At 41.0% G+C, this 144,179-nt stretch overlaps 3 protein-coding genes across 7 annotated transcripts in view; all 3 read left to right on the plus strand.

Annotated features, from left to right (window-relative positions):
• ppp6r3 (protein phosphatase 6, regulatory subunit 3) overlaps window positions 1–48,004 on the plus strand; it is a 49,164-nt gene extending 1,160 nt beyond the window's left edge. Inside the window, exons 2-25 of one of the 5 annotated variants that reach the window (XM_084555227.1) lie at window positions 6,153–6,319; window positions 6,474–6,719; window positions 7,625–7,811; window positions 8,019–8,156; window positions 9,551–9,616; window positions 10,388–10,500; window positions 12,706–12,819; window positions 13,015–13,141; window positions 13,317–13,469; window positions 21,033–21,182; window positions 21,456–21,520; window positions 21,607–21,722; window positions 21,993–22,078; window positions 22,286–22,372; window positions 22,846–22,943; window positions 26,238–26,292; window positions 26,439–26,569; window positions 29,097–29,212; window positions 33,133–33,226; window positions 33,364–33,461; window positions 33,715–33,910; window positions 41,948–42,055; window positions 43,019–43,090; window positions 45,938–48,004. In XM_084555227.1, coding sequence (XP_084411353.1) covers window positions 6,493–6,719; window positions 7,625–7,811; window positions 8,019–8,156; window positions 9,551–9,616; window positions 10,388–10,500; window positions 12,706–12,819; window positions 13,015–13,141; window positions 13,317–13,469; window positions 21,033–21,182; window positions 21,456–21,520; window positions 21,607–21,722; window positions 21,993–22,078; window positions 22,286–22,372; window positions 22,846–22,943; window positions 26,238–26,292; window positions 26,439–26,569; window positions 29,097–29,212; window positions 33,133–33,226; window positions 33,364–33,461; window positions 33,715–33,910; window positions 41,948–42,055; window positions 43,019–43,090; window positions 45,938–45,980 — 2,640 coding nt within the window. In that variant the 5' untranslated portion in view covers window positions 6,153–6,319; window positions 6,474–6,492 and the 3' untranslated portion in view covers window positions 45,981–48,004. Of the gene's footprint in view, window positions 1–6,152; window positions 6,320–6,473; window positions 6,720–7,624; window positions 7,812–8,018; window positions 8,157–9,550; window positions 9,617–10,387; window positions 10,501–12,705; window positions 12,820–13,014; window positions 13,142–13,316; window positions 13,470–21,032; window positions 21,183–21,455; window positions 21,521–21,606; window positions 21,723–21,992; window positions 22,079–22,285; window positions 22,373–22,845; window positions 22,944–26,237; window positions 26,293–26,438; window positions 26,570–29,096; window positions 29,213–33,012; window positions 33,227–33,363; window positions 33,462–33,714; window positions 33,911–41,947; window positions 42,056–43,018; window positions 43,091–45,937 lie in introns of all 5 variants that reach the window. The other 4 variants (XM_084555225.1, XM_084555226.1, XM_084555224.1 and 1 more) reach the window with 4 other exon arrangements.
• A 3,033-nt stretch (window positions 48,005–51,037) lies between these two features.
• tmem170a (transmembrane protein 170A) lies at window positions 51,038–60,819 on the plus strand. Its single transcript, XM_084555229.1, has 3 exons — window positions 51,038–51,283; window positions 54,309–54,479; window positions 54,922–60,819. Exons 1-3 carry the CDS (start codon window positions 51,169–51,171, stop codon window positions 55,050–55,052), a joined length of 417 nt encoding a protein of 138 aa, XP_084411355.1. The 5' UTR covers window positions 51,038–51,168; the 3' UTR covers window positions 55,053–60,819.
• A 25,133-nt stretch (window positions 60,820–85,952) lies between these two features.
• On the plus strand, window positions 85,953–100,734 carry cUnh11orf24 (chromosome Un C11orf24 homolog). Its single transcript, XM_084555541.1, has 4 exons — window positions 85,953–86,042; window positions 94,723–94,794; window positions 94,891–95,068; window positions 97,407–100,734. Exons 3-4 carry the CDS (start codon window positions 94,897–94,899, stop codon window positions 98,429–98,431), a joined length of 1,197 nt encoding a protein of 398 aa, XP_084411667.1. The 5' UTR covers window positions 85,953–86,042; window positions 94,723–94,794; window positions 94,891–94,896; the 3' UTR covers window positions 98,432–100,734.
• The last annotated feature ends 43,445 nt before the right edge of the window (window positions 100,735–144,179 follow it).

Genomic DNA, 144,179 nt, shown 5'->3' on the forward strand with positions numbered 1-144,179 from the left:
TATGTAGTTGGCAAGAATATAATAAACTAATCAGAATATGTTTAATATTTTGGATTTTTCAGAGTAGACACCTTTTCCTTTGATGACACCTTTGCACATTCTCCTAATCAACTTCAAGAGGTTTTCTAACAATCTTGCCGGAGTTCAGTTAAGCTCGTTACATACTCCGCAATAAGCGGGAAATTTGTTCTCGCTCCTGGGGCTGCAAGAGCAGGAACAAAGTTCGTTCCGGCCAGGTCATTTTATACTTGACGCGAAACTCGAGTGCAGAACTCCAGAGACAGTCCTCATAGGGGCCTCCCACTGCAGCATACGCCACACGTGCCAAATATTTTGGGAGATGGACAATGACTGCGTTTACATGGTCTTTAGTATCCCGGTTTTGATCGGGTTTTTGAAGTATCCCATTTTTGTGTTTGTCCATGTAAACACCATATCCCGAATTCAGAAATCGGGTTATGCCCATTTCCCGATTTCAAGAAACCCGATTTTGCTACCTGGAGTACTCCGATAGAAGCCGGTATACTGGAGCATGTATACACATTATCCCGATCTCTGACGGCTGCCCACTGTCTGCGCAGGCGCGAGTGACGCCAGGCGACGCACTAGATATACAATCAACATGGCGGCAACGAGAACTTCTCACTTTTGGAGTGACGAAGAGACTGAATTTTGCCTTAAAATAATGAAAGAACTCAACATAACTACGTGTTTAGATGGCAGAAAACACAGAAATGCCGACATATTCAAGTCTGTTGCAGAAAAGCTACGTGACGCTGGTTTTCCACTTCGCACTGTTGAACAAGTTAGGTCGCGTTGGAAAACATTGAAAAAGACGTAAAACACGCATGCGCAGATAGGATGCAGCGATCAGAAAACGGGTTTCTGATATTTATCATGTATACAGGGATATGAATAACCGGGTTTCTCTGTGTTCCATGTAAACACCATATCCCGGATATGCTCAAAGCCGGGATAAGCCTCAAAACCGGGATACTAAAGACCATGTAAACGCAGTCAATGAGAGACACTTCTTTTTTATTTTCAGATATCGACATCCGGCCGGCACCCATGTACAGTATGCTGATCTCTAACCAGGAGAGATTAGCGGTCACACTGTGAATATTAGCATTTGGGAGCACACAGAGTGTCCGCAAGCATTTCTACTTTTCCCCATTAATCATGCCCACTTCCAGTTTCTGACCAATCACAGAGTAGTTGCCAGACACCACCCGAGAACTCCCAAACGAGGGCTGCGAGAACAAAGTGATTTCATTTTTTTCTTGCAGCCCTCCTTTGGAAGATCTCCCAGCTTGTTCTTAACACATCAGCCGGGCAGAACTTTTTTGGGGTATATTCTGTTACGCCCCAGGGGAGTTCTGGGTTTATTTGCATACGGAACGCGAAACTGAGATTGGATCTGGAGACGCATTTGGAGAGCATGTTAATGCCAGCTCTGAACACACGCACAAAAAACTGGCCACTTGCGATCGGATAGCCCACATATTATCTTAATGCAAGGTCTAAACAGGCCCCAATCACTCTCCTTCTTGGTTAAATAGCCCTGACAAAGCCTAGAGGTCAGTTTGGGGTCTTTGAACAAATGACACCTGTTAATTGAATACCTTTCCAGGTGACTACCTCCTGAAGCTGGTTTGAGAGAATGCAAGCAAAAGATGTCTACTTTTTGTTTTCTATATAATTCTGGCAAAATGTTACTGCCAGAAAAAGCTGTTTCTGCCTTTAGACTCACTAAATGAAAGTCAAAGTACAGGTTTGAATACACTAGGGCTGCAACAAATGATTCAGTGTATTAATCCAGTTATTTTTTCAATTAGTCAACTAATCTATCAGTTGCATTTTCTATTAATGTATTTACTATTTTCTGAGTAGTTGATTAGTCTTGTGGTTAACATCTTAAGTATAACAGAACTTTTCATATCAAATATTTTTCAAACAGTTGACATATTTTAACACAATTTGAATGGAAATAACCTAATTCCTAAGTTTTGATACTATTCAACAAAAGTCTAGATTTATTGAATGTAATTAGGAAAGATATTTTTACTGTATTCTGTCATTAATAAGCATACACTGAGTAATGCCTTAAATCCTGTGACTTATGCTGATTGTAGTTGGAAATGCATCTGTATAATCCTGTAGAGCAGGGGTGCCCAATGTGTCAATAGCGATCAACTGGTAAATCGCGGAGGTAGTGCGGGCAGATCGCCTGCCATTAAAACAGTGTTTTAGATGCTAGTCCATTATTATCTGTTGAACCTTCAGAACAAACAGCAAGACAAACTTTCCTGTGTTTTTAACTTGTTATTGCAACATGCCCTCAGTTCCGCAGCACACATCCACAGCCATATCAACAGCAATGTACAAGTGCTATTTTTCTAAAGGTGCAGTGCAACAAATTTTCCTCTTAGAAAAATAAAAACAAAGATGTGTAGATACTTCAAATTGCTACAGAAGTTAATTTAAAAGAGCAAATAGATGCGAGAGAGGGAGAACAGAAACAGTGGAAAAGGCAGTACTAAACTTAAAAAAATAAGTAAACACTTAAATGTTACAAAAATGAAAGCAAATTGTACAGTTTGGACACAAACATGTACAATAATGTGTTGTTGTGGTATTGAGTTATTTAACCTCATATTTCAAAAGTGACAAATGGAAAATCTCTTTCTGCCTCTGTCTTCCCGTCTCTGTCTTTGCAGTCACTTGCCTCCTCTAGAGGTGAATGTGGTTGTAGAGATGCTGATAGCTGACACCTGTGGAATATCTCTCTCTTAGGACATTTTGCTGATGAGTACCCTGTTTGACAATCAGCATTTGTTGTTATTGGTGGTAGGCAGAGGTATGTCAGGTCTTTGTAGAAAGTTTGGCAGAGTTGTCTTTGCCTCAGAGTACTCCTTTCCTGCTGTGTGTTACTTGATGTAGGGCTGTGAACACATGAACAATGTCCACACATTTGTATTTGCATAATGAAAACCGTGGTTTACAACTTTGTTTTTCTTTTTCTTTCAAGAGTGCATTTTTTCATGGTTTGATGGTCAAAACACGCTTAGTGATGATGATGATGATGATGATGATTAGGGATACACCAAAAATTTTCGAAATTCCGAGAAGACTTTTATCATCAAAACAACACGGCCGAAACAGGATGTTGTAATGACGCTTGCCATGATTGTATGCAAACATTATAATGACGGTTGCCAAGTTTCATAAGGATTGGGTGAATACTTCAAAAGTTATAGGCCTTAAAGTCATATGAAGTGTTTCCATGTCACTTGTAGCGGCCCCTGTTGATGTAATGTCACGCAACTTGATGGGCGTCTACTAGGTCTGGGCGATATAAAAATATATTGATATATTTGTTAATGCGATACGGAATAGGCCTGTATCGCGTATATCGATACAGTTCAAATTTGCGCTGTGATCCTTGCTCTAGTCAAGCTGCTCACCCAGAGCTCTCTGGACTGCTCCCCGCACCCCCGCCCCTCCTCTTTCATCCACAGAGGAGGAGCGCAACAATGTCTACGGAGTGTGCGGAGGAGAAATTGGTTAGTTAAAGAAAAAGCAGTGGCTCAGTAATTTGGAGATGGTTCAGATTCAAAGTATCAGATGAGCAACAACATTATGTTATGTGCAGAGGTTGCGCGAGACTTTTTCGTTGTCTGTCATTTTGACTGACGGTCATAAAAATCCCGTCATCTGTTCTTACCCATCACTTTAATTTTTTAAAATGATAATAATGCAATTCTGTTGCATTTCATTTTCATTAAAATTTAATTAATAATAATTAAATTAAAATTAATTAATTATAATTTTGTTTCTAGGGCACACGGTTCTTGAGATATGAGGCAAAACGTAAATTGGCTTATTATAGTGTATTAACACCCTGGCAAAGTGACATGGTAGGACTTCTACCAAGTTACCAGGTTTGATGCCTTTCGCCCTTGCAGTTTGTCCTGGGCAGACACTTAAGCTACGCAGAAAAAGATAAATCATTATAATAATAATAATAATAAGAAAAATTGCAACAAAATCAATATCGTTCCTGCAACTTCGTATTTAATTTGGGGACTCTGCTGTGGAGGTTCACCATTTAACCCAGTGGTTCCCAAACTCTCTGCTGGGCCCCCCTTTGGTATTAGAAAATCATCCCAAAAAAATTGTTTTCAGACTCCATTGTAGTTTATTTCACACATTGTAATTAATACAAACCTCAACCTTTTTTGAACAAATACAAGTAAACTTTACTGTGTAATTATGTTCAGTGTAACAGGTTTGCGTGGCAGTCCATCAAAAACTCGTCCATCTCATTGCTAGCAGTTTCCTTTATTGATTCATTCATTCCATCTAGAGGGTGACAGGGGAATCAGTTGTCGCTCCCATCCCATCTCGAGCCCACAAAAATATGCCCGTCATATCCCAATCACGTGACTGCCCCCCCCGATTCCCAAAGATTCCCAAAACCCGTCCCGCTCCCTAGGTTGTTGTCTGAAGTTGCCCCCCCCCCCCCCCCCGCAATGGCTCTGCGCCCCCCACTTTGGGAGCCACTGCTTTAACCCAACATGCATGTCTGTGTGAGAGGAGACAAAGCAGACATGAAAACGATGTGGAAACTCCACATATAGATCCAACCAGTCAGCCAGCAGGTTAGAACCCAGGATCTTGTCTATATGTGCAGAAGCAATTTTCTTACAACTTCCAAATGTGCTGGAAAGCAGTGCTGACATGCTAGCTATTAGCATGACGAATAGCATCTGCTTTTGAGTCTCTGTTGAATTATTCTCTCAAAAACAACAGATGACACACCTCCCACGCTCTGACCGCAACCAGCCATCAGACTGAATTCACTATTGTCATTAATTCACATACATAGTGTTGAGAATGATTTAACCGTGATTTTAGTATGATGGTTGGTTGGTGGTCAGAGCATAGGAGTCCTCATTTCCTTATCAGTTGTTTTTGAGAAGAGACTTGAGCAGGTGCTAATGGTTAGCATGGCAGCGCTGCTTTGCTGTGCTACTTTCCAGTGTGTTTATAGGTTGTAAGCAGATTGTTTCAGCATGTATAGATCTATCAAACTAAACAATGAAAATTCAATTAACATTACGCTTAAGGTGGAATATCTCTGCATTGTACTAAAAAATACCTGCCTCCAAGCTATTCCTTAAAAGCTTGGAGGCTGGTATTTTTTCAGTTCAATGCAGAAATATTCAGCTTGATTTTTATTTTAGTTCTCAACATAAAGCTTAATTTACAGGATGTGCGTTGATGGTGCGTCTACAGCATAGGGGGCTGTCGAAAACCTTTATTCCTATGCACACTTCACATGATGGCAAGTGGAGCAGAGTGGCTCATGTTGCAGTTGAAGTAATTAAATGTGGATTAACAGTTTCACTAAAGTTACTGCAAAACATAGAGAAGACATCTAAGTAGTGTGTAGGAGCCTGAACAAAGGACAGCCTTCTGTGCTTGTCTGGGCACTGAGTCACGTGAACAAGAAAAAGCATTTCACACCCATCACAGCCTCTACTGTCCGTTGTCGCCACAACACGTAGCTATATTTCTGGGGAGGTGCACGTCAGGTTACAGTGCAGTGTCTGGAGTTGCCACAGTACTATAAATTGCACATAACACAAGAGACTCCTCCTATTGCTTTATCTGCACATGGCATAAGGGCAGGTGGCTGTCTTTCTATGGGTACTTGGGCACTTCCATTTGCCAGGGTCCCATGAAACTTTGTGGGAAACACTGATTTGAATGAATGTCCACATAGGTCTGTTTTAAAATGATGCGGAGAGCTAGCAAGTCTCTAAGTCAATGGAGCTGCACACAGACTGAAAAAAGTTTAATCAAGAATGTTTTAGTATTCGCTGATCACAAATATATGCTGGACATGATCATAGTGTCATCACTGGTTATTTTGCACTTAAATATATGTTGGTGTGGTTTATTATTATTTTTAGGTACACCGGAGAAACGAGGAAATTACAATTATTACAACAACATTGATTGCATTGTTTGGTACTTGGATCAAAGCTTAATTTGGGCCTTTTGCAGTGGTGTCTACAAGTCTAAATTGCTAAAATCACACAAAAATCAGTGAAAACATGTCTGTTTCTGTGTCATCCACACAGGTGTATACTGGTAATCTGCTGTATGTGTGCTTTTTGTCAACCTGTCGATCACCGCTGTCTATCTTCCAGTCCATGTGGCTTGCCTGGAATGGGCCATAACTCCCAAAGACTAGAACATACATCTTTTTAACTTGAGATCCGCCATCTGGACTCCAATATACTCCCAGGTATGCAAAAGAGCAAGCTGTTTGACAATTACGCCCATTACTGGTGCACTTAATTAATCACTTTGAATGAAGAACCTATATTTATATTTGTATATTTTAAGGACACATGATGGTTGTGTTTGACCAAAGTATATTGACTGTGTAATTTATTTAGTCATTTTTGAAGAACCGACATGTTTTGGAAATTTGACCTCCACACCACATCCCACATTGACACACTGCTAGAGAAGGAGGATGTCACGCTTACAGAGGTAATGGATGAGGATGACGTCCTGCAGGAGTGCAAAGCTCAAAATCACAAACTGGTTGACTTCCTGCTCAGACCACAGTGCATGGAGGACCTGGTTGCCTTCATCACACAAGAACCCAGTACTGATGTTGAGGAGAAGGTTAAATACAAGTAAGAAAACATGGTGGTAAGGGTGAACCATCTCAAGAGTTTTTTAAAAAAAAAAAAAAAAAAATTTAGTTTTATAGTTTGTTAAAACCATTTGTAGACACCCCCATTGCTCATTTGACTGTGCTGTAATGCATGTATGGCAGCCATTATTTTTATCATGTCCTATTGGTGGTTGTAGAAGTTGACAGAAAAAGCATGATTATTTGCTTGAAGAATCTGCTGAATTTGGATATTATACAGTATAAAAGTTTTCATATAGGCACCTCATGAATCACTACAGTGCTCAGTTACTGAGTAGTTTCATATTTAAAAGCTTGATGCTGTAGTATGCACACGGAAAACTGAGCGTAATAGGGAGCCTGTCATGTTGTAAAACAGGTAGTGTTTGTAGCAGTTTATTTAAAAAAAAAAAAACTCTAAACCTGAAGTGAAAGAAACAAATTGATTTAGTAACGCATTCAGAGAAGTTTCTGGCCTTAGCATACATACCCTACAATTTGCAGTGCTGCATCTTATTGTATGTCATCTTGTATGTCATGAATCCCACTTTTAATTTTTGAACTCTTTGTTACCTTATTTTGTTGAAAGGACGTAAGAAAACATATCAGGTCCTTTAAGAAGGAACTTTTTGATAGTTTAATTATTGGGGCAAGTAACATTTGTTGTTACAGGAACTAAAAGTGATTTTAGTTCTTAGAACCCTGTTTGTAGTTCAGGGTAGGCTGGGGATGAAGCTATAAAAGTTTACTACTTTGGTTTTCAGTGTTGTTGTATAGGTTGCAATTTTACATTAATGGTGGAAAAGTCCTCAGCGTCCCCAAAGTAGGAAGAATGTAATATCAGCTTGTATATTGCGTCACATGTAACATTTGTTGAAAATTAAGTTGCAGTTTTTGTTTTTATAGGTATCCCAACATATCATGTGAACTGCTTACATCAGATGTGAGCCAGATCAATGACAGACTGGGAGAAGATGAAAAACTGCTGATGAAACTATATGGTTTCCTCCAGAATGAGCCACCGCTCAACCCGCTCCTAGCCAGCTTCTTCTCTAAGGTCCTATCAATTCTCATAGGACGCAAGCCTGAACATGTAAGTCTGTGATAGTAGAGTGCCGATTCAAAGAACAGGATACATGTCACCAGGTGTGATTTTTCCCAAAATGTAAAACTCTATACTGTGCATGCTTTTTAATCTTTTTTTTTTTTTTTTTTTACTTTAATGGCTGAAGTTAAACCTGTATGACAGTTTGTCCTCTTTACTAATTTCAAGATGTTTATTGAATGTCTATGTTTATAGATAGTGGATTTTCTGCGGAAGAGGGAGGACTTTGTAGATTTGATGATCAAACACATCGGGACATCTGCGATAATGGACCTGCTGCTCAGAATGCTCACCTGTGTTGAACCACAGCAGCTACGACAAGATGTTCTCAATGTGGGTGGCGAACCAACTTTATTAGCTTTTCTACAAATGTTTCCCACATCTGTTCACTTGCTATCAAGTTAAATTGGACCCTTGCAACCAACAAGAACACGTATGAATAAGTAGAATGAATTAACAGCATGGATTTGGACAGCAGAGGACACAAAATTGACATATTTATTGATTTAATTCATTTTGTAATCTTACTGAAAACTACATATGTTATCTTGATGTATGGTTCATACAGTTTTTTGTGTCCTTCAGAATTACATAAAAATGGTTCAAAACTTCCTGAAAGTAAACAAAGAACACAATCAAGCAAATTAAACATTATATTTGTCTATTTTATATTAAGGCAAATTAGCCTATATTGCATATCTGTTAGTTGCAAAAGTAAGTGCATCTTACAGTGGGAAGGACTAATGCATGATTTATTGCATTTCGTCATGTTGATGCCGTTGCTACGGACCTTGGATCTTACCCAGGACCCTATGTTGTAGCCTGACGTGCACCTCCGCAGACTTGTAACTATGCAACGCAGAATGTAGCGGCTGTGATTGATGACTCACCAGACAAAGTTCTCCTTTGTTCAGGCTTATACACACTGTCTACTCAGATGTTCTGCTCAGCAGTGATTTGAGTGAAACTGTTAATCCATATTTATTTATGCCAACTCCAACATGAGCTCCTCTGCCAACTCCTCTGTTCCACTCGCCATTGTGTGAAATACAGAGTGAAATTCAACACAGCGTGTTTCAGTGGCTTAATTACATAACAAACTGGAGATTCACAGGTATAAATGCTTTTCATACCCCCTATGATGTTGCTATGCACTCAATGTGCAGTGGTAGTATAATCAAGCTTAAGTCACTCTTCTCCAAAAAGAAGAGCCTGTCTGCAGTATTCTAAACATCAGGTGTGTAAAAGCACTATTGGCAAAATGTTTTGTGGACAGGAAATGCCGAAGTAGAATAGTTTGGTTTAAATGAGATGTGTCATATTTGGAGACAAGAAACACTACATTCCAGCTTCAAAACCTCATCCTGTCTGTAAAACATGGTAATGTCCTTGTTTGGGCTTGTGTTGCAGCATCTGGGCCACAATGCCTGGCTATCATTTGTGGACCAATGAATTTGGAATTATACCAGTAAATTCTAAAAGAAAATGATAACTGTCCAAGAGTCTACTGTGTCTACTTTCAGGATTTCCTGAAAAACGTCATTTTTATGCAGAAGGTACACAAACCTGTATGTTGCCTAAGCTAGAAACCTTGGTGTTTTCCAAAAATTAGTTCATATGCAAAATTGTCTTAACTTGCTTGAGTGAAGGTGATCATGAATTGGTATTATTTGGATTTTCCTTCCAATACTTTCGTGCTGCTTATTATTTATGTGCTCTTCCTTTAGTGGCTGAATGAGGAGAAAGTAATTCAGAGACTGGTGGACATGGTGCAGTCTTCTCAAGATGAAGATGTGAGTAACGAGCACACTGCTGTTTTGTCTATTGGCCTTCAGCATCTTTAAACTCCTGTGGGCCTTTGATCAGGCAGGGAATGTGTTCTTGTGTTTTTTAACCTTTGAAAAGGGGTGAATATATATTAATAGTTTAAGATTTTATGTAGTTTCCATCTTGTCTCGGTACAAAAAAAATCTGTGGAGGAGCCTTCATATAATTCTTAATATATTTACAATAAGTTCAGAATTGTTGGATATTAATTGGAGGATTATTTATCCCCAATTATGGAATTTTCCAGTGCCAGGAATGCTGAAAATAAACAAAAACAAATTGACCCTTAAAAGTGTGTCAATAAACAGAGACCCAACAAGTTATAGGGATGTACACATAAAAAAAATAAATAAAAATGCCCTTCATGTGATGCCGATCTGATTAAGGTGATTCCTGAAGGCTTTTCTTATTATATTTCATTCTCCCAGATTACGTGTGCGGTCTGCAACTATAACACATACAAAAAACCTCAAAATCAGTCTAACGTGGACTTATGTTTGACAGATCTGCTTTAGTGTTGTTTATTATGGTTAACTAAAGGATAACTTGATTGCTCAGAAAATAAATAGATTAAGCTAAAGAATAATTGTATGAAATATGAAATTAATATCAAAATTGGAAATATTTGTTTATTGTAGGCCTTCAGTATGCACAATTTCAAGAGTCATATAAAAGATCAAATACGGTTTATTGTATTCCTTCTTCTGTTTGTCTTGTTTTGTTTGTTTTTGTTTCAGAGGCACTCAAATGCTTCCCAGTCGCTGTGTGAGATCATTAGACTCAGCAGAGACCAGATGTTCCAGGTCCAGGGCTGCTCGGAGCCCGACCCACTTCTGGCCACACTTGAAAAGTATGCTCTTGTTACAAAAAGTCATCTAAACCCTACTGTACAGAAAAAATGTCTTTCTGGTGTTTCACTCTTATCTCATGAGGCAGCTGGATTTTTGTGAAATCACTTTCCAATCCATCTTGCCAGGCTAAACCAAAGTGGTTCAACCAATCAGTGTCCTCTCTGGAACTACTGGCAGTGGCAGGCGTGTTTTAGGTGTGACACTTGGTTTGAAAACAACAATGGTGTGTGCCTGTAATGTTCCTTACAAAGAGCGCAAGAATAGTCAGTCAACATGCTCACTATATAATTAGACCTACTGAGTGTATACTGACTGCTTGCTACCTCTTAAAGGGGAATTACCATTTTTTACAACCTGGATCTTATTTCTGGCATAAAATACGATTGTTTACTCACCCATATAACTTTGGTGTCATTTGGAGTCGTTCGGAGTGCCGCATATATCTATATAGTGGGTGTGGCACCAAAATGTAGCCTCTAAATAACGCATTATCTGCTGCGAAACTCGTTCATTTCGCCAATATTTTGTTATGATATGCTATTGCTGTGCCCCGTTGTGTCTGGAGTTACCTGTTAACATCATCTGGGGTCTGTAGATTACCCTACTAACTTCTGACCTGGATGATGTCCTCTCTGAGCGCCGCGCACCCACGACAGTCGGATTTTTTACCTGTAATTTGCTACTGCTAGTTTTTTGCAACATGGCTGACTATTTTTCCAATTCTGAGGTTGTGGACGACGACTTTGTTTATGATGGACGTCCTTACCGTTTTGAGCAAGAGTATACGGATGAGGAGCTTGTTGAAAGGAGGATGCGGAGGCAGAGAGAGGAACAGTCCTTTTCCAAACAATTTCCCAGGATGACTTTCCAGATGGTGTAACTTAACAAACCACTAGCACAGGGCCGATTTTTGTGAAGCATGCCGAGCAAAGGGCCACTCTGCATTATTTTTCTTCCCATTGTGCCAGTAACAGTTGTTTTATGTGAAGAGTCTCTTTTTGCTGCTACTGCTATCATTATTATTTATTCTAGTAGTATACAGTAATTGTTATTTGTAATAAGGATAATGGCCTTTGGGTTCACAAAGCGTGTTTTGAGCATCAAACCAGGGAAAAAAATACATTCTTAAAGGAAAATAGCACTGTTTGCATTATGTAAATACCCTGGTAATACCTGTAATTTGCTAATGCTATGGTTCGTCCGCAACCTCAGAATCAGGAAAAATATTCAGCCAAAAAACTAGCAGTAGCAAATTACAGTTAAAATTTACAGTTAAAGAAGCTGACCATCGCGGGTGCGCGCGCCGCACAGAGATGACATCGTCCAGGTCAGAAGACATCATCTGGGGTCTATAGGTCAATCTACAGACCCCGGATGATGATAACAGGTAACTCCGGACTCAACGGGAAATAGCATTAGCATATCATAACAAAATATTGGTGAAATGAACGAGTTTCGCGGCAGATAATGCATTATTTAGAGGCTGCGTCCCGGTGCCCTGTCACTCCCGCTATATGGGTATACGTTGATCCTTTCCTAAACGAGTGCAAATGAAACAATAGTTATTTGTGTGATTAAACGACCGTATTTTATGCTAGAAATAAGGTCCAGGTTGTAAAAACAATAGTTCCCCTTTAAATCCAGGTGGCGACTTTTTTTTTTTTTTTTGGCCAATCAGTGTACCCCAATAACACAACAACACATTATTAGACATTTTTGTGGCAAACTGTATAATTTGCTTTAAGGATGCATTATTTTAATGCCTTTGTTTATTTAAAGTTTAGTACTAGTTTCTGTTCTCTCTTTGCATCTATTTTTTAGAATATGCTTTGTAGCAATTTGGAGTATACAGTGTGTTATATACAAATGAAATAATAAGTTTTGTTGTTGTAAGACTTAGAAATGGTCCATAATAACAGACATTTAGGACATTTATCTTCTGTGGGCTTGATGTGGCCCATTGGCCGATAATTGACTTTCAGTGATGTAGTGTATCAGGTTAGTTCCACTGTATCTTGAACTTTCACCCAACTAAGGAATTGAGGCTTATTAAATCTCAGGTATGAAATCAGTAAATTTTTGCTTTTGATGTAGAATATCCAGTCGATAAGCCTTTGATCGGTTTTCTAGCTGTGTCCCTTGTCATTTTCACTAATTAAAACCTGCTTCATATTTATATTCATGTCTGTCTTCTTCCACCTCAGGCAGGAAACAGTGGAGCAGCTGCTGTCTAATATCTTCGACAGGGAGAAGAATGAATCTGCAATTGTCAGTGTTATCCAGATCCTGCTCACCTTGTTTGAGACAAGGAGACCAGCGTATGTCCTGTTCTGTTGTCTGCCGCCTTCTGTTTTTAATTGGATTTTGATATACACTATATGATAAGATTGTTGAAGACTGTGCGAGAACTTACAGTTCAAGTTAAAAAACATTCCTGATCTGTGACTGTAGACACGGCCCAAAAGACTGGTTTGGAAAGCTTGTTCGTTACATTTTGACTTCGTATTTTGTAGGTTTGAGGGTCATATGGAGTGCCCACCTGGGATGTCCCACCCTTCCTTCTCTGTCAACCACAGTATCCTGGAGGCTGTGAGACCCCGACTCAAGGATTTTCACCAGCTGTTATTGGAACCCCCAAAGGTGAAAACCACACTGACAGCTGTGAGAGTTAGTCTACATATAATTTTAGTCCAATGCATTAATAACCGTTTCCAGTTTAATTTGAAGTATTGAATAATTATTATGGATTTATTATATATTTATATATTATAGTCACTTGTGCATATGCTGAACAATGCTTATTCTCCGCCATCAGAGGAATGTGATGAAGACAACGTGGGGGGTACTGGACCCTCCAGTAGGCAACACAAGGCTCAGTGTGGTCAGACTGGTGGCCAGTCTGTTGCAGAGCAACACACACAGCATCAACACAGAATTGATTAATCTCAACACACTGGGAGTCATACTTGTGAGTACGATCAGTATTTTGATTTTTTTGGAAGATTTTGCAGCTTTTGTTCGCCCTTTTGTAAGCCAACTACTATATATACACTACTATATATGCTATAAGTATCTTGAATTAAATAAAAAATAAAATGTCTTATAGTCTAAGTAATAGTCTTGAGATAATACAGACTCATGGCAAATCACATTGACTGCGTTTACATGGTCTTTAGTATCCCGATTTTGAGGCTTATCCCGGCTTTGAGCATATCCGGGATATGGTGTTTACATGGAACACAGAGAAACCCGGTTATTCATATCCCTGTATACATGATAAATACCAGTAACCCGTTTTCCGATCGCTGCATCCTATCTGCGCATGCGTGTTTTACGTCTTTTTCAATGTTTTCCAACGCGACCTAACTTGTTCAACGGAGCGAGGTGGAAAACCAGCTTTTCCGCAACAGATTTGAATACATCAGCATTTCTGTGTTTTCTGCCATCTAAACACGTAGTTGTGTTTAGTTCTTTCATTACTTTAAGGGAAAATTCTGTCTCTTCGTCGCTCCAAAAGTGAGACGTTCTCGTTGCCGCCATGTTGTTTGTATATCTAGTGCGTCACTTGGCGTCACTCGCGCCTGCGCAGACAGTGGGCAGCCGTCCGAAATCGGGATAATGTGTATACATGCTCCAGTATCCCGGCTTCTATCGGAGTACTCCAGGTAGCAAATCCGGGTTTCTTGAAATCGGGAAATGGGCATAACCCGATTTCTGAATTCGGGATATGGTGTTTACATGGACAAACACAAAAACGGGATACTTCAAAAACCCGATCAAAACCGAGATACTAAAGACCATGTAAACATGGTCACTGACTCTAAATAATTCTTCAGACTCCAGTTTGGAGACAAAGTCTACATCTTTCTTATTTTACAGGGATATAGGTTGGTTATGCAGGACTTAGAAACTGCTAGAATTACTTAGAATACCTAACATTATTTGGTTAGGATGCATGTTTGCATAGGATGATAAGCAGTTGTGTGAAAACTAACAGTATTCACAAATTTGCATTCATGAAGGGGGACTTATGAGGGAAACATAAATCGCAGTACTGAGCACAATATTCTGTTTTATGATCCAGATAGTATACTGAGAGGCTAAAATGTTTGCACACTTTAAATGGATGTTCAAAATAAATGGTAACTTCCACATGCGTATGTGTATACCCTGGGTATACCCCGCCCGCAGCACCCAGCACAGAAATAATAATAATAAGTTTCAAAACACTCAATTTTTTCCCAAGGATTAAAAAACAGAAATCTGTGCATTTTTATTTTTTTTTTGCTTTTTTTTGTATTTCCTTTGAGAATTCTAGAATTTCCTCCCAGAGCTGCTGTTTTTGTCATTTTCACTAATTAAAACCTGCTTCCTTTTAAGGATGCTCCAAATGGTAGAGGTCAGGGGATGGTGGTGTCCACACCATGGTTTTCTTCCCTTTATGCCCAAAGCAGCCAAGGCCTTAATGGTATTTTTTTGCGGCATGGGATGGTGCGTTGTCTTGCATGAAAATTATTATACTCTGAAAGATATAGTTCTTGTTTTATACCTTGGCAGGAAATGGGTAGTTAGGAACTCCACATATTTTGCTGAGAAACAAAAACTGGGAAAAAGTATAAAGCTGCACTTTCAAGTAGGGTTGAACAATTTGGGAAAACAATCTTATTGCGATTTTTTCCCCCAATATTGCGATTGCGATTTAGTATGTGATTTTTTATTTATTTTTTATTTTATCCTCTTTTTTTTCCCAACAAAACATAATGAATGATTTAAATATGAACAATACAATATTAGATACATTTAGTGTAAAATGTTCTTTCCCATAGGCTGGACCTATTTGTTAGAATTAAATTAAAAGATGTATGACTTGACATAAATGACATTTTTATTTAACTGCTCATTACAGAAACGTCTGTGGCTTTGCCACTGTGCATTTAAAGGGAAACTACTGTTTTTTACAACCTGGACCTTATTTCTAGCATAAAATATCATTGTTTACTCACCAATATCACTTTTGTTTCATTTGCACTTGTTCAGGAGATATTTTGATCAGCGTATATCCATATACATGGATTAAAGTTTTCCGTCCTATGACGGATTTCCGTCAACTCGGGTCTCAAAAGGCTAAAAATGAGATCGGTGCAGATCCGAAGAGAAAAAAAAAAGGAAGGGGGGTCTACAACACCGATATGATACGCAACAACTTCACCTATCAGCTGTGGAGTTTTAACTGTCTGAGAGGAGCCTGCCTGCCTGCGCGCGCCTCGGGATGCGCCGAGCTCTCCTCCGGGGCGGAGGGAGACACGCCGCGGCCCTCGAAGAAGGGAGGCATCAGCAGCAGACCAACCTCGCGCCAGGCGGAGGTGGTTGCGCCAGACCGTTAATGATCCTTCCGCAGGTTCACCTACGGAAACCTTGTTACGACTTTTACTTCCTCTAGATAGTCAAGTTTGATCGTCTTCTCGGCGCTCCGCCAGGGCCGTGACCGACTCCGGCGGGGCCGATCCGAGGACCTCACTAAACCATCCAATCGGTAGTAGCGACGGGCGGTGTGTACAAAGGGCAGGGACTTAATCAACGCGAGCTTATGACCCGCGCTTACTGGGAATTCCTCGTTCATGGGAAATAATTGCAAACCCCAATCCCTATCACGAGTGGGGTTCAGTGGGTTAATTTTTTTTTAATGCTCAATGCATGTTTTTTTTTATGTCGTGGCAATTTATCATTCAATCAAACATGACCAAAGAGAAAGGCACAAGGCATGTCCACAAACAAAAGGTTAAAACGCCACAAAGTGATTGCCTAAAAATTTTTTCAGTCGGATGATTTTATTTTGCTTTAATCCCTGCATATAGCGGGAGTGGTCAGGGCATCGAAACGCAGCCTCTAAATAGCGCATTATCTGCAGCGAAACTCGTTCATTCCGGCAATACGTCTTCTGACCTGGATGATGTCATCTCTGAGCGGCCGGCGCACCCGCTACGGTCGGCTTGTTTACCTGTAATTTGCTACTGCTATGGTTCGTCCACAACCTCAGAGTCGGACAAATATTCAGCCATGTTGCAAAAAACTAGCAGTAGCAAATTACAGGTAAACAAGTCGACCATCGCGGGTGCGCGCGCCGCTCACAGACATCGTCCAGGTCAGAAGACATCATCCGCTCGCTCGTGTCACGTGACCACCTTGTAATCGCACAAGTTGCGGTTAGAAAATCGTGTTTTATCATATCGCGATATTATCGCAAATGCAATTAATCGTTCAGCCCTACTTTCAAGTTAAGTTAACAGCAGCACTCCAAGTGACCTAGTTTGTTTCGTTACGCTGCTTTGAAAATGTCACATGATCTGATCATGTGATGATCTGTGCGATCATAGACTCACAAAGGTCAGTACAATGAATTTGCCTTACAGAAACTTTCCTTAATATGACTTTATCTATATTAGCCTGTCTGCGCTATGAATCACACACAAATCTTTTCACAGTACAATGATCTCTCTTAATATCCAGTGTATTCATACCTTTTGTAAGATACTGCACTATTTCTAATTTTTCATCTGCAAAGATCTTTTTTTTTATCCCTTATTGCAGGATACCACTGACTTACTTAATAATGTGGAACTACCTCCTTAAGTAGTTTCCCTTTAATTAGGCTCACCTTCAACTAATTACCAAACCTGTCTGAGATTAATGTCAGTGATCGAACCTTCATTGAAAAACAAAAAATCGAACGGTTGTTTAATTAGGGGTCCATGCAATTGAAGTTGCAGGAACCCTAATGATTTTGTTTGCGAATTTTCTTATTATAATAATAATAATAATAATAATAATAATGATTTCTCTTTTTCTGCATAGCTTAAGTGTCTGCCCAGGATAAACTGCAAGGGCGAAAGGCATCAAACCTGGTTACTTGGTAGAAGTCCCAGCATGTCACTTTGCCAAGATGTCAATATACATGCCTGCAGCTAGGTGGCGCTATAATAAGCCAATTTACTTTTTGCCTCATATCTCAAGAACTGTGTGCCCTAGAAACAAAATTCTTTCTCCCTCTGATTCCTTAGAAAGCACTGGTTCTAATGGACTAGGCCACGCCCATTTTCTGTCTTCCATTTGTTTCCGCCATTTTGAAAAAATTGCACCTCAAAGCAAATTAAACTCCTCCTAGCCCATTCATCCAATTCTCACCAGACTTGGCATGTATCATTTATGGACAAAGATAATGAAAAGTTTTCAAAAGAACTTTAGCAGGGTTATTGATTACAAAGTTAATGGCTAATTAAATTTTACGGCGTGGCACAGTATAACTCCAAAGCTAATGTTTTGTGAAGTATACAACCAAACTTAATCAAACTTTACATCGTTGATAATAATATGATTCTGTACAAGCACACCACTTTTGTGACACTTGGTCTCTAGGGAGTGCTACAAAAGCAACCTTCAAGATTCAAGATTTCTTTATTGTCGGTTTCTCAATACGTTCACGACATACAGAAAAATAAAAAGAAAGTTTATTCTCTCTGTCTCTCTCACATAAGAATAAAAAACCTAAATAGATGGAATTTGGCAGTGAAACTGTTACAAAGTAAATATTCTGGATATATATAAATATAATGAATAAATAGAAATAAGTCTATGTACAACAGTGCAATGTATGCTTGCAGCTTGGATTTACGGTAAGGTGCAAAGGTGAAGTAAGGTACAGATAACTGCCTATTTAGAATCCTTGAGTGATGGGTGGGGTTATAGTCCGGGGGGCAGGGGGTATGGGGTGGGGACGGGGACTGTGCAGACTTCAGCACCCTGAACAATCTGGTGGAGCGGGCCTGGTACCTTTTCCCCGATGGCAGGAGGCTGAAGACTGAAGAGACATTTCAATATCTCAAAAACTGCAATAGCTAATTTCATGAAATTTGGCATATACAATCTGTAAAATATTGTGTAGATGCCCATCAATTTGCGTGACATTACGTCTACAGGCTACAGGTGACACGGAAACATTAAACTGCTTGAAATTTGACAATAATAATCTGTGGATGACTCTTTACAAGCCCGTCAAGTTTTGTGCAGTACAGTCTACAGGGGGTGCTACTGGTGACTTATGCCTCTGCATCCCGCTCGGGGATGACTTTGTCATGGCATGGGCCCCTTTATGATCTCTTGCGATCATCTAGTTGAATTTAATATTGTAAGGATTTTTCGTTCATTTATGATTTTGTTCATTAAAAAAAAATCTAATTGTACTTAATTCCTTGTTGTAGCCCTCCTTTAGTCTACGGATATTTGTTACTGTAGTGCTCTCTGGGTCTTCTGAAAGCAAAAAGCTTTCTCGTATTGCACACATTTTGCTTGTTGCGAGGTGAAAAATGTAATGGTGATGGGTTCATGCTGTTGCTCTTCTTCTACGCTGAGTCAACTGTACTGTCACGGTCCATTAATTGGCATCTTTTCTCTGTGTGAAAGCCAAAAATACAAGATTGTAAATTTAAACCTTCAGTCAAAACAGGAAGTGGTAAATGATGGCAGATATTTTGTTAAACACTCATCAGATCATCAGAAGATTTAACAACTCAATATTATATTTGTATAATTTTTGATTTTTGATTAAGATGACAATTTGGTTTTAAATTTAAATCCATATTTCCATTTGTGTATGTTTTTTCTCACTGGGTACTCTCAAGTTGAATGAATATGAATGAACTGTGGAACTCTTTCTTATTCTCTCTCTTAACCACTATAGATGACATTGTTCCTTTGGCCAAATATGTACCTTATACCTGTGTAAAAAATATTCATTTGAGATATGAAATGTAACCAGTTAGTGTGAAAGCAGCCAATCCAATGGCGGATTTCAGTTATTCCATTGGGTTCATAATTGTACAGTACCAGTCAAAAGTTTGGACACACCCTCTCATTTAATGGTTTTTCTTCATTTTCATGATCATTTACACTGTAGATTCTCACTGAAGGCATCAAAACTATGAATGAACACATATGGAATTATGTAGTAAACGAAAAAGTGTGAAATAACTCTAAATATGATTCATATTTTAGAATCCTCAAAGTAGCCACCGTTTGCTTTGTTGACAGCGCTGCAAACCCTTGGACTTCTCTCAAAGAGTTTCATGATATAGTCACCTGAAATGGTTTTCACTTCACAGGTGTGCCTTGTCAGGGTTCATTTGTGGAATTTCTTGCCTTCTTAATGGGGTTGGGACCATCAGTTGTGTTGTACACAAGTGTTGTTGGTACACAGCTGACAGCCCTATTTGACAACTGTTAGAATTCATATTATGGCAAGAACCAATCAGCTAAGTAAAGAGAAATGACAGTCCATCATTATTTTAAGAACTGAAGGTCGGTCAGTCCGGAAAAATTTTAACATGCAGTTGCAAAAACCATCAAGCGCTATGACGAAACTGGCTCACATGAGGACCACCCCAGGAAAGGAAGACCAAGAGTCACCTCTGCTGCTGAGGATAAATTCATCCGAGTCACCAGCCTCAGAAACCGCAAATTTATAGCACCTCAGATTAGAGCCCACATCAGTGCCACACAGAGTTCTAGTAGCAGACACATCTCCACATCAACTGTTCAGAGGAGACTGCGCCAATCAGGCCTTTATGGTCAAATAGCTGCTAGAAAACCACTACTAAGGAAAAGCAACAAGCAGAAGAGATTTGTTTGGGCCAAGAAACACAAGGAATGGACATTAGACCAGTGGAAATCTCTGCTTTGGTTGGAGTACAAATTTGAGATTTTTGGTTCCAACCGCATTCTCTTGTGCGACACAGAAAAGGTGAACGGATGGTCTCTACATGCATGGTTCCAACCATGAAGCATAGAGGAGTTGGTGTGATAATGTGGGGGTACTTTGCTGGTGAAACTTGGGGATTTATTCACAATTGAAGGCACAGCATGGCTACCACAGCATCCTGCAGCGACATGCTATCCCATCCGGTTTGCGTTTAGTTGGACCATCATTTATTTTTCAACAGGACAGTTACCTCAAACACACCTCCAGGCTGTGTAAGGGCTATTTGACCAATAAGGAGAGTGATGGAGTGCTGCGCCAGATGGCCTGGCCTCCACAGTCACCTAACCTAAACCCAATCGAGATGGTTTGGGATGAAATGGACTGCAGAGTGAAGGCAAACGGGCCAACAAGTGCTCAGTATCTCTGGAAACTCCTTCAAGACTGTTGGAAAAATATTTCAGGTGACTACCTCATGAAGCTCATCAAGGGAATGCCAAGAGTGTGCCAAGCAGTAATAAAAGCAAAGGTTGGCTATTTTGAAGAATCTAAAATATGAATCATATTTAAAGTTATTTCACATTTTTTTTTGTTTACTACGTAATTCCATATGTGTTGAACTGGGACTTGCTATTTGACCTGAAGGGAACAGCTAGTCCCATTTCATTCTTTTCTTTTTTTTTTTCTTTCTTTTTCCTCCAGGATACTGAACTGCCACATCCATTTTTCGGAATCCAAAGCATTTACTTATGCGTCATCTATAATCTTTGTTTTACTCAACAGGATATGTATTTCAAATACATCTGGAACAACTTCCTCCACATTCAGGTGGAAATCTGCACAGCCATGATTCTGGCTATGCCCCCTGCCACAACAGACATCCATCGTGTCACAGAGCAGGAACATGCAAGGGACAGCATCCTCATCAAACATGTAAGATTGACATACCAGAGAAAATAAATATTTATCTGTTCATAAATGTGTCATTATTTGATGTCATTGTTTTTTTCTGCATAAGCAGCTGTCATTACCTAGGTAACACTAACATGCTAAATTGAAGCAAATGCAATCATTTTGTAAATGTAATGGTATGATTTCCTTACCAACTTTCAACCTGATCATAAAGGCTGGTAGGGTTTTAAGCTAGGCTCCCATTTGATTCACTGAATTTGTTGTGTTTTGGTGTCCTTGTGTTTTTTCTAACAGCTTTTTCAAAAGTGCCAGTTTATTCAGAGAATCTTGGATGCCTGGAGCTCCAATGAGAAAGAACAGTAAGTCTTCTTGTTAACTGAAGAATGCTTGACTTTAGTGCTAAAGATAGTATTAATGTCCTAATCATTTTATTATTGTGTGTTAGGGCAGAAGGTGGTCGACGACGAGGCTACATGGGTCACCTCACCAGAATAGCCAATTCTATAGTTCATAACTGTGACAAAGGCGCTAATGGACCTCAAATACAACACCTCATCTCTGGTGAGGCCTCCCTTCTGAGTTCTCATGCTGTGTTATATTGGCTCATGCAATTTACCATCATCATGTTCAGTCAACAGACTCTATATTGTGTTATGTGTGAAATTCCTATATTGGTGGTGACAAGAGCTTAATCTTCCCCTGGCTTCAATTATACATATGTGCCTAGCTGATTTATTCAAACAATGTCAGTGTCATCTGGCGTTGGATTTGAAAACATCAGTTTTGATAAATACACCATATTTGAAAATCTCGTGCGTGTGTGTGACACAGAGCTCCCCGTAGAGGAGAGAGAAAAATGGGAAGCTTTCATTTCTGGGCAGCTGGCTGACACAAACAAAAGAAATACTGTCGACCTGGTGAGTAAGCACCTGGCAATATTAAGCATTAACTTTAATTCCACTACATGTTATTTAGACCTTAATATATGTATTTTGTGTTTGCTCTGTGGTACAACATATTGAATATGTAATGAAACAGTAACAAAATCAAACACTATACAGCAGGGCTAGCATGAAGTAATTTCAAATGTCTTAAACTTTTTTCTATAACAAATTTTTTCTTAGGTGAACACACACCATATCCATTCTTCCAGTGATGATGAGGTGGACTTTAAGGACAGTGGCTTTCACCAGGACTCCTCTCTTCAACAAGTAAGACCAAAACACACAAGAATATATGCACGCAAAGCAGTTCAGTAGCCACACAGACATAATTTACATACAAACATTCAGTAGACTTTCTGTGATAGCCTTAAATAGAAGCTCAGTTGTTCTGCTATATTCGTCTGTTGAAATACATGAAACCCAAACAAAAAACTATTTCGTTCTCTCCTGCTACCATGTTTAAATTTTTTACTTAATTACTGATGATGTTTAAGAAACATAAAATTAAAAAATCATAATTTCTTAATTGTAGATGAAGCATTTGGCATCTGTTTATGAATCTGTGTGTGTGTGTGTGTGTGTGTGTCCAGGTCTTTTAACCTGTCTAGTAATCTAGTAAACGTTTTATTAATTCTTTCGCATTATTCGCATGCATTTGCTATTATATGTAGTTCAAGTAATGACCAGCTTTGTGTAGTGCCAAGACCTACATCATTACCGTTGGTCCTGGGTTTTGCCAGGCCTTTTCTGATTATCAGATGCAACAAATGACGTCCAATTTTATTGAGCAGTTCGGCTTCAATGATGAAGAGTTTGCTGATCAGGACGATGTTGTGGAGTGAGTACTTATCCTGCATAACTAAACTTGGTGTCTCAATATTACTATGCAACACTGAAGGGACAGGACACTAAAGACATTACAAAGCTGGTGGGTATATTAATATATATATAATAATTTTGATCAATCTAAAGCTATAATAATTGGACCAAACTGATTATATAATGGTCATACTCTATACCATCTTGCGTTAGCATTAAAACTAATGCCATGTATTTGAAGATGTCCATTGTCTACTGCAAATGTGGCTGCTTTACATAATACATAATATGCCTTGAAGAGAGGAAACCATATCCACCTTTTGTATTGTCGTGTTCTGTCTCCTTCTACTATCCTTAGTATGAGCTGGTTTGGGGAGTAGGAAATTGTGGCGTAGTGGTCACAGGTTCACATCCCCTAATGTCCATGGCTGAGTTACCTTACACAAGCAGCAGCCCACTGCTCTGAGTACACACACTACTTTTCTTATTATTGAAATTTTGGACTAGTGCTGTACAAAATTATGTAGGGTAACAAAAAATTGTTCTGCATAATATAAGCAATAAAACCGTACAGATGTGTGATGTTATGTCATCCTTGTAAATGTTTGACAAAAGATTTTTTTTTTATTCAGATAGTCTCAGGACTACTTTGCATGGCTATCTAGCCAATTTCCGATACCCTTTTATCTCATTATGGAATTACACGTAGCCTACTCATATTCAATAATTTATTTTAATATAATCTTGTTTGGATTCACCTAACGGCTACGTGGTAGATCTTTATTAAAAGGCTCTTCCTACTAATGAATATGAAACACTCACTATGGAGGAAATACACTGATTTAACTCTGCTACACTACACTGTTGCCCATAAAGTTGGAATAATTTTGTTTTCAGACACATTCCTCTTTTTAATTTCTGTTTACATAAATCACGTTGTCACAATCACTTTACAAGAAGAGATAAAAAAAAAAAATGTATTCCAACATTGCAGGCAACAGTGTACTTTGCAGACATCCGTATGAATTTATTTAGATACATTTATTCCTGTAATTTAACAGCCACTTGGCCAAATTATATTAAAAGGGTGTCCCTACCGATCAATATAAAACACTTTTCTGGTGGTGCATCATTCATATTAATGACTGTGTACAGAAGCTATTTGAACGATATTCTACTGTGCCACAAATTATGCTTATTTGTAAGTTTAAGCGCAGAACTTAGATCCAATCACAAGTGGTCACTCAGTATTTTCCTAGGCCTGATTTTCTTAGGCTTGTCGTTAAATAATAAAGATGCACACATTATATTTCAGTAATTATTGTGTTATAGTGAACCTGTCATGGCCGGAATAAGTTGACTTTCCATGTAATAGTGAACGGGAATTAGTCTGTGGAGGTTCTCAGTCATCCACATCATGCTATATCAAAAAAGCGTTTAAAAATTGCAACAGGACTTGCAGAGTTTTTTGAGCAGACATTTCGCCACTCATTAGAGTAGCTTCTTCAGTTCTAAGGGACTGGTGGGAAATTGAGGTTTAAATAGGAAATTCTGTTGCCCATCTTGCTTGACTTATTTCTGTTAACATAGGGAAACTGGTACAACTAGTGTCCATTAACGCCTAGATACTTACCTGTCATTAAGGGGGGACTGTTTGTCCCTGTCCTCTTCACCTATGAATGGTGCTTTAGTAACCCATTATCAGTCAGAGGCTCCAGTGTCAAGGTGTGAATGGGGTAGAAACTTCTTGGGGACATAACTTGTGAATTGACGGCAGATTATATCTCAGTCCACTTCCTCTGTTTAGAGAATTTTTTTTTTCAATCTGACATAGATGGCTTCCTTTACTTCTCTTTCAAACCATCTTCTCTGGCTAAGATTTGGAGGTTGTTATCTTCAAAGGAGTGTCCTTTGTCCTTCAGGTGTAGTTGGAACACTGAGTCGTTTCCTGTTGAGCTGACTCTCCTGTGTTGGTACATGCATTTGTGGATGGGTTGTTTGGTTTCCCCAATGTCTGTACATTCCTCACTGCACCAGAGCCCCGAACTCCTTCACAACAACGACCTCCACCCACTGGTTCAGGTATGTGGACCACACTTGGGTTAAAATCAAGACACAGGAGGTGGAATCTTTCACACAGCACATCAATGCAGGGGACAGCAACATCAAGTTCACTCAGGAGGACATCAGCAGAGATAGTTTGGCCTTCTTGGACTGTCTCGTGCATGTGGAAGAAGACCGATCCTCAACTTTGGAGTATAATAGGAAACCCACTAACAAGATTGGAGGGTAAGGAGAAGGAGCAGAAACGCATTAAACAATCACTCAAGACATGTAGATATCCCAAAAAGATATCCCAGAAAGAAGCGAGAGGAGGAAGAACATCGTCATCCCCTATGTGGCTGGTGTATCGGAGAAACTCGGGAAAATTTTCAGGAAACGCCGCATTTCAGTTTATTTCAAACTTGGTAATACACACAAACTCGTCCACCCAAAGACAAAACACCCAGGCAAAAGTAGAGTAATGTAGTTTATGCTGTGCAATGCAGTGAGGAATGTACAGACTTGTACATTGGTGAAACCGAATAACCCATCCACAAAACGTGTACTAACACAGGAGAGCCAGCTCATCAGGAAATGACTCGGCGGTCCACCTTCACTTGAAGGACAAAGGACACTCCTTTAAAGAAAAACAAACAAATCTGAAAGGAGAGTAAAGGAAGTCATTTATGTCAGGTTGGAAAAAACTTCTCTAAACAGAGGAAGTAAACTGAGATGTAATCTGCAATCAATTAACAATACAGTCCTAACTTCTGTCTCCAAGAAGTTTCAACCCCATTCACACCTTGACACTGGAGGACAGTGACAGGGACAAACAGGCAAGTATCTAGCTTTTAATGGACACTAGTTGTACCAGTTTCTATTCATTACCAGAAACAAGTCAGGCAAGTTTCTGATGGGTTATACCCAAACGACAGGCAAGTATCTAGCTTTTAATGGACACTAGTTGTACCAGTTTCTATTCATTACCAGAAACAAGTCAAGCAAGTTTCTGATGGGTTATACCCACAGAGTTTCCTATTTATAACTCAACTTCTCACCAGTCCCTTAAAACTGAAGAAGCTACTTGGATGAGTGGCAAAACGTCTGCTCAAAAACTCTGCAAGTCCAGTTGCCTGTTTTTTAAAATACCTTTTGGATAATGAACATGAAGTGTTGCTGTGTGATACAACCTGATGGCTAGTATTTTGCCACATATATGAATGCATAACAACCCTAACTAAACTTACCTCTGTTCTCTCTAACATTGCAGTATTCCCTTCGATAGAATATCAGACATCAATTTTTCACTGAATACAAATGACAGTGTAAGTATTTGGATTATTGATCTTGCATTCATATTTAGTCAAAGAGTGAGTGATGGGTAAAATTGTCATTTAACAAATTAAATCCACTTTTTTGGATGTGCACGTTGTATAATCAATAAGTCTCTGTATGTGACGTGTTTTCCCAGGCAAGTATGACTTTGTTTGAGGCCCGCTGTAAGGAAAAAATCCAACAGTTTGAAGATGCTGGTTCAGATGAGGAGGATATCTGGGATGAGAAAGACGTCACCTTTGCACCAGAGGCACAGAGACGCCCAAGGTAAGTTAAACACAAATCCAGACTCCAAGACATTTCTCTCTTTGTAATCCGCTATTGAATTAGGTATTGTTGTTGTTATGGCTAAAAAATGTATCACGATGTAAGTGTTTCATATCAGTCGATATCGATAATTATTGATTCGTTTTTTTAACCTTCTACCCAGACTTCTCAACTGTGCTAAACTGCATCCGATATTTCTTTATATCACTTTGATGTTTTATCATATGGCACTGCTGCCGTGTACCTCTAGATCAGATGTTGCGCTAGACTTTTTCATTGTCTGTCACTTTGACTGACAGGGTCATAAAAATCCCGTCATAACTCATTTTTACCCGTCACTTTAATTTTTTTTTAAAAATGATAACAATGACATATTCAGTAGCATTTAATTTTCATTCATTTTTAATTAATATTCAGTAGCGGTGGAAAAAAAGATTCGGCTCATATAACCGGCAAACTAAAGCACTCAGACACTCACTCACTTACGCACAATACGCAGAGAAACGAAACTTAACTGACTCATAACCGCTGCTCGTGGATCCCTGCTTAACCGAGTCAGCAGCCACTCACTCGGCCGGCAGATAAACGAAACTTAACTGACTACTAATCAAGAGAGACAAGAGCCAATTAATATGTTCACTCGCCACCAAGTTAGCAGACAACATCGGTCTGACTCTTGTCTGACTTAAAATAACCAAAATATTGCCAAACTGGTGACGTGACCTTTCCTTTTTTATCTACAATTTCCTCACGCACTGTCACACACATATTCTCCTCTCACTCCACGTCGTTCTTTTTTTTGTTGTTGATGTCACCAACCTGGCTTAGCTGGGCCGTGATAGGTCGAGAGGCTAAAGCCCTTCCTCTGCCTACACCCCCCAGAATGACTTGCAGTTCTGGTTCGGGGTTTTCTTCCTATTTTTTTCTAACGGAGTTCGAGTGAAATTATCGAACATTCTATCGAACATATTTTCTATTGATATCGATCACGTGTCTATCGCGATATATATCGTCATCGTTTTATCACCCAGCCCTACTTGTGACCTAGAAAACTTTCGTCATCATCTTTCCACTTTCCACTCATCTTTCCACATAGAGCTGTAATGACTCGTCTGTTGTCTTGTCGTTAGCTTTGATTATATAAATATGTCGACTTGCGTGGAATATGTTGGTGCATTGCAATGTTTATATTCATCCCCAATCATGATAGCTTCTGCTGCCAGGCATGGTGATAAGAGTCTTAATCTGGAAAATGCCTGATCCTGTTTGTCAGAACTGTGGAAATTCTTTAAACAGAGATCTAATAAAATGAAACTGTGCACCACAGTAGCACAATTGCTATGCTCTAGCAGTTTGACAGAGAAGATCCCCTGGCTTTCAAACCAAGTGAACAGTGGAAGTATTTGGACTATTTCAGCAAATTTTGTCTGATTGTTGGTTGGTGGCCATTGCGTAGGAGTCATGGTTGTATTCTTATTTGTTGTGTTTCAGACAAGAAGTCAAAATATAGGATAGATGTCAGTGGCTAGTATGGTAGTGCTGCTCTCATGTGCTTTTGCTAGTTGTAAGTCGGTAAACTAAACAACGTACATTTCCACTAACATTACACTCTAAGTAGGCTTAAGCAACCTTTTGCAGATCAATATTATGTCTGCATTTCCAGTTACAGTCAGCATAAGCGATTAAAGTTAAATGCTCAAAATTATTAATTGATGGAAGCAAACGCAACTGGACTTGTTGGAATGGTGGGGAATCTTTTTTTTTTTTTTTTTTGGTCTGTTTTGTTAAGGAACATGTCTGAATAGGGTCCGTAATGGCCATACACTCACCAGTAACTGGAGGAATGTGTTTTGATGTTATTTTTTCCCCATTGAATGGTACTGTAATTACCTATTAATGGACAGAGATTTTAGACTGTTATGAGATAATGATTGATAACAGTTGAAGGTGTGTTAATTACATATTTTAAACAAATGCTTTAATTATGTCTAAAGCAATTTTCAAATAAACACGAGCCCATTATGTTTAGCTTGCCTTTGTGTTGAATTTTACATATATTTTTACTCACAAAGTTCATGCTCATGCAGTTAGTATTTGTCTGTGGCAGTTTACAATGAACCAATTACATAACGGTTTCCTGACTTTTTCTGATAACTTTCAACTACAAAATGCATTCATGATAAAGTTCCAGCTTACTAACTGATCAACTTCTTACTGGAACTCTGTAATGTGAAACCACAGTCTTCTCCAAAAGTTTCATCTAACAAAAAGTTTTGAACAAAGTTTGCGTCATTGGCATTGGCCCAGTTTTTACCCTTCTGTGCTGTTTACCAGGCTAGTTTTCCACACTGGTGGACTCACTCCCTTCACATCCCCATGAACACATCAAACCCATGACCATCCCAATTTTAAATGTTCCTGTTGTTGTACATACATTGTATATTTTTTATGTATATTTGAGTGCCAAGATATTATTTTAGCTCACTACAGATTAATGAATAACACTTCATTTATATGTCCATTTCAGGAGTTCGGGCAGCACAGACAGTGAGGAGAGCACAGACTCGGAGGAGGAGGACACGAAGAGAGATCCATTTGAAGCGCCTAACTCTAGCAACGATGACCGAATGGAAGTTGACACAGGTTGGTGTAGCAAAGAGTAACACACATCAAGCCAAGAACAGAACAAGTTTTAGTCCCGATGTCAGTTTTTAAAGGTATTGATCAATTTAGGCCTTGATGTATTTATTTTTTAACTGGATTTAGGCCTCTGTAATGGCTATTTGGGTTTATTTTCACTTTAGAATGTAGGGTATAGTGCTGATAGTGACGCTTATGAAATGACCAGGGCCATACAGTGCAACTTCTGCAATGGATATAAAAGGTCTCTACTGTTAAAACTGCAGGATTTTATAATGTCAAACTATGATACAGTGCATCCAGAAAGTATTCACAGAGCTTCACTTTTTGAACATTTTGCTATGTTACAGCCTTATCCCAAAATTCTACACACAACACCCCATAATGACAATGTGTGTTAAAAAAAAAAAAAAAAAAATAGGAAATGACATGTACATAAGTATTCACAGCCTTCGCTCAATATTTTGTTGATGCGCCTTTGGTAGGTATCGTAGTCCACACTGATTCGGTTGCGCTGCTTTGTTATCAGGCCAACAAGTGTGGAAAATCCAACTTCACAGTTGTAGGTAGTTGGAAACGGCATCAGCAGTTTTAGAGCCAGCCATCTCAGGATGCTCAGGTTGGATGTGGAGCCAAACGTCAGTCAAACCCTTCTCCCTGAAAGTGTCTCATCTGATGCAATGTCCACAAGGCTTTCATCCTCTCTTGGTGGAAGCTTGGAAGTGAATTGCTCGATGTGCGTTTTGTCTCCAAGTGGATTTCTGATCCAATCAAAGCATCTAATTCTGTGAAATATATTCCTAGCTGTAAGTGTAGGTCTTGCAGATGTTGCTTGAAGGATGCAACTGTGCTCCCATCTACATCCTCTCCAGCAGCAAGAAGAAAATCAGAGTGTGTCAGAAAACTGTTGAATTCTCTGTGATCGAGATGGCCACACCACAATTCCATCTTTAGGCGTGTAGCTTTAATTTTGTCCTGGACATTGAAGATGGTGACAGTCTTCCCTTGCAGAGCCACATTCAAAGTAATGAGAGTGTTGAAAATATCAGCCAAGTACCCAAGTATGCCAACCACTGAAAATCATGCATTCTGTCGTACAGTTCATCACAATGGTTCAGGAATAACATTACCTCATCTCGCAGTTCAAATAGACGGGTGAGGACTTTTCCACGCATCAACCAGGGAGCTTCAGTGTGAAAAAGGAGTTGCTAAAAAGACACGTGTTGAGTGGTTTACCTTTGATCTTGTTGACTATTTTCACACTCTCATCCAGTACTGATTTTAGGCACATGTGGCATTTTTTCACAGCCAGTTGTTCTCAGTAGATGCAACAGTGTGTTGCTGCTGCAGATGGTGCTACTGCGTGAATACGCGCTACAAAGTAGAGCCCGACCGATAAAGGATTTTGAAGGCCGATACCGATACAAATATTTGTTGGTTTTAAAAACCGATATATCGGCCGATATTTTTTTTTTTTCAGAAACGCGCAACAAAACATTAACTGATTTCCCTAACATTAGTTATTTGTAGTTATTTATGAGTTTTAACTAAAATAATATGATAATGCATCCCTTTACCTGCACTTTTTAAATTCTTTCCATCAAGCTACATCAAACCATTTTCAATCATCAGTTGTTGCCTGCCTTCTAAAACCTACTATTTAGCGATCTACATCCATTATGTGACTCGTTAATGCTGCGGCTGAACGACAGTCTGCAACGCACACTTGGCGTCATTGGATTTCACACACGTGTAAAAGAAAAGCTAACTTATGCACAAGCTACGTTTGATACTTTTTCTCTATGTATAAATGTTCACTCCTCGCAAGTCTAACTTACATTTTACAATGCAGGGACTGTAATTAGAGATATGCTAGTTATAAATACAGTAGCCTAATCATTACAGTACTTTATTTAGGCAGAATAAGTTTGTTGTGGTTTCCAAGCTCATTAATGTTAACGTTAGCAGTCTTCCACTGATAGTGGCATTAGCTAGCTTTGTGGTTAGCTAGTCTATGATGAGCCATAATTTAGCAATGGATAACGTCATACTGCAAATTGTAAAACATACATTTTCAATATAACAGGCCAAGGAGAGATGATACGTCTCATTGCTATAACTGTCACGCTATTAAAGAAATACTTCAGTCACATTGTCAAAAGTTAAAAGGACAGTCAGTCAACTACACTGTAACAACGTAACGTAATTAGCTAATTCCGCTTCACTCTCGGCTTATTTAACAGCAGCAAAACTGGACATGATAGTCACGAATTTTGTCATGCTTATTTGAGTTAAGAGAACTGATGGGGATGTTCTTTTAATTGTTATTCAAGCAATGTATGTCTGATGATGATCTTACTCGCGGATAACTGGTTCTCTCTGCCCGACTCTGACTGGATCAACACGAGTTATACACGAGTGTTGCCAACAGGGACGGTGTAGAGTGCCCTCTGGTGGACAAACTAAACTGTACAACGCCAACACTCATGACATGGTTGAAGGGTGTTTCGTTTTTATTTTATTTTTGAAATATTCATTTATCGGGCATTATAAATGCCGATACCGATAGTTTTGAAAATGCCTAATATCGGCCGATAATATCGGCCGGCCGATATATTCATTTGTTATCATTGGAGAGAGGAATCCTGTTAATTTCGTCACTGGCTTTTACCCCAAACAATATGTTAGCCATCACCTTTGCAGCTGGTTTTCCCGCTTTAGCAATCAAGAGGGATATTTAAATAAATTAAACAGAGACCCAAAAGAAGATGATGGAGTGATTGCACACTTACTAAAACTGAAATGGCTAACAACTATAGCTAAACCGCTAAATATTTTGACAATTACAGAGAATTTAGTCTGATGGTTGGTTTGGTGGTCAGAGCCTGGGAGTCGTCACTGTGTTCTTAACAGTTGTTTTTGAGAAGAGACAGTGGATCAGATTCAAATCACTGGTGTGGCAGTGCTGTTTTCCAGTGCATTCTCAAATTGTAAGTGGTTTGTTTTTGAACATATAGTCCTATAAAAGTAAACAATGTAAATTTCAGTCAATATTACACTCTAAGTGGGTGTAAGTAACATTTAGTGTTGCATCACAGCATCAAGGTTCTGGGTTCTGCTCAAAGTTTCTGTAAAGTGGAGTTTTTACTTGCCACTGTCGGCTTCGTGCTTGCTTTTGGGGGTTTCAGGCCAGGTGTTTCAAAGATTTAGAAATCTAGATCTAGAAAAACTAAGTATAGAAAACCAACCTACTGTATATGCAACAGTGGCAGTAGTACAGTATAGTACCACCTTGTTGAGGTGTGCATGGACCGCTAATTGTGCTTTAAAATTATGCAAAACATTGCTCCATTGTAACAGTAGACACAATTCATATTTGCAGCTATTCCCAAATCACGTACTATTGTTTTTAACAAGGCTATCAGCAGAATTGTTCTACTAACCTTAAACAACAAAACACATTTATGATAAGTTCCAACTTCTAATTGCTCAGAAGTTTGAATGTCAGCAACTTAGGCCAAACCACTTGTGGTAAAACTGTTACCAAACAGTTTTTCCACATGCACTGGTAGACTAGCTTCCTACTTGTTTTTGAACACTAAGAAAAATATATACATTTTCAGGTCACATGTGAGTGTCTCATATAAGTAATCCCGCTCTGCCTTCTGCCTTCTCTGAAAAGCAGGGTTGAACAACATTAGAAATGATTTATTAGAAAAAGCCAGAAAAAATAATGCAATGAAATTATTCACAGCTGATTCAAATGCGATATCAATTTTCAGACCAACACATTATTTTTGTAGGTCCCGTATGGACAGCTAACTTTGATGACATTCCCATGGACACGGGTGCATCCATAGCTCCAGCTTCCGGCTCAAACAACTCCTCTGCATCCTCTCCTTTGTCCTCCTCCCCTTCCACAGAAGTCCCAACTGAGGCAGCATGGCGCTCCTCTCCTGCTGCTACCTCCAACTCTGAAGCTGGCTGGGCTGACTTCTCTAACTTCAACCCTATCATGTAGGATATCCTGACAGTTTTTTGACAGTATCTGTCTCAGTTTTTGTTGGTGTGTCTGCTGTGCTGCTGCAGAGCATTGGTCACATGTGGGTGTTATTGTCTTTAAATCTAAATAAATAGAAATTTCTCTCTTTCAGCCCCAAAGATCCTCTGAGATGCAACTCTCCTGTTGCTATGGAAACCAGCATAGAGACTTTGGACCCTTTGGGGGTCAATGCACCCACAAAGCATGAAGGTAACACATGCATGCTCATATTAAAGAGGGAAACCCATATGATCTTAAAGGACACACACCAGTGTTCCCACTAACATTCAAACATCTTTGGAACAACTCAGTCCAGTTAACCCCAATGTGACAATCCAGACGTACTAAAAAAGGATGTTTTACATCACTTAAATTACCCAATTACATTTAGGGGTGCATTTATCTACTATCAGAGTATTCCTGTAGACCTGAAACCTAATGTCTCTTTCTTAACATACTTCAGACTGTGATATCTGGTTGGGCACCAGTGTGGGTTCTCCCTCTTCCACTTCACCTAAGGACTTTGGGAAAGATAAAGCAGTGGAGGAAACTGCCTGTTCTGAGCAGCGCAGCATCACAGAGACCGTCATCAATGGCTCCATGAAAGAAACAGTCAGTCTCACTGTTGACGCCAAGACTGAGACCGCCGTTTTCAAGAGGTTCGCCAATCACATCCATACAAAATGACACTTGCTTAGTTAGATTATGATGCCTTTTACCAGAATGGATACTTGTCATGATATATCTCATTAGTGCTGTCGGATATGTTTTATTATAAGTACCCTTACATGTTATGCGTGCACATTTCCTATAGTGGCTTTGTTAACATTAAGAACATACACATGCCATAGGTTAGCAGTTGACAACTTCTGCACATTTGCTTGAGCTGTTCATTGTTCATAGGCTGGTTCAGGTTCCAGCATTTTGGGTTTCTCCCTCCTCTACCTAATCATTTTTGGTCACTATAGTTTGAGGTAATTCTTCACACTATGTCTTTAAGTCTTTAAATTTGAATATACGCTCACTATAGACTTAAAGTGTAAAGCTCTGTGTAGGTCTAAACAATGCTGCTGTCTCAATTTGAAACCTTAGCTCTATCACAAATCAGTACGAATACCTGAACTTAATATAAGGACAGCAGAAAAGAGGGTTATTTTGCAGTAGTGGTTTGATAAGTTTATATGAACAATTCTTTTTCTCTACCCAGAAAACTATCCACTATTGAAGCTCAAAGAGACTGATGCTTCATGTTTCACAAATGATTGAATAAGGATGCAAGAATACAGTTAGTTCAAGGTCAAATATGTACCTCATGTGTTTGGCCAAGGTCCAGCTTTTTTTTTTTTTTTTACTAGGAATCAACTGAAAGGGGAAAAAACACTCATGTTGACTGTGCTGTCAGAATAAAAGTGGAAAAAACATGGTGGGCAGAAAACTGATTGAACTTTTATACAAGGGATGAGTTAGGACTACTGAGCTCTTCATTTCTCACTCCGACATACACTGCCTGGCCAAAAAAAAAGTTGCCACCAGGATTTAACTAAGCAAATAGGTACGAGCCTCCTATTGGGTAATTACTGGACGGGCGATTATCTTTCAGCTGGCAACAAGTTATTTAACTCCAACTGATGCAATGAGTAGCTTCTCATTTCTTAAACAACCATGTCGAAAGACGCATCCCATGGATGTGGAAAAGATGTTAGTCTGTTTGAGAAGGCTCAAATCATTGGCATGCATCAAGCAGAGAAAAGATCTAAGAAGATTGCAGAAAATAAATAATAAACTAAATGATCGCAAGCGATCATTAAGGGGTCCATGCCGTGGCAAAGTCGTCCCCGAGCGGGATGCAGAGGCATAAGCGGGTGAGGCACGGCCTGAAAGGAGGCAAAGTGTCTGCAGAGGAATCTATTGGCTGACAAGTGAATGAGAGTCAGGTGGGTCGGAAGCAACGAAATTTGGTGGGCTTGTAGGCAGTCTTCCACAGATGGGCTCGGGATGGGATGGGAGCGACAATTGATTCCTGTGTCACCCTCTAGTTTCTACCTATTGGTACTCAAAGCGCTTTACAGTCACAGGCGCATCTACCCATTCGTTCACACAAGCACACACACATTCACTCACCAGTGCCATGCACTGGGAGCAACTGGGGGTTCAGTGTCTTGCTCAAGGACACTTCGGAATGTGGCACATTCTGGTTCATGGACAACGCCCTCTGCCTACTGAGCCACAGCCCCCCTCTGTGTCACCTGTAGCGCCCCCTGTAGACATATTGTCATGCAACTTGATGGGCGTCTACACAGTCTGTTACAGATTTGGCTCAGATTGTGTATGCCAAATTTCATGAAGTTAGCCATTGCAGTTTTTGAGATATTGAAATGTTGCTTATGTAGTGGCTCCTAGAGACCATGGGTCACAAAAGTTGGAGTGCTTGTACAGAATCATATTATCATCGATGATATGAAGTTTGATTAAGTTTGGGTTTATACTTCATAAAATATTAGCTTCGGAGATAGATAGATAGACAGACAGACAGACAGTCAGACAGACAACTTTATTGATCCCTTTGGGAGGTTCCCGCGGGGAAATTGGCATCTCCATCGCATACAGCACTGTCAGACTTACACTACCGGTCAAAAGTTTTAGAACACCACCCAGAACACCCAGAAAAGAATAATAATAATTGCACATGGCTAAAAAGAAAAATACCAACTGCACATTAATATTGCACCCATGTTATTGCCGATTATTTAGAATGGTCAGAGAATCAGGAAATCAGGAAACTGGCTGCCCCCTGTCTTTCAGTCCCTTTCCTTTTTGTCCTCCTCCCCCCAAGTGAGTGGTAGTTCGACAGTTTGATGGCATGGGGGACAAAGGAGTTCCTCAGTCTATTTGTCCTGCACTTTGGGAGGAGCAGACTCCCACTGAAGGTGCTTCACTGGCTACTGATGGCCGTGTGCAGAGGGTGGCCGGCATTGTCCAGGATACCCGTTATGTTTTTTTAGTGTCCTTCTCTCTGCTATAGTAGCCAGAGGGTCCAGCCTCGTGCCAACCATCGAGCCAGCTCGCCTGATCAGCTTCCAACCTGGAGAGGTCTGCTTTTGAGGCGCTCCCATCCCAGCACACCACGACACGACAGGACGCTGGCGACCACAGACTGGTAGAAGATCCCTAGTAGCTTCTTGCAGATGTTAAAGGATCTTAACCTCCTCAGGACGTACATCCTGCTCTGGGCCTTCTTGTACAGCTGCCCCGTGTTGCTCTTCCAGTCCAGCTTGCTGTCTAGCCACAGCCCAAGATATATATAGGTCTGCACAACCTCCACCCCCTCCACTCCTAACAGAACTGGTCTGGGGTTGGGTCTGTCCCTCCCAAAGTCAGTGACCAGTTCCATGGTCTTTGAGGTGTTGAGCTGCAAGTTGTTTGTGTGGCACCAGACAACAAACTTCCTCACCAGGCTCCTGTACTACTACTCTTCATCATCTCTGATACACCCCATGATGGCCATGTCATCTGCGAACTTCTGAATGTGACATGTTTCAGAGTTGTAGCAGAAGTCCGCGGTGTACAGAGTGAAGAGGATAGGGGAAAGTATAGTCCCCTGCAGAGCTCCAGTGCTGCTGACCACAGTGTCAGACGTGATGTCCTTCAGCCTGACGTACTGTGGTCTATCGGTGAGGTAGCAACCAGGCAGGGGTCCACTCGCATTTTGGAGAGCTTTTCCTGGAGTACAAGGGGCTGGATTGTATTGAAGGCACTCGAGAAGTCCAGGAAGGTAATCCTGACAGTGCCTTTTCCCTTGTCCAGATGCGAGTGGGCTTTGTGTAAGAGGTAGGGGATGGCATCCTCTACACCAACCTCTGCCCATTAGGCAAACTGTAGAGGGTCCTCAGCATGCTGCACCTGAGGTCTGAGGAGCTTGAGGAAGAGCCGTTCCAGTGTCTTCATCAGATGTGACCACCGGTCGGAAGTCGTTCAGCTCACTGGGCCAGTTCTTCTTGGGGACAGGAACGATGCATGATGTCTTCCAGAGGGTGGGCACTCTTCCGAGTTGCAGGCTCAGGTTAAAGACACGTTGAAGTGGCTCCCCGAGTTCAGCAGCACAGGTCTTTAGGAGCCGTGGACACACCATGCCGGGCTGCCTTTCGGGTCCGGAGCTTCCTCAGTTCACCCCTCACTTGGTTAGTCATGAAGCAAGGAGGGGGCTGTGAGGAGGTTAGGTGGGTTGGGGGGCTGTCCAGCTCCTGTGGAAGAGGTGGGGGGATGCTGTGAGAGAGAGGTGAGAGTGGGAGGGCTTGGTGGGGAGATGGCTGCTGCCACTGTGGGAGAGGAGAGGAGGAGGGGGGTGCAACCGATGTATGTAGGTGAGGATACGATGGGGGGGCAGGCTGCAGTGACGGTGGGGAGTGGAGTGTATTCACTGAACCTATTGAAAAAGATGTTCAGGTCGTTGGCTCTCTCTACACTTCCCTCCTCTGTACTGGTCCTTGCTTTGTGTCCTGTGATGGTTCTGACACCTTCCCTCATGTTGTTCTGCTTCTGCTCCACTTTCCTCCTGTAGCAGTCTTTTGCTTCCCTCAGGCATCGTTTCACCTCCCTCTGTGCTGCTTTCATCTCCTCCTTGTCTTTGGACAAGGCCTGAAGGCCTTCTTCTGGTTGAGGACAGCCTTGACTCCCTGTGTTACCCATGGGTTGTTGTTTGGGTAACACTGAACAGTCTTGTTGGGGGTGACCATGTCTGCACAGAAGTTGAGATAGTCTGTGATGCAGTGAGTCATCCCCTCTATGTCCTCGTCATGTACACCCAGCAGTACATCCCAGTCCGTGGTGCTGTAGCAGTCTCTCAGGGCCTCCTCTGCGTCAGGAGTCCATCTTCTGATGGAACGAGTAGAGACAGCCTGTCTTTGGACCAGGTGGGTGTATTGGGGCTGTATGTACACCAGGTTGTGATCTGACTTGCCCAGTGGGGGCAGGGCGGTGACTCTGTGTGCCTCCTTCACGTTGGTACACAGTAAGTCTATTCTCCTGTTCTTCCTGGTGGGGCAGTTTATAACCTGGTAAAAGGTAGCCAGGGTGGAGTCCAGCGTGACATGATTAAAGTGTCCAGAAATTATGAAGGCCTCAGAATGTTGCATCTGCAGCCGTGCTGTGATGCTGTGTATCTTTTCGCAGGCAGCGGCTGCTTCTGCCCTCGGAGGGATGTAAACTTTTCCCACACGGTCCAGTTATACTGTTGCACACCTTAAAAATTAATTAGCCATTAACTTTGTAATCAATAACCCTGCTAAAGTTATTTTGAAATTTTTCCATTATCTTTGTCCATAAATTATACATGCCAAGTTTGGTGAGAATTGGATGAACGGGCTAGGAGGAGTTCATTTTGCTTTGAGGTGCAATATTTTCAAAATGGCGGAAAAAAATGGCAGGCGGAAATGGGTGTGGTCCAGTGGTTTTCAAAGTGGTTTAAACCAGGGGGTGCTAGGGGGGCCTCAGACAATTGTATCGAAGATGAGAATAAAATTGCAAAAATAATAAAAATATAATCTAATATTTTGTTTAAAAAAAAAAATAATAATAATTAAATCATTAATATAATTAATATATCAAATGAAATGTTGACTGGCCAACTAAAATCAGAAAATATGAGGCAGCACTTATGCTAAACAAATGTAATAGTTATTGAATAGTGAATAAAATTAAGAAAAAACATTCTAAAAGTTGACGTTTCTTCACATATTTTGTAGCATTGTCTGTGGGTTTGCAAAGGGGGTCCTCGGCCAGAATCTAATGTTGTTTGGGGGGCCTTGGCATGGAAAAGTTTGGGAACCCCTGGTCTATTCCAACTGAACCAGGGATGTATAAGGAATCAGAGGTAGAAAGAATTTTGTTTCAAGGGCACACGTTTCTCATGATATGAGCCAAAACGTAACTTGGCTTATTATAGCGCCACCTAGCTGTGGTCATGTGTATTGACACCATGGCAAAGTGAAATGCTCGGACTTCTACCAGGTTTGATGCCTTACACCCTTGCAGTTTGTCCTGGGCACTTTTAGCTAAGCAGAATTCATATTCCAAGATGACAATCCCAGGATTCATCAGGCTCAAATTGTGAAAGAGTGTGGTTGCCAATCCATATGTGAAAATGATGTCTCATGCTCCCTGAACCAGAGTCCAGACCTTAACCCATTGAGAATCTTTGGGATGTGCTCGAGACGGCTTTGCACAGTGGTCAGACTCTCCCATCATCAACACAAGATCTTGTTGAAAAATTAATGCAACACTGGATGGAAATAAATCTTGTGACATTGAAGAAAATTATCAAAACAATGCCATGGTGAATGCGTGCTGTAATCAAACCTGAAGGCAGTCCAACAAAGTGCTAGAGTGTGTGACCTTTTTTTTTTGATGGCGACTTTTTTTGGCCAGGCACTGTCACTGTCACTGTGCGGTAACATTGTTGCCTGTGAGGCCCAGCTATGTGTAGTGAAAGTAGGCTCTGTTCTTTTACCATTTTCAATACCTTTGCGTGTTGCAATGAACATTCCTACTACTCTTATCTTCTTGTATCTCTCTGAGCCAATGGGGTATATGAAATGCTTCAGCGAGGGATGCCTGTGGCTGTCCTTTATCCAGACAGTGACATGGCTTGATGATGGTGATGCAGATGTACAGTCATGTTGGAAGTGTAGGTAGTCTAGGTAGGCAACACAAAACAATGCCCTTAGAGAGTACATTTTTTATTTACTATATTCTCTTACTTGCCATATAATGCAGTCAGCTCAGAAACTTTATGTGCTAAAGTTGAAGGAAGCTGACAATACTGGATTTCACACATTGCTTCATAGTGATTGGATATTTACGTGCGGCAAGGTGTTTTCTTACCAAGTGCGTGGGCTCATGGGCAAAAATGAGGAATTCAGAGAGAAATATTAATAATGAAAATATCTGTATACAAAATCTATATTTACAAACGCATATTAAACTATGGATGCTGTACTTTGATATTATGACAATTGTGACATCCTTATTATGGATTGCTGTTTCTTTACAGGTTTTTTTTTTTTTTTACAGTTAACCATCAGTTCTAAAAAGGGGCAATGGCTTGATATGTTTAATAATTAAGTTGCAATATAAGTATTTGCTTATACAGCTTCCTCAAATTTGGTTGTCCTGTGTTCGTCCGTTCCCCTGTTGATGCTACATTATGTTGTCTGTCTTTCTGAGTAAATAACAGCATAATGAACTGAGTGACAGTTACAATCTGAGCTTCCCCTCTCTCTCTTGCTGTGCGTTGTGGGTGTGGTCTTCCTCAGAGTGTTGAAATCTTATCGGTATGTACAGCCAATCAGAGATCAGCCTGCAGCCGTAATGTAGTCTTGTTGTCACGTCAACCACCAACTTTTATTTTCCCAATTTTGATTTTCTTTGGTTCCAACTCATTGTTTCTTTATTTTTCCATCTCCATTCTGCATGTGTTTCTACCAAAGGCGTTGCCCAAGTGCATTTTTTTAATTTACGTCATTTGGGTTTAAAATGTATGCTTATGTCTTTTATCTTAACAGTTTAACTCAACAGGACCAAATCAAGTTGAAGTGACACAGGTGAAATTGCCCCAAGTTATAGGCCTTGAGCAGATTTTGCTTAGAAATTGCTTTTAATTTAATTTAATAGGATTTTTATTCCTATGTTCATTTATTTTTATGATTTGCTTTACCAATAGCTGCCTCATTTTTATATTTGGCTCTTTTGCCATTGTCTCCATATTGAACTGCTTAATAATTTCTATGGTACTGACCCTTTTCCAGACAAACTGAGAAAAGGTTATCCGGTTCTGACTGAACATAACTGTGATCACAAAATTAATTTAAATTGTAATTTTACTTTAATAAATAATACTATGAGCTCACCCTTGCACAGTAATATGAATGACAACAAATGTTTTCCATTTTTCCTGTCATTTATGAAAACAATTTCTACAGTGCTTAGTTGTAACAGTAGAAATGATAAAAAGTAAAAAGCTTAGTCTCTTGGCTTACATAACCAGTACTCAATGTAATAAACACACAATAGTAGAAAGATGAATGCATTTTTGTAATCAGATGCTGCTAATGAAGCTGCTAATGTAAATCAAATCACAAATATTGTATCTCATAGGCAAGTTCCATGATTATTTTCTTTGCAGCTTATTTTAGAATACATCCGATTCAGCTTTATTGTAGGTACACGAACAACAAAAGGCAAATTGACAAAGTTGGATTAATGTTGTCGTGTATCACCTGAAATGTTGTATTATATTTGGATGTTTGTGGGTGTTTTGCTTTGATTGCAGCCTCATTTAATTATTGGTGGTTTTCTGATACAAAGCAAGACTGACGGCTGGTTAATCTATTTTGGTCTTAATGATTATCTGCATCAGTTCAGGCCCACTATTTGTTTGCTACAAAGTAGACGACATCATAGCTAATTAATCAGGTTAACAGTTGACTTTCTCCATTTGCTGTACATTTTGATTCATAGTTCATAGTTATCCCATTTCAACACAACCATCCTTTGTTTTGCTGGGTTTTCTGTCAGTCAGTTCAGCATGCGTCACTCTTCACATCTCACTGTGTTCTTTGTGTTCCTTTGGGGAGGTACTTGTTGCAAATCACTTATCATTAGTGTAATAATGTATATCTGTGTGTACCTGTGTGTTCCAGTGATGAAGAGAAGATTGCTTCTTCAAAGAACTACTCAGGAGGGGAATGTGTGGATTCGGAGACAACAGGCACCAACATCTCACCCACCACCTACTGTCCAAAAACAGGGTCAGACACATACACAGACACTTACCTGCATACAAAACAGAAAGAAGTGACTGCGCAGACTATGCAGTATTCACTACTACATGTAGCAGCCCTACTCATAAAATGCATTATTTTTTAACCTGAAATATTTGTGTTTTTTCATTATACATTGCTATGTTCCAGGACGGTTCCAAAGTCATGATTGTGACTTAAGAGCATTTCTTAACAGTAATTATGTCAATAGCAACAAGTTGCCTCACTTAAATCATTTTATCACAGCAATGCCAAAGCTGCGTGATTCATATTGAATACGCATTGGATTAACTAGACTTTTCAATATTTATTTAGAAATCAGTTGACCCACTAGTCAATATAAAATGCAGTCACACATTAATAAATTGGATTTTTCGTGTAAAGGCTGTATTAGAGTGATCAAAATTAATCAACAAAAAGCATAAATACATTTGTTTTTCTGTATTCAGCAGAGTACTTTTCCCCTTGAAATACATGTAAGTCGTATTGCGGGTTTAATAAACTCCTAACCTAACCTGAATAGACTAATTATGAAATGGGGAAACCTTATGAAAAAAATTAAACAACAAGGGGACAGAGAGAAACACTGTAGTGAATTCTTTTGGCCACAACTTTTATTAATTAATTGAATTAATTAACTGGTTGGTTGAAGCATACTGTGTGGGCGCGTGTGTGGGCTGGTGCGTGTGTGTGTGTGCGTGCGTGCGAAAAACACGATACTCTGCAGCATGGACACAATTAGCTGTAAGTTTGTCAGTGTCCTAACATATGCTCTTGAACCCCAAGAACCCAACTGTATGCAAATATGGACTTTATCATAAATTGTGCAATGTCTGGTTTTCCTTTGAACGTGATCTAACATATTATGAAAGTTGGATTAAAAGAATTCTAATCTAGCTATTTAGTGTTGTACGTTTTCTCTCTCTCCTCTCTTATATTCCTGGTAAGCAGTGAGAAATGTCATTCCACTGTGGAGCTTCCGAATGGTCCTCTAGAGGAAATGTCAGCTATAGAGGAAGCCAGGTAAGTGTTGACTGTCTTGGTGAAAAGTGGGAGTGTTTGATGTATTTTCAATGTGTTTTTGTGCTGCACCACTAAACCAAGAAACTCGGTACACTTATGATATGAACTGAGCTATCAATTATGCATCTAAGATAAGATAGGTTTTATTTGTCACATGCACAGTTATACGTTGTACAGTGCACAGTGAAATGTATTTTTGTACCTGCAGCCAGTAGTAAAAAAGTAATACAGTAAAAACAATAGTAATAATTACACATAGCACACAAGGTAAACAATATAAGTATAAATGTATAACTGAGGAAAAATAAAAAAAATAACATATAGACTGTAAACTTGAAATGTAAACTTAAAGAAGGAAGCTTGTATATACATTCATTTACAATATTTTAAAGCAGCTGTGTGATTAAAGTGCAGTGATGCAGTGGTACTTAAGTCCTCATTGTTAATATACAGTACCACCAGTCAATAGTTTGGACACCTTCTTATTCAATGTTTTTTCTTTATTATTATTATTATCTATAATTATACATACATCAAAACTATGAAGAAACATATTTAGAATACTGTAGTAAACAAAGTGTTATACTAACCAAAACCGCTAACTCTCTGGTTCGTGGACAACCCACTGAGCCACTGCACCCCCACATCATCACACCTCCTTATATGTGCTTCATTGTGGGAACCACACATGTGGAAATCATTCTCTCACTGTATCTGTGTCTCACAAAAACATAGTAGGTCGAAACAAAAATTTCCACTGGCCTAATACCCATTCTTTTTTTTGGCCCAAGCAATACTCTTCTTCTTGTTCTTCCTCAGTAGTAGCTTCTTTGTAGCAATTCATCAATTAGGGCCTGATTCACGCAGTGAACAGCTGATGTTGAGATGTGCCTGCCACTTGAACCCAGAAGCATTTACAGTTGCAATCAGAATTATTCAACCCCCACTCCAAATGTTATTGGCAAAATGTACGAACTAGCAGCTGTAGTTTGCAATAAACAAATCACACAACACAAAATTCTACTTCTAATGACTACTGCAGTCTCAAAATTATTCAACCCCTTCATGACAAGCATCTTTAGTACTTAGAGCTCCCTTGTGCACTTAGGACTTGCTGCAAACATGACAGCATAGCCAGACACCAGCTTCTGGCAGCATTCCTGGTGAATCTTAGGCCATTCTTCATGGGCAAAGGCCTCCAGTTCACTATTACTCTTGGGTTTGTGTGCTGCAACAGCATATGCTTCATTCTTCCTCCTCCAAACATTCCGCTGATCCATAGGCCCAAAAAGTTCCAGCGTTGTTTCATTGCGCCACAGAACAGAATCCCAAAACCTCTTAACCTTATTTATATAGTTTTGAGCAAATTGGAGTTGATTTTTCTTGTGCTTTTGGGTCAGTAGTGGTATACGTCTTGGAGTTTGTTAGTATGCGCCTTACTCTGGAAACTGACACCTCAGTGCCTGCTGCCACCAAGTCTTACTGCAGGTCTTTCGCAGTCAGCCACCGTCCCTTTAGCTTTAAACTTGCGGACAATGCTTCCAACTGTATCTCTAGGAACGTCTGGCTTTGTCTTTGCTAGCTTTTTCTATCATTTTCCTTGTCTGTGCAAGGCAATGATCTCTTTTCTGACCTTTTTGGACAATTCTTTTGACTTAGCCATGTTTCTAACATGCAGTCAAATGTCCAGTCCAGGTATTTGAGGTGTTCTTTCTCAAGCACACTTGTTTTGCGAAAGTGTGCTCTTATGAGGAATTCTATTCAGGGGACTGAATCATTTTGAAACTGCAGTAGTCATTAAAAGTGGCATGTTGGATTTGGAGAAACCACTTGTAATATTAGTTGTGTTGAGCTATTTAAGTTGTTCTTGTTTGATTTGTTTATTGCAACCATGCTAGTTTTTACATTTTGTCTTTAAACTAATTTGCAGTGGGGGTTGAATAATTTTGTTTGCAACTGTATGTGGGTTCTAATCTGAGATACTGTTAATTTTCAGTTTCTGATGGTGCATTCACACAAGCAGTGAGAAAGCGACGCACTACCACATAGTCCCACTGCAACAATATCACTAGCTGCGCTGACAGAGTTGTTGCTTTTGTGGTGTGACCGCACCATGAGGCTAGTAACTCAAATGAACTTATCCCCTGCAGTAGAGGTAACACAGCTTTTCCTTTCCTTGTAAGAAACAATTTCATCATTGCGCTTGATGTATTTTGCGATTGCGCTCAGGGATACACTAAGCTTTTTCCAATCCTACCCCTGATGGTCTCAGACACATTAAGAAGCCAACAAATTCCACAAGTTCACTTTTGACAAGCTACACCTGTTCACTCAAAACTATTCCAGGTGACTACCTCGTGCGTCTGATTGAGAGAATGCCAAGAGTGTGCAAAGCTGTCATCAGAGCAAAGGCAGGCGTTGTGCCCCTTCATATTTTTGATGTTTTCAGTATTAATCTAGTTTGTGCATTGCAGCTTCTTTCATTCAGTAATACACAGGATAAGATGTTACAATCCCTTGTGCCAAGATCCCAGGCAAAACACATTTAGAGGCCCTGTTCAACTAAGAAACCCTACCAATCCTACGGTCATGTGATATGACAATTAACCTATAATCTACATAAACTAGGTAAAAGCTGCTGGCTTGTAAGTCCATTGAGCAGCAGAGGATACTTCAAACATTGTAAAACATAAAGTAACTAAACGCTGCTGGCTTGTATAGCCCGCTCAGCAGCTAACCATAGCTACCAAGTAAAATCTTAACTTACTCTGCTGTTCTAACATAGATGTGTTATTTTATTTTTCACAAATCTGTATGTCTGCTTTGCTCTTTCCTTTTCCTGGACAGGAATTCTGTATCCTCAGAGGCAACTGTAAATGGACCAGTGTGAAGGTCACTTGCCAATGCCAATGGCTTGTTCTGCCATGCAGGGCACTCCTCCTGGCCAGCCAGCAGAGACCACTGCTTCGCGTTGTGCTAATCACATGCCCCACAAGGACCAGCAATACTCCCATTGGCTTATCACTGACAGACAGGTGTACAAAGGATGAACTGAAAAGCGAAATAAGAGACACTCAAATGGATACAGAATATTTTTTTCTGCATTTGTTTATTTACTGTTGTTCTTATGAGGTGATGTGTGACTGATATCTTGACAAACAAAATTAAATAGTAAAGTTGCTATAGTTAAAGAAATAATTGTATGAATAAAATATTTTATAAAAAAAAAAAAAGAAAATGTATACAGAAAGCAAATAAGATGAATCACCACAGAAAAATGAATAACTGATTTGTGACTTAACCAACCACAAAGCCGGCTTGATCATTTATACTGCATAACAAACTGACAATTTAAAACACCGGTTTGATTATACTTAAAATTCACACTCTCTGTTGATCTGTGTATTTGCACAATTTGTGCCTCTACAAATTGAAACACAATTTGCAAGCCACACACAAAGTTTTATTTTGCTGCAGTTATTTGTAAATGTTTCTCTCGTATTCTTCTTTATTGTGAGATCTGGCAGGCGTTTTGGTATGGAATTTTTATTATTATGGAAGGAACTAAAGGAATGAACTACTAAAGAGCCATACCAACACACAAACTCCCCTTTTGTAATCAGGTTCCTACCCCACAGCTGGAAGACTAAACAGGAGAGGCGCATGTTGTCACCACAGCCTTTTCGAGTACCTACTGAACTTCTTCAGAACTACAGTTCTCATCTTTGATCCAAAACTACTACTTAAATCTCAAGGGTTTTTCAGACTGACTCTCAGTCCCAACAATGGCACCATTGGTTGAATGCATCTTCAAACTGCCGAACTGTGATTTCAAGTAGTAACGAGTGAAAATACATGGTAAAAACTAATTCCATGCAGGAGCATGAAATAAAATTATAAGTAATTACTTCTGCAGATGTTTTACCTACAGAAAAATTAGTCAGTGCCCAGAATAGTGGAGCCAAATGAAACTTACTGATAATTTTTTTGTTTTTTGCCTTAAGATACTAATGCTACGTTCATGCTATTGTGTCCAGAGAGCAACAAGCTACAATACATATTTAATGGAGGCAGGCCGCATTTAAGAGGCAAGCTAACACCCCACACTATGTGACGCCCTACATATCAAACTTCAGCTGACTTCAATATTTTTTCAACTTTCCTTTTATAAAATGACACATCAACCAATCGTATGCATTTGTTTCAGAAGTTAACATTTAGATGGATAATGTAGCTGATGGAGCTATAGCTTTTGTTGCTTGTTGTGTGAACTCAGCATTAGGGTGCTTTTACACCTACATTTCATTCGGATTGAGGGAGTAATTGATACAATATTGCATTTAGCTGTTTGGTTTGTGTTCACAGGGCAATCGACCAAGTTCGGCCCCTCAACACTAGGCATGTTATGTGATTGGTCATAATTTTGCAGAAGATTTGTGAGATTTTTATTTATTTTAAGGAAATAATCGCATTGTAAATGGAGCATCCACAGCCAGTGTGGGCGCTGGCATTTATTGCTATTCCATGGTTTGTGTACCAGCCTTTTGTATATAAGCATGTTCAGTTTGATCAAGCAACTACATGCTGAGAAGGTGCATTCCTACTACCAGACACCTAAGAAGAAGAAGACAGGCTCTGATGTCATACTCCCCATCAGGTAAACTGTGGTTACATAATTTTAAGCTTATTAATAATAGTAGGGTCGCTCAGTCAGTAATGTGTTCTCAACTGCAAACGAATCACTCCAAGGAGTCATTTCCAGTGGGTTAATGTCACCCTTGCAAACTGGTCTTCAGTAAATTTGTTTTGGAACAGTGTGATTGTGTTCACACTAATCCATGTTTTTAAATATATTTACATATACAACATTCTGTAAATAAAAATACTTACTTTTGCAGTCAGTTAATTCTTAATTTACTAGGTAAAAAATGAACACACAGAATCGCAAAAAAGTTTGAATGTGTCCCCAAGTGCAGTTGCAAAAACCAAAAATCAAGCGCTACAACGAAACTGGCTCACATGAAGACCGCCCCAGGAAAGGAAGACCAAGAGTCACCTCTGCTGCTGAAGATAAGTATGATCTGAGTCACCAGTCTCAGAAATTGTAAGTTAACAGCACTTCAGATTAGTGCCTAGATCAATCCCACACAGTTCTAGTAGCAGACACATCTCTACATCAACTGTTTAGAGGGGGACTGCACCAATCAGGCCTTTATGGGCTAAGAAACACAAGGAATGGACATTAGACCAGTGGAAATCTGTGCTTTGGTCTGATGAGTCCAAATTTGAGATCTTTGGTTGTGAATGGATGGTCTCTACATGCATGGTTCTAATTGTGAAGCATGGAGGAGGAGGTGTGATGGTGTGGGGGTGTTTTGCTGGTGAAACTGTTGGGGATTTATTCAAAATTGAAGGCACACTGAACCAGCATGGCATGGCTACCATGGCATCCTGCAGCAACATGCTATCCCATCCGGTTTGCGTTTAGTTGTATCATTTATTTTTCAACAGGACAATGACCTCCAGGCTGTGTAAGGGCTATTTGACCAAGAAGGAGAATGATGGAGTGATGCGCCAGATGACCTGGCCTCCACAGTCACCTGACTTAAACCCAGTCGAAATGGTTTGGGATGAGATGGACCGCAGAGTGAAGGCAAAAGGACCTTATTCTCTCTTATCATTATCTGCCTCGGTTGTATAATCCTTAGGAGAAGAGACACTGCAGGTTTTCTTGGTTATTGTTTGCATACATTTATGTCTATGACTCAAAAGAGGGGAGATGTCATATGAGTGTGGTATCCAGGGGACTGTTTTGTGTATGCGCGCACTGATCTGAGTTCATGTGCACTGATAACAGTAGCGAAAGTAGTTACGTCTCAAGTTGTAAGTTACCGCTGGTGTGTGACACGGGGGCGAGAAATAAAGAGCGTCAACAAGAAGTAACATTGCCCGTTATTCTTTGGAGATAACTTACACACTCTGCACACTTGCTAAAATAGCTGAGGACAGCAGATGTATAGTCCTCTAGATCCACCTCTCCCTCACAGACAGCTGCTTCTCTGAAGATCTGCCAGCATTGATAACATCAGCTGAGAGAATGAACTTTGTGTCACAGCCCTCCAAACATATTGGACATTCTTGGGCCCCCTCTTGGAGACGCAAAATGGTTTAGTCTGCCCATAGACACCGGCCGGCGACAAGTAGGCCTACGTCAGTGAGTCCAGATTGAATGACCTGGAGGCAAGTTGCATCATGCCGCCCAAAAAACACAAATTGGGGTACCAGAAAAAGAAAGAGTGGAAAGAAAAAGAAATAAAGCGGAATGAGGGGAAGCAACTATTAACTGCTTTCTTTCTGAAAGGTGAACCGAGTTTACTTGTTGTGTAACTGCAACCAATTAATGTTAACGTTGTCGTAGTCCGGACAACATGCAGTTGCCGATGTTTGTATGCTAAAGTTCGCCAACCAGGTTGCTTGCTGTTACATGTAAAGACGATTATGGGGCCAGCTAACGTTAGTTGTCAACATTAACCAGTTTCATAAATCTTATCAGTGACTTTGCAAATAGAAATATCCGTCAGTGGGCATTTACTGGGATGTAAATTACATCCTTACACCTCGTGTAGAGCCTTAGCAAGGCTTTATTTCTTTTTCTGCAAGCTGAAGAACAATTTTATTGAAAAATTAAATAGTTTATTTGTTTTGATTCTCTGAGTGCAGTTGTTGGCTCCTGTTCAAGAATAAATATTTTTAAATCAAAATGTGTCATGAATCAAAACGTTAGTACACAAACCAGATGTAGCCTAATGTTTAGAGATGTGTGAGCACAAATAGGCCAAATGCATCAATTCAGGTGGTGAATGAAAGAACCAGTCATCAGTATAATCTGATCTGATTTTATCTTAAAACCCTACTTATGCTTGTTTATTCATAAATAAATGCCCTCAATTTCTTTTGCTCGCACGCTTCGTGCACTGGCATGGATAGGGGCCACTGACATTAAGAGTGTACAGGGCCCAGAATTTGGTGCTACGCCCCTGTCTGTGCCTTGACCAGCTACGAACCTCACGCGTCAGGGGCGGACTGGGACAATAATTCAGGCTGGGAATTTGATACCATCCCAGGCCACCACAACCCGACTAACGCAAAACACCAAGAGTGAGTTAGGCTGGGCGCCTACTGATGTGACAGTGTAAAATAATAAAACAAAGGCTCAACATGCTCCCCCACACAGCTTTTTCTGTTTCTTTCCCCTACAAAATAAATATATCTGTTGTGCTGCAATAACCTACTCAAATCACATAAACTGAAATAAATAAAAATAATAAATGAACATAATTTCTATTCTATTTCATCTATTACTACACTGTTAAATGTGTAGTCTGCACATTTAACAGTGTAGTGGTAAGTTAAATAAAATAGGTTACACCATCATCCCCCTAAACTTGAGAGCAATCCTATTTTTAATGTAGCAGGCTGGTGCGGGCGGAGGCGCCACTTGGTGTGTGTATGTGTGCAGTGCTGTGACCTGACGGAGAACCTCACAAAAAGAGAGGAGCGGGTGTGTTTGTGCGGTTTGACCCCGACGTTGCTGCTCAGTCTGTGTGAGGTTCAGCGGGGCAGATGCCCTAATGAGCCGCACGACGGATTGTTGATTTAAAAATCAAGTGCGACCCGACCAGACCGTCGGCAGTCGCCGAGCGGGCCAGTTCGACGGCCAGTCCGCCACTGCTTTACTGGAAGTTTAGAAGCGAAGTATCTGCGGCTCTACTCCACCAGACTTTAAACTGTAATTTCTAATATCTAAAATTGTAATATTGACTAATCAAATTATTATTATATATTCGTAAAGAATATGCAGTCCAACTAACAAAACGTTCAAACGCGTTTCCATTTACTGCTGCCTGATAGGGTAAAAACTACCTCGTGACGTCAAAATAAGTTGTGTTGACAGCTAACCCAGCTAGCCTAATGCCAGTTAGCTTTGCGTCTAGGTTGAGACTTCCTCACCAACTCTTTTATTTTAGACGTCCGTTGGTGATCATTTACTCATGCAGTATCAAATACCTGTGTGAGACATGGGGGATAGGTACAACGAGATCGGATTTGTTCAGCAAATACTCGGCTTGAATCTAGTCCCGAGAAAAAATGGCACATACGGAGGCAACAATACATCTCTCAGTGACTTCTCAGGTGGGCCAATGTTTGATAGCTTGTTAGCTATGCGGGCTATGTAGTTGTGCTAAACTACTTGAGATAAAGACTCTTTAGATAAACAAATACCACTCGAAATTGTATCTTATATGTTTCCCTTTTAACGAAAAAAGTAAATGCTCAATTTCCGTGCCTTTCTATTGGTCATTTGTTGGATGCTAGTTTGTACACGTTAGCATTGTTTAGGTTGTTCCTTCGTAACGATAGCTTCCGCCGTAGTTCTTTAAAGACCTACGTTTCTGAATAAATACACCGGATTAACAATCTCAAGCGTCGTTGAAAGGCGTGCATATTAAATCATATTGTATTGTATTATATTATTACTGTATTACACTTAAGGTAGTTATCAAGGGGGGATGTAGAAGCAAGCAAATTTTTAAGTTTCCTGTTGCTTGTATTCGGAAAGTGGGCAACAAAACAACAACTCTTAAGTTTGTCTTACGTAGTTTGGAAATTAATAGTAGTGGAGTCATTGAAAAAATAGAGTTGGAGTTTGAAGGTTTACGTACACTTTTCTAACCATTCCACAGATTCCTTGTAACATACTATAAATTTGCCAAGTCGCCCAGGACATCAACCGATTGCATGACCCAGTTTTATTTTTTTGTTCAACTGTTGTTTACAGATATTTTAATTAACTTATAATTTATTCTATGACAGTTCCAATAGGTCAGAAATGTTCATACACTTGACTGTGCCTTTGAACAGCTTGGAAATGTACAAAAATACTACCTGCAGATGTATTTTAAGGCATATCTTCAAAGTGGGTTCATCTTTGTTTGACATCATGGGGAAATTCAAAGAAATCAGCCAAGAAAAAAAAAAATACCATTTTTATATTTGCAAACAGCAGTTTCGTTTATCATAGTGGTGGTAACAGGCTAAGGAATATAACCACATAGCCATTATATGGCTCAGCTGCACATGCTACTTATTTTTTGAATAAATACCCTCTGGTCTGATGAAATTAAAAACCAGCTGTTTGGCAACGACAGTCATTATGTCTGGAGGTAAAAGAAGCTGACTTTGCAAGCTGAAAAACATTATTCCATCCATAAAGAATAGGGGTGACAGCATCATGTTTTGGGGGTGCTTTGCTGCTGGAGGGACTGGATCACTCACATCTGAATGATTAAGTGGATGACAATATTGAGTGGATATACTGAAGCACACTTTCACTGTTGTGGCGAAATGGTTTAAGGACACCAAAGATGAGGTATCAATCCAATAGTAAATTTGTGTGGAGAATTCTTGGGTAATACAGTTTGACCCTTATTATAAAGTTCAATTGCCCATCTTATTTTTAAATATTTTACTGTAATTAAACAGGTGATGTACTGAATTATTTTACTTTGTGAGACTGCAGGTAGTGGTAATGATCTGTGCAATGTGGTGGTATACAAGTTCTTGTGGCAGCTGTGGCTCAGTAGCAAGAGTGGATTGTCCAAACACCAATGGGCTTGTTGATTTTTCTGACATCTTCTTGGTAGCATGCCACTATAAAAAGCCTAAACAAAATCTCACTGTTGAAATGTAAATAAATTACTCAGGCACTCAGTGAAGACAGTTATTACCAATTATTTATTTTCCACCACTATATTAAAACTTTCTTTAGAGTTGTCTGGTGAATCAGTGGTTCTGTATAAAAGGAACATAATTCAGGATAAACCGAAATATGTGACGAGAAATGACACCTTTAAACTCAAATATACATACACTGATCGATCAGGCATATCATTATGACAGAAGATGTGAATAGCATTGACCATCATGTGACAATGCAATGTTCTGCTGTGAACCGTTTGGACCTGGCATTCGTGTGGATGTTACTTAGATATGTACCACCCACCCAGACCCAGTATATATTGTCTTACAACATGCTGTGAAGTGCTATTAAATGGTATTGGCGGTGCAGAATATAGGTTATACATATCTGCAGTGCAGTATTGATAAATTCATTTGTTAAGGTGCAGTTCTGTCAGTTGATATTGTTGCTAAGGTTCTAGAGTGTGTTTTATTCATTTATATATTTCTTTTGCCAAGCGAGAGCCCCTTAGAAGTTTCTGACGGTGTTTATGGTGTTGACGTGGCCAACAGCAACCTGTGTTCAAGCTTCAGTTACCTTGCAGAAAAGCCCCCGAAGCTTCTTTTGTGTGAAACGCTACAATATACATTCAGGTCATAGATTTCATTGTTGCAAAGCATTATTTTTTACTGTGTTTTTATGTGTGACGTCATCGACTAGTCAACGTTGACTCGACTTTCACCACAGTCGACTTTAAAAAATCCGAAGTCATAATGATCTACACTATTCATTTAAACACAGGGTTGATTCACTATGTGGCATTGCCCTTTACTGGCCGTAAAATAGGCACAAACTATTCTTGCTGATGGCTACTGGTGCTACAGAAATACTGTAACTGATGGTGGATGCATGGGAAACCACAGTGCTTAAATGCTATATTGAGCGCTAAATGCACTTTACAATCTTGGGACAGATATAAAGTTAGTTGCTAATGTAGACACAGAGCATGTGCTTTATTAGCTTAGTTTGGTTTCATTAGTTTATTATATTACTAATACAGACACATTGAACATAGAAGTGACTTAATAGTCTCTTACTCACTTGTGCTATACATACCAGTACCAGATGACTTCTGACAACAAGTTTATCCTGAGAGTTCAGCAGTCCTTACAGAAGACTTTTTACATTATTGAAAACTTTAAACTACTGGAGGGATAGCACATATAAATTGGTCTGACGGTTGCGAGGAGTTAGGCAGAGTGGTTGGTCTCACATTGTCTTTAAGTAGCATTAGCTGAAATTACTGTTGTTAGCTGTATTAAACTTTGAAACCTGCGTGTTGCTACTTGAGGTTTCTGTGCGATTGAGCTGCTCTCTGCATTATGTGGTTGCTTTAAATGTTGATCGATGTTTTTTTTTTGTTTTGTTTATTGATTGGCATGAAGAGATCCATGAATGCATGATTGTATGTTATTCCAGAGATGTGGTACGGAGTGTTTCTGTGGGCAGCTGTCTCCTCTCTGGTCTTCCACTTACCTGCTGCATTGCTGTCACTCGCCACACTGCACCAGCACAAGATGGCCAGATTTATGCCCATTGCCATCATCCTCATGGGCATCATGGGACCAGTTTGTGGGGGAGTTCTCACTAGTAAGACTTTCTGCCTATATATGTGCTTTTATTTCTGCTTGTATTATGATATGATTGTCCTGATTTTTTTTCAGGGTAGATTCTGATCCAAGTAGTTTAATACTGGATAACAATTCTGATGCTTTACATATTTATCCAAATGACATATTTGTTCAGATTGTATACAATCTGAAATTTAGATAAGAAAGAACTACAGCAGCATACAATCTAATAGCATTTAATTTGGAACTCTAGCACCAGACTTATCTCTCTGTTAAAGTTATTGAAACTACAGAAATACTCAGTCTACTTGTAATTATACAGTGGTGTCACAGGGTCGAGTTTCTACCCTCGGATTATTTCTGACAACTTAAAAGCTTAAAAGCATTGCTACCTTATAAAATAACAGATCAAACTAACATTAATGATGTTGAATACTTGTTTTTTCTTTGTTTGTTTTTAGGTGCAGCCATAGCAGGTGTGTACAAAGCAGCAGGGAAGACGATGATCTCTTTAGAGGCTCTTGTTTTTGGTGTTGGACAGTCATTTTTTGTCCTTATCATCTCCTTCCTCAGGATACTTGCCACCCTTTAGCCTACCTTGGTAGGCCTAGGGACTTCTCTCAACAGGACCTGATTTTAATATGTAACAAGACTAGATCTTTCGTGAATCCTGCAACAACATGTAAACATGTCCAGTGAAGGACCTGATGTCATTTTGTTGTAATGCACCAGGGCAGATTTTTATTCAACTATCAAAGGCAGAGCAGTGTATAAACTGAAGTTATGTGTTATAAAGCACAAAGCATTCTGAGCTACTGACCCCATCAGTGTGTTCCCTGTTTACAGAGTTAAGCAAAAATCCTAATTTCATTAGGTTGGTACTCATGCATCATGTGAAGGCAGCAGGATGCCACTAACTTCTCTCAGGGGCTGTGTGCGCGTGTGCATGTGCACATGGGTTTGTGTGCGTGTGCGCATGTCCAACAACAGTTCTGACTCCTTGCAATGGCTGCAGACTGATAGAATAGCATGCAAATTGACAGCCTGCTGCTATTTAAAAGAGAAATGTGATGAGTATATGCAAGAAGCTTTTTCTCTGGAGGCCTTAATTTCTATTTTCTAATGCAATGTCTCTAAAGTAAAGTGGTGTTTATCTTCAGGGCTGTTTTTCCTTAATATTTTGTCTGTAGCTGCGTTTTTTTTGTTCGTCCTCATATTTTTATTCAGATTATATATATATATATATATACACACATACACTAGAGATCAAAATTAGAGAACAATTTATGAACACTTGATTTTTTCCGAAATAATTTAATCCTCATTGTTCAACATTTAAAGAACTCTTTATTGTGGCAATGCCATGCTACTAGAATAGTGTTTTACAGCAAAACATAGACCATTAACAAAAACAACTTTATTTTGTAGAAAACGTGATGATCAAAATTAAAGAACAGCAATACCTGTAGCACAAAGAAAGCTTATAACATAATTTTCTGGAGGATATGACAATCAGAAATTAGTAGGAAGTGGACAGGCCTTTGCTTTGAATGACTTCAGCACATCTACGGCCACAGGACATAACCCGTCTCTCACACTGCTCTGGTGTGATTTTAGTCCACTCTTCTTCGAGTCTCTTCCACAGTTCAGTGACAGTAGTGGGTTTCTTGGCCATAACTTTGTCCCCAAAGATTTTCCAGACGTTTTCTATAGGGTTTAGATCAGGACTCTGGGCTGGCCATTTCATTATTTCAGTGTTTTCACTATAAAGGAACTGCTTTACTTATTTTGCAGTGTGACAGGGGACATTGTCCTGCGTGAACATTGCTGGCTGATTGGGTGATGAATGCAGGCAAGGAATCATATGTTGTCAAAGAAGGTTCTTATACACATTTGCATTCACTCTGCCATGTAGCTGTATTAGAGGCCCAACTCCTGTTGCAGAAAACATTCCCCATACCATAATACTTCCTCCTCCACCTTTCACTGACTTTAAAAAAAAAAAAAAATTTATATACACACTTTGGGTTCAGTCTTTCCCCAGTTTGACGACGAACACAATGTTTTCCATCGGATCCAAACAAATTAAACTTGCTTTCATCACTGAAGTGAACTTTGGACCAGTTTTCCTCTGTCCACACAACATGTTCCTCAGCAAAGGTTAGTCTAGCCTTTTGATTCTTTCTGCTAATGAGAGGTTTGGTCACTGCAGAGTGGGCTTTCATTCCAAATGCTCTTAAACGTCGAGACACTGTGTGACGAGACAGAGTCTTACCGTGTTCGGCACTGAACTGACGAGCAATTCCAGCTGCAGTGTTGAACCGATTGTCCATTGAGGTTCTCCGTATCATCCTGTCCTCTCTTTCAGTTGTCTTTCGTGGACGGCCGGCCTTCTTGGTGGACTTGAATGAATTTGTGACTTTGTAAAAATGTAATATTCTGGATATCACAGATTTGGAACGACCAACCTCTCTCCCTATTGCTGACAAGGTCATCCCTTTGGCCTTCATCTGGACAACCTGCTGCTGAAGGGTTTCAGTGACTCGAGAACAGCTTGCCATCTTGTGAAGTTAGTGAAAATTGGAAGTTAGGCTGCCAGTTAAATAGGGGTTGTCAGATAATTAAGGAAATTGGCACCGGGTGCCACACAAAGACCAGTTACTGAGAGGTATCTGAAAGTGTTCTCTAATTTTGATCAGTGTTCTTTTTAGAATATCTGATTTAATTTTTTTATACTGTGCTACAGAATATATGTAACTTGTGCAATATGCTTAAAACACTGCCCTTTTACTTGTGTTTGGATAATTTTATGAGACGACAATGGACTGAATTTGACATTTAGGAAATTATGGGTTGTTCTCTAATTTTGATCTCTAGTATATATATATATATATATATATATATATACACACACACACACACACACACACAGTTGAAACCAGATGTTTACATACACTGTGTTAAAAGACACAAACATTTTATCCTCGCTGTCTGAAGTTAAATCAGACTGTTTTAGGTCAGTTAGGATTACTAAAATTAGTTCTATTTGTTAAATACCACAATAATGAGAGAGAGAATTTCTTAGAGAATTTTTTATTACTTTCTTCAAAGTCAGAAGTTTACATACACAAAGATTACTATGTCTTTAAACAATGAAGGAAAGCCCTGATGATGATGTCATGGCTTTGGAAGCTTCTGATAGGTTAACAGACAACATTTGAGTTAATTGGAGGCACACCTGTGGATGTATTTTAAGGCTACACCTCAAACACACTGCTTCCTTGTTTGACATCATGGGAAAATCAAAAGAAATCAGCCAAGATATCAGGAAGAGAATTGTGGAGCTCCACAAGACTGGTTCATCCTTGGGTACAATTTCCAGATGCTTGAAGGTGCCACGTTCATCTGTTCAAACAATTATACGCAAGTATAGACACCATGGGAATGTCCAGCCATCATACCGCTCAGGAAGGAGACGGGTTCTATGTCCCAGAGATGAACGTGTTTTGGTCTGAAACATGCGAATCAACCCCAGAACAAAAGCTAAAGACCTTGTCAAGATGATGTCTGAAGCTGGTAAGAGAGTGTCATTCTCCACAGTGAAACGAGTCCTGTACCGACATGGACTGAAAGGCCACTCAGCGAGGAAGAAGCCATTACTCCAAAAGCAACATAAAAAAGACAGATTACAGTTTGCAAATACACACAGGGACAAAGACCTTAATTTTTGGAGACATGTCCTGTGATCTGATGAAACTAAAGTGGAACTGTTTGGCCATAATGACCATCGTTACATTTGGAGGAAAAAGGGGGAAGCTTGTAAGCCTGAGAACACCATCCCAACTGTGAAGTATGGGGGTGGTAGCATCATGTTGTGGGGCTGTTTTGCCGCAGGAGGAACTGGTGCACTTCATAAAATAGACGGCATCATGAGGAAAGAACATTAAGTGGAAAAATTGAAGCAACATCTCAAGACATCAGCCAGGAAGTAAAAGCTTGGGCGCAAATGGGTCTTCCAAATGGACAATGACCCTAAGCATACTGCCAAAGTAGTTAAAAGTGGCTTAAGGACAACAAAATCAATGTTTTGGAGTGGCCATCACAAAGCCCCAATCAGATCTGAAAAGGCGTGTGTGAGCGAGGTGGCCTACAACCCTGACTCAGTTACACAAGTTCTGTCAGGAGGAATGGACCAGAATTCCAGCAGACTATTGTGAGGAGCTTGTGGAAGGATACCCAAAACGTTTGACCCAAGTCATACAGTTTAAAGGCAATGCTACCAAATACTGAGGAAATGTATGTAAACTTCTGACTTTGAAGAAAGTAACAAATTGTCTCTCATTATTGTGGCATTTAGCAAATAGAAATAATTTTGGTAATCCTAACTGACCTAAAACAGGAGAGGTTTAGCTTTTAACACAGTGTACGTAAACATCTGGTTCCAACTGTGTGTATGTGTGTGTGTGTATATATATATATATATATATATATATACACACACACACACACACGTATATATATGTGTGTGTGTGTGTATATATATACATATATACATGTGCGCATTCGCTGTGGCATTGTTTCGATAAGTTTCTGCAATGTCACAAGATTTTTTTTCCATCCAGTGTCGCATTCATTTTTCACCAAGATCTTCTATTGATGATGGGAGAGTCTGACCATTACGCAAAGCCTTCTCCAGCACATCCCAAAGATTCTCTATAGGATTAAGAACTCTGTGGTGGCCAATCCATGTGTGAAAATGATGCCTCATGAACCACTCTTTCACAATTTGAGCCTAATAAATCCTGGCATTGTCATGGAATATGCCCGTGTCATCAGGGAAGAAAAAAATTAAGTGATGGAATAACCTGGTCATTCAGTATATTCAGGTAGTCAGCTGACCTCATTCTTTGGGCACATAATGTTGCTGAACCTAGACCTGAGCAACTGCAGCAACCCCAGATCATAGCACTGCCCCCACAGGCTTGAACAGTAGACACTAGGCATGATGGGTGCATCACTTCATCTGCCTCTCTTCTTTTTTCAGACCACATTTCTACCTCGAAGACGATGGTTCCCCACTATCCTTCCAGTTTTTAATAATGTAGTTCTTCTCTGCTTGATGCATGCCAATGATTTGACCCTTTCTTAAACAGAGTAACATCTTTTCCACGACCACGGGATGTGTCTTTCAACATGGTTGTTTAAGAAATTGGAAGCTACTCATTGCATCAGTTGGAGTTAAATAACCTGTTGCCAGCTGAAGTTTTGGATAGTTACAGCCTGGATGTAACTATTTGCATAGTTACATCCAGGTGGCGATTTATTTATATATATTATTGTTCATTCCAAATGAGTTAACCTTTTATCTTCTTAAGCAAATTTATTTAGTGGTAGAGGTGGTACAGGAACAGGTGGAACATCTCTGAAAATGTAGCATAGAAAGTGTATTTACAGTCATTCTGCTTTTCTTCTTGTTTAGGTTAAAACAAGGGGACAAAATGATGGTCAGAGCTCTAACAAATTAGACAAGCTTTTAATCTTTCCTCTCAATGAATGTTTTACATTTTTGTCATTTGTGACAATGAACTGATTTGTATATATTCTTAATTATTTCTAGGTCTTTATTGCTGATTTCTTAAGCTTCTTTATGAGTGAATATGAATTACTATTTCATTTTTCTGCACTAATTGTGCATCCTATGGTTCAATGGAAGTGTATTATTTGTATGGTTCATTAAATTTACACATTCTTCATTGTCTGTAATGTCTGTTTTGAATGCAGTGAGATTCACATAGTCTTCACTTGTTTAGTACTTAAAATTTTAAATTACTTTTTATTTGAACTAAGATGATTAAGTATACACATATGATCTATTTTCTTCCCAGTTAAATCACTCTGTTGATTGTGTTCATATGGACTATTTTTTATACAAAATATAGTAGTTTCATTAGAAACTGTAGATGTTCGAATACCATGCCCCCTACAAAATTCTCAGTACACAATATAATACAATGATATGTAACTTTTTTTTAATTTCAGTTCTGCTACAGCGCCTCTGCTACACTTTTATCGGTCATATCTGGCATGGGTAGTACATCTTTCTGGCATTATTAACTACGCAGACGACAAGCCTTTTGTTCCATGTGGTGTAATAGAATAGTTGAATAAGAATCTCAAATGCCTTATGCAGGGCCGGAGTGGGACTCATTTTCAGCCCTGGAGTTTCATGCCTCAGACCGGCCCACTTTAGATCACAACCTATTATATTAAAATAATGTAATTATAACTTTACATGTTAAGCCTACAATAGCGCACTGTTCTCCAAAGCCTTGTAATTCTGTGTATGTTTTCTAAAATAATTCCAATTCAGTGGAAATAATGTTTGCTTCACAATGTGGATTTATTTCAACATGAGTACACATCTCCACCATTATTCTTTGCAACACAACATCCTTTTCAACAAATTAAAAAAAAGAATAAATAAAATATTAAATATTAAATTTGATGCATCTTGCATCTGAGGGGCTACAGTACAAAGTTTGTGGCCAGTTATGTGGCGTTTCATCATACTATTATTTAAATTATGTAACGTTAGGTTAGACTGGCTATATGTTACAACGCCACGCAATTCATTGACTTGATAGCCTAATTAATTAACTTGATAGGCTAATTAATTCACTTGAACGGTGCAGGTAAAGTTGCATTTTGTTCAACATCTTGTCTTACCCGTTTCATCATCTTCATTGGTTGTTTCAGATCGCGAGCACGTGTTATTGAAAAAGCTGCTGATTTTTGCACATTTGGTTGCATCTGTCTCCAGTGCTTTTCTCTTTTTAATTCTCGCTTTTTCTGCACCACCCTTGCTCTTTTTATTTTCCATTTTGCAAACACCCTTGCACTTCTGGGGCTGGAGCCAGGCTCCAAACACCACTGACAGTGTGCGGTGTGCACGGACGTCTTACGTCAGGCTGCGTCTGCAAAAAAAGAAAACGAAAAGAGCTGCAAGTGGAGCCGGCCCAGCGACAGCGGTAACAGCATACACGTGATACCCACTCAGTGCCATGACTGAACACCGGCCCAAAATAAATAAATAAATAAAAATAATAATTGAACACCGGCCCTCGCGGCCCGAAAGTCAGACCAGCCCACCGGGAATTGTCCCGGTCCTCCCGATTAGCCACTTCGGGCCTGGCCTTATGCCATTTGGCATTGTTCTCTGGCCACACCTAGAGGTCTAATGTGCAGCAGGAGGTGACCTTTGGTGTTTTTTTACACTCATCACATGCCTGCACTTCCTTAATTACATCTTTATCCATTCCCAGCCACCTAGCTTAAGATCTTGAAAGATTTTTCAGTCTTGACATGCTATAAGGATTTTGATGTTGTAACTCTAGGGTCCTTTGGGTTCCTTTGCCCTTTGTGGGTATAATCACTCTAGCTTCATCTGTCCCGCACACTTAATTCCACTCTTCTCTGCTAAAAGGGCTTGAGGTCAGCATATGGGTTTTGGGGGAAACCTTTCAGGATTTTCCTTTTTCCTTTTTTTCATTGGGTTAGGCACCTGTGCATCAGCACCCAGATGCTCCACTTTCCTTTGCAGAAAGTTTCACTTTCAGCCTTGTCAACACAGTCTGAAGGATTGGTAGATGGCCTTTCTCATCTAATCCAGTTACCAATATGTCATAAAGAAACACTGCCACACAGGGAATTCCTCTCAATACACCTTCTTTGGTTCTTTTTAATATGACCAGTGTTGTGCAAGTTCACACTTAACAAGAACTAGTTCAAAGTTCAGTTCGCACAGATAAAAGAACTAGTTCAAGTTGCGGAAATCGCACAACAGCTGAGAGCTGTTATGAACTTTTTTTTTTTCCTCAAAGGGGAGTGAACGTTGTTATTTTCCTACAGACTGAGCGAAACTCATGTCTATGCTCACAGTTGGAAAATGATACGTTCAGTTCACAGTTCACACGAATACGAATGTGTTCGTATTTGAATGAATGCCATTCATTGAACACGTTCATTCACAACACTGAATATGACAGACATGCCAAATGACAATATGTTGTATATGTAGCAGATTTCATGGCCTCCTGTCCACATTCTTTTAAGTTATGAAGAAAGACCTTTGCCTGTGCAAGTTCATTTAATTTTGAGGAGGCATTTTTTCACAAACTGATTTCTTAGATATCAAGCACCACAGCTTTCAGAGGTAAATTCCAATGAGAACAACATGTTGAGCAGATTTACAACTATACTTCTCTAAACACCAGTGTAGGACAGGTCAACCAACACTAACATGTATCCAATTCCCTTTAACTGAGAACAACTGGATTGAATCTTTCTCATGAAATGTCTCAGTAGATATAATATTGTGTCTGACAGCATTTCTACTGTTTTTATATCTAAATATTAATCAGCATATGTTTTATATCACAGTTATTTTTTCTAGCAAACAGCTTCAGGGAGTTAGAAAAATTCTAAATGAATAAATAAGATCTCAAGTATTTTAAGTAATTTCTACTTTCAGGTCAATGTTATTGACTTTCCTCCCATTAGTTTCACTTGTAGCCATGCAACCTAAAATTTTATTCAGTGACTGATCTGTTAACAGAAGAGCATTACTGCAACAAACAAACATCAGATTAGTATCACATTATTATTATCGCATTATGACTTAATTACATACTTTCATGTTATAATGTGATAATGAGATGTAATGCCTTTGGTAGAACCCACTGGAAGGTTGCCATGAGAGGTCCTAGCCAGCATCAAGACTGGAGAAGGCATCACAAGAGGCATCACAAGAAGCATCACAAAGCTAAAAACTTCTGTACGCCAAGGGGTTGATGTCAGAATATAAATTTTTAATCCTCATGCTTCATCTTACTCTTGATTAGCCAATAAAGTATATAAAATATATATGTATGTATATATGTATATCTATATTTATGTTGTGTATATATGTATGTATATATATGTATATATTGTATGTATATATATGTATGTATGTATATATATGTATATGTATGTATACATACAGTGATGATGATTGGCTAAGGTAGGGTAAGATTTCCTGGTAAGCCAATCAGCGGCGGGTGTTGTTTACACATAAACGCACGCATAGCAGTATCACATAAGCATCAGAGATAGTCTGCAGCAATGGTGAGTTCAGAGCATTCAGAGGTAAAGTTGCCGTTTTCAAGGTGGAATAGGCACTACTTTAACCTCATTGAGGTAAAAGGCAAGAATGTACACATGAAGTGTACATTACGCTAAGAAAAAAATTCAAATTCTTAGAAGTATTTAAACATTATTTTTTTTTTTTAAAGTAAAGCAATAGTTACTTTCCCTGGTAACTAGTTACTTATATAGTGGAGTAATTCATTTACTAACTCAGTTACTTTTTGGGAGAAGTAACTAAAAACTATAAATAATTACTTTTTAACATGCCCAACACTGGTCACGTAACGGGCGTCACAGTTCTGTGCACTCAGATGGCGAATACGTTTGAGTGAGTAGCCTATAAAAAAAGAAAAAGTAATGAGGTAATGAGCCTAAAAGCTGCCAGCTATGGTCATTAGCCTACAGAATAAGAAAAACAGACAAAGAAGAAAAGTAACGGTGTGGAGCATGGACGTACTGTGGAGTTGGAAGAGCCGTCGGCGTCATTTAAATCACCACTGTGGGAACAGTTTGGTTTCCCGTTGCAACATAACGGCGATTGCACGCGAATGGTGGACCAGACAAAGACTGTGTGCCGACGATGTTTCGCGGAGGAGCGGTACGTCTCTGGAAACACATCAAACATGCTAACGCACATAAGCCGGCATCACCCCGATATGCCTGTCACTGGTGCGAGGAAAAAAACAACATGAATGAATGGCATGAGAACCCTCCTAATTTGTTTTATGTTTTATTCTGTTGTTTACTTTTATAACAGGAGGTGGTTTTTATTTTTTTCAATTGGTGTCTTTTAAAAATAAATGTGTTGGGACATGAACCTGGTGGTGAGCTATGGAAGCTCACCATGCATAACCAAGTTAACCACATGTCTTGGAAACAAAGGGAAGGACTGTAAACCTCAAGTCCCACAATCCTCCAGGTGTGGAAACTGACCCAGCAGTTCACTGGCTGACAGTGGCATGTGACCTCTGAGGTCATCAGGTCATATAAAATGCACTGTTTGGCCTGTGTTCTCTCTTCCCCTCTTACTCTCTACTCTCTTCCACCTCTTCAACTCCACACCTCCCCGGTGGAGACCCCCAGCTGCTCAGCTGCAGCTGGTTGCCAGGTAGTCTGCTAACAACGAGCAACTACTCCAGGCCTGTTCTTCTTACAGCAGCAAAACGAGATCCTGCTTGAGGAATCTGCACCAGCTCTTTTAGCCAACAAACTGAAGGTTTGCCGGCTGAACCCCCAAACAACAGGAGCCACACGGCTAGTTAGGACCAAGCTGCTAACAAGCCACTTCAAAGGACTTCAAGGAGCGGCCAGTTTCCCTCCAACGTCTGCCATCAGGAATACACAGCAAGGACTTCAACTTTTCCCAGACTTTCCACCAAACTGGTAATATGACCTGGGCCTAGTCTAGCTAAGCTAAGCTAACTCTTAAACTTTGATTTGATGTGATATTTGTTTTTATTGAGTTGTTTTAGTATAGTGATTTGATGTTAGTTTAGATTATGCAACACATAGACTCAGGGTCTCTTGCATGCTTAACTAACCACCCTTCCTCTAACCTGGCACCTCATAAACCCTTATCACATTCCACACATCTACTAGCCAGCACATGGTCTGAGTGTCCCTACTCAGCAGCCATCTTGTTTCCTTTGTGTTCAAGGCCTCAAGGCCCCAGCGGCCATCTAGACACACCCACAACCAGCGGCCATCTTGACACACCCACAGCCAGTGGCCATCCCACAACCAGCGGCCATCTTGACACACCCACAACCAGCGGCCATCTTGACACACCCACAACCAGCGGCCATCCCACAACCAGCGGCCATCTTGACACACCCACAACCAGCGGCCATCTTGACACACCCACAACCAGCGGCCATTTTGACACACCCACACACACACACACACACACCTGTATAAAGTACACTGTAGTTAGATTGTATGTTTTACTTTTATTCTTGTCAATAAATGTCTTTTAAACATACCTGTTGTTTGTTAATGTTGCACAAGAGTGAATATTGCCAACCTCTACACTGTCAAGAACCCCAAATTCCTTCACCTTAACTAGTTGTTAATGTGGTAATTTTGGTTATAGTTAAGTTAATTATTAATCAGAAATCCAAATTGACAGTTTAGTATAATTTATGAGACTGATTTGATTGATTGGCTTCTTTTCCCTTCCCTAGAAGGGTGGTGCCCTGAGGTGATCTAGTAATTCAGATCCAATTATTTAATAATAAATAATTATTTTTGATAATTATTAATTGTTCATGATAGCCAAACCCCAATATTGAGTGCCTTAGTACCCAGGCCCAACAAATGAAACAAGCTAGTCTATACATGTGTGAGATCTTGTTGCTTTTTGTCCCGTTGTACTGAACTGTGACCCCCACACCGAGGTACGTACCAGACTGACTTGTGTGTATCGTTACAACCCTAAAATCTTTTTGACATTTATATATTGGTCTGACCGGACCATAAAACCAGTAGACCAGCGGCCCGATTGGCACTGGGCTGGCCGAATCACATTGTTAAACACCAAACCCTTTCGCTTTGGTTGTGACTGCATAATGCATTCAGTCAGCTCAAGAGTTTGTTTCCAAACCACCAGCCCTTAACACACACTGGTCTGCGGCCCATTGGTTATTTTCTTGACTGACACGGGGCTGGACCAATCATATCATGAAGCACTTTCTCCCTTTGGCTCGGTGCACCAGTTTGCAGTGCAATGTAGGATGAACGTAATGTTATCAGCATATGCATGTATGTGTATGTGTGTACATACAAGGAATTTGATTTGGTGTAGTTGGACACAGTATGCATAAACAAACTAAAATAAAATAAAATAGTAAATATGGAACTTGGACTCATGAGGTCCGATTCATGGGGGGGCTGGCATTGTTCAGCAGACGCACTGCGGATGGGAAAAAACTGTTCATTATGTGAGTGGTCCTGCACTCGATGGATCTCAGACGCCTGCCTGATGGAGTTAGTGAGGATGGACTCAATGATGGCAGTGTAGAAGTGCACCATCATTGTCTTTGGCAGGTTAGATTTCTACAGCTGCTGTAGGAAGTACATCCTCTGCTGTGCTTTTTCAATTAGGGCGCTGATGTTTAGCTCCCATTTGAGGTCCTGGGAGATGATGGTGCCCAGGAAACAGAAGAACTCCACAGTGTTGACTGTGGAGTCACATAAGATGATGGGGAGAAGTAGGGCTATGTTCTTTCTGTAGTCCACAATCATCTACACTGTCTTGGAAGTGTTCAACTCCAGGTATTTACGGCTACGCCAAGTCACCAGGCGGTCAATCTCCAGTCTGTAGGCAGTCTCATCTCCATCAGAGATGAGCCCGATGAGGTAGGTGTCATCCGCAAACTTCAGGAGCTTGACAGACTCGTGATTGGAGGTGCAGCTCCAATCACGAGCTGCACCTCCAATCGGAGGGAGGGGAACCCGTGCTGATGGTACGGAGTCTGAGATGTGTTTTCCCAGCCTCACATGCTGCCTCCTGTCAGACAGAAAGTCTGTGATCCACTTGCAGGTGGAGTCAGGCACGGTCAGCTGGGAGAGTTTGTCCTGAAGTACTGACGGAACGACTGTGTTGAAGACTGAGCTGAAATCCACAAACAGAAACCTGGCACATGTTCTGGGGGAGTCCAGGTGCTGGAGGATGAGGTGGAGGAACAGGTTGACGGCATCATCCACAGATCTGTTTGATTTGTAGACAAACTGCATGGGATCCAGGAGTGGATCTGTTAAATCCTTAAGGTGTGAGAGCACAAGACGCTCAAATTACTTCATTACAACCAATGTCAGGGCAACAGGGCGGTAGTCATGGAGTCCAGTGATCCTTGACTTTTTGGGGACTGTGATAATGATGGAGGCCTTGAAGCAAGCTGGCATGACTTCAGTGAGATATTGAAGATATCTGTGAACACTGAAGACAGCTGATCAGCACAGTGCTTCAAAGTGGATGGAGACACAGCGTCTGGTCCAGCAGCCTTGCGGGGATTCTGCCTCTTTGTGTCCTTCTCCAGGATGGTGAGAGGTGAGATGGAGGAGGAGGGAGGCTCTGAGTCCAACGGCTGTGAGGGAGCCATGGCCATTGTTGTTGTCAGGGAGGAGGTGGGCACTAGTGTGAGGGCCTGAGAGGTTTCACAGACACCAGTGCTGGTGGAAGAGGTGTCATCATGGGGGGCGAGGGGTGGTTGTCACACTGTCCCATTGTCTTTCAAAGTGGCAGAAGTATTCATTCTGGAGTGTGGGGCTTTGGGCTTGTAGTTCATGATGTCCTTGAAGGCCCTCCAGACAGAGTTGTTAGCTGCAAACTGGCTCTGTACTTTGGCTCTTTAAATTTCTCTCTGTCTCCACTCCCGAATGCCTTCTCCTTCTCCAACCTGAGGTGCCCGAGTTTGGCTGTGAACCAGGATTTCTCATTATTATAACTCACCCTGGTGCGTGTTGGAATACAGCAGTCCTCACAGAAGCTGATGTATGACGTCACTCTCATTCAAACTGTTTGTTGCTGCCTTGAAAGTGTCCTAGTCAGTGCAGTCCAAACATGCCCTTAAGCTCTCCACAGCTTCACTGATCCACATCTTAGATGTCCTCACAGTGGGTTTACAGAGTTTAAGTTTCTGCCTGTATGCTGGAATCAGGTGGATCATGACATGGTCTGATTCTCCCAGTGGAGCACGGGGGACAGCGTGAAAGGCATCTTTGACTGTGGTGTAGCAATGGTCCAAAGTTCTATCTTCCCTGGTGGGACAGCTAATGAACTGTTTATATTTGGGGAGATCATGGGAGAGATTTCTTTTTGACCCTTTTTTGTAAGGGGAATTACAGTTTTTTACAAGCTGGACCTTATTTCTGGCATAAAATACAATCATTTACTCACCCATATAACTTTGGTGTCATTTGGAGTCATTCAGATGATATTTATATCCAGTGAAGCGCCGCGTGTATCCATATAGTGGGAGTGATCAGGGCACCGAAACGCAGCCTCTAAATAACATTATGTTGTTATGATGCTATTCCCCGTTGAGTCCGGAGTTACCTTTTATTATCATCCGGGGTCTGTAGATTGACCTACTAACCTCTGACCTGGATGATGTCATCTCTGAGATGGACATCCTTACCGTTTTGAGCCAGAATATACAGATGAGGAGCTTGTTGAAAGGAGAATGCGGAGGCAGAGAGAGGAACAGCGGGCCACAGAACAACAAACTGCTGCACATCCGTAAATAGATAGCAGGTAACTCCGGACTCAGTGGGGAATAGCACTAGCGTATCATAATAAAATATTGGTGAAATGAACGAGTTTCGCAGCAGATAATGCGTTATTTAGAGGCTGCGTTTCGGTTGCCTGATCACTCCCACTATGGATATACAGTTGAAACCAGATGTTTACATACACTGTGTTAAAAGACACATAAACCTTTTTTCCTCACTGTCGGAAGTTAAATCAGACTAAACCTCTCCTGTTTTAGGTCAGTTAGGGTTACTAAAATTATTTCTATTTGCTAAATGCCACAATAATGAAAGAGAGAATTTCTTAGAAAATTTTTTATTACTTTCTTCAAAGTCAAAAGTTTACATACATTTCCTTAGTATTTGGTAGAACTGCCTTTAGACTGTATGACTTGGGTCAAACCTTTTGGGTATCCTTCCACAAGCTTCTCGCAATAGTCTGCTGGAATTCTGGTCCATTCCTCCTGACAGAACTTGTGTAACTGAGTCAGGGTTGTAGGCCACCTCGCTCACACACGCCTTTTCAGATCTGTCCACAAATTTTCTATGGGATTGAGATCGGTGCTTTGTGATGGCCACTCCAAAACATTGATTTTGTTGTCCTTAAGCCACTTTGTAACTACTTTGGCAGTATGCTTAGGGCCATTGTCCATTTGGAAGGGCCAAGCTTTTACTTCCTGGCTGACGTCTTGAGATGTTGCTTCAATATTTCCACATAATGTTCTTTCCTCATGATGCCGTCTATTTTATCATGTGCACCAGTTCCTCCTGCTGTTCTCAGGCTTACAAGCTTCCCCCTTTTTCCTCCAAATGTAACGATGGTCATTATGGCCAAACAGTTCCACTTTAGTTTCATCAGATCACAGGACATGTCTCCAAATATTAAGGTCTTTGTCCCTGTGTGTATTTGCAAACTGTAATCTGGCTTTTTTTATGTTGCTTTTGGAGTAATGATGAGTGGCCTTTCAGCCCATGTCGGTACAGGACTCGTTTCACTGTGGAGAATGACACTCTCTTACCAGCTTCAGCCATCATCTTGAGGTCTTTAGCTTTTGTTTTGGGGTTGATTCACACATTTCGGACCAAAACACACGTTCATCTCTGGGACACAGAACCCGTCTCCTTCCTGAGCGGTATGATGGCTGGACATTCCCATGGTGTCTATACTTGCGTATAATTGTTTGCACCAGTAGCGGTTTTAGGCACGGGCGAACCGGGCAGCCGCCCGGGGCGGCATTTTTTCATGACACAACCCCCTTGTGTCATGAAAAAATGCGCACTTAGGGCCCGTCCACACAGAAACGCAAAAACGCCGAAACGCATAAGTTTTTCATCGTTTTGGCCTTTCGTCCACACGACGAGCTCTTGCTCTTGCGTTTCTTTGTGGACGGCTAAAACGGGGAAAACGATGACGTCATTGCCACACTCCCGAGCAGCCTTCCACATCCCGCGAGACGTCTCGTAACAACATCAACAACAATGGCGGACTACATGCTAGTTTTCATGCTGGAGACGATGTTGAGCCTATTAGGGTTACTAGGGCAAAATATCATGCTCCTGTGCCACCACGCTGAGCAAAAAAGGCGATTTGTAAACAGCGCTCAAGCTTTATGCGCATGCTCCGCATCTTCCTCTCCCTTTTTGGTGAATTTCTGAAACCGAAACAGCGCCACTTATAGGCCTGGAATAGGAAGTAGCGTTTTCGGTCGTGCTGAAACGGATCCTTGTGGACGCGGATATTTCTTGAAACGATGATCGAAAACGGAGAGGAAAAAGATCGTTTTCGTACGTGTGGACGGGCCCTTAAACAAATAAATCTGCGCCTCTACATGGTTTTCTATTATCTGTCATATCTCTAGTCTGATTTAACTTCAGACAGTGAGGAAAAAAGGTTTATGTGTCTTTTAACACAGTGTATGTAAACATCTGGTTTCAACTGTGGCTCTCCACTGGATCTAAATATCGTCCGAACGACTCCAAATGACACCAAAGTTATATGGGTGAGTAAACGATTGGGACTAGTGGTACATTGAAAAAACAACAGTCTTGCGTTAGTGACGCAAGGGTTTCGGTTCCTGTTGATTACTTTTTATGTATTTTATTGTTATATGTATATATTTTATTTATTATCAGCTTTAAACTACTTATCCATGTAGTGTAGTTGAACAGGAATGTGCATGGCAAATCAAGTCCCATACAAGCATGCACCAGTAACACACGTCTCGATTGTACTGCATTTTATTGTCCACTAGATGTGAACGTGAGCACGTAATAGAGCACTGTGTCATTGAAGCTTTGAGTAATGAACCTTTTATAGAATCACGTGTTGAGGCTTCAATGAAGCATCAATTTGTCATCACTAGCAACGGGAACCAAAGTGTTCCCACAGTGGTGATTTAAATGAAGCCGACGGCTCTTCCAACACACCTCTCTTAGTACATCAATGCTCCACACTGTTACTTTTCTTCTTCGTCTGTTTTTCTTCTTCTGTAGGCTAATGGCGTTAGCTGGCAGCTTTTAGGCTCATTACCGCCGCCTGGATTGAAGTGAGGACTCGACTTTTCCTTTTTTTTTTAATAGGCTACTCACTCAGACGTACATATACATATACCATTACACCCCTAGTACTGACTAGTAAAACAGGACTAATGTTGCTTTCAGATTCATTACTGTGATGAAGTGGTGGAGTATACATTTTTGTAGAGTTGATAAATGACACTTTTTGAAAGTATTTAATGTGTTCAGTCTCACTGACTCCTGTTAACTCATTGCATGGCTTAAGGTACGTGGCTTTAAAGAGTTGCAACAGTTGGTATTGTTGGGACCTGAACCTGGTGGTGAGCTATGGAAGCTCACCATGCATAGCCAAGTTAACCACATGTTTGTCTTTGTCTTGGAAACAAAGGGAAGCACTGGAAACCTCAAGTCCCACAATCCTCCAGGTGTGAAAACTGACCAAGCAGTTCACTGGCTGACAGTGGCATGTGACCTCTGAGGTCATCAGGTCATATAAAATGCACTGTTTGGCCTGTGTTCTCTCTCTTCCTCTCCTACTCTCTTCCACCTCTTCTCCTCCACTCCACACCTCCACGTGGAGACCCCCAGCTGCTCAGCTGCAGCTGGGGGTCTGCTATCAAGCCACTTCAAAGTTCTTCAAGGAGCGGCCGGTTTCCCTCCAACGTCTGCCGTCAGGAACACACACAACGACTTCCAACTATTCCCAGCTCGGCCCTTCCATCAGGAACCGCCAGCTAAAGGAGCAACACGTCAGGAATTGACTTTTTCACTCTTAACCTTTGATTTGATGTGATATTTGTTTTTATTGAGTTGTTGTGATCATTCGGTTGTAAGGTATGAGTATTGTTAAGTTAGTTTAGATTATGCAACACATAGACTCAGGATCTCTTGCATGCTAAACTAACCATCCTTCCTCTAACCTGGCATCTCATAAAACTCTTATCACATTCCACACAGGCATTCAGCCAGCACGTGGCACATGAGTGTCCCTACTCAGCAGCCATCTTGTTTCCTTTGTGTTCAAGGCATCAAGGCCCCAGCGGCCGTCTTGAAACACCCACACCTGCATACACACACACACACACACACACCACTGTATAAAGTACAATGTACTGCTTTTTTTTTTTTTTGAACCTTTGTTGGATAAAGTACACTGTAGTTAGATCGTATGTTTTTACTTTTATTCTTGTCAATAAATGTCTTTTAAACATACTTGCTGTCTGTTTAGGCGGCACAGCGGCGAGGTGGTTAGCATTGATGCCTCACAGCAAGAAGGTCACCGGTTCGAATCCATGGGGCAGCTGGCCTTTCTGTGTGGAGTTTGGATGTTCTCCCTGTGTCTGCGTGGGTTCTCTCCGGGTACTCCAGCTTCCTCCCACCATCTAAAGACATGCTGGTTAGGTTAATTGGTGATTCTAAATTGGCCGTAGGTGTGAGTATGAATGGTTGTCTGTCTCTGTGTTAGCCCTGCGATGGACTGGCGACCTGTCCAGGGTGTACCCCTGTCTCTCGCCCGATGACAGCTGGCATAGGCTCCAGCAGACCCCCGCGACACTTAACAGGAATAACCGGGTATAGAAAATGAATGAATGAATGAATGCTGTCTGTTTAATGTTGCACAAGAGTGAATACTGCCAACCTCTACACTGTCAAGAACTCCAAATTCCTTCACCTTAACTATTTGTTAATGTGGTAATTTTCTTTATAGTTATTAAGTTAATTATTAACCAGAATCCAAATTGACAATTTAGTATATATTATGAGACTGATTTGATTAATTGGCTATCTTTTCCCTTCTTGGGTGGTGCCCCGAGGTGATCTAGTAATTCAGATCCAATTATTTGAAAATAAATAATTATTTTTGATAATTATTAATTATTTATGATAGCCAAACCCCAATATTGAGTGCATTAGTACCCAGGCCCAACAGTATACACATTCAAGAGACCAAAAAGACCGAAAAGGTGTGCGTTATCGAACGTGGTGGGCCGGTCTGGTCCAAAATGCCAGGGCAAAATGTTCCAGTCCGCCCCGGTTTCAGTTACTTTAATTTTCATTGTAAAGACAACAAAGGCATACAGTTCTGATTCTGATTCTGAAATATCGTGCTTTTTTTATTTGTTTATTCAAGAATAGAAATCGTTTGTACAAATGTGTGAGTTGTAAAATGGTAAATGGTAAATGGCCTTGCTTTTATATAGCGCTTTTCTACCTATTGGTAAGTAAGTGAACCCTTGTTTTCAGTATCTGGTGTGACGCCCTTGTGCACCAATAACAGCAACTAAACTTTTCCAGTAATTTCTGATCAGTCGTCTACTGCACCTGGGAGGAATTGTAGCCCATTCCTCAGAACAGAACCAGTTCAGGTGGTGGGTTTTCTCACAATAACTGTGTGCTTCACATCCTTCCAAAAAATTTCTATTGCATTAAGGTCAGGACTTCGACTTGGTCATTCCTGAACATTCATTTTGTAGAAAAACTTAGGTGCTGCTTGGGCTTTATGTCTTGCTGCGTGATCTAGTTTCTCTAAAGTACTCATTGCTCCATCTGTAATGGCAACCGTCCTGGCCCAGATGCAACAAAACAGGCCCAAACAAAGACATTATTCCATGTTTCACAGACAGGATGAGGTTCTGATGCTGGAAGGCAGTGTCCAACGTGACACCTCTCATTTAAAGCAAATAATTCTACTTTGGTTTCATCTGTCCACAAAACATTTTCCCAAAAGTCTACTGTCCACATGATGCTGAAATTGCAGATGAGCAGAAGGGTTCTTTTTGGAGAGCCGTAGCTATGCTCTTGACACGTTGCCTTGTACACCATGGTGAATGCATGAATGTGAGCATTAGCCAATGTGCGAGAGGCCTCTAGTGACCTCTCAATTATGTGTCTTGCTTTTGGAGTAATCTGGGTTAGTTGTCCAAAGCTGACAACTTTGAGACACGAGGAGGCTGAGGAAGTTCGGCATGTCGCCTAAGATCCTCTGCAAGCTACAACTACAGCTGCATCACCAGCAGCATTACAGCCATGGACCGGAAAACGTCTGCAGAGAGTGGTGAAGACTGCTGAGAGGATCACCAGGACTCCACTCTCCTCTGTGCAGAGCATCTATAAGCATAGAGTCCACAGGAGAGCTGCCAAGGACCCCACCCACCCCCAACACAGACTGTTCACACTCCTACCCTCAGGCCGGAGGTAACAGAGTGTGAAATGTAGGACCTCGAGACTGCAGAAGTCCTTCTTCCCCACTGCCATCAGACTCCTTAACACCTGACAAGAGTCTAGAATCATAGACTAAATCACTGACTACTTCATGCCATATAGTGCACTGTTGACTTTTTCAGCTTGTTTACATTTTTCATTTCATTGTTTACATTCTCATTTGCACTAGTTATTTTATATTTTTTATATGTATCTTTTATATTCTAAGATTTTTTTTATATCGTTAGGCATTTGGGTGGACATCAAAAGAAGAATTTCATTGTACAGTTAAACATTTCTACACTGTGCACATGACAATAAACTTGAATCTTGAATCTTTGAATCCAACTGAAATTTCGTCTATTTGTTCACAGTCTGTCTGACTGTGGATTTGTGGATTCTGAACACTTTAGGGATGGTTTTGTAACCTTTTTTGGAGTGATGATCAACAGCAACTCTTTTCTGAGCTCCTTGGAAAGCTCATTTGTCCATGTCATCATACATTTCCACAAACATGTGTTGCGATGATCAGACTGTCACAAATCCCAGAACAAAACAGGGCACTGAATAACACCTGAGTCTCATTACATTGAGTGGAAACGCAGATATTTTTTGGCCTTGAAATTAACTTGTAATTGGGTTCTCTTTTATCTACTGTCAGGACTTATGTGAAAAGCAACTGATGTTTTGAGTTATTTTTATGCAGAACTGTCCAGAATTTCTAGGGGTGCAAATACTGTACATAGGTATTTTACTAGTTACATAGGTATTTTACAAATTACTAGCCGAGGTAACTTTTGCACTCGAGGATACATACAAAGTTCTTCATGTCTGATGAACTATTATTTTTCTTTACTTAGTTCTGTGGTTCTTTCCATAATATGGTTTAGAAAAACAGTTGAATAGAGCTAACCATTTAGAATTGTGAACCAACCCTACCTCGGCACAACACAGCCAATGGCGTCAAGCACATTTAGAGGGCAAGAAATAAGTAGTTTTGATGTCTTCAACATAAATCTACAGTTCAGAAAATATTAGAGAGAGATATCAGAATTTTCTATATTGCTAATCAGTGACAATTCACTCAATAGCAATGGCGTCACATTTATTTATTGGTAAGAGGTTGACAAGTGCACAGGTGGACTTCACAGGTCAGAAATGCAGAAATAACTTGTCACATTAGCTGAGGAAAGGAGAGGATAAAAGAGCTGGAACAGTGGGCCGGCCAGTCATCACGTCTGCTATCTTCATCTGGGCCGGAATGAAACTCTGTTCCTCCTCTCGTCTTCCTCTTCTTCTTTTATTGCTTTTTCTTGTAGTCCTCCAGGTGAGCCAGTATCCAGCCAGAGGGACCCAAGATGGTTACAAACAGTACTGTCATAGCAATTGCCTGTTCCTGAGGAAAACACACAGCCACAAAGAGATAGTTGAATTTATACTACTTTTTAGCACAAGAAAATGATTTTGTTTCTCCAATACTCCTCAGTACTACTCAAATTCTATGTGGTTAATATGCTAAGAAATGATAAACATAATGTTCACATTACTGTGTGTACACAGGAACATTTTTTAGGTTGCAATACAAACATTAACAAAATAGAAACACATAAAATACATGCAGAAAATATTTAAATGCATTTATACAGCTGTGTGGCCACTAGTAAATACTGTTAAGGCTACTAGTTGTGCTTCGTGTGTGTAACCTGGAAATGTTACAAAGGATCCTAGATCTCACACTTCACTCTGCATAGCCCGACTGGTTTTATAAAAATATAGTGTGCCACGGTCAGCCAAAATATGTTGGTGCTCCTAAATACAATAGTTTCTTGTCGAGTCAACATTAATTTTAAATCAGCCTCGGTCTGTCTTAACTGGTCGACTTCAAGGTCGTTCACTTGTTACCTACTTGGCAGCGTGTGTATACAGCTATGGCACCATATTAAACTTAACACTGTGATATTAAACTACTTCAGCCTTGTCAAAACATTGTGAAAATACTAAGTTATAGACTACATGTTCAGTTTTGCAGGTAATATGAGCATTTCGGGTACAGTCTACAGCGAGCTATGTCTGAGATGTATACGTGTAGGAATTAGGCGGAATAATGGCGAGGTACTGACGCAGTTATAGAAAATGTTATAATTACATTTGTTTCAAAAGTCATATACGCACAGTGTATGTAGGACATCAGGTTAAAATAAATTTATATAAGCAGCCTTGTAACTATATTTGTATATAAAGACGAAAGACATGGTAAAAGTTGGCGCAGTTAAGACAAAGCCAGCTCTTGTAGGGTTGATTGATGGTCATATCAGGTCAAGATAAACTCCTCCGTGGAAGAAGTGCTGTTAACACTTACAATAATTAAAACTGACGGCCAATGATTCAGAGCCTGCTGAAATGAGCTGTTCATCTTCGAGCCGGGAGAGAGTAGCTACCTGTCGTGGTTATAATATTTAAGTTGAGCGATCATAAACTCACCCCTGCAGTGATATTGTGTTTGGCAGGTTTAGACGTAACTTTAGCCACAGGGACCAGCTGAGTCCTCAGCGCGCTCCTGAACAACCGAGAAACTGTAGGCAGAGGCATAGCGACAATTTCGTGTTAACCCGAGGGAAATCGAGAGCGTTTATGCACTTGGTTGCAGTAGTAAGTTACTGTCAGCACTGTCCGTTTTGCTAGAGAGTGCGCGCACGTACAAATTTGGTCTGCGCCTGTCCGTTTGCGTGGGTGCGTGTGTGTCATGCGCGCGCAGCCTAAGTCAGAATTTAATTGGCAGTCTTCAGATATCTGACACCGATGAGTGTGACAGGCGTCCTTAATTAACCCCCGTTGCAGGGTTCCGGACCTTCACAGTGTAGTTAGCGAGAAGACAATTGTCGCTGCTGAAATCATAATTAGGTTAAAAAAAATCGAATCATCTTTATTAACTATATATATATATATATATATATATATATATATATATATATATATACATATATATATACACGGAATATATACACGGAATTTATGGATCAAATCTCAGCTGGACAGGGCTGTAGAAGGTCCTTGATCCATCAGCAGGACCGGTACCTGCTCCTTTGTACAAGGAGGAACAGAACAGCAGGAACAACAGGGCACTGGTGTGAAAGTTTCTGACCAAACAATCAGAAACAGACTTAATGGGGGTGGCCTGTGCTTATTGCCCATGGAGGTCGATTGGTATTTGCCATAGAGCACCAGAATTGGCAGATAAGATAAGATAGGACTTTACACATCCCCATGGGGAAATTAGGGTGTTACAGCGGCAGGGAAACAACAGAAACAACAGTGCAAGATGCAAAAAAGATAATGAAAAAAAAAGATCTGCCACTGACTTTTTACAGATAAGAGCTGGTTCACCCTGACCACACCTAACAGATATGAAAGGGTCTGAGGAAGCCGCGGAAGCTGTCTGTAACATCTTTCAGCATGACCAGTTTGGTGGTGAGTCAGTGATGGTCTGGGGACACACACACAGACCTCTACAGGCTAGACAATGGCACTGTGACTGCCATTAGGTATCTCGATGAAATCCGTGGACCCACTGTATTCTGGTGCAGTGGGTCCTGGGTTCCTCCTGGTGGATGACAATGCCCAGCCTCATGTGGCAAGAGTATGCAGGCAGTTCCTGGAGGATGAAGGAGTTTATACCATTGACTGACCCCCACACTGACCTGACCTAATTGTAGAACAGAGTAAGTCCATCCAATGCTGCCAGGTTGTACCTCCGACTGTACAGGAACTTAGTGACGCTCTAGTGCAAATCTGGGAAGAGATACCTCATATCATCAGATCATATTCACTTCCATCGAACAATATGGCATCCTTTCATTCCTAACACATTACCCAGTTTATACCGGTTTAGATATCCTACATGACTTTTCCCCATTGAGTTACAATGTGTTTTTAAATTGTTCCTTTAATTGTTGTGGTTGGTGTATTAGAAGTGAAGCCTAAATCTCTTTAGATGTTCAAGTCCTGGCCCACATAACACACAAGTAAATGGTGGGATGAAATGGAATTTTTCCACTGTGTGTAACTGAATATAAATAAAATTTATATACATAAAAATGTAGTACATATAGGCAGCACTACTACTCTACACAAATGCTCTAAACAAATGTGATGTGATGTTGTTATTTAGTATCAGAATGGTATTTATTGCTATGTATGCTCACATATAGCCTCCAGTACAAGGAATTCGTCTTTGTGTTTGGTGCGATAAACATACTGTGGATCTAAGACACATACTGTATATATACATGATAGTTCATGAGTAAAGTTGCAGAGGCAGTTCAAAAGTCTATTGGTGTCCAAAACAAAAGTTTCCAGGAGGCTTCTCCAACCACCATTCATCGCCACTATGTTATGAGTAAACCTCTGAACTGATATGATAATCAAAAAACAAACATGGTATATCATGTCACATTGCTTATACAGTATCATAAATTAAAAGTGGAATATTGTACAGTTTGAAGCGGAACTTTATTCTGTAATGACAGTAATGATATGAGGAAAGTGATATATTCATTCATTCATTCATTCATTCATTTCCTATACCCGCTTATTCCTGTTAAGGGTCGCAAGGGTCTGCTGGAGCCTATCCCAGCTGTCATCGGGCGAGAGGCAGGGGTACAACCATTCACACTCACACTCACACCTATGGCCAATTTAGAATCACCAGTTAACCTAATGAGCATGTGTTTGGATGGTGGGAGGAAGCCGGAGTACCCGGAGAGAACCCGTGCAGACACAGGGAGAACATGCAAACTCCACACAGAAAGGCCCAGCTGGCCCATGGATTCAAACCGGTGACCTTCTCGCTGTGAGGCAGTGCTAACCACCTTTCCACTGTGCCGCCCCGAAAGTGATATAGTATATGAAAAATATAATAGTAACATGTTAATACATGTAAACAATTTAAAATGTTTTCACATTACGGAAGTATATACCAAATTTCCCACGGGATAATAAAGTATTAATCTATTAACATCATTCCAATACCCTCTGTATTAAACTTGTGCTGCAGCCTACACTAAGGGAAGTTAGCTTTGTACATTTACAATGTAATATACATTTATAGCTGCAGTTGGAGGTGCACACAACTAACTTTGTCGCAGACAACAAAGCCGGACAGACTGCTCTAACTGCTGGCTAAGTCAACTAATATTAACCTGCAAAGATGGAACAAACTAAATGTGCTAGTGGAAAGTAGCTTATGTCTCTCTCCCACAGTTAAGGCTAGACTAGCAGCATTCAGTTAGCAAATTAGAATTATTATTAATTGTCAGTATCTGCTAACCACCTGTAACAGGACTGAGTGTGCAGAGTTGTGTTGGGTATAGGCCCCCTTAGCAAGTCTACTAGTAGGGGTGGGCGGATCGATCTAAATATTGATAGTGTTGCCAAGCGTCTTGGGTATTTACACCTGCCAGCGACCAACATGTAATACAATATTCAATGTGTGACAGAATCATTGAATGTAATATATAATAAAATATTCTTGCAGCACCAAGTGTTATAAAGAGTCGTATTTGTTTAAAATTGTTAAAATTGAATTTCACTGTATTTGATGTTCTTTTAATATGGCTCTTGAAACATATTGTGGAATCAAGTGTCACACCAAGGTACTTGAATTCAGAGACAATTTCTAGTTCCTCTCAAAAATACACCTGAAAGTTTGATGTCCAATGGTTGCTTTGTGAACATTATACAAACAGTTTTAGTCATATTTATTAGCAGGCAAGATTTATAAAGCCACTCATTTACAGGAACCATAGCTTGAGCAATAACTGCTTCTTGAATATTTTTTGCACTAGTGAAGTCATCTTCACCGATGACGCTGTCATCAGCGTCATCGGTATGTGTCTTCTTTATCCCCAGCCACTGGCAGGCTCTGAATCACCTCCGCTTCAAACTGACGGCCCTGGTCACTATGCAGGATTTCTGGAACACCACGCACTTAAACACATAATCCTCAAACAAACAGCGAGCCACCAAGTTAGCTGTCAGATCTGGCAAAGCATACAGGGCAACAAACTTAGTGAAGTGGTCCTCCACAACTAAAATGTACCTGTTCCCCCGAGAAGTGAAGGGCAGCTCCAGGATGTCAGCCACTCTCTGCAGGGGGTGGGTGACCTGGGACCCCCCCATGGGAATACTGGGTCCAGGAACCGGGCACCTGCAAGTCTGACAGGCTCTGCACTGCTCACATGAAGGGCCAGTGGCAAGATGGCAGGGATTTTTCCCACACATGTTCAGCAGAGAAGTGTGCCATAGCTGGCCCCCCATGCAAACGCTGAAGGAGCTCTGGCACCATGGAGGCAGGAACGACCACTTGAATTTGCGGAAAGAGGGAGGCCGAGGACTAGTGAGCATCAAGGCCACTATCCAGGATGAAACATCCAAAATCCAAGAGTACATCAGAAAAATGGCCACAAAGGATGAGCTGCTAAGTGAATGTCTCAGGCAAAACCCCGATAAGAGTGCAGAGGAAGAGGAGCAGACAACCTGGAGGGACAAGCCCTTACATGGCATGTACCACCGCCAAATTGAAGAAGTGGCTGATATCGAGAAGACCTACCAATGGCTGGAAAAGGCTCAGACTCAGAGACAGTACAGAGGCACTGATCATGGCAGCACAAAAACAGGCCCTAGGTACAAGAGCCATAGAGGCGAAGATCTACAAGAGTAGATCAGACCCAAGGTGCAGACTATGCAAAGATGCCCCTGAGATGGTCTAGCACATAGTAGCAGGGTGTAAGATGCTAACCGGGTCAACGTTCACGGAGAGACACAACCAAGTGGCTGGAATAGTATACAGGAACATCTGTACCCACTATGGGATAGAAGTACCCAAATACCAATGGGCCGCACCACAGAAGATGGCTGACAACAACAGGGCCAAGGTGCTGTGGGACTTCAGCTTCCAGACTGACAGGTCCTGAACAACCAATGGACATAGTGGTGGTAGACAAAGAGCAGAAGAAGGCGGTGGTGATAGATGTGGCGATACCAACAGTCGCCAACATCAGAAAGAAGGAACACAAAAAGGTTGAAAAGTACCAAGGGTTGAAAGAACAGCTGGAGCAGATGTGGAAGGTCAAGGTGAGCGTGGTCCCCGTGGTAGTAAGAGCACTCGTCACTACCCCAAACTGGGGGCTCCATCAGATCCCAGGAACAACATCAGAAGCCTCAGTCCAGAAGAGCGCAGTCCTGGGAACAGCTAAGATACTGCGCAGAACCCTCAAACTCCCAGGCCTCTGGTAGAGGACCCGAGCTTAAGGATGACACAGATACCACCCCAAGAGGGTGAGACCCCAGCCACTGATCATTTCCCTGATGGTTGTTGTCCTGTTGTCGTGGCAGGAAGTGCACGCCACGTCTCCTGGGCTCTTCCTCACTTCAAGTGCGCCAGCTCCTGGCCCCCGGCGGCTTAGTGGTGGAGGGCACCACTGCTGAATCTGAGCGATAGTCACTTGACTGAAAATGCCCTTGACACGTGAACTGGCCAGCATTGGGGGACCGCTACGGCGTTCCTCACAGGAGCCTCTCAAATGGCACAATGTGCTCCCATAGTCTCTCTGTAAGACCACCCCTGCTCCTCTAGGTCCGTGACGCCCTTCTCGAAGCACTTGGCCATCAACACCCGATTCAGACCGTCAGGAAGTGGCAAAACTTCTCCTCTCTCTGCCTTGGCGACCGGCTGGCTCATGTCCACAGCATATACGTCCATCCACTTTCTCTGTCCAAACGCTGCACCAAATCTCTCTTTAACTGGAGCATAATCTGACTTGACCACCGTCAGGAGGCTGTCCCACAGCAGAAACGCAGACTTACTGAGGCGAGTAGGGAAAATCCTCCTTGTTGTAGCCATGGCCGGTGCCTACTCTCAGTGAAAGGAGTGGGTAGGTCAGTTTTTTTTTTTTGTAAATTATTTTTATTGGTTTTCCTTTCAAACTCGGGTAGGTCAGTTTTGACGTTTCTGCCAGGAGAGTATCTGTCAAGCATCCCCATGCCGGGTTAAAAAGGGACCTGAGACCTGAGCGCATTTCCCGCCGTCACTCGCCATTCACTTTCCTCCAACATCTCGTGAGTCACACCCACAACATTCAACAACCCCGTGAACATCAGCCCTACGGGAACTCAGAGGGACACATTCCATGCAATTCAAAATAGTCTGTTACATTACCAAGCATCGGCTCTTAGAGCTGGCTGTTTTGAGCATGACACATCACTAGCTCCTAGTGGAGGAAGGAGGAGGAGGGAGATCCTCAGGCCCAAACCAGAGCCCCAGCACAGAGGCAGAGGTCACTGGCAGAGGCATGAATATCCAGGTACCTGATTTATGGAAGTGAAAATTCAGATTAAGTAATCTCTAGCATAAATGAATGTTGTTTTTCAAAGTGTGGTGATCAGACATGCAATTTATAGCAGACTGATCAAACTATTATCATTATTTTGTTATTTCACCGTCCTAGATGAATTGCAAAGAGCCACGAATATCACAGAGAGCATCGCTGAAATGATTGTGAAGGACCTACAACCTCTCTCTGTGGTTGAACAAGGGGGTCTTAAGAATTGAATCAAGACACTTGATCATCGCTACAGGATTCCATGTAAAAAAAAAATTTGTGGGAGAGAAAATACCATCACTGTATGAGGAGTGTTACTCAAAAGTAAAAAAAATGTCTAGATGCTGCTAACAGTGCTGTATTGACTACTGGCTTATTTAATTGTCTCATGACATATTATTGATGAGAACTGGCAAATGCAAGCATATGTGCTAGAAACCAATAGTTTTTCAGGATATAGTGCTGACATTTGCTCAGAATTAAAAAGAATCACTGACGAATGGGGAATAACCTGTCAAAATTCAGGCTGAATAACAGATAATGGTGCCCACATGGTTGCTGCTGTGCGCAAAGCAGGTTGAGCACATTATCGACGTTTTGCACACAATTTAGTTGTGAAAGACTCCATTAAGGCCTCTGCTAAGGACACGAGCAGACTGCAGCGTGTCATTCGCTGAAGTCTCTCAACGAGCTGTACATTTCCAGGACTCTGAAGCAGCTAAGATTATGGCTGATCCCTTTCACCCTGGACACAGACTATTTAACAGACTCTCCTCTCGCATGGCAAACAGTTTTTTTTCCCATCCGCAGTGCGTCTTCTGATTCTCATTCTCATTCTGTAATTTAAAGTTTGTAAGACCTTGTGGCCCCCCTACTGGCCTGGGGCTCCAAGTAATTGGCTGCCTTTTGCTGCACTTGAATATGGGAAGAAGCTGTTGTGCTACAATTGGTCGACTGCAATCTTTCCAACCTGTCTTAATGTCAGAGATGATACAGGTACTTGCAAATTCCGCCAATCACCCTCTCAGTAGGACGAAAGATACGCTACATTGTTCCTTTGTCCTCTTCCTGCAAAGGCAGCAGCATACTAGATGATGATGGAGGAGATGAGGATGTACACAGTGATGGAAGTGTAGAAGTGAACCATCACTGTCTTTTGCAGGGTGAACTTCCTCAGCTGCTGCAGGAAGTACATCTTCTGCTGAGATTTTTAATTAGAGAGCTGATGTTCAGCCTTGGGAGTCACACCGGATGGTGGGGAGGACGGGGCTGCATTTTTCCTGAAGTCTATGACCATCTCCACTGTTATTACAGGGTTCAGCTGTAGGTTGTTCAAAGCAGGCATATTCCAGAAAGTGGTCCAATAAGGATGGTAACCAATAACTAAAAGGAACCAACATCAATTATAGTGAAGTGAGGGTTGTCGCAACATCTACATAAATTTTATTCGTTCAACTTTCTTTTTACTGGACAGCAAAGAGTGGGAAGGTTCTGTGTGGGTTTTCTCCAACAATCCAAGACAGGCTAGTTATTTGGTGATTCTAAATTGACCATAGGTGGTGGTTTGTCTTTCTTAGAACTGAGACCCCTGCTCTAGCAGCGATGCTCTAGATGTTTTGTTCTTTTTTTGTTAAATCTTTTTGAGATCTGGGAAAACGAATTTACAGTTTCTGCATGATGTAGGGCCATGGGTGTGGGGGGAAAAGGGGACCTGGGACCTGGGAGCCCGAGTAGGGAGAGGGCCCATGAAAATCCTGAATTTTTATTTTTATTTGTTTATTTATTTATTTATCTATTTTTTTAATGAATTGGGCCCTGCAATTAATTGGTGTCATAATGTATTTCAAATATATTGATAACATCAACTGAGAGAATGAACTTTGTGTCACAGCCCCCCCAAGACTGGACATTCGCAAAATGGTTTAGTTCGTCCATAGACAGCGGCCAGCGACAAGCACGTCAGTGAGTCCAGATTGAATGACCTGGAGGCTAGCTGTCATCATGCCGTCCAAAAAACACAAATCGGGGTACCAGAAAAAGAAAGAGCGGGAAGAAAAAGAAATAAGGCAGAATGAGGGAAAGCAACTGTTAACATCTTTCTTTCCGAAAGGTGAACCGAGTTTACTTGTTGTGTAACTGCATCCAATTAACGTTAACGTTGTCGTAGTCCGGACAGCATGCAATTTGTCAGTTGCCGATGCGATGTTTGTATGCTACAGTTTGCCAACCAGGTTGCTTGCTGTTACAAGTAAAGACGATTATGGGGCCAGCTAACGTTAGTTGTCAACATTAACCAGTTTCATAAATCTTATCAGTGACTTTGCAAACAAAAAGACCTGTCAGTGGGCATTTACTGGGATGTAAATTACATCCTTACACCTTGTGTAGAGCCTTAGCAAGGCTTTATTTCTTTTTCTGCAAGCTGAAGAACAATTTTATTGAAAAACGAAATAGTTTATTTGATTTGATTCCCTGTGTAGAGTTGTTGGTTCCTGTTCAACAATAAATGTTTGTAAATCAAAATATGTCATGGATCAAAATGTTAGTACACAAACCAGATGTAGCCTAATGTTTATAGATGTGTGAGCACAAATAGGCCAAATGCATCAATTCAGGTGGTGAATGAAAGAACCAGTCATCAATATAATCTGATCTGATTTTAGCTTAAAACCCTACTTATGCTTGTTATTTACAAATAAATGCCCCAAATTTTGTTTTGCTCACCCGCTTTGTGCACTGGCATGGATAGGGGCCCACTGACAATAAGAGTGTACAGGGCCCAGAATTTGGTGCTACGCCCCTGTGTAGGGCTACAAGCAGTACAGAACAGAAAAATCTGCAGTGGGTCGTATTAAATAATTGTATCCTGCGGAGGGCAGTAATGCACCTAGTAGCGCTAAAACTGTCCACAATAAAAAAAAAAAAAAAAAAAAAAAAGATGTTTAAAACCAGAAGAAGAAGAAGAAGAATGGGAGGAGGAGGAAGAAGCAAAAGCAACAGCAATAGCAGCTGCAGTAGCAGCACCTTACAAGCTTCACAGCATATCACTGGTAAGACTTCCGAATCATGCTGACTGTCGCTGAACATGTGGCGTTTATTTAGACAACCCAACGCTAAGTAAATGGCTTGTTGGCATTAGCCAAACTAAAATGTTGGACTTAACTGTCCTATCTGCCGAAGGGAAGATGCCTTTATCATTTAACGTTTGTCTTAAATCATACCATCCTGTCCGGTGGCGTGTTATATAGCTAATACACAGTTTGGTCATTCGCAACTAACTTATGCTGTTTGAACTATTTACATCGTTTCCGTCTGTCTGCTAGTTGAATGTGAGCAAAACTTTGGGATTAGGCTACACGTTAACGTTAGTGACTTTCAAATGTACATCTTTACAACTTGGTCCAGTGCTATCTTTAATGTGATACCGTTGATTATTTGTTGATTTGGTCCGACCCAAGGCCACGTACGTGAAAAAGAAGCTATGAGTTTATCTAAAAACGTAAACTCATAGCTTCTTTTTTACGCAGCACTCGCTACTTTAGAGTTGCGGTGGATGTGAAGAAAGAGTTGGCTTGATAAGTAAAATGAAAACACTCTCTCTCGAAATAGCTTTATTCATTGTTTGATATTTAAATGAATCCCTGCTGGAGGCAACGTCATAGTGTAACTGACAGCGTGTCTTCCCCTACCTACTTCCACGTAGGCTTTCCTAATGACCTTTGACGGCTTCCTGTTTACATTTAGGGCAGGTTGCTATGGAAGGCGTCTTGCACAAACTCAATGAAAATGCCTCCTAGTTGGGGCATTGGCGTGTCTTATTAAGTAGACAACTCCTAACAGTCAGTCCTGAATGCTTAACTTGCCAGTTCCTGTGGCACAGGCAGCTTCATAGAGCTTTTAGTATTCAGATAACTGAGAGAGCTGTTGATTAAACTGTATTTCCATATTGGGGGCTGCAGTTTGTAGTACTATTATTACTGCTATTGAATCGGATTGTGTCGTACCGACACGCTTGCCAACACACTTTCTTCTTATTATTTTTAAATAACACTATAGTGTGTAATTCAGTTAACTTTAACCGCACCACAAACTACATTCTCGAAAATGATCATCCATCTATTTTATGCTGTTTCATCTTCCACTTAACATTAGCTGGATTGTTATATTAGAGTGTCCCTAATAAACTGGCAAGTGAGTGCACATCAAACACAGACGCTGAAACTTTTGGCAAAGTTGAGGATGTGTAAAGATAGGTTGGGGGAGATCATCAAATTAAGGTTAATAGTAAAAGGAGACTGTACAATAAAATAATAACTGAAAATAAAAACACAAAACAAACAAAGTTATAGGTGTTTTTGGATTTACCTGAGTACCTGAGTGATCAAATCTCAAATGTGTCCTAAAAGAGTCTTGGGTAATGCCAGGTATGAACAGGACCTGTCTGTCTTGGGCCACATAGAATGACCATCTACTTAACTGACTTCCAATTCAGAAGTTTTGGCTCATTCATTTTGCTGTATTCTGGATGATTGACTGCTAGAAAAGGCAAATCTATTCATCTATATATTTTAGTAGAGAGAACATTTTAGTATCTTTGTCATTGGAGCAGTTATTAACTAAGCTCATAAATCTGTCTGTGAAGGTTCTCAGTCATCCAGGTCATGGTATATCCAACAAATGTTCAAAAAAGGCAACTGGACTTGTAGAGTTTTTTGAGAAGATGTTTCACCACTCATCCGAGTAGCTTCTTCAGTTCTAGGGAACTGGTGGGAAGTCTGAGGTTTAAATAGGAACTCCTCCTGTACCCACAAGATTGGATGGCAAGGAGAAGGAGCAAAAATACATTAAACGAGCACTTAAGACATGTGCATATCCCAGCTGGGCCTTTGTAAAAGGCTCAAAAAGATACCCCAAAAAGGACAGAGAGGAGGAGAACAACAAAAGGAAAAACATCGTCATCCCCTGCGTGGCTGGAGTGTCTGAGAAACTCAGGAGAATTTTCAGAAATCACTGTATTCCAGTTTATTTCAAACCAGGAAATACACTTAGGCAAAGACTGGTCCACCCAAAAGACAAAACACCCAGGCAAAAACAGAGTAATGTGGTGTACGCTGTTCAATGCAGTGAAGAGTGTACAGATTTATACACTGGGGAAACCAAACAACCCATCCATGAATGCATGTACCAGCACAGGAGAGCCAGCTCATCAGGAAACGATTCAGCGGTCCACGTACACCTGAAGGACAAAGGACACTCCTTTGAAGATAACAACGTCCAAATCTTAGCCAGAGAACGCCGATGGTTTGAAAGAGGAGTAAAGGAAGCCATCTCTGTCAGACTGGAAAAACCTTCACTAAACAGAGGAGGTGGACTGAGATTTACTAACTTCCGTCCCCAAGAAGTTTCAATCTCATTCACACCTTGACACTGGAGCCCCTGATGGACAAGAGTCGTTAGAGCACCATTCATAGGGAGAGGAGGGGGACAAAACAGTCCCCCCTCAACAACAGGTAAGTACCCAGTCGTTAATGGAAATTAGCTGCACCAGTTTCTGGTTATTAGAATACAAGCAAGTTTTTTCAGGAGGAGTTCCTATTTAAACCTCAGACTTCCCACCAGTCCCCTAGAACTGAAGAAGCTACTCGGATGAGTGGTGAAACGTATTCTCAAAAAACTCTACAAGTCCAGTTGCCTTTTTTTGAACCTTTGTTGGATAAGCTCATAAATGAATGCAGACTACAGGATATTAAAATATTTAAATATGAGTAGACTATGTTTGATCGTAAAATTGGTGTTGGCTAGTTGTCGGTTCATGTCCATGTTTATTTATAGAAATTAGCCACATGGAATTATGTTGGAAATTTCCTCAACTAGTGACTTTATTACATTTTTAGGCTACCGTTATTAGCTTAAAATTACTTTTTCACAGTCTTACAGTGTGCTGTATGCAGTAGAGTGCTGTGCTTCCAAGGTTAGAGTTATAGTATGATCTTTGTGCGAGTTTCTAAAATAGACATTAAGGGTGAATATAAATAAGTAAATTATTACGTAAGTATGCTTTCTATGAATGAGAGAAACCTCACTGCTACTTAATGTTCCAGCACTTTTAGCCCGCTTTTTTTTTAAGTCACATTGTGGCACGCACTCCCCATCACAAAACACACAGCACTGCTCATGTTTCTGAAATAACACGAGTAACAATAGCAATGCATTGTTTTGAGCTTCAACTGTCACGTTAGAGTACCTATTGTAGGGTAGTCTACACCTTTTAAATGTCTCGTTAGGGCACCACCTCCTGTTATCGTAGGAAGAACACGGTTTAAATCAATTTATCAGTCTCAATTAAATAATTTGCATATCTGAAGGAGTGAATCCTTTACTACAATTTGTACCAGTCATTCTCTGCCGTAAAACAACATCACAAACAACTTCTTAAGTGTGAATAAATATTTATTTAATAAAGTGACAACTATGAATAAATGAGGGACTAATAGAATATAGGAGTGTAATCAAATGAACGAATATAATAAGGTCTGAAATAGTTAATTTCGGGAGCGATGATGAGAGATGGAGATGTTTAAGTCCTAAACTAAAGGGAATAGATTTGATATCTAATCTAATCAATCTTCTCTAAAAGATGTTAGTAGGGAGTTTCAAAGTAGTGACACCAACTCTTTATCTTAAGCGGTAGGAACGATTCAAGCCTACTTTTCCTTAGAGTCTTCTCGGCGTCGGTGATGGCGGAGCGTCGGTGTGACGAGATGATGGCGGAGCGTCGGTGTGACGAGGTGGTTAGTGACGAAGCGGCACAGCTGATGCAGGTCTCTCTGGGACCGGTAGACAGGACTTGTTGCTTGGTCTGCAACTCCAACACCCAGCTTTGCTTGAGAGCGCTGTAGGTGTTCAGTCAAAGGCAGATGACACTTGGCAATGTCTTTGTGTTTGAAGAAAGAAGTCGGATCGTCACGTCTTCTTGATGTCGTTGCTATGGCAACAGCTTCTTGATTTTTTTTGATCCGTCGAAGAGATTGGGTCTTTCTCTGATATCCCAGCTGACTACGCTGGCTAACTTATAAACGATGTTGGTTAGTACTTCGGTTCGTAGAGTATAAAAATGAATAAAACTAGAAAAATATTTAAGTCACTATAAAAATCGTACGCCTGGAAAAACATCCGACGAGAAACAAACAGAGCTTGAAAAGGACCGGATTGTCAATTTTCAAGTTGTTCTTAAAGTTACTAAGTATAAACGTGACTCAGTACGTAAAGAAGACGACTAAAATAAAAGTAAAACGTGAATGGAAAGTGGAAAGTGCAAAAGTCCGGAGAAAGTGCAAAGAAGTCTGAAAGTATATAAGTCCGGAGAAAGAGCGGCGGAAAGAGCGGAGAAAGAGCGGAGAAAAGTGAGCGTCTCTCTGGTTTTATGAGTTAATTATTCAGGGCGTGTTTGGATCGGGTTTCCAGAATCTTCGCGCGGAAAGAGAAGAGAACGCCTCGTTCTTTGTTTCGAGATGTCTTATTGCCTGATCTTCTTAACCTATTTTATATTACTAAATTTAATCATTCCATCACTCATCATGACTCGTTAGCAATGTTTTTCGTATGTGACAACACTCAACATTACAACATGACAAGATGACGTATCAGAATGACCACATCAAAGTAACTCAAAAGCATCAATAAATTAATAAACTCAAGTTCTCTTTACATTGACATTTGCTAATAATAAAAGGTTGAGGTTTCTAAAATAACAATTCCAACAGTTATGATTTCAACTAATAGCTACTAGAACATATCTAAGGTTCTACATTCTTTAACTTCAACAATTAAAAGAGAGAAAATACTTTTAAAGATAGCCACTTGATGGCAATGTTGATCCATCCTTACTGTGACAAATTATGTGAATTTGGGCTAGCTTTATCGTACAAGGATCAAAATCGTCTCATTGTGATCGTAAGCACTTCCTGAACAATAATATATAACTTACCAGGTTATTACATTTTCAATAGTCATATTATCAAACTTAGGCTCTTTTTAGAGGAAAATGCAGATCAGAGTCTGGTTCTGGGGAAAGAAAGTTATTTACAACGTTCTTATCTGTGTTCCACTCTCTTGGTCATTCTCGGAGAGGGGGGAGCAAAACCTGTTAAAATGGTATGTTTGCATTTGTCTCTGAAAAGGGAAATTAGTACATCACAAGTTTAAAACATAATTGAACATCACATTAAGGTTTCTAGACTTTGTCCAGAAGAGTCACTTAATTCAATCTTTGTAGTTCCTGACATCGTGTTGATGTTCTTTCGATTCAGAACTAATTAGTCCAGAAACAAGAGTGGGAAATTCCACAAGAAGTGTAAATCTGTCTTTTTGGCTCAGATGGCGTCCTCAGCATCAGGGAGTTCCGATAGCATGGGTCTGTTCAGTGTTTAGACATGGCACCTTTATGGCTAAGGTGTAAAAGGTTGATCTGTTAGAAGAGTTCTTCTGCAAAACAACTTCGTAAATTTAAATTCCAGAGAGGGGGGGAATTTAGAGGACGACTGGTTCCCCTACACTATTAATGTCATTAATAGGTACTCTCTCCAAATGTGCAAATTGGGTGCTTTAAGTTCTTAAAGTTCTACAAAAAGTTATGGGACACATTCCAATAATTTCTATTAGTTACACTTTTTTGCTGACTGTAAATGTCAACTGAAAGTACAAGCAAATCGTATAATACAGATAACACATCAAATATTAATGCTCAGCTATTTTGCCAAGGGATACCAGTCTCGTTTGAGTAGAAGTGAAAATATCCCTACACAATATTTCAGTGTTCTGAACTATTTTATTTAATTAAACTTTTTCCAGAAGCATAGATTACATAATTTGTTGCTCTGATTAGTTGTAGAACCAAGCATTTTTTTCTTTGAATCAGTTTAATCATGTCCCTTAATGAAATCTAAATGGCGAGTTACCAGACTTGATTTTTATCAGAATTTGAGGCTAAACCATCCCTTGTAGATATGCATTGCCATATCAACAAATAGGACATAAATAATTCAGCAATGATGAATTAAGATAAATGCATAAAATGTAAGCTATCTTCCCTGCCATGTCTGTTATAGAGTTGTGCAAAATGTTAGAATGTTTTGTGAAAGAGAATAACTTCCTGTTGACATTAAATGGCTCTATGACTACTTGATTAATAATACTACTTGATAATGACTATCATCAGAAAATATACAAATATAAATGTCATCTTATTTAGAAAAGCAAATAACAATATAATCTCTTTTTTTTCATATAAGGCTTAAATCCTAATTTAGTTGTGACTACATCATCTGGAAGTGAAACATAAAATAATCATAGTTGATCGGCATGTTTATTTCCTGTTTACATTAACATTGCGGATAAGAAGCTCCAGGCTCAACAAACTGAACATGCAGAAAAATAAAAGTCATACTGGATTTCATTCTATTCCTCTAAGGTCAGGTTTGAGGGCTTTTAGATAAAATAAACATGAATGCTACTGCTGCCTCCAGAGTGTTTACTCAGACTTGCATTGGTGTGACACAAGATGGCCGTCATTTCTCACATTTGGACACGCTATCACTTGTCAGTAAAAACAATAAAAAAACATGTTTGAGCCAAACTCTTGTCTTCTCAATTATTTATTTTATAATTTATTGTAAAAAGCAAATGCAGTATGTCATGAGGTTTGAATGATATTTTTAATGAATTCCTCTTTCAGTCCTACAAATTTCCAGTATAGTTTTTCAGAGGCCTTGTAGCTTTCAGTACAATTGCGTTTAGCTCAAATGATCATTAAAATAACTCCTACCATATTTTCTAAAACTGGGCATATGGGCATACTGTACACCAGGGGCAGTATTCCTAAAGATTCTTAGCGCAAAGAGTTGCTCCTAGTGGCCAAATTCTAAGAAAATTCTTAGAATCATGATGTTTTCTAAGAATTTCCCCTCAGAGTCTACGAATCTACGTCTCTAAACACTTTTATTCTCATTGACCAGTTCAGCCAGAAGCAACACCGTTCCTCTGTCCAGTTGGGTTTCCTACTTCATTTCTTCTCCATTGCTGTTCGGTTTGTGGAAGATTTGAACGGCTACCAACACTGCTTCTTCTAGGCCGGTTAGCAATCACAGAAACTGATGAAAGCTGAGCCATTTTACCCTCGTTAATACCAAATGGATGAAAAATGACCAACATGGTAAATGAATGGAAGCAAATAAATATAACCATCAGCATGTGAATACTGTGCAAGTGGGAGTTTTCACACATTTTGTAGGAAAATTTTAAAGTATAGCTTACTATTTATTTATTTTTATTCAGATTTTGTCCCTGAGGGGCAATTTAAGGCACAAGTGAGCAGCTTAACATGCAAGTACAGACATTTTAAGGAGCAAAAAAAATACAAAATACAAAGTATATACAAGTTACTATGCCATAAATGTTATGGCTATCCAAAGTGTCCATGGAGAATGTAAACAGACTGTATAAGTAAAGTGACTAAAGTGCAAATGTAAACAGTAAACAGTAGTTACAGGGAATATATATTTACAAGTTATAGCCGAGGTATGTGAAATATTATTTATAATTACAGTCTTCATAAGTGATTAGATTCTATTATTACGTCTATTGATTTGACGGTCCATTCTAGGCCAATTATCACCAACAGTGTGTTTTTATCTAGCTTTTAGGATCAACCAATCACACCTCTGAAAATGATGACTCATACCTAGCAACAGGGTCAACCACACCTCCCCACTAAGATAAGAGTTTCTGTCCATTCCTTGCTCAGAGTTCTCTGAGAATTTTCTGAAATCACTCCTAAGCTAAGACTCCTAACTAGGAACTTTTAGGCTAAGTTAGGAGCTCTCTGAGGATTCTCAGAATCTTTAGGAATACGGGCCCAGTACTTCCCAAATAGTGGGGCATGGCATAAGAGGCAGGGGAACTTTCAGTATTCGCGTCTTTATTAATGCTTGAACAATAAACAAGCCTCCAGTCACTAAGTGGCAGCAGTGTTCAAACTAATCAACAGGCTGCCTGTTCAATCCAGTAGAAGAAGTACACAGGAACCTATGGGTGTACAGAGCTGACAGAGGGTATCGGCAACAGGGCGGTCATTTTGTGAGTGCTGCATCAGTAAATGAAAAAGCACTGTTAGCCTTGTACCAAGTTGCCGGGCAACGTGAAAAAATTTCTGTTCCCTAGGGGGGCATGACAGAAAATAACTGAGAAACACTGCTGTACACAAACTTTGTACTGGAAACTATAGTTCAAAGACGTCTCTTGGTTTTGAATTAGTCTTTTTTTCCTCTTTTTTTACATTGCTTATAAAATGTCTTCCCCGCTCTTGTACAGTTGGGTTTTGCTATTTTTTAATTATTTATTTATTTTTAACTTGCCATGATAAGTACACCCCAGTGTACTGGACATAACCTGCCAAGTGTCTTCAAATGTATCTTGACATTGTTTCGTGGCACAAGCAAGGTCAAAGATTAGGCTATCGAGTAAATAATCAGTAATGCTCTTAGCCTCTTCCTAAAGGACTGTAATGCTATAGCATATTAACCACAGTATCCAACAAACTACTCTATCTTTGCTTACAAAATTCAATGTGTCAATGTGTGGAAAGTAGTTCATTTATAACAAAATGTGATCTGCTCCCTGTCTGTTATGGATACAGTTGAGACTAACTTGTGCTGTTGTTGATGTCTTGTGTAGGTACAGAAAGTGGGTGCTGACTTGACTTCCTCTTCGTTTACGTCCTCCAGTTCAGGGGCGCGTCAACCTTTTGTATGCGCAAGTTGAGTTTGTGAACCTGACTGTACTTGCTGAGTGAATTTATTCTAGTCCTGTGTGATTGTGTGTGTCTGTCTCAATCCCTCTCAGCCCACCATGTCTCTGTATTACTCAATGCTCCAACTGACTCCATCGATGTATCTGCACCTCCTCTGCCTGCTACTGCTCCTCACTGACTCCTCCTACACAGTACCCACGAAGAAACGAGCATTTCTGGCCAATCCCCTCACCCAGGTCAACACATCAGGTGCTAACTGCTCCACTGGATGTGAGTAGGTGCAAGTTCTCTCATGTAACAAATGAAGTATGTTTTGATATTAAAAATCTACTCTGCCCTACTACATTCCTTTGAATTGGATAAATGCATGCTCTGCAATTATGTACATAACAGTTGACATTGGTGTAAAATGAAATGTGATTATTGGGCTAATTTGGAAATTAATTAACAACTGTTAAAGTGAAAATAGATTTCTACAAAATAATGCTATTGGTTAATAATACATTATATATAATCCCCTCTTCCACGCAATATTTTGTTGATGCACCTTTAACTACAATCACAGCACTGAGTCTATGTAGTTGTGTCTCAATCAGTCTTGCACATCTGCTTGCCGGAATTTACTCTGTTACTTTTGCAAAAACTGCTCAAGCAGAAGCACGTTCTTAAGCACAGCCACAGTTTTTCCATCGGATTTTTACTGCCCTGGGGCCTCATATACAAGGACTTGCGTGGATTTCCTTCTAAAGCATGGTGCGCGCTCAGATCAAGAAGTATATTTCCTTTGTACATCCCACTTGAGTGCACATATTGTACCTGTCCCCTCCCTTTCCACGCCCCCTTTAAAATATGCAAATTATATTTAAATTTACCCTGCACCTGAGATACCCCTCCCTGCATGATCAGAAAATGAAAACATGAGAATGCCAAAGTGAGCTGTACAAAAATGTACTCTTTGACAGCTGTCCTCCACGCACCACACTGTTGGTTAATTGCATTTGCGCGTCACATGATCTGTACATTGATCAAATGAAAATGTTTCCTGTTGACATTTACAAATTCATCATGTGATGGCGCTTTTATAGCAATGTGTGTGCAGTCGATAACTCCGATTACATTCGGAAAACCGGCTCTTGCTGCAAATTTCGCTTTAATGTTGACCTGTTCAGATGCATTGTATGGGAATTTGATATACCCGGCTGGCATGGCTCTGCTCACTGTCGGCCGTCACAGTCCCGATCGGTGTAACTAATTGTTTTCACATTTATGACAGTTTCCCAGCATTACCTCTAAGTGTCGCCAAAGGATCAACAACCGTAGAAGCCAGAATACGCCAGCCATGACGTTGGCGTGAGGCATGTACAAGTTTCGCGGATCTTTGACTCTTGATACATCTGAACTTTTCTGTGAGCGAGTACGTACAGAACATTTTTGTGAGCACGCACCCTTCGTACATGAGGCCCCTGATCTTTGACTCAGCCACTCCATTCACCTTCTCATAAAACCATTTCTTTGTAAGCTTTCATTATATTGTCTGGATCATTTTCTTGCTGAGAAATAAATCTTCTTCCAAGTCATAGTTCTCTTGCAGACTGAATCAGATTGTCCAGGATTTCGCTATAATTTGCTGCATTAATTTTACCATCTACCCTTGTAGGCTGTCCAGGGTTTTCTGCTAACAAGCACCCCTAAAGCATGATCCTACAATGCTGGTGATGCTGTGTTAGAGTTTTTGTGCAGTGTTTGGTACCCACTAAACATGATGTGTAGTCTGATGGCCGCAATACTCCATTTTGGTCTCCTCAGACCAAAGAACAGTTGACTTTGGACTCTCCCAAAAGATTTAATAAGAGCTTCTTTCAACTGTGGTTGTCTCTATTACACTGGCCTAAAGCTATGACTAGTAAAGAATAGTAGTTGTGTGCAGAATCTTTACCATCTCAGGTGCATGACCTGTTAATTCCTTCAAAGTAGTCACAGGTGTCTTGGTGGCCTTTCTCTCTAGTTTTCTTTCTGCACGGTCACAGTTTGTGAGCCAGCCTGCACTAAGCAGATTTAAACATGAACCATATTCCTTCCAAGATATGTTCAGTGACTTGGACATCTTTTTGAAACCATCCACTGACACTTCGATAAACTTTCAATAGCCCTTTCTCTGGGTTGTTTACAGTGTTCTTTGTTCCTCTTGGTGTAATTGTAGCTAAGAATACAGATTAATCAGTGACTGGACCTTCCAGACACAGGTGTCTTTATACTATAGACACATTCACTCCACTCAGGTGATCTAGATTTCTCTTCTTGCAACAATTGCCTGGACTTCTGTTGAATTGTGTAAGTCACTTTAAAGGGGGTGAATATTTATGCAGTAGCTTATTTTACATTGTGTATTTTAATTAATTAACATTATTCTGTAGAAATTTGTTTCCACTTTGACAGTAAAGAGGGTTTATAAAATCATTAAAAGGGGAAAACATTCAAGGGGGTGAATACCATTTGATAGACACTATCTGTTTTTTTTTTTATTTGGTTATGATATGTTGTATAAGGAACTGATGTTTTTCTTTCCTATTTTGAAGCTTTGTTATTCATGAGTTTTGTGGTTTCTTAGGTAATAATAATAATACTGTCAGCCAAGACTCAAAAGCTGAGGATTTCTCAACAATCAGTTCCACTGGGAAGACGACAAACCCACAACAGCAGAGATGGTCCTCTATCCCTGATCTACTCTCCAACAAGCTTTCAGTTCCTGTAATATCAACCCAACCTGCCTTTGTAGAAAAAGAAAATAAAGATACTGTACGACTTAAAGTGACCTCAAAAGGCACACAACAAGTTCAGTCCTCTCCTGACTCATCGTCTTCTATCAACCATACCACTGCCAGCTACAAATTAAGAAACTCTGTAGCATCCCCAATTCTGCCCAAAAAGTCTGCAGCAGGACTACATTCATCCACAGCCTCAACATTAAATACATCACCAGAGAGGATCACTTGGCCCGCATCAGTTCTTCCTTCTCTCATCACAGGCTTGCCCACTCATTCTGCAAATACTGGATCTATTACTATCACTGGTACTAGCACAACAACCACTGCAGAGCCTATTTTGGATGCACGCACAGTCGGTGTACTGGTGGCTTCTACATCCACGACAAAACCACCATCTACAGTAACACCAGGAACTGCACCAACCTTTGTAACAACAACAGGACCCTCCCACTCTGAAACAACTGTAAAGGAAACGGCTGATACAAACATTGCCATTACTGAAAACACAGGTTTAAACATGTCACCATCAACATCAGGTTCCAGGCAACACTTAAGTACTGGGATGCCACCTTTTCAGACCACTTCTTTAACCCCAAATGCTTCTTCCCAAACTGTCACCAGTACTGTTACTTCCACCAAGCATCTTGCCTCGGCAACGAGGGTTGCTGTGGTAGAAGTGGCTGGGGCTGCATTGACCAGTCAGCTTGTGGACACTTCATTTCTACTAGCTGTATTGCTCTTTGGTCTGCTGTTCTTATTGGTCACCGTGGCTGTGCTTATCAAACAGGCCTTTGAGAGCTACAGGAGAAAGGACTACACGCAGGTTGACTATCTGATCAATGGTATGTATACAGATTCTGGGGTGTGAGAGATGAAGAGTTTAAACACAACCTTCAACTTCTTTTTAAGAAGTCAGAGACTATAGGATGGAAGATTAACTGAACAGTGTCACAATGGTGTTGTGAGGATGAATCGGCACCGATTTGTTTCTTTCATTTACAGTTCCACTTCATGCTTTGTTCTTGCCTGGTTCCTGGTTTGGATAATTTGAATGTGAGTTGTGTGGCTTATCCCATTGCCAACATTAGGCAAGATAGTAAGTAGTCTATGCTATTGGCCTATGACAGAATCTCCTCCACACCGCTCATCAGCTGATTAGGTGGTGGGTTGAACTGTCAGGATGCCTGTAAAGCTCAACAGATGACTTAATCAGTGGACTTTTCTCTTGGTGTCGAGCTGAAAAAAGTTATTTTCCCTTTTCAGAATAATGTTATGCCTTTCATGTTTTCAAAAAGTAAATTTCTTATGAGCTACTCATTTCAGTTCATTTGAATGCATCTCAACACAGTGTAATGCATTTTTGCACATAAATAATTAGAATTTTTAACTTGTGGCAGTCATTTTTGAGGGATTACTTCATTACTTGTTCCCCATTTAAAAAAACAAACAAACAAACAAAAAGAAAACAATTAACCTAAACCCTAATGTCAATAATCTCTCAGACTTAGTAAGTCATACCGCTTAACTTTGCACATGTAAAATGCATCACGTTGTAAATGTAGAATTTCTACATTGAGCATAGCACATATATTGGCAGATTTCTGTGGCGTTGTATTGTGAGTATACAGAATACAGAGCTGCCCACGGGACAAATAAAAGTATTGGATTTATCCATCTAGAAAGGCTATTACAATCATCTTTTAAGTTGTTTATTTACAGACGTACTTCCAGTCTATGCACTAATCTAGTCTGAACTGGACATCTCTTAACAATATCAAATAAAGATATATTATTTCAGTTGATTACATGATGTTCCATTAGCTTTAATTGATGCAAATTCAGCAGTGTTTCCATATTTATTTGTATTACAGTGAATTATAGAAACACGGCCATACTATCTTCTTTATTTCAATAATTGTATATTTTTGCTCATGAAGTGATTTTTGAATATGTAGCTAGTTTGAATACATTGATTAGTCATCTATTTCAATCCGTTGGGTATATGCTTATTATGAGCTTTCTCATAAAAAGTTTAATTTTTACTACACCGTCATACACAGCACACATAGGAAAATGCTTTTTACAACTGTCCTTGTAAAGAGTAATACGATGACGTACATTGGAGTTTACAGTAATATAAACTCAGTACTGGAAAGTATTGTGTCTTATGCAGTATTATATTGGTGTAAATGGAATGCGTATGAATGTAGAATGTTTTAGTACTGTTATAGAATACCAATGTGCACTCTAGTTCAATTGCAAAACTGAGATTTCCAGCTGAAGTAGTGGGAATGGAATATTGGAAAGTTATTAAAAAAAATTTCATAATTTGGAGTGAAATACTGTAGCCCATCAGATTGATTAGTATTAGGAAAATAAACTAATAATTATGTTTCATAGTTTTTAGATCAAAACTGTGATCTAAAATATATTAATGTAATTAATCCTTTTATTTGTCAGTTGTTGCAGTAACTTTGGTGATGGGTTAAGTTTAGTTGTTGTTTAAATGTTTTAATTACATTTCACAAAGAGAGAAACACATAACCAGTGTTCAGTCTATTACAATGATAAACAATATACGGATTGTGGACCGATCTCCTATTAGCCCACTAACCAAGACAGTTTACATCATCCTGTCCTGCTACAAAATATTTGCAGTTCATTAAAAACCAAATTGAGTCTCTGAATTTAGCACTCATGCTATAGACTGAATGTAGCCCTTTTTCTTTCCTTGCAGATTACATTTGTGTTCTTTGATGGGTTCATGGTAGATGAAAATTTGCCAGATAATCACAGTATTGCATGTTAAAAGCCATGGGAATTGTAAAGCCATTGTCAATTTTTGACCTGTGGAAAGGATGACATGAACTGTATTCCACAATGGTAAAGAACCATATGCGGCTCTGAGAGGATATACAGCACATGGTGATTTCGAATTAAAAAGCAATGTTCAACTTAATGTGTCTTTCTGCAGTATGTAAAATGCATTTTCCATGTCTTCAAAGTTAGTGTCTTGTTAATTTGACATTCAGCTTGTTCCTTCAGATTTCTTTCAAGAAGACATTTTTAGATTGGTATATAAAGGACACTATGGAAACTAAAAGCTGCTTCACATTTTTCACATGAAAACACATTTATTATAATTTGATCTTCATCCAATAACCATGAGTACTCTAGATCTTTATCCTGTTACAGGGAGTAAACTAGACCACTGATAATTTGAATATAACCTTTTGTTTTCTTTACTGTAATAAAATGAGATCCTATTCCAGTGACTTTTAGAAAAGTGTATCTTTTTCCGGTTATCTTGAACAAAGTACATTTTGGTTTCTCTTTTCTTCTGTTTTCTTGTTTCTTTTTTTGACCACTTGTTGATGACTCTCTCCACTTCCCAGAATGAGTGTGACGCAAAAAACAACTAGATGATCGCAAGCAATCATAAAGGGGTCCATGCTGTGGCGAAGTTATCCCAGAGTGGGACACAGAGGCATAAGTGGTTCGGATACGGTCTGAAAGGAGGCAAAGTGTCTGCGGAGGAATCCTTTGGCTGACAACTGAATGGGAGTCAGGCGGGTCAGAAGCGATGAAATTTGGTGGGCTTGTATGCAGTCTTCCACAGGCAGCATTGCCTCAGTCTGCAACTAGAGGGAGTCACAGGCTAAAGCAGGTGGGAGAAGACCTGACAAGGTCAAGTGTGACTGGGGGAAAGCTGGGTCTGCTAACTGAGTAGGAGATAGGACTCAAATATTTACATGTCACTTGGTGGGCTTGTAAGGAGTCATCCAGAGATGATTATTATCAAATTTCAAGCAGTTTACTGTGGTGGTTTGTGAGATATAAACGTAGTAGTAGTAGTAGTAGCGCCCCTTACTGCCCCAATTACACAAAACTGATACTTCAAAAGTTACAGGCCTTAAAGTTATATGAAATGTTTCCGTGTCGCCTGTAGCACCCCCTGTAGACATAATGTCACACATCTTGATGGGCGTCTACACAATACACAGCTCGTGTATGCCAAATTTCATGAAGTCAGCTATTGCAGTTTTTGAGATATTGAAATGTTGCTTGTGTAGCTCCCCATAGAGACCAAGGGTCCCAAAAGTTGTGGTGCTTGTACAGAATCATATTATTATCAATGATATAAATTTTGATTAAGTTTGGGTATATACACAAAATATTAGCTTTGGAGTAATACTGTACCACGTTGTAAAAATTAATTAGCCGTTACCTTTGTAATCAGTAACCCTGCAAATTAATAACCCTTTTTGTCCATAAATGATGCATGCCAAATTTGGTGAGAATTGGATGAACAGGCTAGGAGGAGTTGATTTTGCTCTGAGGTGCAACTCGTTGCGTGTGTTGGAGAAGACGGTTTACAATCCCTTTTTGACCTCGTTCCTCTTCTCCATGCGTTCGTTTAATGGACGACGCTGCACGCTTCTCAGTTTGAGTAATTTATTAAAAGCAACACAAAGAAATAAGCTCACAGAGCTCTGGGCCAAATCTTCCTGTCCCTGACAATCAACAAAGTCGTGTCAGTTCGTGAAGTCTGACTACCTATCTTTCCCTGACCCAGTTCTAATATACTACTACAGAAAGTTGCGTAGGATCCAGGCGAATTTGGGTGTGTCGTCTTCTGGTTGGCTCGTAATCTGACTCCGTCACTCCTCTTCACCTGCCACTCACTCCCATGACATCTGACTCCATCCTCACTCCATCTCCTCGAATGAGTGCCTGCACACAACAACCTTGATAAACAACACACTATCTTCCCTTATATGGGCATGCGGTTAATCTAGCGTTGGGTCATCTCGACCTGCTACATCCCCTGCCTTTATCTGTTACTGACATTCTTCTGTTTCTGCATGGCCTGGAACATTCTGTGGTTAGTAAGATACATTAAGCAGAACACACTCTTAAAGGTGCAGTAGGCAAGTCTTATAAAACTAACTTTCTGTCATATTTGCTGAAACTGACCCTATGTTCAAGTATAATTGCATAAAGCAGGTCATTTAAAAAAAAAATCGGCTCCTCTGGCCCCACCTAGAGCCTGTAGCGCGATTTGCAAGACATCCAACGCTCCACATTCAGATGCACCAATCAAGCCCAGGGGTGTATCTAACACAGTGTCAATCACTGCTCATGGACACGCATTTCATAGCGCCCTCCCCTCCCTCCACCACCTCGACCTCGCCGTGGACGTGTAGAAGGAGCCGGGATGTAATCCTCGTCTGAGGCCTGTGCCTCAGCTTCACTCTCAAACGTCTAACCACATCAACAGGTAGCGGTCATATATCTACCACATAGCAAATTGATAAATCTAAACTGTGGAATAAAATGCCACAATGAATGCTTCTAACTGTTACTGATGGCAAACATCACCGATGTAGGCTACTTTCAGAAACATCCTAACCTTGGTTTTGTCCTAAAGTTGACTATTGCTAAATATTTTGACCTAAAATTATTTAGCAATAACGAAGGGTATTATAAAAACTATTTTGTTGTTGTTACGTCGGTGTGTTCCATTCTAGTTTGTTTACTCGCTCTCTCTCGGTTCTCTGCTCGTGCACAGTATTCCAGGGCCAATATGCACGCGCTCTATCGTGCACAGCTCTCCCTTGTGGGGGGAGGGGCTTGGGAGACCGTTTTGGGCTTTAGCGGAAAGTGGGGAGGGACTGAGAAGTTGTCGATGTTCAAATTTTTTTGGCTAAGTCCTGGATCTTCGCAATCCTTCCTACTGCACCTTTAACTACCACACATTTTGTAACAGTAATTATCACACTGTGTTATTAAATTGATTAATTTCAAAGGTATTTTCAACACTTATATCTAGAATTCCCCCTTTTGGCCTCTAAACACTAGAGGCCAACCACAGCCTCCTGTTCCTCCTCTTCCAGGTCCGGATCGAGACTCAGGCGGGCTGTTGTTTGGCTCTCCAGGATCGCCATCTGGCATTGTGGCGGAGGCTTCTCAATGGCGGTGGTAATCAGCCTGAGGCAAAGGTATCTGATACAGGGAATACAACAACATCCACACATAACTAACATTCCTGTCACAACAACCAGAGATACCAACACGGAGGCCACCAGATTTCTCCACTTGCCAAACCAATTCTCCAATAGAGAGGACAGAGGGTTGTCCACTCTAGAGTGTTCAGCCATCTCCTCCGACAATGCTCGCAGTCCTTCTAACGCCCTCGTCACCGATCCATCCGGAGCCGTATTATAGAATGAACGTACAACAATGATCCCCAAACATAGCACATACACACCCTTTTTCAGCCAGCAACATATCCAAAGCTATCCTATTCTGAACAGTCATCAAAGATGTCGCCTACACAAATCAACCTGATAGGTCATGTCTTTGGTCATATCATGTCAAATTTCTACCTTACTTTCGTATGTGGTCAAGCACGTATCAGTCGATGCAGACACCACTTCTCTCTGGACTCTGCACAGCCTTATGGTATTCCCTTTTTCCAGTGTTAAATTTTGTACTGGTGGCTGACCGGTTGGACTCCCTGGTTCTATGCCTTCCATTCCCCACATAATACCTGGAACTAAAATAAGAGAGATTAATCCACACAAACACAAAATGCCCCTGGGAGAGCATCCTCTATAATCCCTGTTAAACACAGTAAGCTAAACCCTTCACAATGTTCGAGTCTTTCCTATACCATGTATCCCAGTAAAACCTTTACCAAGGGAACTTGTAACCCTCTATAGTTCTGCGAACATTCAAATCCGCAATTGCTTCAGCACATTATCCCAATTCCCATATATAGGTGTCTCATCATATATAAGTAGCTGGTTCAATTTAATTTTTACCCAATAATGTGCACCGTAATAGTTACCATCCCAGCTCTTCCACTTTGCTCTAACTGTGTCCACGTAATGGAGTATTTCAAACGGGCCAATTCTAATTACACTGTGAACACTAAAATGTCTTACCACCCCTAGTGGTGAATGAGGCTGTGAGGGTGGAACTTTGTTTTGGTAGTTATCTTTGTCTGACCACCACCTGATCCAGCTAACAGATGGATGTGGTGCACTTTGTAACCAATTGTGTTCTTGATGTAATAACTGGTGATGTTTTGTCTAGTCTCAGGCAAATGTATCATGTATCTTGTTTCAGCCCTTGTCTTATCTGCTCCAGGGTCCTGGTTGGCTCAGGAGCTGCCACACACTGCGTCCAGTGATACCACATCTCTCCTTCTGATGACCTTCAGTCAGACCCACTGTGCTGTCGTTGGCGGATCTTGATAACCCTCTGCAGGACCTCCTGTTACCTGTTTGGAAAAGGGTGAGACAAGAGAGCTAACTTGATCATAGTAAGGCTTATAGGCAATGTTTTCTTTCCAGTCCCCCTTTAGTTCCAGTGGCGCCCCTGGTCCTGGGAACTGATGACCAGTGTTAAGTTCAAATGGGGTGAATCCTGTAACGGAATTCACCGTGCTCCTGCCATCAGAGCAATAGGTAAGGCATCCAATTCATTTTTGTATCAGCACACACGTTTGCTATTTTCCTTTCAGCTGTTGATTCATTCTTTCCACCTTTCCCTGCGACTGAGGATGATACACTGTTCCAAACTTGTATCTCAGTCCCAAGGCCTTCTCTACTTCCTCCAGATCTTTATTCTTAAAATGAGTACCATTATCAGACCCGATAGCCCAGGGGAAACCATGCGTGTGAATGTACTGATTTATTAAAAATTTAACCACTGACTTCGCATATTTACATCAATCTTTGGCAACAGTGTTGCAGTACCACAAACTGTCCTGTATAGCCTGCCGCCTGCTTTGCAGCCACATCCGCTGCCTCATTTCCCATAGCCTCCAGTGATGTTTCTGTCTGATATCCTTTACACTTTACAACAGCTATTTTCCGCGGCTTCAGTAGAGCTTCTGCTAATTTCTTCACCTCATCTCCATGTTTTATAGGTGTTCCTGTTGCTGTTAAAAATCCTGCTCTCAACCAGTCATCCACTTCATAAAGGATCGCATTACAAACATACGCAGAATCGGTGTAAACCGTCACTCGCTTTCCCTCCCTCCTTTCCACCGCCGCAATGACCGCCTGTAGCTCTGCCTTCTGAGCTGAAACCTGTCCTGTCAGCTGTCCTGTTGCACCACCTGAAACTGTCCTTCCTTGTACTATACCACTGCAATACCTGCTTTCAGTCCTTCTGTAGGATGTCTAAAGCAACATCCGTCTGTAAAGTACACTTCTTCTGCATCCTCCAATGGCAATGCTGATAAATCTGATCTCACCTTCAGCTCTTGTTTGGCTGCTTCCTCACAGACATGTGGTTCACCCTCTCCTATGGCATTAGCCATGTTAATTCCCTTGTGTGTATGTATGTGATGTGGTTTAGTTAGTTCCTGTTCGATCTTAGTTCTCCTCACTAGAGAGAGTGTAAATGCTGTGGATGTAATGTATGCCATGATCCTGTGTGTCGTCAGCACCGTCAGTGAATGGCACATCACAATGTGGGCAGTTTTTTGCAAAAGTTTTGCCAATCCAGCCGCATATCGACCACATGCCGGCTGTCTGTTTTCAATCGGATCCAGTATTATGCTTACAGTATCTTCCTACCACCCCCTTTTTTCTGAAAGAGAACACCGTACATCGAGTGTGATCTTTCAGAAACATCCAGAAAAAAAAATGGCTGCGAGTAATCAGGGATCGCAAGGGCCTCTGCCTGTGAAAGGGTGGATTTGAGGTCGATAAATGCGCGTTCCGCATCAGTAGTCCACTGCAAGGAGGCTGTAAGATTACGTACGCCTTGTTCATTAACCAAAGCTCTAAGGGGAGCAGTGAGGCCGGCATAATTAGGCACGAACTGACGGCTGTAGCCCGTGAGCCCCAGGAATGATAACATATCCTTGTGATTTAGTGATTTAGTGTGGTGCAGGATAGAAAACTTATGTGAACTAAGAAATGTTATGACCTTGTGCAGAGACCAGGCGACCCAGAAAGGAGACGACGGGTCTGCAGCATTGCAATTTGTATTTTGAAACTTGAAAGCCAGCCTTATGGAGAGTGGTCAAAACCGTATGTGTTGCAGTTAGGCAGTGTTAGATGCAATAAGTATATCATCCACATACTGAACTACAACAGTGCCATCTGGTAAGGGTATGTCACGGAGGAACGTCTGCAGCGCCTGGAGAAATTTGGAGGCTAGGCATTTGTGTCGGGGATCTATCAGTTGTCTGGGAAAGTAATTCGACCATGGGGCCTAAATCTTTAGCCTGATGGTTAGCCTGTATGCCTAAGGTGATATGAGAACAGGCTGTGTCTGCCATCTGATACCATTCCAACTGCTCCTCTGTAAGATTAATCATTGCAGCTACTCCCTCCTCCCCCACCATAATATACGATGACTCAATGGGCCACATAACTCCCTCCCATCTCATCCTGAAACCTTACTTGATACAGGAAGTCTTGATCTCTATCATAATACAGGGTGACAGGGAGAGGGCCAACGGGCTTGGTATAGGGTTGGAGAAGGATTAGCCATGGCTTCCATTGTTGATACAGTGCATATAAGCCGGTCTGTGCAGTGTGTCAGGTTCTAAAAGTCCCCAGTATATGTCTGCGTATTGATCGAGATTTGGCTCGGTGCTAGTTGTGAGCAGGAGCTGGTGTGATGTTTCAGGAGTTGCAGTGCATCTCAGGACCTGGCCGTCTGGGAAGTGGACCTGGATGCCATCAGCGGAGCATTTATAATAGTCGCTCCGCAGCGGACAAGGATGTGATGGCCCATCAGGTTTGGTAAGTGGCATATTGTCAGTCTTTCCAGAGAACCCCACCACAGGAACCACAGGCTCTGGAGTTCCCGGGCCCCATCAATGTCTCTGAGGAAACTGCCCCGAATGCTGAGGGGCAGCTGCTGGATTAGGAGCTTGATGTGGGGCCGGACGGTGTGAGGTGGGGAACGGTGGTGGGTCTGGATACGGCCCATGAGGCGGTCTGTAGGGCGCAGTCATGAGATTCACCCCTCCGGACAGCAGGGGGCAGTCTTTCCTCCAATGTCCTGACACACATCTAGTCTTGAGTGAGGCCTACTTCCTCCTCCCCCGTCCGAGACGTGGCCTCATTCTCATTTTTCCTGTTTCGGATGTCTTTTTAGATAGTGAGTGAGGTGACTCCCCCACTTGGAGCAGTCTGCCATGGGAAGGTCTTTATCTTCCATTTGTTTTCTCACTCATTTTGGGGAGTCCCTCCATTAGTGCTCTGCGGATATTGAAATGTTGCTTTTGTAGCGCCCCCTAGAGAGCAACGGTCACAAAAGTTGGGATGCTTGTACAGAATCATATTATTGTCAATGATATGAAGTTTGATTAAGTTTGGGTGTATACTATGCAAAATATTAACTTTGGAGTTATAACTGTGCCACGCCATAAAGATTAATTAGCCATTAACTCTGTTAATAACCCTGCTAAATTATCTTTGTCCATAAATGATACAGTCCAAGTTTGGTGAGAATTGGATGAATGGGCTAGGAGGAGTTGGATTTTGCTTTGAGGTGCAATTTTTTCAAAATGGCGGAAAACAGTGGCAAATGGGCGTGGCCTAGTCCATTAGTACCGGTGCTATCTAAGGAATCAGAGGGAGAAAGAATTTTGTTTCTAGGGCACACGGTTCTCGAGATATGAGGAAAAAAGTAAATTGGCTTATTATAGCGCCACCTAGCGGCAGGCATGTATATTGACACCTTGGCAAAGTGACATGCTAGGACTTATACTAACTTATCAGGTTTAATGCCTTTCGCCCTTGCAGTTTGTCCTGGGCAGACACTTTCATACGCAGAAAAAGAGAAATCATTATAATAATAACAATAAGAAGAAAAATCGCAACAAAATCAAGAGGGTTCCTGCAACTTCGTTTGCATAGCGTTCATGCCGTGGCGAAGTCATCCCAGAGCGGAACACAGAGGCATAAACAGGTTTAGATTAGATTAGATTAGATTCAACTTTATTGTCATTACACATGTACATGTACAGAGCAACGAAATGCAGTTTAGCATCTAACCAGAAGTGCAATAGGCAGTAAGTGCACGTGGCATAAATATTATGGTAAATAAGTATGGTACAGGTTGTTTTTACAGCATATGGACAGTATTTACAGATAAGAACCTATGTACAGGTGAGGCCATATATACAGGTTAATGAGCAAGATGTACATAACGATTGAGTGAGGTACTATGAACATATTATACAGATGGATTTGTTCGTTAAATGCGAGTAGACTATAAACAGGAACTAGCATAACATAATTTACAATAGAGGAGATGGCAGATGATAAATTAGGCGATGCAAAAACAGATGACGTGAGCAACTTACAGTGCAAAAATAAATAATAAGCAGTGGCTATCTAAGTTACTAGACTAGTGCAATATTCGGTACATAGTACTGTGCAAACAGATTATATAAAGTGAGCATGTGCAGAGCAGTCCATTAGTGCAGTGGTGATGGTGTAAAAGTCTTGGTCAGTGAGGGAATGAGTAGTTAAGGGGTGTGAGTGAATTGGTGTGTAGGGGTCAGCAGGGTGGAGTGGGGGGCAGGAGTCAGCAGGGGTTTGAGTTTAATAAGGTCACAGCTCTGGGGAAAAAGCTATTCCTCAGTCTGCTGGTCCTTGTCCGGAGGCTTCTGAAACGCCTGAGGGCAGGAGGGAAAAAAGTCCATGTGCCGGGTGGGAGGAGTCCTTCAGAATGCTGGGGGCACGACGCAGACAGCGCCTCTTCTGGACGTCCTCAATGGCAGGGAGTGGAGTTCCTGTGATGCGCTGGGCAGTTTTCACTACGCACTGCAGGTGTTTGCGCTCCGCAGCAGAGCAGCTTCCGTACCAGACTGTGACACAGTTGGTTAGGATGCTCTCAATCACGCAGTGGTAGAAGTTCACCAGGATGGCTGAAGACAGATGGTTCTTCTTCAGTGTCCTCAGGAAGAAGAGGCGCTGGTGAGCTTTCTTGACCAGGCTGGAGGTGTTGGTGGTCCAGGACAGGTCCTCTGAGATGTGGGTCCCCAGGAACTTGAAGCTGGAGACACGCTCGACGGCCATTCCGTTCATGTGAATGGGGTCATGCGTGCTTCTTCTCTCCTTTCTGAAGTCCACAATGAGCTCCATAGTCTTGCTGGTGTTAAGGAACAGGTTATTGTCGGCGCACCATGTGGCCAGGTGCTGTACCTCTTCTCTGTAGGCTGTCTCGTCGTTGTTGGTGATGAGACCAATCACGGTGGTGTCGTCTGCGAACTTGATGATGGAGTTGGATCCATGCACCGGTCTGCAGTCGTGGGTGAAGAGGGAGTACAGAAAGGGGCTCAGCACACAGCCTTGTGGCACACCGGTGTTGAGTGTGACAGTGGTGGAGCAGATGTGGCCTGACCTCACGTGTTGTGGTCTGTTGGTCAGAAAGTCCATGATCCAGTTACAGAGGGAGGTGTTGGTGCCCAGGGCTCCAAGTTTGGTGATTAACTTGGAGGGGATGACAGTGTTGAATGCTGAGCTGAAGTCAACAAACAGCAATCGTGCATAGGTGTGGTTATTGTCCAGGTGTGAGAGCACAGAGTGCAGTGCTGTGGAGACTGCATCATCTATGCTCCTGTTGCTACGGTAGGCGAACTGGTGTGGGTCCAGTGTGGGAGGGAGGGAGTCCTTCAGGTGCGCCAGGACCAGTCGCTCGAAGCACTTCATAATGATGGGTGTGAGTGCTACGGGGCGGTAGTCGTTGAGGCACGTCGGCTTGGAGTGTTTTGGCACTGGCACAATGGATGTCTCTTTGAAACGTGTTGGCACAGCTGCTTGGGCGAGGGACAGGTTGAAAATGTCTGTGAAGATCCCGGTGAGCTGATCCGCACATGCTCTGAGCACACGTCCTGGGATGCCGTCTGGTCCAGCAGCCTTGCGTGCGTTGATTCTGCTCAGTGCCGTGTGGACATCAGTGGGGGAGAGTGAGAGGGGCTGGTCTGCAGAGAGTGTTGTCTTGGTGGCGGTGTCTCCGTTGTCCCTCTCAAAGCGAGTGTAGAAGTTGTTTAGCTCGTTCAGGAAGGAGACGTCCGTGGCTGTGGGGGTGGGGTTGCTGGGCTTGTAGTCGGTGGTGGCCTGGATGCCTTGCCACATGCGTCGGGGGTCAGAGTTGGAGAAGTGACCCTCTATCCTCAGCTTGTAGCAGTGCTTGGCCTTCTTGATGCCCCTCCTCAGGTTTGCTGTGGATGTGCTGTAGGCCTGTGCATCCCCTGATCTGAAGGCAGTGTTACGGGCCTTCAGCAGGAGCCGCACCTCCTTGTTCATCCATGGCTTCTGGTTGGGGTACGTGGTGATCTGCTTCTCTGTCGTGACATCATCGATGATGGTGGTGATGTAGTCCATAACAGAGGAGGCATAATTGTCAATGTCCAAGCGTGAGCCACAGGTAGCCTGAGAAGCAAACATACTACAGTTCGTGTGTTGAAACCTGTCCTGGAGTACAGAGTCTGTCCCTGCTGGCCACACCTTGATGTTCCTCGCTGATGGCCTGACACGGTTGATGAGGGGTGAATATTTTGGGGGTGAGGAACAAAGAAAGGTGATCTGATTGTCCGATGTGGGGGAGGGGGTCGCGGTGTAAGCAGTAGCCATGTTTGTGTAAACATGGTCCAAAGTCTTGTTTCCTCTGGTGTGGCAGGAAACATGCTGGTGGAATTTGGGGAGTACAGTCTTTAAGTTTGAGTGATTAAAATCACCCGCAACAATAAAAGCAGCCTCCGGGTGATCAGTCTGTTGTTTACTAATGGCCGCATAAAGTTCGTTCATTGCGAGCTTAGCATTAGCATCCGGTGGAATATAAGCAGCAGTGATGATGGTGGATGTGAATTCCCGTGGCAGATAGAAAGGTCTACACTTAACCATGAGAAACTCCAGGTTAGCTGAGCAGTGGCTTCCAAGAGTAACAGAGTCCGTACACCAAGCTTCGTTGACATAAATGCACAAACCTCCGCCTCTGGTCTTGCCGGAGTCATCAGCTGATCTATCCGCCCGGTGTGTGTAGCGTCCGGCTAGCTCGATAGCACTGTCCGGTACGCCGCCGTGTAGCCATGTTTCGGTGAGAATCATGACATTACAGTCCAAAAGTCTCTTACTGTGGGTGAGGCGTAGTCGTATCTTGTCCATCTTGTTAGCCAAAGACCGCACATTAGCGAGGAAGATGCTGGGCAAGGGGAGCCGATGTAGTGTTAGTCTTAGCTTAGCTTTTAGCCCTCCGCGTTTTCCTCGCCTTTGTTTACGATCTCTGCGCCGCCTGCGAGCACTTCCGCCCGGCCGGGTAGAGTGCGAAGCCACCGGTGTTCTGGCGATCTCAGGGATAGATGGGAGATCAGTGATAAAAGTGTCCAAGAAACGTAATCCAATGTCCAAAAGCTCATGTCAGGTGTAGGATGTAAAGGCACAGCTGTTTTGACCAAACAGACCCGAGATGAGCAGGAATAATACTGCAAAATTGCAAAACTGGGGAGATGCTGAGCCGCGCGATGTTCTCGCGCCGCCATCTTGGTCGAAGCCAAGGTTGGACACGACCTGAAAGGAGGCAAAGTGTATGCGGAGGAATCCTTTGGCTGACAAGTGAATGAGAGTCGGGCAGGTCGGAAGCAACGAAATTTGGTGGGCTTCTATGCATTTACTGTGGTGGTTCTTGAGGTATAAATATGTAGTGGTTGTAGCGCCCCCTACTGCCCGAATTTCACGAAACGTGGCATGATTGTACGCAAGCATGTTATAATGACGGTTGCTAAGTTTCATAAGGATTCGGTGAATACTTCAAAAGTTACAGGCCTTTAAGTCATATGAAATGTTTATGTGTCACCTGTAGCGCCCCCTGTAGATGTAATATCAAGCAACTTGATGGACATCTACACAATATTTTACAGATTGTGTTTCATGAAGTTAGCTATTGCAGTTTTTGAGATAATGAAATGTTGCTTTTGTAGCACCCCCTAGAGACCAAGGGTCACAAAAGTTGGGGTGCTTGTACAGAATCATATTATTATAATGATCTGAAGTTTGATTAAGTTTGGGTATATACTTGACAAGATATTAGCTTTGGAGTTATACTGTGCCACGCCGTAAAAATGAATTAGCCGTTACCTTTGTCATCAATAATCCTGCTAAAGTTCTTTTGAAAAGTTTTCATTATCTTTGTCCATAAATGATATGTGGTGAAAATTGGATGAATGGGCTAGGAGGAGTTGATTTTGCTTTGAGGTGCAATCAGAGGAGCATTGTCTGAGAAAGAATTTTGTAGGTCTCGGGCACACAGTCCTCAAGGTATGAGCCAAAACGTAAATTGGCTTATTATAGCACCATCTAGCTGTAGGCATGTGTATTGACACCTTGGCAAAGTGAAATGGTAGGACTTCTGCCAAGTTACCAGGTTTGATGCCTTTCCCCCTTGCAGTTTGTCCAGGCCAGACAATTTTAGCTAAGCAGAAAAAAAACAAAAGAATAAAAATCGCAACAAAATCAATAGGGATCCTGCAACTTTGTTGCATGGACCGCTAACAATACTATAATGGACCTTACATGGACAGTTCTAAGAAAGTTTACAGTTTAGGCATAATACAATGGCTCTCGTTCCCCTTCAAAACTGAGCTCAGGCACTCCATTGGCAAAACTTTAAATATCTCTCCATACCACTGGTTAAAAGATGGAGGTCTGGGCTTAAATCACTGAAAAAGAATGCATCTCCTAGCTAACAAAAGTAACTTAAACAGAAGTTTTTGCTGGAGACTTGCAAAGACATCTACGTACTAAGTCTGCTACATCAGACGGTTCAAGAAGGGAGCCCACAACTTATCAAAATGGCTCTCGTTCCCCTTCAAAACTGAGCTCAGGCGTTCCATTGGCAAAACTTTAAATATCTCTCCATACCACTGGTTAATAGATGGAGGTCTGGGCTTAATTCACTGAAATAGAATGCATCTCCTAGCTAACAAAAGTAACTTAAGCAGGAGTTTTTGCTGGAGACTTGACTCAGAAAGTCCCTCTCCTGACAGATTTAGTAGAAATAAACCAGGATCTATTTGTATGTTCTTAACAAAAATTGATTTGATTTCCTGTGAGACTTTTTCCCAAAATTTAAAAATCAAAGGACAGTGCCAAATGAAATGTATGTAAGACCCAACCTTACCACACAGGGGAGAGACTTCAGGATAGAAAGTATTCAGAGACTGGGGCGTGCATTGTAATCTATGAAGGATCCTATACTGGCTCTCAGTTAATCTGTTGCATAAAAAGATCTTGCCTAATCCTAACACTATTGATGCTATTGCATCTGACCATGCTCCTTCTCCAAACACAGTTGTCAAGTCCCTGTGCCATAAACCTTTGATTTTGTCAGCGTTATATGAATTAAGGGACTGTAGTTTCCTATATATATGGGAAATAGTTTTCTTATTATGTTGACATTGTAACAAGAGTGAGTCAGTAACCAAAGTTATTGGCTGAGCTTCAGTGAGACCTAGGCTATTGATAAAATGTCTGACCTGGAGGTAGCCATAAAAGTGTTGAGATGGTACGCCAAATGTGACCCTTATTTGTTCAAAAGACAACAATTTATCCCCCTCAAATAAATCTGCAACTGTTTTAACACCATGCTCATACCAACACTAGAAAATATTTGTATCAAGTCCTGGGGGGAAAGGCCTTGTTCTGAATAATGAGTTGAAGGGCTGGTGCGGGGCCTTTACTTGGAGTGTGCTTAACAATCCTCTCCCATGTTCTGATTGTGTTCATCAAAATAGGGCTGCTTTTGACCTTGACTGGGAGCAAAGACTTCTCATTAACAGCAAGGCTGAGTGGAGACAGTAAGGGGCAGTACCAAGCATCAGTTTGGATTTACCATGTAGAATCCATAAAATGTTTCAGCCACCCAGACACTATACGCATATGACATGCCCAACTATAAAGTTTAAAGTCAGGCAATGAGAGACCACCGCTCTCCCTAGGTAGCTGAAGCGTTTTTAAACTGAGACATGTTTTTTTCCCTTCTGCACACCTTATTGTCTCGGCTAATGGCTCAATAGCCAAGGCAAATGGCAGAGGGGACAAGGGGCAGCCCTGTGTTAACCATTCCTGTTCGGCTCCCAGACCGTGGTCGGGAAGCACAGGGGAAAGTTTCCTCCAGGGCCAAAGTTGACGCTAACTTCGGGGCTAACCCCCTTCACTTTATCTCCAGCAGTGGCAAACAACACACACGTAAGCTCCCCTTTGTCCTTGAGGAAGCGACAGCCTTTATTCACCGACAACTGTGACATAAACTGTACATTTACTGCTAAACTCTCTAATAGCTTTTGCTAACTAGTCTTTCGCTGTTGCTGCCATATACCGTAGCACTCGCTCACCCTTGCTCTACCACACACACACACACACACACACACACGTTACGGTCGCACATGCGCACTGCTCTACCCCTTAAAGGAGCCACGCTACTCTTATAACACTACCCCCACTCTGGATGGCAATTTTAACAGAATTCCACTCCAGCACAAGAACACACATCAGCATACATACATAAAGTCCTCATTTGTTTCGGTCCATTTGTGAGGATTCAGTGTAACTAGCAGATTTCAAGTCCATTGCAAGTGGGGCACCAGCAAAAAGTGTAGCTTCTCAGTGCAAACGGAAACATATAGCAGTCTTCTTGGTTAACGTGCATATATTACAGTAGAGGGAAATAAATCTTGAAAAGAAATTAATAACAGCCATGGTCTAGGCCAGGGGTTCCCAAACTTTTCCATGCCAAGGCCCCCCAAACAGCATTAGCTTCTGGCCGAGGACTCCCTTTGCAAACCCACAGACAATGCTACAAAATATGTAAAGAAACATCAACTTTTAGAATGTTTTTTCTTACTTTTACTCACTATATAATAATATAATAATGATTAAAAATAATTAAGATTATATTTTTTTTATATTTTTTTTTTCTTATCTTCCCTCCAATTGTCTGAGGCCCCCCTAGCGCCCCCTGGGGGCCACGGCCCCCACTTTGAAAACCACTGGTCTAGGCTATGACTTACACTATATTACCAAAAGTATTCGCTCACCTGCCTTTACTCATTCTATGAACTGAAGTGCCATCCCATTCCTAACTCATAGAATTCAATATGATGTCGGTCCACCTTTTGCAGCTATTACAGCTTCAACTCTTCTGGGAAGACTGTCCACAAGGTTGAGGAGAGTGTTTATAGGAATTTTTGACCATTCTTCCAAAAGCGCATTGGTGAGGTTACACACTGATGTTGGTCGAGAAGGCCTGGCTCTCAGTCTCCGCTCTAATTCATCCCAAAGGTGTTCTATCGGGTTCAGGTCAGGACTCTGTGCAGGCCAGTCAAGTTCATCCACACCAGGCTCTGTCATCCACGTCTTTATGGACCTTGCTTTGTGCACTGGTGCACAGTCATGTTGGAAGAGGAAGGGGCCCGCTCCAAACTGTTCCCACAAGGTTGGGAGCATGGAATTGTCCAAAATGTTTTGGTATCCTGAAGCATTCAATGTTCCTTTCACTGGAACTAAGGGGCCAAGCCCAGCTCCTGAAAAACAACCCCATACCATAATTCCTCCTCCACCAAATTTCACAGTTGGCACAATGCAATCTGAAATGTACCGTTCTCCTGGCAACCTCCAAACCCAGACTCGTCCATCAGATTGCCAGATGGAAAAGCGTGATTCATCACTCCAGAGAACGCGTCTCCACTGCTCTAGAGGCCAGTGGCGGCGTGCTTTACACCATTGCATCCGACGCCTTGCATTGCACTTGGTGATGTGTGGCTTGGCTGCAGCTGCTCGGCCATGGAAACCCATTCCATGAAGCTCTCTGCGTACTGTACTTGGGCTAATCTGAAGGTCACATGAAGTTTGTAGCTCTGTAGCAATTGACTGTGCAGAAAGTCGGCGACCTCTTTGCACTATGCGCTTCAGCATCCGCTGACCCCTCTCCGTCACTTTACGTGGCCTACCACTTCGTGGCTGAGTTGCTGTTTTTCCCAAACGCTTCCATTTTGTTATAATAGAGCTGACAGTTGACTGTGGAATATTTAGGAGCGAGGAAATTTCACGACTGGATTTGTTGCACAAGTGGCATCCTATGACAGTTCCACGCTGGAATTCACTGAGCTCCTGAGAGCGGCCCATTCTTTCACAAATGTCTTGTTTCACAGTCTGCATGCCTGAGTGCTTGAATTTATACACCTGGGGCCAGGCCAAGTGATTAGAACACCTGATTCTGATCATTTGAATGGGTGAGCGAATACTTTTGGTAATATAGTATATTCCAAACTCTAAATTAGCAATCAGCTAAATTACTAACTTAACTTCTCTGTTTACTCGACAAATTACTCCTAATAGAAATAGCACAAATACATGTTTTTGTTTTAAGAACAGCGAATGTGATAATTTTACTTCTCAATTTTTTTTCTCCTTCCTTTTTAACAACGTATAAAACGAACAGTTAGCTTAAACAGTAACAAACAGCTGCCCTTATTTAACTTAGAGGCGCAATTAAACTGAAAACTGAGTGGTCTCCGCTGGCGGCTTGGCTTTTGAGAACGATGGCTCTCATAATGTTGTTCCTCCACACCACCCCCACTATCATCAGTGCCCCAAGCACAAACAGGGTCCAGGTGAGGAGAGGTGGATGTGAGTGAAATGTCTGCAGCTGGATCTGATGAGGTGCAGCTGGAGGCTTCCTCAGCCTCCGTGGTGGAGAACAGCTGGGACAGACCCAGAACAGGGTCAGCAGGATCCTCGTCCAAGGCTGGGGGTAACACCTCCTCTGGTGTCAAGCTCCGAGCCTGCTCCAGGGCCCAGGTGTTGTCCAGTGGGTCGCGGCTGCTATAAAGCTTTAGCTGATCATGGTGAACTACTTTAACTTTAGCCCTTGGGCCTTTCTGGATACGATACACCAAATCATCCAACTGCCCCAGGACGAAGTAGGGTCCTTCATGGGAGGAACTTCCTGACCTTGTTCTGTATTTTCCAGGTGCCTTTTATGAGGTACCACACAGTATCACCAATCTTGTACTGTGTGCGGCAGCAATTCTTGTCATATTGTCTCTTTGCACGTTCCACAGACTCACCCAGTGCATCTCTGGTGATTTGGTGTGCCAGCTCCAGCCGTTCTCTGAGGTGCTTGACATACTCTGGGGCTGAAGGGGCGGTGTCAGGTTACGGAGGCAGGCCGGCCACCAGATCCACTGGCTCGCTCACTTCCCGGCCAAACATCATGAAGTTGAAGTAGCACTGTGCTTTGTTGCTCTGTAGGCCATGACAGCATAAGGGATCATGAGGTTCCAGTCCCAGTGGCAACACTCAGCTGTTGTTGCCAGAATCTTTTGCAGGGTGGCATTAAATCTTTCAACTTGGCCATCGGACTGAGGTCGGAATGGTTTGGTGTGTGTTTTCTCGACACCAAACAGTGTGCACATTTTCTGGAACACCTAAGACTCGAAGTTTCAACCTTGGTCACTGTGCAATGTCTGTGGTGCTCCATAACGACACACCCACTCTGAAGCGAGCACTTCAGCCACAGTTACAGCCTTGTCATTGGATAGGGGAAAAGCATCCACCCATTTGGTGAAATAGTCCTGTATCACAAGCACATACCAATTGTTGCGCTCTGTCTCGTTCAGTGGCCCCATAATGTCCAAGGCAACATGCTCCATTGGGGTTCCCACTCTAACAGTACCCAGGGGGGCTTGTGGTGTCTTAAGTGGCCTAGCTTTGGACGCACAGCTGGTACAGGTGCCACACCAGACAGCAACATCTTCTCTCATCCGGTACCAGAAGTATCGGGTCTGCAGTCGGGCTACTGTGCGCTCCACACCGAAATGCCCACTCACACTGCACAGCCTTTTGTCTGACGTTCACTGGTTGAGGGGAGGGGTTTGGCAGATTACATGGACATGACTGGCGGCAGGGTCATCTGGAGAGGCTGTCCGCATTGGTGTGTAACTGGCAGTGGCGGTTCTACATTGAATTACTCCCCGGGCGATACCTCGTCCGAGTTCAGTGTTGTAACTTAAACGAGAAGCTATATCAGTGAAGATTAATTTTCCCTAAAGTAAAGATATAGCTCTCTTCGCCCAAGCTTAAATTTCCCATTTTCCCGGTGACACTTAAAGGCACCATGGATTTGTGGATCTGCGGATCTGAGCAGCGTGAAAATAGTCTCAAAACTCTGTGTGCTGCGCAGCCTGATCTGTCCGTATCTGCCGATCCGTATGCGTAGGCTTAGACACTCGCAGGAAGTCTTTTGAAAACGAAAAGGATGAGCATTGTGAATGAACGATCTAATTTGTGAATTTGCAAAACAAGCACACACGTTCAGATAGCTCGGTACGCATTTGTGACCCCCAAAATTCACACACAAATCATTGTACACACACACACACACACACACACACACACACAAATCGTTGTACGCATTTGTGAATGTCATGCTTCACGTGTGGATCATGGAACACACATTTGTGACCATTTTGAGACTAATTTCAACCCATAGTGACATAATCGTTTTGTTTTGTGGTAAGACGTGCAAGAGCCTCTTCAGCCCCGGGACCTAATGGGGTCCCCTACCGGCTGTATAAGAGTGCACCAGATGTGCTGAGGTTCCTGTGGAAATTGATGAAGGTAGTATGGAAGAAACAGGTTATTCCCAAGGCATGGCGCAGAGCAGGGGGGATTTGTATTCCCAAAGAGAGGGACTCGTTGGAAATAAGCCAGTTTAGACCAATTAGTCTACTCAATGTTGAGGGGAAGATTTTCTTCAGTGTTGTGGCACAGAGGTTGTCCAGTTACTTGGTGAAAAACAGACTAGTTGATACATCGGTGCAAAAGGCTGGGATCCCCGGCTTCTCTGGATGCTTAGAGCACACCAGTATGATTTGGCACCAAATTCAGTTAGCAAAGCAAGAGAAGAGAGACCTGCATGTTGTATTTTTAGACCTGGCTAATGCTTTTGGGTCAGTGCCTCATAGTTTGTCATGGGAAGCATTTGACTTCTTTAGAGTTCCAGGTAGTATAAAAAACTTAGTCAAAGCATACTTTTTAGACATTCAACTCTGCTTTACCACAGCAGAGTACTCTACAGCATGGCAGCAGCTGGAGGTAGGCATAATTTGGCAGGGTGTACAATCTCTCCACTAGCCTTTACAATGGCAATGGAGGTTATTATTAGGGCTTCCAAATGGGTGGTAGGTGGAGAAAGGCTGCAAGGAGGGCTTCGCCTCCCCCCAATCAGGGCCTACATGGACGACATGACGACAGCAACGTCAACCGCTCCTTGTACCAGAAGATTGCTGGATAAGCTAAATAGCAACCTGCAGTGGGCTAGGATGAAAGTGAAGCCTATTAAATCTAGGAGTATTTCTATTGTTAAAGGAAAGGTAGTAGATAAGAAGTTTGTCATAAATGATGAGGTGGTTCCCACAGTGCTGGAGAAGCCAGTGAAGAGTTTGGGAAGATGGTATGATGCAAGTCTTAGTGATAAGGCGCAGTTTGAAGGGTTGAGGCAGGAAATGATTCAAGGCATTTCAAGTATAGACCAGTCAGGGCTACCAGGGAAGTTAAAATTATGGTGCTTGCAATTTGGTTTATTGCCCCGGCTAATGTGGCCGCTAACAGTTTATGAGGTTACCCTGTCAAAGGTAGAAAAGTTAGAAAGGATGATTAATTCATTTATCAGAAAATGGCTCGTTGTCCCATGCTGCTTAAGCGGCACAGCCTTGTATGGGAAAGGCATATTGGAGCTCCCAGAAGAGGTACGGAAACAAGAAGAAGCAGTTAGATGCTCTAAGGCAGTGTCGCAGGCTAAGCAGGGTCAGTGGGTGAACTGAGAGAGTGTGGAGAAAAGGAAGTTGAAGTGGAGAGAGCTTTGGAGCATGGAGGCTAGCAGAATTAGATTTATGTTAGGGGCTACTTATGATGTGCTGCCAACTCCCCAGAACCTAAACCAGTGGGTAGGTGAGGATAATGCCTGTCCACTGTGCACTTCTGTCTGCACGCTTAGACATATTCTGACAGGTTGTAAGGTTAGTCTTTCCCAAGGACGTTATACCTGGCGTCACAACCAGGTACTGAAATGTTTAGCAGCTGTAATTGAGGAAAAACGGGTGAATGTAAATTCCATGGCCGTTAACAGAGAGAATAGATGTATTAAGTTTGTACGGGAGGGAGAAAAGGCTAGACCAGCAGGCATCAGGCATAACACGGGACAGCTAAGAGTAGGAGGAGCCTGGCAGATGAGAGCGGATTTAAATGGACAACTGGTTATTCCAGCTGAGATAGTTAGCACCCGACTACGGCCAGATCTGCTGTTGTGGTCTGAGCCAGAGAAAGTAGTTTATTTCATAGAGCTGACTGTCCCGTGGGAAGACAGAGTTGAGGAGGCTAACGAGCGTAAGAGAGCTAAGTATGCAGAGTTAGCAGCAGATGCAGAGCAGGATGGATGGAAGGTTTATCTCCGCCCGGTAGAAGTGGGATGCCGTGGATTTGTAGCAAAATCGGCGATTGCTCTTCTGAGCGAGCTGGGCATACGGGGAAGGAGCCGGAGGACTGCGGTATCTAACATGTCTCAGGCAGCAGAGAGAGCGAGCGAGTGGCTATGGGTTCGTAGAAAGCATGCTAGCTGGGGAGCTAGCTAAAGGTAAGGATGGCTGCGTGACATTAGTGTGCTTGCAAATTATTATAGATGTGGTCGATTGGTTCGTGTTTGTTTGTGTCGTGTTTCAGTCCGCATTAACGGGGCGATTCACGGTAGATTTGTTTGTTTGGTTCGTGGTTCAGTCCGCATTAACGGGGCGAACCATGGTGGTTTTGTTTGTTTCGTGATTCATGTTGCTTGCTAGTGCCTTCGGACAACCGGGACTTTGTGCTACTGACAGTATTCTCCAGCTTTTGTTATTTAGTTATTTATTTATTTTATTGTTTTCTTGATGGATGTCTGCCCCTCCTTCCTTCGATGTTGGTGGGAGGGGGAGAGACAGGATGCGCCTATCCCGGCGGGATTTGATTGATGGTGTATTGGCAGCTCTCATTTCTTTTTCCTGTTCATCCATTGTGGTTGGTTGTTGGCGTTGTCTCGGGCTGAGTATAGGTTAACTGTCATATCACATGACCACAGGTTTGGTAGGGTCTCTTAGTTGAACAGGGCCTCTAAATGTGTCTTGCCTGGGATCTTGGCACAAGGGATTATAACATCTTACTGAATATTTCACAAGGTTTGAGTTAGCGTCAGCTGCTGAGCATACAAGCCAGCAGCATTTACTTAGTTTATTTAGATTATAGGTTAAGCGTCATATTATATGACTGTAGGTTTGTCAGGATTTCTTAGCTGGACAGGGCCTTTAAAATGTGTTTTGCCTGGGATTTTGGCACAAGGGATTGTTACATCTAAATCCTGTGTATTAATGAATGTTTTATTTGGCCATTTCAGACAATTCATAAAAAACAAAAACGTGCAGGAATTATAGGCCTGTATTTATAATATCATTAATGAAATGTCGTTATATGGAAGAAAGTCAAGGTGTGACTGACTTTAGCCCTTTTATACAGTGGATTCCCCCGTCCGTTCACTTTGGGAGAGACCCAGAGGTGAACTGTCCCCTGCGCCTCCCTCCCCTTTCTCTTTCTCATGCACAGCTTCTGTGCACGGCACCTTCTCAGCAAGCAGGGGCGCCTGCAGCTGCAGGGGGCGACAATTTGCCAATTCCCCACACAGATATGACGGATAACAGAAAACCATGTAGCGGTGCAGATTTATTTTTTTATTTTTTTGCTCGTGCCGCCCCCCTTGAGTCATAAAAAAATGCCGCTGCCCGGTTCGCCCGTGCCTAAAACTGTTACTGGCAACTGGCCAGGGTGATGGATGATCTCAAAGTTGTACTCACTGAGTCTCTCGAACCACCTAGCAAGCTGTCCTTCAGGCTCCTTCATTTTTGTTAGCCACCGAAGGCTGCTGTGGTCGGTACAGACAAAAAAGGGCCGCCCCAGGAGATAATGCTGGAAATGTGATGTGAACTCCACCACGGCTAGCAGTTCCCGCCGTGTGGTGCAGTAGTTCAGTCTTGGACAGTTTGCGACTCCCATACGCTAGCACACGCTCCCTGCCCTGCTGAGATTGGGAGAGGACTATCGATGCCAACAACGCTTGCGTCAGTGTCCAATATCATGTTGCCCTGGTCGAGTGGGTACCCCAAGACTGGTGCAGTGGTTAGTAGACGCTTGAGCTCGTCGAACGCCGCCTGGCATTCCTCAGTCCACCAAAAACAGGCCTGTTTCTTTGTCAGGTCATGGTGGGGCTCAGCTATGGAGGCAAAGTCTTTCACAAATCAACGATAGTATGATGCAAGACCAATGAATCAGCGGACCTCGTGAATTGACGATGGCGTGGGCCACTCCTGCACCTTCTGGACCTTGTTGCGGTCAGTGGCCACACCATCCTCTGAGACAGTGTGCCCCAGGTAGGCTACCTGGCGGCGGAAGAGAAAGCACTTGGCAGGCTTTAGTTTCAGGTTGGCCTGGTGAAGACGGTTGAAAACCTGGCCCAGCCGCTCCAACATCTCGGAAACATTCCGGCCTGGCACAATGATGTTGTCCAAATAGACCAGGCACGTCTCCCACTGCCTGCCAGCCAAGACGCGGTCCATCAATCGCTGGAATGTTGCAGGAGCATTGCACAGTCCAAACGGCATAACGTTCCACTTAAACAGTCCATTTCTGGTGCAGAAGGCTGCTGCTTTGCGTGCTCTGGGGGTCAGTTCGACCTGCCAGTAGCCAGAGGCGAGGTCCAGCATGCTGAACCATTTGGCACTGGAGAGGGTGTCCAGGGTGTCCTGGATGCGAGGCAGCGGGTATGCGTCTTTAATGGTACAGTCATTCAAGGCTCTATAGTCTATGCAGAGGCGGTATGTACCGTCCTTTGTATGTACCATCACTATAGGCCATAGATTCTCAACCGGGGGTCCGGGGGCCCCTAGTGGTCCGTGGTGTAATTGCAAGGGGTCTGTGAAAATAAAATATCTTTTAAAAAAGATCCTATGACATTTATACAAAAAGTATTATTTTATTCAAATGTGACTGAGACCTTTATCTACCCAAACTACAGAGGGTAACATTACTTTTTTTCTGTAATTCCATCTGTTTCACAAGTGTAATTCATTGTATTTTAATAGAGATCTCGCACCCTTTTGCATTGTTAAAGTTACTGCATGACGCTGTTCATATAACAGGATCTGCATTCTTTTCAAATTATGCCCGGACCCGGGAGAGAACAGCCAGGTGGTCCTCCGCCAGGGTGATGGCACTGGCTAAGTCCGCCTGGTGGTGGCAGCGCACCCAGTCCAAGGTAACAGCTGGGACTATCTTGTCCAGCAGTGGAATCCCCGGGCTGCAGCCACCTGGTCGCCGCGTCAGCTGCTGGGTGAAGACGAATGGCCGGTCGGCGGGTCCCAGCTTGGTCCCCCGAAACCTGTGGCGATGGTCTCCTACGGAGAAACCCAGTCGATCGAGGACCGTCCTTTTGATTTCTCTGTACTGTCCTCGGGAGGGGGCAGGCAGGCCGAGCGCCGTAGTTTGCGCATCCCCTGGCAATAGGGGAAGCAGCATGCCGTCGCCTCGAACATCTCCAGGAATGTTTGTGGGTCATCGTGTGGCGACATCTTATGGAGCGTGAGTCCGGCGTGTGAGGGTGCTGGTGACACTGCCCCTGCCCGATTCGCCATCACCTCCAGTAACTGGGTCTGTCTCTCTGCTTGCCACTGGAGTGCTGCCAGCTGTTGCCTGCTGAGCACAGCCTGGTCCCGGTTCATCGCAGCAACCTCCGCCAGCATTTGTGCAAGCATAGTTAGTGGTTGTCTTTTCCTCCTTCTGAAGCACGTTGGGCACCAATGTGGCGTACTCTGATGCCACTGTGGGTTCTACAGCAGAGAATCAGCCAGAGAGCGATGACGTTTTAGTTGCTTTATTGAAGAACACAACACATCCACACATCACCCGTTGTCGTTCGAGGGGAAAAAACTCGCGTCTACGCCACCGACAGCCGTGTGTGGGTCTCTCTGCATCGTGTCTGGTCTTTTTTTTTTTCAGGTCCAGCACACTACTGTGTTAAAAGGAGAGAGTGATTAGCCCATCAGGATGCAGGTGTGCCAATCACTCTCACCTGGCGCTGCTCTCCTGAGCCCTCTTCACACCCCTCTCCTGCAGCTGATGCACCACGCCTCCTTCACAATGCAGTAGGAGTGTTCATAGACCTCAAAAAAGCATTTGCCACCATAAACCATGAAATCTTAATCAAAAAATTGGAATGGTATGGAATCAGGGCAGCAGCATCTGAGTGGGTCAGAAGTTATTTAAAAAACAGAAAACGGTTTGTGAAGTTGGGAGAATCCCAGTCATCATGTTTGGACATTGTCTGTGGAGTTCCTCAAGGGTCAGTGCTTGGATATATGCAAGACATCACAACTACTAAAAAATTCATATCGTTTGCAGATGACACAAATATCCTGGGGTGTGGTGAGAATTTACATCAACTTTTGGACAAAATCAAATCAGAACTTGGTAAAATAAAAACTTAGTTTGATATCAATAAGCTCTCACTCAACTTGAGCAAAACAAACTTCATGGTATTTTGTGACAACTCAAGCATGGGTGAACATGGAGGGTGTTAACATAGAATGGGTTCATGAAATTAAATTTCTAGGGGTAATTATAGACGACAAAATTTGCTGGAAATCTCACATCAGTTATATTCATACTAAACTGTCAAAAAGTATGCCGTGGTAAAACTCTGGAACAGTCTGAATACAGAGCTTAAACAATGTCCAAGCATGAATCATTTCAAATACAAGTATAAACAGTTTATTTTCACAAAATACAGGAAGGAAGAGATTTAACATTCACCAGTCATCTGTCTTTTGGAATGCCATTACGGTTGTTGTTGTTGTTGTTGTTGTTGTTACTATTGTCTTTGTAGATGTCATTAGCGGTATCATCATTGTCACCATTACTATTAATATGAGGATTATTACAGATGCTTTACTTTTGTAATGGGTCAGTTAACATGGGGATAGGACCATATAAATATTTACCTCTTCTTACTCCTTTTTGAATATGTAGGTCAACTTGCAAAAAAACATGCGGAACCATTTGTTTATTTGTTTATTTTTAAACAAATAAAAACTATTTGTCAAGCTCTTCATTTTATTATTATTTATTAATAAATAATAATAATTAATAATACATTATTAATATTATTATTATTTATTTATTTAGTTTCACTAACATATTCAAAATAAAGTCAAAATCAAATCAAATCAAGCCTCATTAACCTCAGACACACTCCAGCAAATTCTAACCTGGGAAGAATTCCATCATCCTCGTCATAGCTGGTGAGAATTTCCCACATTAACAGACAAGACTGTGCCTGCTCTCTACATGTATATATGTATGTGCACGGATGTGCACAGGTACGGGCTATTGTTGCTCAGGAAAAACAGCCCGTTTGCCCGTAGTAGCTGAGCTGCCCCTCTGGAGAGATTGCCTTTTTTTTTTTTTTTTTTTTTTTGCTGTTGTGTCTGCATCAATGCAAAGAGCCCATAATGAATGATTAGCGTTAAAATGCTGTATTTTAGGAAAACAGTATAATTCTGTTAAAAGAACAGTAAATCACCAAAATTTCACAGTTTTTTGTTTGTATTAACAGTAGAGTGATGTATTCAAAAACAACAGGTTAATACTGTTGGAATTCTGCTGTAAATTAACAGCAATTTGTAACAGTGTGTGTATGAACTGTGAGAAAAGAAATTGCACTTATAGTTTAATTGCAATGAATGGGCCATTTCTTTTGCTATAATTTTATATCATATGTTGATTGTCAATTTTTCAGTAGTTTGAACATTTTATTCTAAGTGGCTTTAGTTAACCAAACTAGATTTATCCCTAGAGTAGCTTTGCTGTAGTTTAACTTCTTCCAGTAATAAAGTAATGGTAGTTTGGAAAGCTATTCTTTCAAAGTAGCTTCACCAACACTGTTTTTTAAAACTTTTTAATCATGCATTACATATTGCTTAAAGTCAATATGCTACTTGAATTGGTTAATGTAGGCATACTAAACACATACTTTATATATACATATATATATATATATATACTCACTAATGTTAATTTTGTGTGCTTAAGTATGCTTTCACAACAGAGATGGATTAAGAAGAAAGAGAAAGACCTCAAGAAGGCAGCTAAAAGAAATGGTAAAAACTGCCAGCAGGCCAGCTCCAGGAGGTGAAGCATTTTGATAATGATAGGACTCCATCCTACATACTTTATTTAATGTAAAATGGGTCTATCTTATCAGAAGCATTTTCTGTAGGTTACCAACACTGCACTATACAGTATACAGTATGTGCTATGCATAGTATTGTGAATGTATAAATATGTTCTGTAGGGGGCTAACCCTGAAAGCACCTGTCCATGAGAGCATTTGAGAGCCTAGTGATCAAGTAAAATATCTGTAGTGAAATATGGGATGTTAAGGCCAGATAACATGTTCACAAAGGCTTTGTAATATATTGTGATTGTTCTTTATACAAGTAGGCAACATACTTTTATATATTTTTAAATAAGTAGATATTCTCCAGTGTAATTCCTGGGCTTCACCAAAATCATTGAATGTATCCACATTATATGGAAATTCAACTGACTGCAACAGAGGTTTCAGTTGTCAGTGCATTTTTTATCAGTGAAAAGTACAGTATACTAGTTACTTAATTCAGATTCTAATCATTCTATTTAAGATGAGGCCCGAACACAAGGCTACAGACCTGAGAGTGTGGGAGAGCGTGTGGGCATCACGCAACACATCAGACAGGTACCCCAGGAGTTTCAAAGTTACTATAAAAGGGCCATATCAAGAGTGTGATGGGGAGAAACATAGATGCTGTAGACAATAGTATCCTTATTTAAAGGTACATTATAGAACTTATTCAGAATTATATTAATTATTATATTGGAGACAGCTCTATCTCCAAACTCTCTGCTGAGCTTGCATATACCTGATGATGATGATGTGATAGAGAAAAACATAGATCTTGCATTGATCACAACAATAATAACACTTTTTTATTTGAACACTTACACTCTTAATTGTTTTGTATAGGTGAGCCAAATGTTAATGCCCAGAACAGTGCACAGTCCTGTGACGCTACCAGAAGTTTATTGAAATAGTGTTTAGCCTGCAGCTTGCCTCAGAGGGAGCAACAAGTATAGGCTTGGTTCTTGTTTTGCTTTTGTCTTTGGACAAGGTTAGGGAAAGGGACACCACCATTTTTTTTGGCAACACATACTCATCTTTATTAATGTAAGAGAAGAAATTAAACAAACTGTGCACTCTAATACGATCATTGCTTTACTTTTTTATTATTCACTTTTCTCTCCTCACTTACATTTTCTTTAGTAAACTATGGTGAATGAGGTTGATGCGAAGATGGCCGCTATACGATTCATCATTTGGAATGTGAAGGGTTTAAATGGGCCTGTTAAAAGAGCCAGGATATTTAATCATCTTAAGTTCTTAAAATGTGATATTGCATTTCTTCAGGAAACTCACCTGCTGGTAAAAGATCAAGTCAGATTTAAAAAAGGGTGGGTGGGGATTGTATTCCATTCCAATCTTAACTCTAAAACTTGTGGAACAGCCATATTGATTCATAAAAGAATTCAGTTTAATGCAACCACTGTTACCTCAGATCCGCAGGGGAGATTTGTGATGGTTTCGGGGCTCCTCTACCACAAGCCTGTGGTTTTGGTAAATATCTACGCTCCAAATTGGGATGATGACAAGTTTATTCACGTCATTAATTCCAGATCTGAATTCACAACAACTGATTTTTGGTGGAGATTTAAACTGTGTGATGAATCCAACACTTGACCGCTCCAGTTCTAAACCTACAAATCTTTCCAAAAAAGACAAACTATTATCGGTTTTTATGGATAGGAAGTGTGGACCCCTGGCATTTTTTATATCCACAGAGTAAGTCCTTCTCTTTTTTTTCCTAATGTACATCACTCGTAGAATAGATTATTTCTTCATTGACCAATACTCATCTATAACAGGGTCAGATCATGGTCCTGTACTTTTGGATCTTACTTTTCCTCTTTACCAATTAGAACGCCCCTCTTGGAAATTAGATAGAAATTTCCTCGCTGATGAGAGCTTTTGTGAAATCATATCACAAAAAATAGATGACTTTATAAATTCCAACCAAAAAGATGATATTTCCCCTTCTCTGCTGTGGGAAACACTAAAGGTTGTGATCAGGGATGAGATTATATCATATTCAGCTAAAATAAATAAAATGAAAAGAATTAAGCAAGAGGAACTGGTTAAAGCCATATCTATGGTAGATGCTCGGTTCTCTGTTTCTCCCTCCCCTGAGCTCTACAAAAGAAAGCTGGACCTCCAAACACAATACAATTTGCTATTAACCGAAAAAACAGAGCGTCTCCTATTAAACTCAAGGGGGTATGTATATGAGCATGGCGACAAAGCTGGACGTTTATTAGCACATCAACTTAAATGCCGCTCAGCCTCTCAACAAATCCCGCAAATACGGAAAGATGATGGTGAACTAACTATTGACCCAGAAGAAATTAAGGAAACATTCACCACATTCTATTCAAAACTATATACATCAGAGATGACAAATGATTACTCTGACGTAGAACATTTCTACAATGACCTCCAGGCTCCTTCTATAACACCAATTCATAGGACTAAGACTGAGCTCCCACTAAATCGTGGCTCATATCGCCCCATCTCCCTTCTAAACTGTGATGTGAAGATTTTGGCCAAAGCCCTTGCCCTACGTCTAGAAACCACAATGCTCAACGTAATTTCTGCTGACCAAACTGGTTTTATTTTAGGCCGTCATTCATTTACAAATATCCGTCGGCTCCTAAATGTTATCCATTTTTCGGTGTCCAGCGTGGTACCTGAGGTGGTTGTCACGCTGGACGCAGAAAAAGCCTTTGATAGGGTAGAATGGGGATATTTATTTGCTTGTTTAAAGAAATATTTCCAGCTGTCAAGGGGCACCCGTCAGGGCTGCCCTATCAGTCCATTGCTATTTGTCTTGGCCATAGAACCCTTGTCTATTACACTTAAAACATTACCAGCAATTACTGGGATTCATAGAGGGGAAGAGAGCACAGAGTATCTCTTTACGCAGATTATTTATTAATGTATGTATCTGACCCTGTTTCATGTGCTCCCCATATTATCCACACCCTGAGGAGATTTGGTGCTTTCTCTGGGTACAAATTGAACTTCAGCAAAAGTGAGTATTATCCTGTTAATGATTTGGCTCTTCAAATACAGGATGGTGTTCTACCGTTCAAAATGTCTAAAAATGGCTTTAAATGCTTGGGCATTAATATTACAAGGGATATGCAACATCTTTACCGAGAAAACTTTTGCCTGCTATTGGAGAAAGTCAAATTAGACCTGAAAGCACTTCACCTATCACTAGTAGGGAAAGTGAATTATATCAAAATGAATGTGCTCCCTAAATTTCTTTACCTGTTTCAATGTATCCCACTTTATCTTCCTAAATCTTTTTTTCATATCTATTGATAAGGCTTTAATTTCTTTTATATGACACAGGAAGAAGCCTAGAATACAGTTAGAACTGTTACAAAGACCTAAAAATCAAGGTGGCTTAGCTCTTCCAAATTTTTGTCATTATTATTGGGCCTCAAATGTTCAAAAAATCATGTATTGGCTCCATACTCCTGATGTAGACTGGTGCCACTTTGAAGCCGCATCTTGCATCTCCACCTCTCTTAGAGTCCTTGTCACCTCCAGCCTTCCTATCTCTTTCTTACAATACACTAACAGTCCTATAGTCAAAATATGGGTTCAACTCAGACGGAATTTTGGGTTTAAAATCTTCTCCATCCCAGTCCCATACACATTAATCACCTTTTCCCCCCGGCTAGATTTGACTGAATTTATTCTCTGGCAGAGACAAGGCATTCATAGTTTTAAGGATATGTATATAAACTCTATTTTTGCAAGCTTTGATGATTTATCGCACAAATTCGGCCTCCCTCAGTCCAGCTTATTTCGATATTTCCAAGTCCGCCACTTCCTTCAACATCATGATCCCAACTTTCCATACATAACATCACCTTCTGGCTTAGATGATCTGTTAAAAGCTCCTTTCAATCCTAAAAGACTTATCTCAAGAATTAGTGATTGTATAACCTCTTTTAAAAACAGGACATTGGCAAAGATTAGAGCAGACTGGGTGGGTGAGCTGGGAGAAGACTTGGAAGAGGACACTTGGAAGAGTGCTCTTCTAAGAGTAAAACAACAGCACTTCCTTTGCCAAATTAAGCGTTATACAACTTAAGATTCTACATCGCATCCACTACTCCAAAGCAAGACTGGCTAAAATATATCCGAACACAGATGCAAGCTGCGACAGGTGTCGAAACACCCCTGCTGATTTAACATATGTTTTGGTCGTGTCCAGCACTAACAACCTATTGGTTTACCATATTTAAAACATTATCAGAAGCATTGAACATCGATCTTCATCCCAGTGCAGTTATGGCCATATTTGGTACCACAGATAGTAGACATAAAACATTAAAGAAAAGTTATGAAAACATAATTGCTTTTATGATGTTGCTTGCATGTAGAAGAATATTATTGCACTGGAAATCCCGAAGTCCACTCAAAGTGTCCTTGTGGTTTAGTGACCTGACACAATTCATACAATTGGAGAAAATAAAATATACTCTCAGGGGGTCTAGGGACAAATTCTTTTCGGTCTGGAATCCGGTGTTGAAGCATTTAGGTAAACTTAAAACTGTACCCGCTTGGTGATCACTCAGCGGTCATCTTCGCATTTGCATCTGTGATTATCATTGAATCCATGTGAATCGTATTTAGTTTAGTGCACAGCTACACTGTCAGCGAGCCTAGATATGTGCTGTTTTTGTTATATTCTTTCTCATTCAATTATTAGCTTTTGTGCCATGCCTATTTTATTTTTTTTTCTGGATTGGTGTCCAACTCGTTTCTGGGAGGGGGAGGGGTCGTTAAAATATAAATATGAGCATTGTGATGCCTCTGTATGTATATCTATGTACCGAACTGTAGATGCTCAATAAAAAAAAGTAAAAAGAAAAAGAAAAAAAAATAATTCAAATGAGCTCCAACACGCGCGCCAACGACATGGTACTATGACCGAGTTTTACAAAACCCCGGGTATTATTATTTCAATGACTTAAAGGGTCACAGTGATTGTTTTTCTGTTAATAAACATTTTATGTTGTTGCGATGTCAATTTATGTTTGAATGTGTTATTGGTAGGTCTATGGTATGTTAAAAGTATGCATGGGAGGTTGTAAGCTCACATAAACAATATAGCTATAAAATCAGCTAACCAGGCCTCTCCGCACCCTAGGCAGGGTCGTATGCTCTAGTTCATAGATTCTCACATTCTACATTAGATTGCAAGGTTCAGGTTAGCGCTTGAAATTAATGTTACAAACAAAAGAAGAAGATGATACGCACAGTTACACAAAGAAGAAGAAGAAAAAGACGTTTCAACTTGACAACATGGGTTAGGTTAATGACGATAAAATAAATTATACTATTGATAAAATAAATCATACTATTTGTCCATTGGTCTGATAGTTGGATATAAATGCAATTTCTGTATGTTTCCCGTCATTTCGATCATTTTTATAGTCAAAATCGCTGAATTTACGTATTTCTTGTGTGAATATAGACCGACCATAGGGAGCGACGCGAGTTGAGGCAGCGAGCCGAGCCTCGGATTGCGCAGTCACTCACAAACTGGGTCAGGCTCGTGTCCTTGGCGCGTGCCTGTGGCTAACTCTCTGTATGCCATCAATATATTGGTTGTGCACATTTGCATCATGTGTCCTAATGTTCCATAGCCTAATTAATGTATTTCATGTATGAGTGTAACATATTTAGTCTTGTTTATCTGACATTAAATCGCACTGAAAAAGCACGAGATGAGGCAACCAGTACTTCTGCCTCATGGAAGAGTCAACTAAAAGCCAAAAATAGATAATTGTAAATCTAAAACTTCAGTCAAAACAGGAAGTGGTAAATGATGGAAGATATTTTGTTAAACAGTCTGAATTAAAAATGAAACAGATCATCAGAAGATTTAACAACTCAATATATATAATATATATATTTGATTAAACTGACGATTTGGTTTTAAATTCAAATCCATATTTCCATTTGTGCTAACTTTGCTAACTTTTTCACGCGAAAATTGTCCGAGTTTAGGGGGACGCAAAATCATTTCTGAAAACTGCATAACTATGCTGTTGTGTTACATTATGCCAAGAAGCTGCATATGTATGATTTTTTGTTCTGGAAGTTACAACTGAAAGCTCATATTTGCCCCAAAGAGTGAATATCCCATAATGCAATTTAAAATGCAGTTTCTATCATTACACCCCCACCCACCAGATCGGGTGGCGGGGTCCTCAGGGTCGATCAAAAATATGCAGGGGGTCCAGGACCTAAAGTTAATATTTTTTATGTTTAAGGTGTTAACAGGTGTAAAGGGGTTTGCCATGAAAATTCTGTAATAAATGAGAGTTGAGTGGGAGGGCTACATAACTAAATAAATTTTGTTTATACTTTAAAAAGTTCATTGGTACAGATTTCATTTAAGATTTAATTAACTGCACTTTATAAGAGAATGTGTTCATTGTAAAGCATTTCAAGCTTTAAGTATGACTAATTGCTTTCTTAATCATCCCTTTACTAAAAACACCCGCACAAAATTAAACATACCAACATACCATTACGCTATAGTAAACAGAGAAACGTCAAGCACTAGGACCAAGCGGAAAACGGCCGCTCAAGCTGAAGCCTGTTTCCCTTAGTTTAGACCCGCCCACAAGCTCCTCCATTGGCTCTGCCGTTTCTTGTGTGATTGGCCGTCCCCGCTGTCACTCCACCTTGCTGTCACACCGGTCTGCTAGTCTGCGATCAGGAGTCCTTGTTAACCTGCTACTGTAAGTTGAGCGTTTGTTCTTCCTGGGTCACGTCAGCTAGAAGGATTGTAATATCAGAGGTTTCATTCACATTAACGTTTGAATCGGTGTCCATGTGCGTATGTGCGTGCCGACATTTTATTCAATTTCTCTCCACCTGTGATGCCAGTTTGACCTGCCCACCACTGGGTGGTGCTATATGTAAATGAGCTCTGTTTACAATATTCCATAAATAAGTGTAAATTTGGTGGTACTGAGTTGGAGCGAAGTTGACTAACAAGGTGAAACACAGAATTGGGTGATAATGTTTTGCTACATGCTTTACAACCAGTCAGGCCAAAAAAGGGAACATTAAACTTAAAAGTAGCAATAGAAAACTAGAAGAACTACTAGAAAACACTGTGAACTGAAAGATTAGAGTTTTATTAAAAATACTTGTGCATTGCACTTGAGTTCACCAGACAAGAAGCTGATGTGCTCAAAACAAAGGATTTGATGGAGTTTCTAAAACTGGAAGTGGAAAGCAGAGAGAGAAAGGCAAATCTCACCCAAGAGAAAGGAGGATATCAGTCCCAGGAAAGAAATGCTGGCCGCGAGAAGGAGCGCAGAATAAGAAGGCCAAATATGGGCGCTACGTATTCAGCTGCAGCGTTCCACGCCTGGAGTCCAAATGACGACGGCAATTGTCTGTTTTGCGGTATGGCTAATCACACATCATCCGAGTGCACAGAACTCACTGTGGACATCCAAAGAGACAAACTAAAACGATTTGGCAGGTGTTTTATATGTCTAGGACCCAGACACATTGCGCGTAATTGCAAGGCGCAAGGCACTGGATGCAACGCATGTGGCAAAAGACATTATAAAACTGTTTGCTCTCAGCAGCCAAAATGTGCACGTGAGGATAAAGTTAGCGAACCCACATCTGCAGATACTGTAGTGTCAGTTTCCCCAAGTAATTCAGAAGACAACACTGTCTTCTTTCTGTGTCTTATTGTTTTTGTACAGTGTCCTTGTGTGTCTTGAAAGGCGCTTATAAATAAAGTGTATTATTATTATTGTTGTTGTTGTCACAAACCGCTGCAGTATGGATTGACGCCCCTAAACAAAATCAATTCGCCAAGTGTTTATTAGATGGGGTGACTCAACGCAGTTTTATTCGTAAAGATATCTCTAGGGCTTTAATCTTGCCAATTTTGGGAACAGAAGTAATATAGCTACACACATTTGGCTCTATAACTCACAAAAGAGTAATAGCGAAGAAAGTCAAGGCAATCTTAAGAAATTTAAGAACAAATGAAGCTGTAGATGTGGAGTTGGAAACACCAAATGTATGCTCTTTGGTGAAGAAAAGGGTCTACAGGTCGCTGACACTCCGGTGAGAGGCATGGAAAAGGAAGGCCTCGGGATCTTAATTGGAGGAGACTGTGGTGTCAGGACGCACGGAGAGACTTACCAATGGACTAGTAGCTGTGGAAAGTAAGTTTGGATGGCTGATTCAAGTGTTGTGTCCATTCCTGTTATGAATGTTACGGCAGACCCTGTGGATGTTGATGTTTTGCATCTGAGTGTCAGAGAGGAACAAAAACTGAACGACCAGCTGCGTAGTTTCTGGGAGACGGAATCACATGGAAACTGAACGGATCCCGGAGGCAGAAGCAGTTTGGAAATTCAACGAGTCGGTAAAATACCATCAAGGTAGATATGAAGTTTGTTTGCCTTGGAAAGAAAATAATGTGAAATTAGCTACCAATTATTGTACAGCGCTGAATCGATTGCATAGTCTTGCCAAAAGATTGCAGAATAATACACAGCTGTATGTGTCACGGATTGAATAATTGCCTCGTGTGAAGTGTCTTCATGTTCTGAAACAGCATAACCATCTCTGTTATATTTCATGGTTTAAGGTTGAAATTTAGTTTCTGTTATAATGGATTCAGTACAGTATTTTGTGTTTCTTTATTCTTTATGTTTGTTCCTTATGCCACGAAATCCAGCAGTACTAGTACTGTGTAGTAGTTGTAGTTACCAGAGGGAGACAGCAGGGGGAGCGTAATGTTGATGAGCTACGTGATAGATAGGTTTTATTTGTCACATGCACAGTTATATGTGCAGGTCACAAGCTCCTCTTCCAGTCAATACACTCATGGCCTGAAGAGAGTTGCCTGTGTCTGTGCATTGTCCACTCACTTCTCCCCTTTTCAGGTATTTGCTCCAAGCAGGGACGTGCACAGACATGTTGTGATCAATGCAAGATCTATGTTTTTCCCTATCATATCATCATCAGGTATATGCAAGCTCAGCAGAGAGTTTGGAGATAGAGCTGTCTCCAATATAATAATTAATATAATTCTGAATAAGTTCTATAATGTACCTTTAAATAAGGATACTATTGTCCACAGCATCTATGTTTCACCTCATCACACTCTTGATATGGCCCTTTTATAGTAACTCCCTAAAACTCAGCTCATCACCCTGATTATGTAGGGTACCTGTCTGATGTGTTGCGTGATGCCCACACGCTCTCCCTCACTCTCAGGTCTGGAGCCTTGTGTTCGGGCCTCATCTTAAATATAATGATTAGACCTCTGAATTAGGTAACTAGTATACTGATAAAAAATGCACTGACAACTGAAACCTCTGTTGCAGTCAGTTGAATTTCCATATAATGTGGATACATTCAATGATTTTGGTGAAGCCCAGGAATTACACTGGAGAATATCTACTTGTTTAAAAAAATATAAAAGTATGTTGCCTACTTGTATAAAGAACAATCACAATATATTATAAAGCCTTTGTGAACATGTTATCTGGCCTTAACATCCCATATTTCACTACAGATATTTTACTGGTCACTAGGCTCTCAAATGCTCTCATGGACAGGTGCTTTCAGGGTTAGCCCCCTACAGAACATATTTATACATTCACAATACTATGCATAGCACATACTGTATACCGTATAGTGCAGTGTTTGTAACTTACAGAAAATGCTTCTGATAAGATAGACCCATTTTACATTAAATAAAGTATGTAGGATGGTGTCTTATCATTATCAAAATGCTTCACCTCCTGCAGCTGGCCTGCTGGCAGTTTTTACCCATTTCTTTTAGCTGCCTTCTTGAGGTCTTTCTCCTTAATCCATCTCTGTTGTGAAAGCATACTTAAGCACACAAAATTAACATTAGTGAATCTCTCTCTCTCTCTCTCTCAAATTCAAATTCAAATTCAAATTCAAAATGGGCTTTATTGGCATGAAAGTTTCTTAAAAAACAATATTGCCAAAGCAAAGCATCAAAGTACAATACAATAAATCAAAGATATATACATTATGAACATTATATTAGTTATATACAGTGTGTGTCTGTGTGTGTGTGTGCCTCGATCACTCACTGTCCCTCAGGGTGTGGCATGTTAATACATACTGGGCAGCAAGGTGTGCCCGCTCTCCTTCTCCGAGGAGTATTTTTTAATTTGGAGAGGTCGTCCAGCTCTTTGAAACCTGGTACCAAAGAGCTGAACTTGTTCCAATAAATTTTTCTCGTATCATTTAATTTTGTACATTGTAGGAGAAAGTGCATCTCTGTCTCAACCTCACCTGTCGAACAGTGACCACATTTTCTGTTTTCTTTTGGTTGCCATGATTTTTTGTGTCTTCCTGTTTGGATTGCCAGTTTGTGGTCACTGAGCCTGTACTTGGTTAGGATCTGTGTCTGCTTTCTTTTTTTTTAACAACTTTATTTAAGTCATTTTCAGTTATAGTAACAAAAGAGTACACACATACATAAACATAATCCCACACTAAAACCCTCCCCTACTCCCTCCCCGTATTCCCTCCCTTGGGACCAAGAGTACAAGAAGGAAAAAAAAATAAAAAACAAAAAAGATCCAATGCTGCATGAAGGAAATATTAATGGGCTGGTCAGACAAGTTGACAACAAAAGTGCATTAGCTGGCATGATTACTTAGAGATTTAACTTCTGTACATACTCAATAAAGGGAGACCACATTCTAATATATGTACTGCAACAGCCCTTCAAAGTAAGTCTTATTTTTCTAGCTGAAGTAGAGATAGCACCTCCTGAATCCATCTCCTAAAGGGCGGGCATTTGTTAGATTTCCAATCCATTAAAATCACCCTGCGCGCTATAAGACTGCAGAATGCTATCACTGTCTTTTGTGTATTGGTGGTACATATTTCTGAGGGTGTGACTCCAAATACAGCAGTGAGTGGATTGGGTTTGAGAGATGACTTGCATAGCACTGATAGACAGTCAAAAATGGAGGACCAGAAATCAAATTGAAAACTTCAGACACTTTGTTGATGCCTGTCTTGTCTTTAAGGTACTCCGTGGGCTTGCTCCACCACCACTGTGCCAGTTCATAAAACAGAAAGACAAGGTCAATAGAGTAACCAGAGCAACCACCAGAGGGGACTGCATAGTTCAATATAGACAAAGTAGGTTTGGAAACACAGCCTTTTCTGTCAGAGCCACTATTTTTTGGAATAGTCTGCCCAATGAGTTAAGGGAGTGTAATAGTCTTTCCATTTTTAAAAAACAGCTTAAAACCTGGATTAGGGACAATTACAAGTGTAACCATACTCTAAATACTTGAGTCCATGAACATACTTTTCTTTTATTGCCTTTTTCTTTTCTTTTTTCTTTCTGTATTTATACTGTATTCTTACTTATCGACTTTTGCATTTTAGGGTGCCTGTTAAGATCTGGCAAGGGACAACAGATGGAAACTAGCACTTGTAGCTAACTCTGGCTTGTTTACAGCAAGTAACTTGTCTGTTGATTAATGAGCATTGTCCCTATCAAATAAATAAACAAAATAAACAAAATAAAAAAAAACTAGGGAGGGACAAGACCAGAACATGTGGCCCAACGATACTTGGTTGCCACACCTAGGACAAGTTGGGGGAATGGATGAGTATATTTTAGCTAGCATATCATTGCAGTAATGTAACCTACGGAATACTTTGAATTGTATCTGTCCGTGCCATATACATATAGAGGAAGTGTGTATGTTGGGAATACATTCAGCCCAGACATCCTCCAGTATCACCATTTCCAGATCCCGTTCCCAAGCCGCACGTGTTTTAGTAAATGAATATGTCCATATTATGTCTTATGTTATATGCCTTGGAGATCAGACCCTTGTTCCATGGATTCAAATTTAACAAATCATACACAGAATCTTTACTTGGTGGCTTGGGGTAGGTAGGGAAGTGTTTGGAGGCGAAACTGCGTGCTTGTAGATATCTGAAGACATGAGATCTTGGGATATCATAGTCTTTTACTGGGGTTTCGAAGGACAGGAAAGAGCTCTCATCAAACATATCCCCAAAGAATATCAGTCCGTGCCGATGCCAACCAGTGAAATTCCGATCTGTCTGTGAAGGTGTGAAGAGATGGTTAAATGAAAGAGGAGAAAGGCTATTCATCTGATCAAGGTTAAAATGTTTGCGAAATTGTACCCAGATTCTAATGGAACTGGACACAACGGGATTAGAAAAGATCTTATTGTTCGTCTGGATTGCCAATGGAGCTGCTAGCAGAGAGATAGGGGATATCGATGGATGTGATGAGAGCTCCATCATCGCCCAGGTAGGCCCGTTTTTGTCAGAGAACGACGTCACCCAATATCCCAATTTGGAAATATTTGATGCCCAATAATAATGGAGACCCAATCCTCCTTCAGACTTAGATCTTTCCAGATTGATCTTCTTTATACGAGGCATAGCATGGCTCCATATAAATGATGAGATATATTTATCCAATTTAATAAAGAAATGTTTTGGGAGCCAGACAGGGATTGTTACAAACATATACAGGAATCTAGGCAATACTGACATCTTGACGGCATTAATGCGGCCTGCCAGCGAAATGGGGAGGCACGACCACCTCTCCAAATCTTTTTTAGTTTGTTCTAGTAAATTATCAAAGTTCGTCTTTTTGAGTGACTTACTGTCTCTGCTTTCTATCTCTGACAGTAGAGAGATATTCTGCTAATTTATAATCTCTTTTAAGGGCAAGATAACATTCCAATCTACTTTGGCTTTTAGTTGTTTCTTCCCAATGGTCCAGATAGCTTTCTTTACATTGTGCTATAATTTGCTTTACTCTGATTACTGTTTGTAGAGCAGTGTTGTTGTGAGGCTGGTCAGAGTGTGTCTGAGAGGGGGCAGTTAGCCTCAGTACCCTAGGGGACTCTTTTCTGGGCTCAGCTCTTGGGTTTGGAGGGCTTTGGAGTGGAGGGTGTCTCTGGGGCTGGATTTCAGGTGGTTAAAAAAGTTGAGCGTTCTCTTCTGAATGTTGATTATCAGTGGGTATCTGTCTAATTCTGCTCTACATGCATTTGTTGGTGTATTTCTGTGTACGTGTAAAATGTATCTGCAGAATTCTGCATGTAGAGATTCTGTTGGATGTTTGTCCCAACGGGTAAAGCTCTGATGACTGAGTGGACCCCATACTTCACTACCGTACAGCGCAATAGGCTGGATGACAACATCAAATATTTTAAGGCAGATTTTTATTGGAATATGGACATTATAAAATTTTCTCTTAATTGCATATAGAGCTCTTCGAGCTTTTTCTTTTAGTGCATTCACTGCCATGTTGAAACTCCCTGATGCTGTTATGGTTATACCAAGGTAGGTATAACTCATGCTGTGTTCAATGACATGACTATTGATGGTAAATTGGTGTTTGTTCTCATGACACCTGGGGCGTTTTTGAAAGATCATGACATTGGTTTTCTTCATGTTTACTGCCAGGGCCCAGTTCTGACAGTACTTTTCTACTACGTCCAACTGTAGCTGTAGTCCTTGTTCAGTAGGAGACAGTAGAACAAGGTCATATCTCTCTCTCTCTCTCTCTCTCTCTCTCTATCTCTATCTCTATCTCTATCTCTCTCTATCTATATACATGTATATATAAAGTATGTGTTTACTATGCCTACATTAACCAATTCAAGTAGCATATTGACTTTAAGCAATATGTAGTGCATGATTGAGAAGTTTAAAAAAACAGTGTTGGTGAAGTTACTTTGAAAGAATAGCTTTCCAAACTACCATTACTTTATTACTGGAAGAAGTTAAACTACAGCAAAGCTACTCTAGGGATAAATCTAGTTTGGTTAACTAAAGCCACTGTTCAAACTACTGAAAAATTGACAATGAAAATATGATATAAAATTATAGCAAAATAAATGGCCCATTCATTGCAATTAAACTATAAGTGCAATTTCTTTCCTCACAGTTCATACACACGCTGTTAGAAATTGCTGTTAATTTACAGCAGAATTCCAACAGTATTAACCTTTTATTTTTGAATACATCACTCTACTGTTAATACAAACAAAAAACTGTGAAATTTTGGTGATTTACTGTTCTTTTAACAGAATTATACTAAAATTTCCTAAAATACAGCATTTTAACGCTAATCATTCATCCAAACCTTCTAAATCACGGTATCATGATGTATTTTTTTGCATTCTGGGAAATTTAACCCGAACTACACATGGGAAGCTGGATCTGTTCGGGCGGCACAGTGTCGAGGTGGTTAGCACTGATGCCTCACAGCGAAAAGGTCCCAGGTTTGAATCCATGGGCCGATTGGGCCTTTCTGTGTGGAGTTTGCATGTTCTGCCTATAAAATAAAATATAATTCAAAATAAAATGTTTAACTTGACTCCACTCACGTGTACATTAAATAATAGTGGAGCAGAAGCTTTTGCAGCTGGAAATCATCATCGATCCACTGTGAGGTTAGACTGAGCATATTTGTTTTTATTTTTATTAAAAACAAAAATTGGTTCACTGTACCTTTAGAAAAATAGCGCTGTCCCTTTCAGAAAGACTTAATTGACGCTGTGCAGGACTGTGGATGTGTGTGCCGCTGAACGGGCATGTCGCAATAAAAAGTGAAAAAACAAAGCAAAAAGATGAACGTTTGTCTTGCTGTTTGTTTTGGAAGTGCAGCAGATAGATGATTAGACTATTTTTTTTCCAATGGCACACGATCTACCCGCACTGCCTTCGAGATCTACCGGTTGATTGCGATCGACGTAATGGGCACCGGTACAGCCGCTGGGAAACTTCTTTGCTTGGATGTTTGGATTTCAGGTGATAAATTAAACCCGACTTTGCAGATGCACGCCTCTTGAAATTTCAGCATCACAAGTTTTGAAAATCGCTATCAGTGGGTCTTTATATATAATACTTTTTATATACTGAAATACGCCCACACGGCAGACATGCCCATGCTGGCTGCAGTTGTTGCTTGCGTCATCACAACATCCTGTTTCGGCTGTGTTGTTTCAACGATAAAACTTTTCGGTGACCGAATATTCGGTGCATCCCTAATTTTATTGAAAAATGAAATAGTTTATTTGATTTGATTCTCTGTGTACAGTTGCTGGCTCCTGTTCAAGAATAAATGTTTTTAAATCAAAATGTGTCATGGATCAAAACACAAACCAGATGTATCCTAATGTTTATAGATGTTTGAGCACAAGTAGGCCAAATGCATCAATTCAGGTGGTGAATGAAAGAACCAGTCATCAGTATAATCTGATCTGATTTTATCTTAAAACCCTTCTTATGCTTGTTTATTTATAAATAAATGCCCCCAATTTTTTTATTTTTTTTTGCTCGCAGCTTTGTGTACTGGCATGGATAGGGACCCACTGACATTAAGAGTGTACAGGGCCCAGAATTTGGTGCTACACCCCTGGTTATAATAGCACATTGATGGTGATTAATAGGACGATTGGTCCCATACTTTTGGCTGTGTAGTGTATAATTTAAACATGTAAAAATTGTGTTCTTTGTTTCTGTTTGTGTCATACAGTATGTTAAATTAATCTCTACTAGGGCTGGGCGATATGGCTGAAAAATCTATCATGATATAAGTGTTTCGTATCAGTCGATATCGATAATTATTGATTCGTTTTTTTTTTTAACCTATTCTACCCAGACTTCTCAACTGTGCTGAGTGGGAGCATGTCTTTCGCTAAATGATACGCCACTGCATCCGTTATTTCTTTATATCACTTTGATGTTTTGTCGTATGGCACTGCTGCCGTGTACCTCTTGATCAGAGGTTGCGCTAGACTTTTTAGTTGTCTGTCATTTTGACTCACAGGTTCATAAAAATCCCGTCATAACCCATTTTTACCTGTCAGTTTATTGTTTTTTAAATGATAACAATGACATATTCAATAGCATTTAATTTTCATTCATTTTTAATTAATATTCAGTAGCAGTGGCTCATATAACTGTCCATCAAAGACGACTCAAGAATCATGAATCTAGACGTCTATTTAACCGGCTCAGTTGAGTCCTACCACGTTTGATTGATATATAATCAATAAACAGCACCATTCAAACATCTTCATCTCACTCGGCAGAGAAACAAAACGTACTACCCGACTTGACCACTAGCAAACTAAGGCACTCAGCCACTCACTCACTTACGCACAATACGCAGAAAAATGAAACTGACTTAAAATAACCAAAATATTGCCAAAGTGGTGACGTGACCTTTCCTTTTTTATCTACAATTTCATCTCGCGCTGTCGCACTCATATTCTCCTTTCACTCCACACCGTTTTTGTTTTTTTGTTGTTGTTGTTGTTGATGCCACCAACCTGCTTAGCTAGACCGCGATAGGTCGAGTGGTTAAAGCCCTTCCTCTGCCTACATCCCCCAGAATGACTTGCAGTTCTGGCTCGGGGTTTTCTTCCTATTTTTCTCTAACGGAGCTCAAGTGAAATTATCGAACATTCTATTGAACGTATTTTCTATTGATATTGATCATGTGTCTATCGCGATAGATATCGTTATCGTTTCATCGCCCAGTCCTAATCTCTATACTGAAGAAAGAAGAGAGGAAAACAGAACTCTAAACTATATACAGTGACCCAGAAAACAAAATGATTGCTGGCACATTTGTGCTGCAATTTTGATCACTGCACTTAACAATAGATCTTCCATAACATGCGTGTGAAATGCACACAACAACCACATATAATGAATTATTTTTGTCAGTATTTTACAATAGACACAGCATCAGTAAAATACAACAATAGGGGCAAAATGTTTTGGATACACACACCATTAACTTGCAAACTTGACAACAAAGGCATCCCACATCTCTTTTTTCACACACCGAAAGCCAAGCCAACCCTGTCATTTCTCCACCACTTTCCGAATGCCTTGCATCCTGTTCCAACTGGAGTCCACTTTAAAGACTCAATAAATTCAAACCACATGTTTCCATCTTTGATACACGTATCTACCTCACACAATAAAATATGCAGTCTAAATCAGGTATTATTGTTTGTGGTACTGGTAGCAGCTGTGGCTTTAGAAGCAAGTTTTGTTGTTGACATGATATGACAATATCACGGTTTAGAAATAGTCCCAACTAATATTTTACTCAAGTTTGATAGACTAGAATGTCCCAAAGCAGGGGAAGTCGATTGTGATTGACTGGTAAATCACAAAGGTAGTGTGGGTCATGACTATTC

Source organism: Chelon labrosus, assembly GCF_963514085.1.
Source record: "Chelon labrosus genome assembly, chromosome: 11".
Classification (NCBI taxonomy): Eukaryota; Metazoa; Chordata; class Actinopteri; order Mugiliformes; family Mugilidae; genus Chelon; species Chelon labrosus.

Bases quoted from the DNA above. Each gene is read 5' to 3' on its own strand.
- tmem170a (XM_084555229.1), top strand. From the start codon at position 51,169: ATGGGGGATAGGTACAACGAGATCGGATTTGTTCAGCAAATACTCGGC. The intron at 51,284-54,308 runs GTGGGCCAATGT...ATGTTATTCCAG, and splicing joins ATCTCTCAGTGACTTCTCAG to AGATGTGGTACGGAGTGTTT. The intron at 54,480-54,921 runs GTAAGACTTTCT...GTTTGTTTTTAG, and splicing joins TTGTGGGGGAGTTCTCACTA to GTGCAGCCATAGCAGGTGTG.
- cUnh11orf24 (XM_084555541.1), top strand. From the start codon at position 94,897: ATGTCTCTGTATTACTCAATGCTCCAACTGACTCCATCGATGTATCTG. The intron at 95,069-97,406 runs GTGAGTAGGTGC...GTGGTTTCTTAG, and splicing joins TGCTAACTGCTCCACTGGAT to GTAATAATAATAATACTGTC.